The 144,179-nt window shown below is 37.2% G+C and overlaps 4 protein-coding genes and 2 long non-coding RNA genes across 12 annotated transcripts in view; 4 read left to right on the top strand and 2 right to left on the bottom strand.

Moving 5' to 3' along the window:
- LOC592216 (trichohyalin) overlaps positions 1–10,464 on the bottom strand; it is a 15,790-nt gene extending 5,326 nt beyond the window's left edge. Inside the window, exons 1-11 of the mRNA XM_011666996.2 lie at positions 10,216–10,464; positions 9,744–9,818; positions 8,513–8,596; positions 7,818–7,979; positions 6,814–7,011; positions 5,519–5,659; positions 4,584–4,757; positions 2,866–3,012; positions 2,234–2,275; positions 1,446–1,592; positions 423–545 (exon numbers count right to left, since the gene is read on the bottom strand). Coding sequence (XP_011665298.2) covers positions 423–545; positions 1,446–1,592; positions 2,234–2,275; positions 2,866–3,012; positions 4,584–4,757; positions 5,519–5,659; positions 6,814–7,011; positions 7,818–7,979; positions 8,513–8,596; positions 9,744–9,818; positions 10,216–10,464 — 1,542 coding nt within the window. The remainder of the gene's footprint in view (positions 1–422; positions 546–1,445; positions 1,593–2,233; positions 2,276–2,865; positions 3,013–4,583; positions 4,758–5,518; positions 5,660–6,813; positions 7,012–7,817; positions 7,980–8,512; positions 8,597–9,743; positions 9,819–10,215) is intronic.
- A 5,559-nt stretch (positions 10,465–16,023) lies between these two features.
- Positions 16,024–26,024, bottom strand: LOC763744 (hemicentin-1). The gene is made up of 6 exons (XM_001199810.4): positions 25,849–26,024; positions 23,655–23,804; positions 20,197–20,373; positions 19,335–19,511; positions 17,567–17,760; positions 16,024–16,686 (listed from the first exon to the last, which is right to left on the bottom strand). The coding sequence occupies exons 1-6, from the start codon at positions 25,925–25,927 to the stop codon at positions 16,270–16,272; spliced, it is 1,194 nt and encodes a 397-aa protein (XP_001199810.3). The 5' UTR covers positions 25,928–26,024; the 3' UTR covers positions 16,024–16,269.
- An 8,381-nt stretch (positions 26,025–34,405) lies between these two features.
- On the top strand, positions 34,406–83,534 carry LOC591902 (protein Hook homolog 3). Of its 5 annotated transcripts, XM_030996396.1 has the most exons (20): positions 34,406–34,570; positions 37,663–37,748; positions 39,373–39,496; positions 46,820–46,952; positions 52,337–52,539; positions 52,767–52,861; positions 53,584–53,632; positions 53,901–53,996; positions 65,339–65,551; positions 67,038–67,202; positions 68,063–68,211; positions 69,177–69,317; positions 69,922–70,018; positions 71,119–71,184; positions 72,235–72,237; positions 77,012–77,046; positions 77,689–77,771; positions 78,366–78,574; positions 80,449–80,520; positions 81,127–83,534. In XM_030996396.1, the coding sequence occupies exons 1-20, from the start codon at positions 34,523–34,525 to the stop codon at positions 81,265–81,267; spliced, it is 2,208 nt and encodes a 735-aa protein (XP_030852256.1). In that variant the 5' UTR covers positions 34,406–34,522; the 3' UTR covers positions 81,268–83,534. The 5 variants fall into 5 exon arrangements, with proteins under 5 accessions (XP_030852256.1, XP_030852254.1, XP_030852258.1 ...); XM_030996394.1 differs by lacking the exon at positions 53,584–53,632 and having other exon boundaries at positions 34,407–34,570; positions 53,852–53,996; XM_030996398.1 differs by lacking the exons at positions 53,584–53,632; positions 71,119–71,184 and having other exon boundaries at positions 34,407–34,570; positions 53,852–53,996.
- LOC115928677 lies at positions 55,454–63,338 on the top strand. Of its 3 annotated transcripts, XR_004066163.1 has the most exons (5): positions 55,454–55,507; positions 57,444–57,719; positions 60,331–60,392; positions 61,418–61,558; positions 62,015–63,338. It is a non-coding gene; the product is annotated as an uncharacterized LOC115928677 (long non-coding RNA). The 3 variants fall into 3 exon arrangements; XR_004066165.1 differs by lacking the exon at positions 60,331–60,392; XR_004066164.1 differs by lacking the exon at positions 61,418–61,558.
- A 9,672-nt stretch (positions 83,535–93,206) lies between the features above and the next one.
- Positions 93,207–94,814, top strand: LOC115928586. The gene is made up of 4 exons (XR_004066089.1): positions 93,207–93,308; positions 93,562–93,645; positions 94,226–94,300; positions 94,723–94,814. It is a non-coding gene; the product is annotated as an uncharacterized LOC115928586 (long non-coding RNA).
- A 784-nt stretch (positions 94,815–95,598) lies between these two features.
- Positions 95,599–105,908, top strand: LOC105438771 (leucine-rich repeat and coiled-coil domain-containing protein 1-like). Its single transcript, XM_030996780.1, has 15 exons — positions 95,599–95,853; positions 96,145–96,300; positions 96,895–97,061; positions 97,506–97,703; positions 98,079–98,267; positions 98,627–98,788; positions 99,141–99,296; positions 99,558–99,602; positions 100,307–100,453; positions 100,831–100,962; positions 101,302–101,351; positions 102,019–102,219; positions 103,463–103,772; positions 104,072–104,829; positions 105,360–105,908. Exons 3-14 carry the CDS (start codon positions 96,963–96,965, stop codon positions 104,792–104,794), a joined length of 2,412 nt encoding a protein of 803 aa, XP_030852640.1. The 5' UTR covers positions 95,599–95,853; positions 96,145–96,300; positions 96,895–96,962; the 3' UTR covers positions 104,795–104,829; positions 105,360–105,908.
- The last annotated feature ends 38,271 nt before the right edge of the window (positions 105,909–144,179 follow it).

The raw sequence follows: 144,179 nt of genomic DNA, 5'->3' as shown, positions 1-144,179 counted from the left end.
AGATGGTCTTTGTTTAAATTATAAAGATTTTAACAGCCATAAATGGAAATAAGCTACCCCCCTCTCTCTCTCTCTCTCTCTGTTACCCCTATACCCCTCTCTTTCTCTTTATTATTTTGCACACTTCCCTCTCCTTTTCCACTATTCACTCAATCACTGCCTCTTTAAAAGAATTATGAATTTTTATGTCTGTCTGTCTCTGTCTGTCTTTCCCTCTCTGTTTCTGCCTGTGTGTATGTCTCTCTCTCTCTCTCTCTCTCTCTCTCTCTCCCTCTCTCTGACTCTGTCTCTCGCTCTCTCTCTCTCTCTCTGTCTCTCGCTCTCTCTCTGTCTCTCTCTCTCTGTCTCTCGCTCTCTCTCTCTCTCTCTCTCTCTCTCTCTCTCTCTCTCTCTCTCTCTATCTCCCATTTATTGTACTTAACCTGTTTTGGTACCATCGTATTAATGATCGTCCTGAGAAGTCTTTTTTTCTTTTTCTTGATTTCTTTAGAAGTTGTGGTCTGTTCCAGTTCTTCCTTCATCTGATCTAAGGCGGACTCTAGCTCCTTTGGATAGGAAGAAGGCAAGAATTACAAGGAGGACCATAAACGATGGTAAAGAAAGAATCAAACTGATAAAAAAAGAAGGATAACGGGGAGATGAATGAATGAGCACTATGATAGTCTTAGGAAATGACGTGAAGTGAAGGGGAAGGAATGAAATGCAATAAGATAGACAATGACACAAGATCATTTGAAAATTGACTTTTCTGAAAGTGCCATTCAATGTGAGGAAATTAATATGAACAACGACAGCAACAACAAAACCAGCACCACCGCCACCACCACCACCACCAACAACAACCGTTTTTTCGATAATGGAAACACATCGCGCTCGATATCTATAAATACAATATAAATACATTTATATATATATATTTATGATTCACTGCATGATATACACAAAATATTTGTTTATATATTTGGTGTATATATATATATATATATCGTGCAGAGATCTTAAAGGATTTTGCGCCACCACCATCAAGTTACTACATAATCTTTGACAGATGTCTAAATTAAGAAGAAGAAGAAGATTATTAAGAAGAAGATTATTGAGAAGAAGAAGAAGAAGAAGAAGAAGAAGAAGAAGAAGAAGAAGAAGAAGAAGAAGAAGAAGAAGAAGAAGAAGAAGAAAAAGAAGAAGAAGAGGCAGGAAAAGAAAGAGAGGAAGAAGAAAAAAGAAGAAGAAGAAGAAGAAGGAGAAGAAGAGGAGAAGAAGAAGAAGGAGAAGAAGAAGAAGAAGGAGAAGAAGGAGGAAAAGAAGAAGAAAAAGAAGAAGATTAAGAAGAAAAAAAGAAGAATCAGAAGGAAAAGAAGAAGAAGAGGCAGAAAAAGAAGGAGAGGAAGAAGAAAAAAGAAGAAAGAGAAGAAGGAGACGAAGAATAATAATAAGGAGAAACCTACTTCAATTCTGCAATCACTTTCAAGAAGTTTCTTGTCTAATAACGTCAATAGCCCCTGATGTTTGTTCCATACGCTACTGAATAGAGCAAGGAACTCTGGGATTTTGGTCTTCTTCTTGAATTTGATGTCCATTTCCGTAGCTGAAGCCTGGTGTAATTAAAATACATGTAACAGTGACGTCATAATTATACATCAAGACTTACAGAAAAGTCATGCATGACCAAGTCATAATATTCAAACGGCGTTTTCATACCATTCAAAGGGTATTAAATAAACTACCTTTAGTCAATTTAAAGGCCGTCTGTACTAGTTTGGCCATGGGGATTAGACCACACAGCAAGGTCACTGACAGATGGCTATCTCATCAACTCAGCTCTCAATTAACATAAGAAAAAGAGGATCACGGGGGACCAACATGCACCTATTAGGGATCGTTTTCTATATAGAGGGAGCAAGTAGCTACACGTAGTACAGTGGGGCTTTAAAAGAAGCAAATCATTTCAGCATATTTTTAGTTAATCCAAGTAACCTAACATTTTTATGTACTTGGATTTTATCATTCCATGCAATACCAATAGTTCTAGGCACATCTTAGGTTTAACGGTATAGAATAATGCATATTACATGTTTTGCTTTTTTTCTTCTCCCATGACTTCAACAAAAGGATTCATTTCATTGATCAAGTATACATTGATCAAGTATACAATGTTAGATTAACAGACTTTAATCTTGTGTAATCATGATAATGGGTAGAGCACTGTTGTGCCAATCGACAACCATAAACTTACCCGGCAAATGTCCCGAATTTTCTGAAGCTTTTCTTTGGAAGACTGAAAAGGAGAAAGGTTAAGTAATTTAAACGTATCAACAACTAGAAACATAATGATATTTTTTTTTCTTTTAATCACCATATTCACGATCATCATTATCGTCCTCTTTATTATTATCGCTATTATCATCATCATCCTTACCATTGACATCATCGACACCACCACCACCATCATCATCATCACCATCACCATCACCACCATCACCATCACCATTATACTCATCATCATCATCATCATCATCACCATCACCACCATCACCATCACCATCACCATTATACTCATCATCATCATCATCATCATCATCAACATCATCATCATCATCACCATCATCATCATCATCATCATCAACATCATCATCACCATCATCATCATCATCATCATCAGCATCATCAGCATCAGCATCATCATCACCACCATCACCATCACCATCACCATTATACTCATCATCATCATCAGCATCAGCATCATCAGCATCATCATCATCATCATCATCAACAACCCCCTTCATCATCCGTCTCCACCTTCCCTCCCCAGTACCCACCGCTTTTACAACAATGAAACCTCATAATAAATCAAACCTGTATGCTTACCTGCTGTTTAGCTTCGAGTTTGGCATTGACGTTGTCGATCTTGAGTGCGTAGAAATGTTCGATGTCTTGTATCTTCTCGACGAGGTCGGTGATCTCCATCGTGCCTGGTTTGACCTCTAGAAGCTTTTCGATGGCCTCCCTCAAAAGCTGTATCGTTCACACGCGTAACAGATCGATAACATATTAGAGAAAATGCTGGAACTATTTCGGTTTAAATCAATAATATTTATTTCATATAGCGCTTAATACATCAACGATGTGTCTAAGGGCTTTAAAGATACATTATTACCCTGGTCATCGTATTTAGGCCTGCACATTCTCCACTCCATAGGGAGCATTCTAGCCAGGCGCCATTTTACAAGCGCACCACTTGCTAATCCAACCACGTTTAATTTCGCATCTGCAAATGTAGATTAACGTCTTGCCAAAGGACATTAGTGCCGCAGCGGGACTCGAACCCCGTACCTTGTGATCTGCAGTCGGGTGAATTATCCTCTAGACCCAACATCTCTGCCTCTATATACCCCAAAAGGAGAAAGTTTAGCATTTAGGCTAATTTTCATGGTAAAGAAATGTGAAAGTTCATTATAATGAAGTGCGACTATAACATTCATTCGTTCCATGTGTCTCTGGTTCATTGCCTGTTATAGCTTCTCTCTTTTTCGTCTCCTTTTCTCGTTCTGTATCTCTCGTATTGTGACCGCCATTGTTACCTATAATTACTCCTTTTTCGGTGCATCTGATGGGTTAAACATTAAAAAAAAAAAATGTTTGCTTGTTGAAAGCATTGGGAGAGTGTCGACGAAAGAACACTGTCGGGAAACTTCAACTGTGAGGGAGGTAGACTTAACCGAAAGAAGAAGGAAGAAGAAGAAGAATTAGAAGAAGAAGAGGAAGGAGAAGAAGAAGAAAAAGAAGAAGAAGAAGAAGAAGAAGAAGAAGAAGAAGAAGAAGAAGAAGAAGAAGAAGAAGAAGAAAAAGAAGAAGAAGAAGAAGAAGAAGAAGAAGAAGAGGAAGAAGAAGAAGAAGAAGAAGAAGAAGAAGAAGGAGAAGAAGGAGAAGAAAAAGAAGAAGAAGAAGGAGAAGATGAAGAAGAAGAAGAAGAAGAAGAAGAAGAAGAAGAAGAAGAAGAAGAAGAAGAAGAAGAAAAAGAAGAAGAAGAAGAAGAAGAAGAAGAAGAAGAAGAAGAAGAAGAAAACAAAACAAAAAAGAAAGAAAGAAAGAAGAAGAAAAAAAGAACTGTGCCGGACAGATCCAACTGAGGTGTGGTGGTACAGTGGTTCTCACTCCAAGGGTTGGGGGTTCGAATCCAAGCCTTGCACTTACGTCCTCTGGTAAGACATGAATTCATATTAGTCACTCTCTTCTCTGGCGTTAAATGATAACCTGGTATGAAGCCAAAGTCATTGTAGTTTGCTCAGCATTGTGAGCGTATGTAAAATGGCGCCTGGCTAGAATACTCCCAAGGGAGTGGAGAATGCGCATTCATTTCGTAGTAGGTCGATGGGGCAATCAATCGATGCCTGGGTAATAATCGTTGATCTATTACGCGCTATATAAACCCAGAATATTACTATCAAAATGTCTATCGACTCTCTTTTTATCACTGAATACAAATATTAAAAACGGAATCAAATGACACATCGACACCGACAGTATCCTATAGCCTAGCTGTTTTTAAACTTGAGTGATATTTAAAACGTGAAAGTATCTTTTACCTGAGTATTGGCATAGGCAGCCCTCTTTCTATCGTTGATTCCTTCGACTCTATCACGCAGTTTTTGGTAGCGGCTCTCATGCCTATGCCATGCCTCCCTGAGCTTCACAGCCGAGTCCATCCGCGACACATCCTCCGAAAGACCGGCGATGGATCGCACTTCAGAAAATAGTTCCTGTATAATTATTGGTAGAGGTCGATAGAAAGAAGATGATCTAGAAACACTCCTATCTTTTATTACAATCTATATCATAAAAATGAATCTGACTCAAGTACTAGTATGTCATCATTATTATTTAGGGTAAAAGTATGGAAGAGAAAACATTATTATTATCATTCCTTAATTTTTTATTTGAGGGGGGGGGGGAGAGAAGTACACTATTATTTTGATAAGGGGACACGTGCCCATAATTATTCTCTCTCTCTCTCACTCTCTCTCTCTCTCTCTCTCTCTCTCTCTGTTTCTCCTCACACTCACCCTCTCTGTTCTCTCTTTTCTCTCCATTCTCTTTCCCTCTCTTACTGTCTTCTCTCTATAATCTACCCTCCTCCTTCTCTTTTTCCCCCTCTCTCTCTTTCTTGTTTTGTTATTATCATAATTATTATTATTACTATTATTCTCATAAGTATGAGAGTTGATTTTGTCAAAGATAATATAGGTACGTATTATGTCTCGCGTACGTACCATCGTTTATCATTGTATCATAATCATTGGCCTAACATTATTTAAAGCCCATCAATAATAGTGAACAGGAGGGGTTAGACTACCCTGCAAGGTCACTGGACAGGTGGTTATCTCATCAACTCAGCTCTCAATTAACATAAGAAAAAGAGGATCATGGGGAACCAATGGTCACCGGTTATGCATTATTTGTTATGTAGAGGGAGCAAGTAGCTATAAGTAGTGGCAGTGTGGCTTTAAGAAATCATTCCTACCTCCAATTGTTTCTCCATCATCCTGACCTCATATTTACGATCTGCTATGGAACCTTGGGAGGAGGTACCAGGAGTGTTCTCCAGCTCTCTATTCAGATTCTCAACCTCTCTCATCGCTGTGTCTCGCTCTTCAATTAGCATCTTGGATGGAACACAATCATAAATTATATAAAGGTGTTGTGGACTAGTGGATAAGTCAACCGACTGCAGATCACAAGGTTCGGGGTTCAAGTCCCGCCGCGGCACTAATGTCCTTTGGCAAGACGTTAATCTACATTTGCCACACTCCACCCAGGTGTAATGGGTACCTGAATGCTTGAGCGCTAGTTACTTTGACAGTTCGGCTACGACCAGGGTAATATGTGTAAAGCGCCATGGGTGTCTGAACCTGACAGATACCGGCGCTATGATAACCATATTATTATTATTTATAAATCAAATCATATCAAAAATCACGGATTTCCTCGAGTCAAAACGATGAAATTGTTCTATTGCTCGCTATTAATGCATTTGAAATCTTCACCTCATCTCCGTTTCGAAGTAAAAAGAAATTTCAAATGCATTAGTCACTCCCGATATAGGCATGTGTACATCTTTTTCAATTTCGGATTAAAAACGCACCTAAAAAACGGGAGCACGATTTTTTATTTTATTTTTTGTCAGAGATTTTGTTCGAATTTGTTCTTTGAATCTCATGAGAATCACGTGACTCTCATGAGAATCACGTGACCACCACTGCCAGTTGCATTCAAAGGATACAACCCAAGAAGCGTGAACTTATGGCAAGCCCTGAGAAAATACCAGGTGTATATACTAACTATAGAGATGTATACAAAATAGTTTATTCATTTATTTATTCACCTACTTATTTAGCTATTTATTTACCTACTTACCTAATAACTACGTTTACTTTATTTATGCATTCATTTTTCAAAAACTTATTTACTTATTCACTTATTTACTTATATCGGTTACCTACTTAACTAACTTACTCCATCTATTTATGTATTCATTTATTTCATGCATTTATTTCGCATCTCTCTTCAAGGTGGACGGTTCAAGAAAACTGGTCTACCACACAGCACTGAAAAATATATCAAACAGAGTACACAGGAATAATGGCAATCGATACTAAAAGAAAATGACATCAAATCAGTGATACAAACTATCAAAAGGCTTATGCACGATACTTATACACTGTAGTTATACAAATCAAAGATAAGAAGAATCACAAAAAATACCAAAGGGGAAATATCACTGACGTAGGTATAACATTTACGATAATAAGACACTACCTTTATTTGCTTCTCAGCTGCGGTCATTGCATCTCCATCAAGACGGGATTGGCACCGTGGTTCCTCCTTAAAAAGCCTGGAGGAGGATATAACTTTCTTCTGTTTCTTCATCTTCTCCAACTCGTCTGTCAGGTCTTCCTTCTCCCCTTCCAGGATTATGATAGTTGTCTCTCCCTTCACGATTTCATTATTAGCAGTCTGAGTCAGGGGGAAGGTCAAGGAGACAGCATGAGAAATTATTAAAAACATTATCATGATTATGATCAACTGATTGACATCAGTCGAGTTAATAATAACATTGTATGATTGAAGAAAGATCATTGCTTGAGGTTTCCAGCATTGTAATTATTGTTCATACCGGAGTGTTGGCTCAGTCAGTAGAGCGTCCGCCTCACAACCGGGAGGTCGTGGGTTCGAACCCCGGCCGCGTCATACCAAAAGACGTTAAAAGATGGGAGTTGTTGCTACCTTGTTTGGCGTTCAACATTAAGGGATAGAGCAACGTCGATCTGGCGCTGCTCAGTGGCTGCCGGGCTCACGATCGATTGGGCAAAAAATGTCCGTTTCGGTTTAATAAAATTTGGAGTGGACTATTAAACTATTATTATTATTATTATTATTATTAGAGCGCAAAGTTCTTAGGGATACACCTACAATCATGACTAGATATTGGTTACTTAGAGCTTGGTTCAAATATTTGGTAATCATTCTGAATGACTTTAATACATAGTAGTAATTCATCAGCATGAAAAAAACATACCCTGATTAAAATGTAAAACAGTTACTCTCTAATTTAAAGGCAACTTGCAGATACAAAAAACATCGAAAAAGAAAAATAACCAACCTTCCTACACCATCACTTGACTGCCTTGCTCGCTCGCATTTTGACTTAAACGCACTCGTTACTTAAAAACACTCATCTCTCCATCTGTAAGAGTATTGACCTCGCTAGCTCATCCCAAGTTATACCACTTATTTACCCATAATCGCCAAATGACCCCTACCTCTAAACTTTTCTTAAGGTTTTTTATTTGTTGCTTGTAATCTGTGCAGCTTTCCTGGAAAGAGGTGGTTGAGGTCGAAATGTTTTCCAGCTCCAGCTCATCTTTCTCCATCTTCAACTTCTCAACCTCTCTCAACACATTGTCCCGCTCTTCAGCTAGAATCTGGATATAACCGACGGAAAAAGGGATGCTGCATCATATACGGTGCACGCTATATGCGTGGAATAGTCGTTGAATCCAACGACTGGATAATACTGGTAATTGTTTCAATCGTATAGCGCAAGTACAACCACTAAATTAAGCGCTATGCAAATTGTATTATTATTATCACCATCATTTTTTTTCGCTATTTCAAAAAATAAATATTTTTTATTATTATTATCATTATTATTATTAAATTATTATCATTTTTATGATGATTAACATAATCATCATTATAATTAATGTTATTATCATTATTTTCATTATAATTATTATAACGATTATTATTATTATTATTATAATCATCATTATTATTATTATTATTATTATTATGATCATCATCTTCGTTCATCATAAAATTATTACATATGTAAAATAACACAATTATCATAATTATTATTATCATTATCATTATACTATAACTAATACTTTAATTATAGTGATCATATCTTCTTCTACTTCTTCTTGATATTGTACCTATTCGTCATGCTTACTTGGTTTTGTTTATTTGTTACTCCAAGCTGTGCTTTCACCGTCATGAGTTCCTCCCTCAGAGTTTCACTTCTCATCAAAAGATTCTAAGAGAATGGGAGCAAATCCAACAGGAACCCGTTTTCCGAAGGCTCATAATTCCGAATACAAAATATACCGAAGAGTTCACAATTCCGAATATGGAATAGGGCCCATAATTTCGAGCATTTGTCTCGTTATTCTGGCGGTCCGTTTATCCAAAGGTTTGTAAGTTTGATAGTGAAATGGGATTCCTACTTCTGGAATTTTTCGGGATAATGAACTTTAATAACATTAGATAATGCTCACTGTTTTTACTCGTCTTTTTATATGTTATTGAAAATACGTATAGCTATAATAGAGACAGATATTTCGTATTAGTTGCGTGTTTTGTTTTATCAGATGCTCGACCTTTTCTTCCTCCTCCTTCCCCCTCAAAAATTTCATTCTTTATGTGGGTGAGGCGGAACCAGGAATTGTTGTCTGATTAGGGGGGGGGGGGAGGTGACGCAAGTATGAGTAAAAAATATCCGACAATCAATCAAGCAAGCAACAGCAATAACAACAGCAACATGGGGCGGGGAGGAGTTAGGATTAACTACACATCACATATTAAAAAGCATCGTTTAACAATGTTAAATCTCAGTGTCCGTGATATGATGTGATATTGAAGCCCTAAACAAATCGCGCTTCAAAATGATCAAGAAGTGCCTCAAAAAAGTAAAAATCTTTGAGTGACCGGTTTTATCATACTCGTTTTCCCCAATAGACTGTAGTGTTATGAAAACCGTTTGGCAAACGGTTTTCAAAATTTGTAATTCCAATCATAAATATCTTGATAATCAGACAGGCGATCGGCTTGTAAAAGTCATGGGATTCCTGACTGACCTAAAGGTTTATAATTGTCATTGCAGCATGAGATAAATCCAGGATTTTGTTTCAGAATCTGAGACAAAGTAACCGGATCCCTTTGATTCATTAAGCATGGGTATATTTTAGCGGGGGTGGGGGAGTTGTACCCTGTGCCCCTGAATCTGTCCCTGACACAATCCATATACCTAGTACCAGGCACGTAGCCAGAGTTTGATGTTTGGGGGGCACATACATGTAATCGATCGAGGTAAAAAAAAAGGGGGTAAAAAAAAGTTCAACCGATCTTGGAAATTTTGGGGGGCACCCCCCCCCCCCCCCTGTGGCTACGTGCCTGCCTAGTACCTTGTTTTCCTTTGTCTTTTCGTCAACCTGTGCCTCTGCTTTCTTCAGTTTTGCCTTCGATCTTTCGCTGTTTTTCTTAGAGAAGAATACAAAAAGACAATAGCTTTCCCGAGATATGGATACGATGAAAACTGAATCCATTTTTATGACATTGTATTTCTTTTTCCTACAAGATTAAAAAGAAAGAATATGATAAGGTTCTAAGATAACCAAACACAATACTTCCTTACCTAAAACGTGTACCGGTATGTGAACAGATTCGCAGTATTGTCGCCCCCCCCCCCTCTCTCTCTCCATCTTGTTAATATTATTTTGTTATCATGATTTTTATCTGCACAACACTGTCACAATTCAGCCATTTCGCTACCAAGATATTTGTTAATAAATCTTGGATCTTCTTCAGTTGGCAAATCTTCATGCAACCCGATTTTTAAACCAGTTTGATATTAATCAAATATGATATTCTTCCCACCTTTTGCGTCTGTGCCTTCGTCTGAGTGATGTCCTGGTCTATGAACACCGTGTTCTGCTGGTCATCGATACCCTGACCACTGGTCGAGCACGAGTCGGTAGGCTGGTCGACACCCTCGCCAGCCTGAGCTGCTTTTCGGCGCCTGGTAAGTCTATCAGACCGACGGGCTCGTCCAACATCAGGCGTCTCTGGTCGAACCGAGGGGCCCCGCGAGGGACCCCGCGAGGGACCCGATATCCGTGGTCCCATATCCATAACAAACAGTTACTGTGGTTGGTTGAAAGTTAAAGGCGCTTGGAAGATAAGTTTATATTGACCATGATGTGTTTATAAATAACTACATGTAGGTTTGTATATTTTCGTGTCGAATGTATTTTTTCTTCTTATTTTAATACTACCCATTTGTAACCGGTGAATGGAATAATTCGTTTTGAGGCACTTCACAAAGGCATACGTAGACGTTTAGTTTTGTAGCAACGACATCATTTTGTTCCTCTAACTTACGCTCTATCTACGCAGAAGAGTGGATGTGCACTTTGTAGGAGTCATATTTAGATCTAGAGATCACATCTTTTTGGAGTCGAACACTCCCCCAAACGAAAGTGGAAATGGAACCCATGCCAAAGTAGAGGATTGAGTTATTCTTGAGAGGGGATCCCACATAATATTTCTCATTAAAATGGGAATTTCGACTGGTGATCCAGAATACGACTCCCCGAAAATGTTTCCACTCTTGTAAAGAGAGTAGGTCTACAGACATAATTTACGCTACATTCTCAAACCAAAATGAATTTCTTTACATCGTCATTTCTTACAAAACAAATAAGTAGTGTAAAACAATTATTGTTAAAATGCTTTCTCAAGCTTACCGTCTAGACAACTCACTCAAAATCTTCTTTCGAGTATATTTTTTGTTTATAAGTTGAAAAATGGCTCATATTCATCTAAGTAAAGTCCAGAATTCGGAGCGGTACCCCTGCTTTGTCTCCGTTAGAATGTCATATTGTATACGCTGCATAGAGAAAACTGTACGTTTGTTTTGCATTTGCATTTTGTTTAACCAGGATGCGCGCGCATACACTGAGACTGACGTCTTTCCTACGCAACAAAAACTTCCAACCAATAGGACGCGCACAGACTGAGCAAACTAGGATTTACACGAAGTGTGCGTAGACTTAGCACACAGCCGTTTTGCGCTTAACGAAGACCTCTCTTACAGCCCCATTGCACTACTTGTAGCTACTTGCTCCCTCTATATAGAAAATATAGCATAATCGGCGGCCGTAGGTCCCCCATGACCCTCTTTTTATTGGGAGCTGAGTTGATGAGATAACCACCTGTCAGTGACCATGCAGGGAGGTCTAATCCCACCTAGCCAAACTAGTGCGGACGGGCTTTAAATAATTTTGAATAACGTAAGTCGGTAATACAGTTTCTTTATTTGTTGATGGATCACAATGAAAATCCAAACCTAAGCCGAGCTATAGTTCGTGGCAAATTTTGTGCAGCAGTTGAACAATCTAGCTATATAACAAATTCAAATTAATATTCGAGCAGCTTCGTCTACAAATATGATATTGTACAGATATCGAACAAATTACATTGTACTGAACGATATCTAACGGGAAACTGCAACGTTCAACAAGACCACTTTAATTGAAGAAGAAAAATAAAAGAGACACGCAAAAAGCAAATTTATGAATTCATAAATTAATTGTAATATTGAAAGATGGATAAATGTTATTGACGACTTCAAGTTGCTCTGTAATCAGACAACATTACATACCGCATAAAAAAAAATATATATAATAAAGTGTTATTTGTTCCTGGAATATTCTGATGTAATCTTTCATTAATGTGTTTTCTAGTTTTTTATCTTACTGTATTATTGTTTCATGTTGTTTTTACACTCACTTTGTTGTTAATAAGATATTTCCTTCTTCCAAATTCTTCCACAGGCTCCTTTTCTTGAATTCTTCTCATCCTGCCTTTTAATTTGTCCTCTATCTCTCAATCACTTTCCTTTTGTGTTTCCCTCACTTTTTACCTACAACCTCTCCCATTCGCCTTCCTTTCTATCACTTTCTGTCTTTTCCCAGCGCCTCCCTCTCTTCTTCTTTATCTTGTCACTTCCACTATCAATATGCCTTTGTCTTTATCATTCTCTTTAGATCGCTCTTTTGCTCCTTTTCCTTGCTAACAACCAGTGTATCAGTACCTCACAAATCTCTTCCACATTCCTAACCCTTCTCCCTATATACATTGATCAATCTCTTATATTATCTCTCCTCCCCCTCACCCTCTCTCTCTCTCTCTCTCTCTCTCTCTCTCCCTCTCTCCCCTCTCTCTCTCTCTCCCCCTCTCTCTCCCCTCTCTCTCTCCCCTCTCTCTCTCCCAATCTCTTCCCATTCCTCAGACTCACCATCTGCTCATCTTTTTCTTTCCCCCGTCTGACCTTTCTCCCTATCTCTCCCACCCCCTCTCTTTCTCTCCCCACCCTCTCTCTCTCTTTTCTTCTTCTCTCTCTCTCTCTCTCTCTCTCTCTCTCTCCCCTCTCTCTCTCCCAATCTCTTCCCATTCCTCAGACTCGCCGTCTACTCCTCTTTTTCTTTCTCTCTCCTTCAGCTCCTATATCCCATTCTCTTACATCTCTACTCTCCTCCCCTCCCCCTCTCTCTCTCCCCCTCTCTCTCTCTCTCTCTCCCCAATCTCTTCCCATTCCTCAGACTCACCATCTGCTCCTCTTTTTCTTTCCCCCGTCTGACCTTTCTCCCTATCTCTCCAACCCCCTCTCTTTCTCTCCCCACCCTCTCTCTCTCTTTTTTCTTCTCTCTCTCTCTCTCTCTCTCTCTCCCTCTCATCATTCGAAGAATTTACATCATAATTAGAACGTCAAATTGATGAACATACACAATTTAAGCACATCACCCAACCGCATTCTTAATCACTTTTGGTATTCTTAATTCATTTTAATCGTATCATCATCATCAAGAATGTTTTTTTGGAGTAGCTTACATATGGAAATATAATAGTATTTCAGAAATTTGTAGGAAATAGGGCCAGTGATTTCCTTTTCCTTTTTGAGGGGGGGGGGGGCAGGAAAGATCCGAAGAGCCCAACATTAAAGGAGCAACGCGATTAAAGAGGGAAGGATCGAACACTGTATTCTACTATTCACATAAACAAATTGCATTTTTGCGAGGGAGTGCATCGACCGAGCGAGAACATTTCCAACATCTTTTAATCAACTTCTTTTCTTCATTTTCATTTACATACTTAGATCGGATTATATAAATCATACAGTTTATATAATTATTTCAAAAAAATTGTTTCTCTTATGTTTAAGTATTATATGGTACATTAACAATAACATCTGCATGAAAAATATCACATGTCATTCAATTATACGTGTAGAAAGAAAGAAAAAACTCTGACCAGGTTTTACATAGTAAAGACAGAACATACACAGCGACAAAAGCTAACAGAACTAACAGCAACAACAACAAAAACATATAAACAAGGAACAATTAAAATACATAAAGAATAAAACAACAATAAAAAAAAAATAAAAAAAACAATTGCATTGTTCAACTAAACCTAAAGCTCTCCGAATATCAATTATTGTAACCATGGTAACCAAGGGTTAAAATGTCATTTTGGCTAGGTTTAGGTTATCGAATCTTCCCCACCAAAATTTCTGACTACAACCCCGTCGATGGGGGGGGGGGGGGTAGGGAGGGGTGCCTCTATATATCTATCCCTGTTCTATCGATGTCATGATATTATGGTTTGTGAATGAGTTACATTGATAAAAAGCAAACACTTCTCGACTTTAACCCCTATACAAACTCTCCCAGATCCCTCTACTATCTATACCATACTCCAATAATTACCATACTCTGTCTTTTTTGGCCCGTCCTCTGGAGCGATTTCTCACTTTATCATTCTTCTGTCCCACATAATAATTATGTACAATTAATTATTTTCACTGAAAACTCGGATGTCAATAGGTTTTTAGATACAATTAGATCCTGAACAGTTGAACGTTTTTGACGAGAAACCTTTGTTTGAACAAAAATGTACTCATGTCATTGATTTAAAATTGAACCTAAAATAATGGCCAGTTTTAATACAATGCCAATATCATATACGCTAGCTAGCTAGGAAAAAGGCATTTGTTTAAGCCTTCAGTTCCAATTTGATGGTAGTGATTTTAATCACTAAAATGATTTTTCATTTATAAATTATTTGATCGCAAAGACTTTCCAGAAATCAAGTCAAGGGCGATTTCAATTCCCTATTGTACATCCCCCTTAAAGGTAATACAAAGTTTGGGGAAATTTTGAAAATTTGGTGGATAGTGATTCTTTACAATTTTGATATTTTTGGATGCCCCTGTGAATGTATTAAAAGCACAAGAAATATCAGCGCCTAATAGAAAATTCTGCTTTCGAGAAAAATTGAATACAAAAATTTACCGGTGCTCCCGGTAAATTTTGATCAATTTCAAGTAGCGCCTACGGCCGTACATTGGTAGCTGCGACCATGAACATCTCAGATTATGTAGTTGTGATATATAATTTTCAAAAGAAAATAGCTAATCGGTCGATTTTAGTCAAGAAACGCTGTTTTATAGCTTAATTTATATCTTGACCTTGAGAGGGAGCTATACAACATGAAGAGTTTATTATTTACAATTTCTTAACTTTAGACTCGATTTCAACCGCGGCAACATTCACTGAATATTGTAGGATCGCATATGCTTCCAATATGTTCATTTGAACCAAATTCATGACCCCATACCAAAACTTTGTATTACCTTTAAATCATGTTCGAATATAGCGTAGTACATCATTGGAATGTTATAGCAGATTCAAATAGCCTAGTAGATGGACTAGGCTTTTAAAATTGATTCGAGTTGTTTTTTTCGAAAGTGTATTCGATCGATGTTTTCGATCTGCAATATTCCTGGTTACATGAAAAGAGAGATAAAATTTGGTGCATTTTTTTGAAGTTACAACTAAAACCGATCAACCCAAAAGCTTGCACAGATAATGGCGCGGCAAACCAATGCTTAAAGGTAATACAAATATATAGCTTAATTAATATCTTCACCTTTAGAGGGAGCTATACAACATAAACAGTTTATTATTTATAATTTCATAAATTTAAACTCGATTTCAACCGCGACAACGATCACTGAATATTGTAGGATCGAATATGCTTCTAATATGTTCACCGGGAGCACCGGTAAATTTTTATATTCAATTTTTCTCGAAAGCAGAAGTGTTTTAGGGGCTAATTTTTCTAGTGCTTATAATACATCCACAGGGGCATCCAAATATATCAAAATTGTAAAGAATCACTATCCACCCAATTTCCAAAATTTCCCAAAACTTTGTATTACCTTTAAAGCCGCCGCGGTTTTTTACGTGTACAATAAACGGCAAAGTCTGCGCTCAACAAAGGATTTGCGCGTATGCGATGAGCTCTGTTTAATGTGGAGCGTATTATACATTGTACACTTTACATTTCACGTCATCATTAAAAAGTTCAACAACAACAAAAAAAAAAAAACGCCGCGGTTTTGCTGCGTCATCTGAACAAGCTTTAAAGGGTGACTTTGTCTAAGATACTGAAACAAAATCCTGGATTTAGCTCAATGACATTCTGCAATGATATTTATAAACCTTTAGGTCAGTCAGGAACTCCATGACTTTTACAAGCCGATCGCCTCTCTGATTATCAAGATATTTATGATTGGAAATCGAAATTTAAAAATTCGTTTTCCTAACGGTTTTCATAACACTACAGTGAGTCTATTGGGAAAAATGAGTATGGTAAAGTCACTCAAAGATTTGTAATTTGTTGAGGCACTCCTTATCCTTTTGAAGCGCATTTTTTTTTTGGGCTTCAATATTACACTATTACACTGATGATACGTGGGGTCATGTATCTCAGATTTAACATTGTTAAACCATGGACCTACTAAGACTACTTCGATAGTAGGTCCATGGTTAAACGATGCCTGTAAACACGGGTTCGGCTATTGTCTTACGGACAGAAAGATGACGCGTCTGGATCAGACGCGGGATCGCATTCATCTCCTCCGTTGCCATGGTTACCTGGGGTTGTAGAACCATCTACCTGTGAATCATCAAAAGAGCTTGCGGATGGCTCATTCCCAGGGTTTGCAGGAGGATCTACCGATGGTTCTTCAAAAGAGCTTAATTGCTCATTCTCTGGGGTAGTCGCGGGGGTAGTCGTTTCTGCCCAATCATCACTTACCCAATCATCATCACTAACACTGGCCCAACTTCCACCATTTGGTTTCTCTTTTGGCAGTTCTGGGCCAGGATCAGGATCAGCTACTGAGCTAACGGATGACCATTCACTGTCTATGGCCACTTCCCCTGGGGTGGTTGAGGTGGTTGTGGTGAAACTTGACTCAAAAGAGGACGAGCCATCACTCTGGTTTGATTGAGCAACAGGAGGGAAAAGACAGTGAAACATTTGAATTAAAATAGTTATTGTCAGATTAAGGTATTTAAAGATGAAGTTGAGTTCTGGTCATGCGATTGCATTGTGAAAGAAACGGTGTGGAACCGACCAGAAAAGGTTGATCATCTAGCATATAAGAATTTGTGTGTATTGCAAGGTTCTGGAATCATCAAAATGATAAGAAATGTGGCCAAGTCTTGGTAAAGTTACAAACACTTGCACAGAAAGATGTATATGGGACTACACGAACACGTGGCGTAAAAAGCCGGCCCCCCGATTTTTACGATGTTACATGCATATTTAGAATATGAAGGCATTTGACGAGCCATGCTTTTCAGGGAACATGTCTTAACTGATGTTCTTCCACACTTGCATAATAAGAATGAATAATGCTCACAAATTATTTTTCACCTCTTCCCAGAACTCAACCTTCTCTTTAAGGGTAGGGGAATGCAAGTCCGCAGAGAATATATACCGATTTTTTTTTTTAATTTCAAGCCGATATTGGAAAGTGGTAATAAAGGAATCGCATTTTGAAGAAAAAAACTGACTCGGATTGAATTGGAATGGCAAATTATTAACAAATTAATGACAATATAGTCAAACAAATATCTGATAGTGCAAACCATGTTGGCATATTAAACAATAGAAAAGCATTTCATCGATCAAATTTGAGTTTCCAACCTTTTTGCCGATGAACTTACATTGTATAAGATTCGGGCAAGAAACGCCTGTTTCTTAGTAATATTGCCAGTATTTCTTCCATAGGGGATAATCAGTAATGTCAAAATGTGTAATTGCCCCCCCCCCCCCCCCCCCCACCACCTCCTGGGACAAAAGTCGATCTTACCCCATCAAAAGGACACGCGGTTGGAACCCGGCACTGGATCGTTTTCGATGATTCCCCAATGCAGTCTTTTCCACTCCTGGTAGTGGAATCGGCAGGGGCCGGATTGTCGCAGGTCCTGGTCTGTATTTGATTACCAATTCCACATGTAGTGGAGCAGGAGGTAGAATCTCTCCACGCACTCCAGCCGCCGTGAACTGATGACAAAAAGCGGAAACTAATATAAAGGATCACTGGATGTCAAACGTGCTCTGATCTGCCAGCCAAACTCTATTTACGCTACATCGAAACCAATTAGCCAGTTTAAAGATACAATCTGCGCATGGGCAGATAAAGGTCATTTGTACCAAAATTAAAGATAAAACCCACCAGAGATGAATACTGGATATGCGCTCATGAAAGTTATGTAACATTATTCATTTATGCACTAACGGTACATTCTAAGATACGCAGGTGGAAGTATTCTTTTCAAGAGGGCAAACAAAAGTTATTCATGAAGCACATCTAGCAGCCTTTTAACACACAGCTAAAATTCATCGTATCTAGAGATGATTAGAATCACTCAACAGTTTTAAACATATTTATAGACAAAATTTCCCAGTGTGAACATCGTTTATACGATGTTGGGATAGATACGAAGTCGCGATGCATACGCCCTTGGTGTGAAAAGGCTGTAAAACTGTTGAGTGATTCTAATCATCTCTTGATACAATGAATTTGCTGCCTAAAAGCAGGCTGCAGATACGAAGTTCGTATCTAGTGAGCTTGACATTTTGTGTGTGAAAGGTTATTCGTGTTTAAACGTATTTCAGACGTGTTTAAACTGGATGGAGCATGCGCTTTGATTGATGTGACATGACCTTCAATGCGCAATGGCACTACTGCGCATTTTACGAGCAGTAGTTAATCACGAAACGATTAACGATCGCACCGAAATTTCTGTGTGTGAAAGGCTCGTGATTAGTTTAAACACGTTCGATCGAAACACGTTTATACTAGTCATGTTTATAGAATGTTAGCTGTGTGTGAAAAGGCTGCTACAGGACTTTGGCAGTTATTATTCTAAGATGCTCAAAGTGTAACTTCTCCATGTGTAAAAGATCTGTGGATATTTGGGGTCATTTGTACCATGTGCTATCTGTAAACCCCCTTATTTGGTAGTTTTAGAGATAGAACTTATCTTAATTTCATCTTAAAATCAAAGAGACTGAAATTGTGTATTTTTGAAAGCATACTGGAAAAGCAAAACATTTGTTGTATAGGGGAAAAAATGCACATGCGTTGGCTCTTATTGCTTCTTTATTGTGCGTTTCGTTCATTGCTTGCATAGTGCAATATGGCAGTGGATGGGCACTATTAACACGCCACGTGAGCAGATTACCTGCGCTATGCAAGACAGTGCGGCATTGGTGCGGCATTGAGGTGGAGGTGTCTCCTCGACATTTTCAGAGGTGGGGAACTGTGTTCAGAAAATATAAAATCCCCCCCCCCCACCCCCACACACACACACACTAGTGTATTTTCTTAGTTTTTGTGTTTAATTATTGTTTGTTTTGTTATTTTGTTTATTTTTAGCATGCGATTTAAAGCTGGGGGATAAATTTTTCAAAAAGTATTTCAAAACTATAAAGATTAATTTAATTTAATTTTAAAGATAATGCAAAAAATATTTCAAAACTTTAAAGATTAATTAAATTTAACTTTAAAGTAAATGCGCCAAAGTAGCCTTTTAAAGGGTTTGAATTTGTTGCTGTTTTTTTTTTTAACGTACCTGGGCAGTCGGCCTTCTTGCATTTCTCACTCTCACTGCTAGCGCCCTCACAATGAGACCCACCGTACAGGGGCTCGGGATTGTTGCAGCGCCTGGTCCGGAAACGATTGCCTCTTTTTCTACAGACTTTGGCCTGACATGCACCCCATTCTGTCCAATCACTCCAACCTCCATCGACTACAAGCATAAGAGAGACGACGGTGGAAGTTAAACTCTTGGAATAGCTTTGTTTCTGCTGCTGCCCGACGGCCTAAAAGACCAACAGTGTCGTGGGCCTATACTGAAATGCTGTTCACCAGACCGACCTCGCCAGTCTCGTAGGCCGTTAGTCCACTCTGATGTCCTCAATTTTTCATAATACAGGAAGAGGAGGGGGTGAAAAGGAGGGGGCGACGACACACGGAAACAGAGGGAGTGACGTGAGGGGAATCTTTAAAAAGTAACATGATTTTTTTTTTTTACGTCGAGCCACTCCCGCCACCCATCCTCTCCAATTGGCGCTACAGTCCTCCTTAGAAATTATGCTAAGAAAGATAACCAACAGTCTTTTTTAAGACTACACCAACAGTCCTTTTCACGACTACACACCCTCAAGAAAGATTACCGAGAGTCCTTTTCAGGACTCCTCAATCCACCCTCTCTCTCACATCTTGCATCCGCAAGCCTACTGTATATGATTATTTTTATTATTATCATCATTATTATCATTATTATTATTGGTACGATTAATATTGTTATCGTCGTTACGATTATTATTTTTATTGTTATCATCATTATCATTATTACAATTGTTACAATTAAGCCTGTTATCATCATCATCATCATCTTTATTGTCTTGATTAATTTTCATTATTATATTTACCAGGGCATGCCCCAAGTGGAGAGCAAGGCATACGATCCATTCTGCTTCCTTCACACGGCAGACCGCCATGTTGAGGTCTGGGCTTAGTGCACGTCCGGTACCTTGCCCGAACTCCTCCTTCGCCACAGGTCTTACTGCAAGGTCGCAACCTGGACCAGTCGCTCCATCCTCCGTCTACTGCTCACACACGAGAACGGAATAAAAAGCAGGAATAAAACGGTGATTAGCTGTGGCGTAGATACATTATGGAGAAGGGGGATGGGGGGATGTATACACCAATCGAATGGAGTAAAAAGAAATGGAGAAAAAACTTGAGAGAGAGAGAGAGAGAGAGAATGAGAGAGAGAGAGAGAGAGATAGAGAGAGAGAGAGAGAATGAGAGAGAGAGAGAGAGGGAGAGAGAGAATAAGAGAGAGAGAGAGAGAGAGAGAGAGAAGGGGAGGGGGCAAACTGTAAAGATGACCTCTCCCACACCTCCTCCCTTAATTAAAAATATTATAATGTTGTTCTCTCACATTTTCTGAACCTCCCTTCATGTGACATTAGTCCCCTCTCGAATGCCAGGACCCACACTACGACTTTGACTAAAATGATTCCATATTCATGCCCCCCTCGACAAGGCATCTGAAATGTATACGTATTTACAAGGATTCTCAGAGAATTTTTAAAGATTTGAACCCCCCCCCCCCCTCCCCCTCCTCCCCGCCAGAGAATCTGGGGTCGTCTCTAAATTACTGAAACATGAGGGTCAAATCATCGTTCATATTTCTTATCGGCAATTAAACGTTATTTACTTTAAAGGCTTAAATGTTCCTAACTTGACGTTTAGATTGCTTTGGATGTAGATGATATTTTATATCAATACTGCTGGAAAAGACTACAGAATCAGGATTTTGTTTGTTTACACGATGTGGGCTTTTCCCGTTTGGTATCAAATTCGTCTAGTACAGGAAATGCAAGACTTCCGTGGTTCCCGTATACGGATGAAAACAGGAGGAAATAAAAACGCATTTAGCAGAACGTTGAATACGTCGGGGTAAAAGGTAGTTCCTGCTACAGAAGGAAACACTTCTTCATTACTGTGGAGAATCAGAAAACTACTTGATAATTGGACAAAAGAAACTCATATACTTTGATAGTATTGTAATCATGGGCGTCAATCCAAATTAGACCGTGGGGGGGGGGGGGGCACAATTTCAGACAGAGCGGCGCCAGGTTATTTTGTTAGGGGGCAAAAGGGGGGTGTGAGGGGGGATGTGCCCCCTCAGAAGTTGAAGTTTTTTTTTTTTTTTTAATTGATGCTTAAAGGGCTCGCTTTTGTGCATACTTTTTGCCAAATTAAAAAGAAAAAAGTCGATAGTTCAACTAACATAAACGAAAAACGCAGGGGGTGTCTGAGGGGGATGTGCCCCCCCCCCCCCCTCAGAAGTTGAAAATTTGTTTTGAAATTGATGCTTAAATGGCTCGCTTTGGTGCATACTTTTTGCCAAATTGAAAAGAAAACAGTAGAACGCAGGGGGTGTCTGAGGGGAGTGTGCCCCCTTCAGAAGTTTAAGATTTGTTTTAAATTGATGCATAAATGGCTCGATTCGGTTCATACTTTTTGCCAAATTAAAAAGAAAACAGTCTTAAGTTCAATTAACTGGAACAAGAACGCAAGGGGGGTGTCACCATATTTTTCAGAAGGGTTGTTATTTTGTCGTTTCCATTGAACAATCAGCCATAAGATTTGGGAGATACAAGGAATTAATTTGATTTTTTTTCAGTTGGTGAAAATATTTTCATAGTAAACTAATGTTTGAACTTCTGGTAATGTGAATGTAATAAAGACGCTTCTATGAATAAAATCTGATAGCCTGATTTGGCTTGATTTTTCTCTCTTTTTCTTTATTTTCTCTATCTTTATTTTCCCCCCTCTCCCCCCGCTCTCCCTTACGTCATAAATTACATTTTAAGTTCTCTTTCTCCTGGCCTCCCTCCTTCTCGTCCCCTTCCTTTTCTTTTCTTCTCCTTCTCTTCCTTTTCCTTCTCCTTTTCCTCTTTCTCCTTCCCTTCCTCTTCCTTTTTTTCAAAATGATAGGGGCGGCCGCACCCCCTGCCCCCCCTGAGTTCAGTGATGATTAGGGGGAGGGGGTCGGAGGACATAGCATGCGGTGTTTGCAGGATATGGTGTGGCATAAGGCTTAACACCCCCCTCCCAATATAAATTTAGTATCAGAAACAGTAAAATACATAGACTGAATAAAACAAAATAATGAACGAAAGTTTTAATGTTTGCATTTTTTCCTAAAAAGCGAAAATGTTCTATAATATATAACTTACTTTAACAAAAATTCCATATCTCAATAATTTAGAAACCGGTCCAAAATAACGTATAAACAGTGGGAACATTTTAGTTTAGCTGGCAACTTTTGGAAAGTAACTAAAATAATTTTTTTTTTTTTAAGTCAACACGGAGAGAAAGAGAGAAAGAAGAAGAAAAAAAAAAGAAGATTTTAACCTAAATCGTGGGAGGGATATTTTCACTACCTGAAAATTTGTGGGGGGACGTATCAGAAACGTATCGTATACGTATAGTATTTAAAAAAAAACAGAAAGCTATAATACATGGCCGTCCAAAGGATTTTTTTATGTTGGGGACCGGGGTAAAATGCAATAAATTATGGAAAATTTATTGCATTTTCTGAGGTTTTTTTTATTTATGGAAACTGCCCCCTACCCTAGCCCCCGCTGCGTACAGGCATGGTTTAGTGACACAGCAATGGCCTCGTAACTGAGAGGCCCCAGGACCAAAACCGTGTCGATGTGCTATATTAGTGCCCTTTTGTGGGGCATTAATCCTCATCATCTGTCATTTATAACTTAAGGGAGTAGGTCCCCTAGTTAATAAGCATAGTAGCGTACATGCTTTAGCAGTCACGGAAAACACAAATTGGCATATTATTATTCAATAAAACTTAGAATGTATACTATTATCTAGATCTATTATTTATAAATTATTTTTAAAATAATTCCGTAAATTGGGGTAAAACAAAAATATTCCAACTTTATGAGCGACAGTGTAGGTAAAAATGCCAGAGTTAAAAGTGCCAGAGTTGAAAATGTCAGAGGTGAAAATGTAAGAGGTAAAAATGTCAGACGTGAAAATGTCAGAGGTAAAAATGTCAGAGGTAAAAATGCCAAAGGTAAAAATGCTAGAGGTAAAAATGCCAGAGTTGAAAGTGCCAGAGTTGAAAATGTCAGAGGTGAAAATGTAAGAGGTAAAAATGTCAGACGTGAAAATGTCAGAGGTAAAAATGTCAGAGGTAAAAATGCCATAGGTAAAAATGCTAGAGCTAAAAATGTCAGAGGTGTAAATGTAAGAGGTACAAATGCCAGACGTGAACATGTTAGAGGTAAACACGTTAGAGGTAAAAATGTCAGTGGTATACATATAACATTTTGGATAATTTACGTACTTGGGCATTCACGGAGTTTGCATCTTTTCAGTTCTCCTAGTTCAGAGACAGTGCATTCTGCATGATCGCCGTGAGGACATGGACGATGGCGAAACTGAACTCCGTACCCACAGGTCTGCGTGCATTCGGTCCAGTTGCTCCAAGGAGTTTCTGCCAGTGCCAACAAGATATGATGATTTTATTTATTTTATTTTATTTATTGGTTTCTGCATCTTTTTCCTTTTTTTCATCATACGTTTTCATGAACATAATATGGTTTGAAACAATATTTTAAGTGTATATAATTTAATACAGCTAATTATAAACGAAATTAAACAAATATATTGAATGCATAATTAACATACATTAGATGCAGGACAATGATGATAATAAAACACGGTCGCATAGGCTTTCAAGTAATCAAGGGCATTTTGTAATAGGCCTACCACATTGTATATCATTCTTACATAATACGTTAGAGCTCGATCTGCGTATTATTGTGGAGGTGTCTTGATTTAATATACAGTGCGTCCCAGAAAAAACGAAACCGAGAATTATCGATGTTTTATCTTAACTTAATCACAATTATAATTGATAAATGACACATATTTGTAAAGCTTAGATCCTCCTCTTTCATTTAATGCAACTCGTATAATCCATATTTCACGCATGAGTGATTAAAATGAATTTGAAGAGAGGAAAACAAAAAGTCATTTGGCGGACGGTATTTGAATTTCAAAGAGAAAAATCGCATTTCAAGAAAGTTGAGTTTCTGCCCTTTCATATGACACCTCAGTCAGGAAAAATGAGGTAGGAATAAAAAAGTTCTGTTTTGTTTAAACTAGTGCTTGCATTTCCATAATTTTATTAAACGAATTCGTTTTCACTGGCTGTCTGCTGTAGCAACAAACGGAATTAACAATAGACTTAACTCCGTTTCGTTGACTATCAGCCGTGGACGAAAGACTTCATGTTATGATAAAACAGCGATAGTTCTCGTTTTCATTTTTTCTGGGACGCACTGTATAGTGGTTCATTCACTTGACTCTCAATCCAAGGGATGAGGGTTAAAATTTCAGCCCGGTACTAACGTCCTTTGTTGAGTTATTAATCCACATTTCCCACTCTCCGCGGAGGTGTAAATGGCTACCTGGAAATTATTGACTGGGGTAATAATAATGGTATCGTAGGGCTTGCAGGAAGAGCAGTATTAATAACTGATTAAAATAAATGTCTATTTATACAAATGTGAATTTCATGTTTGCACGTTCAACAGGTGTCTCTAACTATTTTATAGGAGTTGCATTTGGTTGATTTATAACAGTCTTCACAAACAAAAATGTACGTACAGACCATGGCAAAATGGCAATATATTAGATTAGATTGAAGTGATTTCATGAGGTACTGTCACCGATTCCCTAGCTGACAAAAATAGAATAGTATCACGCACAGTGTAACAACAGGTCCACACTGTGACATAATGACACACGGTGGTCAATGGTAACATAATATGAAATCATAGAGTTTGACCATGGGATCACAGTATCACAGTGTTTTATGGCTATGTGAACACACTATGTTAAAAACATCATGCGTATATACCGTGTGTCACATTGTGATAGATTGTGGATATAGAGACAAAATAGAGAGAGCAACGAAAATCTCAATACAAAGGCATTTATTTGAAATACTTTCACATTGTTCGGAATCACTCACTAGCAAAGAACTTTGTTGGAGGACTGTGGTATAGGCTCTTGGCTCTCATACCAGAGGTCCTGGGTTCGATCCTCATTCTTCGGTGCTTACAATCCTTGGATAGGCCTAAGGTGTTTTGCACACATAAAATTTTTTTCCCACTCTGCCCAAGTGTGTAGGGTACCTGGCAAGGCTCTGGCCCACATAAAAAGAAGTAATAAGACTAGTGGCTATACCATGAGTGAATGAGACCCAATTCCCTTATAACTAATTTTGACTTTCAATTATTATTATCACTATGATGATATTAAATATGACGAGCTCAAATATACACCTGAAGACTAACTTGTAGCGCAAAATCCTTTAAGATATTGCTTATTACGCTTTACATCAAGACATAGGCCTATACAAGGTGCAACACTTATTAAACAACTTCACCTAATGACAATATGAACAATAGTTGTTAGATTTTAAAAATAAATAGTTAAGGAAGGAGTGTGTCTTTAAATTTGTTTCTTACCAGAAGCGAGACTTGTTGCGCAGACAAGGAGAACACCTACAACACTCAAAGAGACTTTGATCCTTTCCATTATCACCATCGTGTCAGTCTAGCTTGTGAGGAACTGATAAAGCAGCAACTTTTTTAAGTATTAAAGCGTCTAACATCAACAAATGAATGAGCCTCTCCTCACTTCTGATTTCCTCTCTCTCTCTCTTTCTCTCTCTCTCTCTCTCTCTCTCTCTCTCTCTCTCGCTCTCACACACCACACTATCGGTTTCGTTCTTTCCAGAACATAATAAACTTCCGTTAAGTGTTGACGGAAATATACCTACGATGGATCAATGATTTTTTTTCTCCAGGAAAATACAAACAAAACGTGTCGTATGATCTAGCCAGTTCATTACCAGTGGCGGAACCATGCAGGAGATGGCATGAGGGGTGGGGGGGGGGGGGGTCCCTCGTCAAAATACATTACTTCGCAAAGGTCCGGAACCCGTAATGTTCCATATCTATGTCTGAAAACAGATTTGGAATTATCATATTGCATGATGATGATGATGATTTAATATTGAAGCTGCGCGACACCCGTAGGTCGAATGTATAAATTTGTGATTGTAATTGCGGATTGGGTTGGTTTTACTTGACTGCTATAAGGAAGCATTGTGTATGCTTGTTATTTAGCCGCCAGGGGACCGACAGCTTTAAGTCCTCACCGAGGTACTTGCTAATAAGGATTGATGCCTTACCAAAGGGCACTAGCGCATCGACTGGTTTTTGAACCCGGGATCTCCCGTTTACGAGACCCCTGCTCTACCACTGAGCCATCGCGCCTCCTGATTTGGTATGAAAAGTGGGTAAGACTCCAGGCCATAAAGTCATGATAGCTCGCGGTGCAAAAAGAAAGAAAGGAGAAGAAGATTAAGAAGGGGAAAAAAGGCGGGGGAAAGGGCGAAAGTTGGATTCTGCCCCCGGCCATTTTACAGGGATTTTTTTTTAGGGGGGAGGGGGAGTCGGCTGGGGTTTGGGTATTCTCGCCTTTAATCTTTTCTACGTGATTGTGCTTCACCTAATTAAACTGATAATGAAAGAAATTTTCAGGGAAGAGGGATTTGAAGGTTTTTTTTAATTTTAATTTTTCAAAAAATATATATACTTTTTTGTTGGGGTGGGGGTGGCTGGAGCCCCCGAAGCCCCTCTCTTGTACGACATCTGGTTTTAATCTCATTTTTGATGTGCCGTCGGATGTGTGTCCGCTTAAAATCTGAAACCATTTTCCTGGAAGTGTTTTTGAAAAGGGGACTGAACTGAGCAAACAAAACGAAAGCGAAATAGAAGAGGAATTCTCTAGTAATATTCATTGATCACCTTTAATGATAGTGTGAAAATCTAGAACTTCCACCAACTTCATAAACTGAAAATAAGAATAAAGTGGTTGAATAATAATACAAATTGAAAGTTCAAAAGAGTGCACAATGCAAAAACCAGAGTGTTAAAATTAACACCAAGTGTGTTCAATTTAACACTTTCTTGGTATCTATATCGGACAACTCCTCTGGTGTTACTTAACACCATTTTCTGGAATTAGATAATTTCAATTTCACTTTTGGTGTTAATATTTGACAACTCGATCCTACTGGTGTAGATTAACAACAATATCTGGAATCGTAACAAATTCAATTCCACTCTTGGTGGTAATATTTGACAACTCCTACTGGTGTAGATTAACAACAATGTCTGGAATCATAACAAATTCAATTCCACTTTTGGTGTTTATATTCTTGTTGATCCAATGGTCCCACATTCCATATTTCCTATTATCGACCAGGGTAGAGGAACAAGTGGTAAACTGATAATTCATAATCGATGTTGGCTACTGTCCACCAATAGGTATATTGTAATTGTAACAAGATCGGACAAATAATCTATTGGTCAATAATTGCCAAAGGAAAATACAAATCACAAAATTGATGTGCATTGTCATAATTTGCTTAACAAATCATGATAAATGTATTCTTCTGTGAACACGTGTAAAGTAATCATTAAGCGCGCGTAAAAAACTTATTCGACCAATCAACCACCTTAAACGAAATCACGTGATGATACTTTCAACAACGAGCATAAAACAACACTGTGTTACTTAACACCAAGTAATTATTAATGCATGCTTAAATCTGACCGGTGTTAAAAAAAAAAACACCAATGGTATAAAAAAAAATCAATACCATACTGGTGTTAGAAATTTAACACCCTGGTTTTTGCAGTGCATTCATAGCATGAGCTATAATTTATTTAGAAAACTGCTGTATTAGGTTTTATTATCTAAATCTTCGGATGTCTTATGGTACATTATATTAATTACTTTATGCATTATATAATAATTATGTCATGTCATTACAAAAAGAAAAAGGGGTGTTTCTGCTGGATAAGACAGTATAAGTACTATTACGTCATTTATTTTAGTAAAGTATGAGTTATAATTTATTTAGAAAATTGCTGTATAAGGTTTCATATATCTAAATCTTCGGATGTATAATAATACATTATAATTTTTACTTTATGCATTATATCTGTCATGTCATTACAAAAAGAAAAAAAAAAGAGTGTTTCTGCTGGATATAATTTTTCTTCTGTTTTGCTATAAGCACTGCTTTGTCGATTGGTTTATACGATTATGTTAACAAACATAATATTGATTTGTCACATTACATTATAAGTTGATTTATAATTATGATGTATAGACTATGTTTCCAAACAGAATATTGATTAGCTACATTGCATGGTAAATTGATTTATATGTTTAAACAAAGAATATTGATGTACATCAATGAAGTTTAATAAATACAATACAATACATACACTGTTGGTCATAATGGTGGAATATTTTTTTTTTACCCCGATTTATGGAAAGATTTTAACAATGATTTATTCCTACTTGATCTAGATAATAGTATAAATTCTCAGATTTGGTTGAATAATAGTTTGGGAGTGTTTGTTTTGCGTGATTGCTAAATCATGTGTATGCTTCTATGCTAATCTACTAGGGGACCTACGTCCTTAAGTCATAACTGACAGTAATGAGGAATAATGCCTCATAAAAGGGCACTAATGAAGCATATCTTAACGGTTTTGATCCTGGGGGCTCACAGTAACGGGGCCATTGCTTAGCCACTGAATCATAACGGTACGCAGCAGGGACTAGGGTACGTCGCCGCCCCCATAAATACAAAAAAACAAAGAAAATGCAATAGATTTTCAATAATTCATTGCATTTCCCCCCGGTCCCCAACATCACAAATTCCTCTGTAGGGCAATGCATTATGGGTCAAGGCATGCCCACATAGAGGATTTTTTTTATCCTAGGGGTCGGGGCAAAATGCAATGAATTATTGAAAATTTATTGCATTTTCTTTGTTTTTTTGTATTTATGGGGGCGGCGACGTACCCTTGCCCCCGCTGCGTACAGTCATGATTCAGTGGCTAAGCAATGGCCCCGTTACTGTGAGCCCCCAGGATCAAAACCGTTAACATATGCTTTATTAGTGCCCTTTTATGAGGCATTATTCCTCATTACTGTCAGTTATGACTTAAGGACGTAGGTCCCCTAGTAGATTAGCATAGAAGCATACACATGCTTTAGCAGTCACGCAAAACAAACACTCACCAAATTATTATTCAATCAAATCTGAGAATTTATACTTTTATCTAGATTTAGTAGGAATAAATCATTGTTAAAACCTTTCCATAAATCGGGGTAAAAAAAAAATATTCCACCATTATGACCAACAGTGTATTTGACTTACATAATATGCCCTAAATATAAATTATTATATAAATCATATTTGAAATCTCCGGTTAGAATTAATTAATGGACTGTTTATATAGGCTCTGAAGATGCTTTTGAGTCTTCGGCTTCTCAATTCAAACTTTAAGATATTCCTTATCTTTCGCTTTCCTCTCTCACATGATTTGTAGTGTAAATCTGTAATTTTTGAAGTTTCCGAAATAGCGATGGTTAATCTCTGGGGTAAGTGAAGCGGTGCCGGAGGGGCGGGGGACGAAAAAAGGAGTACTTCTTCAAATCAAACTCAATGAATTTATTGAAATAAAATCCTGGCATTGAAAATTTAAAAAAAGATCCGCCAAACCCCAAACAAACAAATCAGAGCAAAACAAAATAGCATGCTCAATAGAAAACAGGAAAAACAAAGGCAAATTTAATCAAAGCGAAACTGTATGTATCGGGAAGTGAGGAAGAGAGACATAATTTGTATGCCTAAAGAGAGAGAGAGAGAAAGAGAAAGAGAGAGGGAGAGGAGAGAAAGAGAAAGAGAGAGGGAGAGGAGAGAAAGAGAGAGAGAGGGGGGTCCGGCTAAGGCATGAAAAACACGATGATAGACGCTTTCCCGGCCATTAATGAAGTAGACCTATAATAATAATAGTAATAATAAAAACTATTATAATAATTTATTTTTTTATTTTTATTTATTTATTTATTTATGCATGTTCACAATTTCACAATTCATTGAAGTTAACATCACATGAAAATTAATATAAGATGACAAATCATTTTCAATTTTACAATACATTTGAATTAACTTCACGTGAAAAAGAATATAACATTGTTTTATCAAAGACAAGTTGCAACTTATATACAGTTTGAATAATGAACACACAAAGGTGATGAAACATAAGCAAATAGAGCTTGAATCGTTACAACACCTTTTAAATATATAATATATGACAAATAAAATTCCTAAAGTTTTGTAGTGAACTATTTACACTATTTACAAAGTTTTAAAAAAAGAAACCAAAATTTTTTTCGTTAGGCCTAGTAACAAAATTATGTTAGATTTAATTAGAACTGATAAATAGATTATAATAGTGTCGATGTACGTATTCGAGTGGATATGTCAACGGACTTTGGATCACATGGTCCGCAGTTAGCCGAGTCTCTCCGATGTACTAATGTCCTTTGGCATTACTCGACATTAATTTGCCACACTTGACCCAAGTGAGGTAAATGGGTATGGCAGGAATTAATTCCTTGAAATGCTATAGCGCCATAATGCCATGCTAAATCCGGGGTAATCATAATTGTGGAGCGCCAGGGGTGTCAAGTCTGATCCAGAGACATGAGCGCTATACAAGAGCCCACTAATAATTAATATTATTAATAATAAAATTGAATTTAAATTTTGTTTGGGAGGGGCCGTCTAAGGCATGACAAATGCGATAAGAGACCCATGTGTCGACGGTCTGCATGGAGAAAATGATAGGTTGGCTAACCATGCAGTATAGCGACCTGAATTTGACCCCACCCCACATCACACACATACTCAAAGCAAAAAATATATACCATACTATAACTAACAAAAAAAGAAACAAAAATAAACAAAAAAAGAAGTCGTAGGTAGGCTTATGATAAAAAGAAGAAAGAAAAATGTATAGACCCCTAACGTTTACAAAATATGCTCTGATTCTTTTTGGCTAAAGACGTTGAGGAAATGAACGTAGTCCGACATTATGCTGTTGCAGAAAAAAAGGAAAAATAAATAAATGAATGAATAAGTAAATAATTGGACGAATTTCAGCAATTATATTAATAGCAGCTAAATTTTGCGGCAGCAGCCGAAGTGAAAACGTCATCAACGTTGTGAAATATACAGTATTTCCATATAAATCTGGATGCGTTTTTATGCGGCACAGATTGGGGCTTTTGTTTAAAAGGGGTCTTGATTTACAGACTAATAGTGGTCGTGTGCGTACTAGTTGTAGAGGTCTGTTTTTAATAGTGTTACATGTAATCCACTACCGTATGGAAATCATTACATCAACAATTAAAATGCAATTGAAAATCTGAAGAGGAGGCAGCACGTCAACAAGGAGAACATCACAATAATTCGTCCTTGTTTTCACGAAGTGACGGTAGTGAGGAAAATCGTCACGCAAAGTGAATGCAATTTTTTTTCACTACCGTCACTTCGTGAAAACAGCGACGAATTAGTCAATAAAACTTAATTAACTTAAACGAAGAGGAATGTTATCTAAACACATAGTTCGCGATGGATATTCAAACTTCTTCGCAGCGCTAATGCGCTAGCGAACATGCCTAGTCTCACGTACGTGCAGACATTATTCAGAAGGGAAAGAACGTACTTCCCATAGGCTCAACACGTACCATGCCCCAATCTGTGCCGCATAAAAAAATAACGCAATCTGGATCATCGAATTGACGTTGCGGGTTCACTCGGTGGAAAAGGGAATAGGAAATCGGATGTTGCCAATTTAACACATGTTCAAAACGAGAAGATCTTTTTATGTGGTTTTATCATAGTCATGTGAGGAAAATACCCGGCCCCCCCCCACTCAGTGTTATTTAGGGTACGCATATGCTCGTACCCTCTTTTTGAAAGCACCCCCTATCTGAGGACTGCCAACATTTCCAAACCCCCCTTTCGCGGGCTTTTCACAGGCTTTTCCTGCCTTGGAGACCCCCCTAAATCAGGAAAAATGCTCAATGTACCCCCCTAAATTCAGAATATTTTCTCAGGGGTCCAAAGAGATGAGAGAAAAAAAGAAAAACACCCCCTTTTTAAAGAAATCTCAGGGTGGAAAGTCAAATACACCCCTTTTTTTACAATTCTCGGGCCGGACTTTGTCGCACGAAAAATACCCCTTTACCGGACATTTTGGCAACACGCATGCGGTCATTCCGACCTCTGAGTGGGGGGCCCGGGGGAAAAAGTACATAATTGCAACTTTCACTTTGTTTATTGTTGGGGGTGGGGGGACGACTATTTAAAACCTTCCACTGTGTAGCGGAACTCTCGAAGCAGCAGTTTTTTTTAGAAACAAATTATTTTAATGCTTATTAACAATATTTGCGTAGCTGGTTACACTTAATATGAATTATTCTGGGGATAATTTATTGTGATAAGTAAGGGCACAGTTTATACAGGGGGGGTTAGGGGCACCCCCCCCCCCTATGTTCGCGTCTGTGTAGTTGATTAATGCTGAAGTACGAAAGCCCATTATACTGCCACTGAAGAAAAAGATTATACGTTTCCTGGAGAATTAAAAAAAAAATTATAGTCCAGATAATGCAAGCCCCCCGCCCCTTCCCCCGTGGCTACGTCAATCACATTTCCCTATTCTTTTTCAAATGTGATACGTCCCTCTGAAATTATAGATCTAGCTGTTCTCTTTATTTAATAAAGATCCCGCCCCCCAAATAATGATAACACCCAATTCCGTACACATTGTGGAAGAAGAAATCCAAGAGGGCAGTGATGGACGTAGTGAATGACAACATCCTACAAGCAATAGAAAAGAAGTCGTCCCTGTCACTATGGAGGAACATGCCCATACCAGACCCAATGCTCCTGTATCCACAGACCAGCAGCTCACAGTTTCTGAGGCAAGCGATCATAATAAGATCACAGTTGGCATGCAACACATACCTAACCCAAACTAGGCTTGTCACCATTAAGAAAGCAACCTCAACCACTTGCCGTCTTTGTCACCAGGAAGATGAGGATAATATCCACTTTGTGGCCTCCTGTAGTATCCTAGCGTCACACCGAAGTGACTTCATCGGAGAAATGCAGAGCAGACACTTTTCTGAAACCACCCTCTCATACTTCAACTTCAATGATGGCTTTGCATTCACAAAAGCTATACTTCTTCCCAACCACCTCATGCTCCCATCAATTCTATATGATAGACTGAACACTCTAATTCTACTCTTCCTCCATAAAATTCACATTGCCCGTACCTCTATCCTTTCCTCTCCCACTTGAATGTTTGTAACTACAATGTCAACAGCTGGAGACGAAAGGCACCAACACTGACGTTTGCAGAATACAACTGCAGATCTCCGAGAACAACGGAGGAAGAAGAAGAAGAAGAATAACACCACTCTGTAATCCAGACCATTCCATCTTATTCAATACCTTTTCGATATACTCAAATTGGCCACAATTATCTCCCGTCTCAGTTATAAACAAAATTTTAACAATTATTTAAAAAAAGTAATAGGCTTATACTCACTGGAATTCTTTTTCCAGGTTTTTCATGTAAACTTTTATATTCATTTCAATTGTATTTTTTTTAATAATGATAATGAAAATGATGGTGATGATGACGACAACGATGATGATGATGATGATGATGATGGTGATAATGACAATAAGAACGATAATACTAATGATAATAATTATACTAATAACGATAATATTAAACTTGATAACTACAAAAACACGATTTTATAAAATGCATAATAGGCCTAGAGTTAGCTAGCTAGTATTAGTAATCTGACTATTTACATATGCACAATTCGGATGAGAGTGATGCTTGTTCCCCCTAGATGTGTCATTAAAATTTAAAATGAAATGCAGTTTGCGTAAGAACACGCTTACAATAACTCCAAAGAAATTAGATTTTGTTTAAATGTGAGTCTCTTGTACTATAGCTCGATTATTCAGCAGTAAATTGGCAATGCTGTATATGGTTAAAAGGGTGCTAAATTTCGCGTATATTATAGTGTGTACGTACGTACGGCGTATATACGGCCGCCGGTACGTAAATAAATGTTATAGGAAAATTAGTGTAACGCCTACCGGTTCGTTAAGTTGTTGTTCACCCCAACTTTAATTAACTCTGTTCCTGTTGTTGATATTCCCAACCTTTTCAGATGCCTAGAATGGCTGACGATGAGTTATGTGAGAGCTTGCTTATATGGGTAAGTGAATATCTTCACGAAATTGTATTCCAAATTAACGGCAGACATACGGTAAATACATGATGTCGATCTAAGAATTGTCGGGAGAGAATTGTGTACGTAGTCTACATGTATGTGGCCTGCGCCTGTGGACGGCTTGACTATGGCTCGCGATCGCGGTCGCGCTCCGCCTGGAAGTTGAAGATTGTGTGTGAGTTTGCAAATGATGTGTGTGTGACTGTGAGTCGACTACCAAACACAGCTCAGCTCAGCTCAGTAACTGTTTTCGAGCCAAGCCACTATGGGCGCTGGTCTGAGACCTATGAAACGTCTGCATAAACGAGGATTGTCTTTGAAACGCGGACAGACGTGTCCGCAAAAATAAGGACCGTCCTCATTTTCGCAGACGTTTCATAGATCTAGTCTAGGTTAGACCGAAAGCTTCAGTCTCTATACTGTCGGTTGTTCCACTGAGACTACGTCTGGCTCCACTAGACCTCCGGTTATAGAGACAGAACGATCGCCTATGCCAGCCTATGTTGAAGATATCACGGCTAGATTTTAGCCGTTAGGCCCCTCCCACAAACATGAACAAACTTGCCACGGCCGTATTGTTATGCCCCCAAAATTCCCCAAAATGTCATTTTACCTCGTGCATATCCAATTTTACATTAGGCCTAGGCTATAATACATCGGTTCCACTTACTAACTTGATTGAAATAATCCGTTTAATGGTCCCTTTTAAGGAAATTATGGGTCAAAATCGATATCCATGTTGAAAATCTTGCAAGCCGTGTTAAACTCTCGCTGCCGTCAATCTTATCCCTTCTAGTCTACGCCGAAGGCAAAATGATTATGAAGGAAAAACTGTGCGCCATCTACACCTTCGTAATGGCGTTATCACAGTTTTTCCTTCATAATCATTTTTGCCTTCGGCGTAGACTAGAAGGGGTGAGATTGACGGCAGCGAGAGTTTAACACGGCTTGCAAGATTTTCAACATGGATGTCGATTTTGACCCATAATTTCCTTAAAAGGGACCATTAAATGGATTATTTCAATCAAGTTAGTAAGTGGAACCGATGTATTATAGCCTAGGCCTAATGTAAAATTGGATATGCACGAGGTATAATGACATTTTGGGGGATTTTGGGGGCATAACAATACGGCCGTGGCAAGTTTGTTCATGTTTGTGGGAGGGGCCTAACGGCTAAAATCTAGCCGTGATATCTTCAACATAGGCTGGCATAGGCGATCGTTCAGTCTCTATAACCGGAGGTCTAGTGGAGCCAGACGTAGTCTCAGTGGAACAACCGACGGTATAGAGACTGAAGCTTTCGGTCTAAGTCTACATGTAGGTCTATTATATTAAAGGAGCCGGTTTTCGGCCACTTAAGACAAAATCCTATTTTTTGGACCCTTTACTTCCTATTTATTATCATTTCTTGTTCAAATCATGAAGCAAATATTATTATTTAAACAAAAAAAGAATCCCAGAAAAAAATCACGGATTGCCATGACAATATTCATTTCAATTTTCACTGTTTCGGAGTCAGTTATCGGCATAGCAAACCAGTTTTCGGCCGCATGTACAAAGTCAATAGGAAGTGCGTGCGCGCGCCGTGCGTTTCTGCGCTGATCTATAGCACTAGCGGGCAGAGCAGGTATCCCACGCCGGAGCTCCCCGGAGCTCGCCAGACCGAAAACTAGTACTGCCGTGATCGGAAATTGGAATCTGAATTAGACAGAGATATCGTGTGTGCGTTGCGGTGTGCGGCTGCATTGATTTAATACTTGCGATGAGATACTTTTGAGCTTGCGACTAGCACAAAATCGGGCTCTAAATCTGAAAAATACTTGAAATAAAGCTCATTTTATGGTACCCATATTTCTTACAGACACGCGTAAGATACTCTATTTTTCAGATTCGGGTAGCGGGACCGTCGATTACATCGCTAAAATGTGATATTTTAGGATATATTTTTCATTGCAAATGTGGTTCTTCAGTGTCTCAGTGACACTGGCATGGTATGGTATGTGTGGGATATGTGTTGTGCTATTATGCCATGTATTTTAATGTGATTTTACCATGCATCAAACCAATCGGCCGAAAACTGGAGCTCTAGTATAGGTCTAGACTACTCTCTAGATCTAGGTCTAGCCTAGATCCCTCTAGATCTAGACCTATTTCCAATCCGCGTGTTGGCGATGCGAATAAATGGATTCCACAGCCGCGATGATTTTCTTGATGCATTTTACATTGACTTTGTACAGAGACTTTGACGTTATGAGCGATAAATCCTACGAAAGACGGTCAACCCATACAAGTAGATCGATGAACTGGGGTTATTTTCTTACGCGGAATCCTTTTTTTTTGTTGCATCGTCGGTGCGAAGGTCGGGCCTTCGGGGACCCGAAACCCGCAGAGCACTGATGAAAAAAATGTGTAGACCTGCGAAAAATGCAGACAAATCTTAATTAAAGGACGCAATTTGTACTCGTTTACGAAAATATATCCTCGTTTATGCAGCCGAACCTCATTCTCGGACCAGCGTGGTGAAAACATAAAGAAATAACATTGAGAAAGGAGAGGAAGGGAAAAAAATGATAAGAGATAATTTCTAGAATCTAGACCTCTTCCTGCAACTCCCCCAATCAGTAGCATTCTAAATTTGCGTTTCAATTTCTGAGTAAAAGTGGTCCCCCAATCTTTCCAGATATAATTCTTCATAAATGCCTTAAAAATCTTGCAAAGAAGGATTTTAATTTTTGATGTTATTGCTCCTACTGCCTTAAAAAAAACACAACTTGATATCAAGGTGGAATTCCCTTTTAAGTTTGGGTTTCCTTCGAACAAGAGGCTTGTGTTGTGGAGTCATCAAAGTGGCCAACCCATACTTGCATGTACACTGTACATTGTGTAAATGTCATCTGTTTGGAAATTTGTCAAACTTTTCGTTTTTGGGCAGGCCCATCAGCATCACAGCCTTCGCATTCGCATTGTAGCCTTTTTCATTAAAATGCTTTCTATTTTCATGCTGGAAAGTATATCATAAATATACTGTACATATGCACTATTTGATTAAATTTAAATTGTTTTGATTTTTCTCTCAGGTTCAAACGTTTGACCTAGATGCACCCAGTGAGACGATACAGGATTTAACTGATGGAGTAGCATTAGGAGAAATTCTATGCCAGATGTAAGTACTGTACAGTTGTACGAAACATTTATATAATTGCCCTTTAGGGGGCGTACCTTCCTATGTAATCTCTCTTTGTATTTCTTTCTCTCTCTCTCTCTCTCTCTTCTCTTTCTTGCCCTTTCTCTCTCTCTCTCTCTCCCTCTCTCTCTCCCTCTCCCCCTCTCTCTCTGTCTCTGTCTCTGTCTCTCTCTTCTCTCTCTTCTCTCTCTGTCTTCCTCTCTTTCTTGCCCCTTTCTCTTTTTAATTTATTCTGACTTTGTCTCTGATATTTCTAACCCAATAAGGAGAATACACTTTAGGCCTGTCTTCACTATCTCGAGATTGCCAAATATCCAGCTATTTGAACTATCCCGATCGCAAACTATCCAGCTAATTTGCGTCTTCATCAGACCGAAGTAGCAATTAGAAGGATATTTGGTCAGGATTGTCATCCCAAGATATCTTGGGATAGTTTGCAAAATATCCCACTATTTGGCAAAATAACCAGCTATTTGTCCCGTGCGTCTTCACTAGACCAAAGATTCGCAATATGCGCTAACGCTGAGCAAAATGTCTCGAGCTAATTTCTCAAGGTCGAGTTTCAAGTTTCGAGGTCGAATCTCGAGATAGTGAAGACGTGATTTGTTACTTCGGGATTATTTCCCAAATCAGAAATAGCGGGCTATTTGGCAATCTCGAGATGATGAAGATGCGCCTTTTGTGGTATGTGATAACATCACAAGTGAAAGATTATTTTTAATGATACTCATCAGCATTGGGATATAGTGCTAATGCTTCTCTCGCAATCCTCCATGCACCACACCCTACTTGGGTGTAGTGTAGTTACGGTAGTGACCTACATAATAAAAATTGATCAAGAGTGTGCACTGACAGTACATGTATACACTGTATGCAGTTTTAAAAAAAAAATCATAAGAACTGAGAGTTAATGTTCTGGTAAAACCCAGGATGCTTTAGATTTTGTCTCTTTGATTTGCAATACAGTCATATTTATTGTGATCAATGCATTATGTTTATTGTATGAATGAGAAAGGCTTCATGTTATTAGAATAGTTTAATAAAGATAATGTGAGTAATTAATGTTACCAACTACAGCTTACAGTTAAATTTCTTAGGGGTGGGGGAGGGTGCGGGCATCGTCAGTTGTGCAAAGAAGATCATTATGATGTATGAAAAATTCCATATCATAACTGTTTACAGTTGTGTTATCCTCCTTCGAAGTGCTTGTCTATTAAACATACAGGTAGTCAGGTACTTATGAAATTAAATTGGAGAAGGTTTGAAGGCTCAATAACATTTTAACTGGGAGATTCTGGGTTCAAAACAAATTCCATGAGCTAGCTCATTATGTGTAAGGCATTAGTCATCAAATTCAAGTTTGACAAATAGGACTTAAAGGGCAAGTCCACTCCAAAATTAACTTACTTTCAATAGAAGCAGAAAAATCAGACAAACCAATCAAAACAAGTTTAAGCTCCAGGTCCTCAGTTTGCTTATCTACAGTACAAGCCATCTGTTTTTTTTTGCATCCAGGCAAAACTGATCGCATTATTATTACTTTTCATAACTATTTGATTTACATGTTCTTCGTTTTTTCTTAATTTTCTTTCTGATGTTGAAGTGGGTCATCTTTCTTCACACCGTCCTGGTTTGGTAGATTGAAGCAAGATGCTGGCGATAGCTGGAGGATACGAGTCAGTAACCTCAAGAAGGTCCAAGAGGGAATCCTCGACTTTTACAATGAGGTGAGTAGCATTCAACTCCTTCATAGATCTACATGATGTCAAAAGTAGAATAAATGTCAATTCAAGAAAAAAAAGTTTCAAAATAATTTAAATCTCTACATGTAGTCTTGAACGCTCAGTTGTGGAGCAGTGTTTTCAGCACTTTATAACCGCAAGGAAAAGGCGCTACCGTATTTGCCGGCATTAAGGCCGCAGTATTTTTGGAAGAGATAATATTCATGAATGTATTTGAAGGTTTATAGACATACATGTACCTGCATCTTTGCAGGGTATTTGCCCAAGTGTGCTGAACAGCACAAATATTAAGTGTGAGAATATTGTACAACTATGAAACTTCTACAGGTCTGTAATACAGCAGCCTGGCCAGCCTCTATAGTGTGTGACACTGTGGTCCGTCTACAGATTCCAAACAAAAGATGACTCAGTTCTTGTAAGATTCTAAATGAGAATCTGCTGGTAACATTTCAAAGGCTTCAGTGAATAATCCATTTAGTCAACCAAAAATTGGGCTCAACAGGCACAATGCACATGTACATGTAGATATTCAATGAACAAGGATAGGAGTTAAGTGAGAGAATTTCATTACATCATTGGCTAATCCTTTTTACAACGGGGAAATCCTTTCTTTATCACTTTAGAGGTCAAGGTGATGATGAGATGTTTTCTTCTCAGTCTCGGGTATTAAGGAGGTCTTAAAGGGCAATCCATCCATTGTAATAACTCCACTGGTATAGAAGCAGACAAAAAGAGAAACAGAATGGTGAAAGTTTGACACAAATCTGGCTAATAATAAGCGTGTTTCGGATGTTTGAAATATAAGATCACTAAAATGACTAAATCCATTCAAATCTCAATTGCCAATTTGGTATTGGATTGTGTAGGCTTGGTAATTTCCTGATATAAATCGGTTTCCCGATTTTATTATTTTTTTTCCTGATTTTAAGTCGGTTTCCTGATTTTACTATCTTTTTTCCTGATTTTGGGGGATTTTTTGTTGATTTTTTGTTCTCCAAAAATGGATAGTCCCCGAGATCGATATAAATCCTGTTTAAAATTAGGGAGGTGAGCTGTTTTTTCATGACTTGCTTGAACGCGGCGTGCAAGCGCTCGAATTTCTAAAAACTTTTTAAAAAACCCTCTCATTATCACCCCTGATTGTGACGTGGTCATGGGAAAACTCTCCCGTGTGTTGTACAAAAATATAATTTATATCTCTTTTTCGTCTTCTGATCTTCAACTGATCTGCTATTACGAATCTCTCGAGGGAGAGCATTCCACATCGAAAGCCCTGCATGAGCAAAGGTTCTTTCTTCCCACTTAGCATTGAGTGTAGGAATAACATGAAATCTGGAGTTTTGAGAGCGTAAAGATCTGGATGGAATGTAATGTACAGTGTAGGGTATGCACGTAATTTCCGTGTAATTGCACACGAGTGCCAACACTTTAATCACGCAAACATGTTTTTCGATTCGTGATGGAAGGAAAGATCTTATTGGTACGCATCCTGTATATTTATTAGAGTGGTCATCTCTACTCTAGTAGAGAAGTGTGTTCACAGTGGTGAATTGCAGACAGGGAATTTACACAAGAATGACCTACACTGTATAGGCCCACATATTATACATACACCCTGTACAGTCAAACATGTCTACAGCGACCGCCCAAGGGAAACACAAAAAGTGGTCTTTGTAGACAGGTGGTCTTTGTAGACAGGTTCCTTTATTAAATGTTTCAATGAGAAACCATTTTCAAGGGGGAAAGCAAACAATGGGGTCTTTGTAGACAGGTGGTCACTAAAGCAGGTTTGACTGTACATGTATGTAGCAGCGTTGTTGATTGATATCATTGGAGTAGGGTCAGGTGATGCCCTACATGTACAATGTAGCTAACATGGAAGCTCTTAAATCATCATTTTTGCATACATGTATGCCATGCTTAGACATTAGAAAGAATATCTCTTACACTTCTTGTGGTTAAAGGCTTTCTTCCAAATTTGTGACATTTCATAAAATTATAAAAGAAATTAAGATTATTTTAACTTCTTTTTAAAATACACCCTGTGTAATAAAGACAATTTTTGCACAGTGCACACACACAATTAGTATGCTTTTTATTTATCTTGAACTTTTAATTTGTTTAACACATACTGTACACTGTACATCCATATTACATGTACATATACATGTACATGTAGGAACTGCCTGGTTTCAATATACAATGTAATGTACCAACTTTGTAAAAATTGTGTGGAGATTTATAATTTTTCTCATGTGGAATTGGCCCCTATTTTGACCCGATCTCATATCGAAGATTGTCAAATGGTTTCTTGTGGCTGATAGATGTATTACAGTGGCAGATGTGTACATTTTAGGCAAGAAACTAGACAGTGTGGTCTATTTTTAAGACTCTGGCTTAAAATAGATCTGCTGGCTTGCCTGACTGCCTGACTGATTTGGTCCACTAATGCATCCGATTAACCAAGTTCCTGTGTATTGCACTTGGGAGAAAGTGGCAGGCTAGGGACCATTCACATTGTCATCATTTTCAAGTTTGAAGTACTTCTTTGAGTTAGAATAAGTTTACTGGATGCATCAGGACTGACGATCAATGATATATGTGAATTTCCGTTTCGGTTTAATAAAATTTGGAGTGGACTATTAGGCTATTATTATTATTATTTATTATTATTATGATGTACATGTAAAATACATGTACACTGTGTATTTATATGACATTGAGTGATTTCAAGTTGGGTGTTTAAGGCTGGTGTTAGTGTTTAATAAACACTAACACCAGCCTAAACACCGAAATGGAAATCAGCTGGTGTTAAGGCTTTGACCTCTGAATATCATCAACTTCCGGTAGCTAGTGTTATGGATTTTGCAAAATTGTCGTCTGCTGAACCGACCTTTGTGGCTGGTGTTAATATTTTACGTACAAATGTCCTATTCACTAACACTAGCCCCTAGGGATTAAGCAAATGTTGATTTCCATTTCGGTGTTAGTGTTGTACCCACACACAGTCAACGCACGAACGACGCCAATTTATTGTCTGACGATCAAATAAAAATATGTGAAACAGGTAATTCATATATTCTTTTATTAAAATGAGTTATTTTATAAGACCAGAGAAATAGGTGTAAATTTATTCTGTACTTTTCATAATATCTTTAGTTTTGATGTACTATTTTTAAATCATCGTCGTGAAATCAAGTATGTGGTGACGTCACAGCTGGTGTTAAGCTATCGATTTTGATATCGGTATCGGGCTTTTAATTTCATCAGCAAATTTTCGCTCGATTTAAGAGCTCTTGAATGCTCTAAACACTAACACTAACACCCAACTTGAAATCACTCAATGTACAAGTACAAAGCCAGGCATTTAGCATTTGCTCAAAAGTTTTTTACTTGCTAAAGTTGTACATGTACATTTAAAGTCTATACACGGTTGTACAGTTATGTAATAATGAGCTACATGTACATGTATGTAATGTACTTTATGTAAATGTAGCATTAATATTATTATTATTACTTTTACATGTACATGTACATTAATTTTGTATCGGTATGGGAGATTGCGACATCAGGGACTTACCGGGTAGTTTGTTGTTGGTTGTCTAATAGTAGGCCTACACTGTACATACACATGTATATAATGTTGGTAGAAGAAAAAAAAACAGTCACACAAAATGATCTTCTTTCCCTGTTTTTATGATTAAATGGAAGACAAGTAGATAACATGATGAAAATATTTCATATACATGTAGGACACATTTCATGAAATTGGCACTGGTGATATATGCAGAGTACATTGCTGTGATAGAAATACACTGTAGTATCATGTACAGTACTGTACTGTACTACATGTATGTATGTGCATTGTACATGTACACGAAGGGCAGCTGAGAGGGAAATCTTTGAGCAAGAAGTTGCAGGGAACATGATTTACTCTCAAAATAGATCTATAATCTTGTTAAGACACAGGTATTACACGTCATAATTAATAAGCAGACTTCCCATTCATGGGAGATGTAGTGCATGTAGTGCAGTGCCAGAGTCCTGTCTGTAGTTCTGAAGGATCTTTGTTTGTAAACAAATTCATGAGACATTTGTTGGCATTGTGATGTTGTCCACTAAATGTTCTGGGCATGAAGTTATATTGAGATATCCAGTAAACTTTCAACTTATATACATGTAACTTCAAACTTGTAAAATTAACCTACCAATAATGGAATACAAAGCAAATTTATAAGAAAGTATACGTAATGAATTACATGTTTATGTACAGTGTAAGTGTGAAAGCTTGAATGAATAAAAGTTAAAAACAAATGATAAGAAATAGAATTAACTGAATGTAGACTATAAAGAAAACTAAATAACAAAATAAATTTGTACATGGATGATGGATGTAATAGCTTTTTAAAGGGATCGTTTAACAATGTTAAATCTGAGATACACGGCTTTACGTGTTATCAGTGTCTGTGATATGGTGTAATATTGAAGCCCTAAAAAATTGCGCTTCAAAATGATCAAGAAGTGCCTCAAAAAAGTAAAAATCTTTGAGTGACCGGTTTTACCATACTCATTTTCCCCAATAGACTGTAGTGTAATGAAAACTGTCAGGCGAACGGTTTTCAAAATTTGTAATTCCAATCATAAATATCTTGATAATCAGACAGGCGTTCGGCTTGTAAAAGTCAGGGGTTCCTGACTGACCTTAAGGTTTATAATTATCATTGCATCATGAGCTAAATCAAGAATTTTGTTTCAGAATCTGAGACAAAGTTACCGGATCCCTTTAATCAATTCGAAAGGGGCTTTTAAAATTAGGATCAGATACATATGAACATGTACATGTACATCTGTGTTTTCAAAATTTTGAAAATCTGCTGTATATTTGTACATGTATGTATAATGTACATGTACATGTATGTACATGTTAAATACAGAATGCTGTTCAAAGGCACTGCAACTACTAGTGAAATAAACTGACTTCTAGTCAACATGAGTAGATAGCCAAACCCATGGACGAGTTTATGAGAAGGAAGGTAGTTATTCCCCCTTCACTGACTTTATTGACATGTACAGGTGTACAGTGTACACTGTAATATGGGTGACTGGCTCTGTGCATTGAATACAATTGTGAATGAAATAAATAATAATGAAGGGTGTATGTGTAGCACCTGCATTTGGAGTTGAATTGGCTGAGTTTACACCATCGACATTCCTCAACTTGGCTCAAGAGCAATTCTCAGCATCATTCGAGCAATTTTGCAAACACGATGGAAGGCAAAGACGACAGTAACGCAAGCGAAAAAAAAAATCAATTTGCAATCAAAGTTGACTGCCACAGAATGTAAAGACTAAAGTACTGTACATGTACTTGGACTATAAAGTGATGTACATTTGTAGACACAGTATACATGTACATGTACAAGCATGGATGTTTACAAAATGTACGTGTACTGTAGTAAAGCTCTTTAAATTTACCGGTAATCAAAAGTCACACACTCTGTAGGATGAAAATGTAGTCTACAACATGACATACAATGTACATGTACATGTAGTACTGTAGGCTTAATTGTTCAGGAATTCTAAATAGTGTTGTTGGTTTGCCAAGCTCTGTCTACCCATTTGCCAACATATGACAACTAACCCCCTGTCCACACACAACATTTTCCGTGATTAGCTATACTGTTTCGCGATAGTGATACCGTTTCGCGATAGTTTTACGATGAAATTGTGTGTGTGGACGCTCACTAACGATATGTCGTATAACTAAACTAGTCTAACGAAACGCAGGTTTGGGCATCGTTTCGAACTGAAACTCAATAAAGAATCACGCCAAATCACGGAAAATGTTGTGTGTGGACAGGGGGAGTGTAACTAGTGTAACTAACTGGGCGGGGCTTAACATGACCTCGAGCGAAAGGAGACCAGACTGTAGAGTTTCAGGATTACTTTCTGCTGTTTATGGACATCCTTGAATTTATACGATGATTATTTATATGACGTTTCTTGTGTGTGGAAACTTTGAAATTTATATTATGATTCTTTATACGACGTTTCGTTATAGAGTTTCGGGATAAATATTTTTGTGTGTGGACATGGAGGCAGGATTAGACGCTGTACAAGCTAATCATGATTGTTTATTAGACACTATGCCCTATTTTATCAGAGTCTGATGGATTGGAAAAAACCAATGATCATAAACACATGTGTTTGAGAGAGGAAATGACTTAATTTATAACCTTGCTTTATAGTTGTAAATTTTCACTGTGTTCTTTATTTGTATACAGTATTACAGTACGTCTACAAAATGAGTACATGCCTAACTACATATACATCTGTACATGTACACATTTACTGATTTTCCTGTTTGGGGAAAAAAGAAAACAAAAACTAATGCAATTTGCAACTGTCTTCTGGCCTAAATACATGTTCAGTGTACCACATGTAAAAGTATCTTTCATGAAGAAAACCGGGTGCCGGGCATGAATATCTGGATGATAATTTTCACTTTTAAATAAATTCTTCTCGGAAAGAGGTCATGACTTGTATAAACTTACATTCTCCTGACCCAAGAATCAATATAAACTTCTACAATAATGTCAAAACCAGAACATTTTGCCTAGTTGCCTACATTAAAAAAAAAAAAACATTCAAATTTCACGATTGGCCCAGACTCAAGTCTCAGAAACTTTAGGATAAAACTTAACTGAATCACAAGTTTCACAATATTTAATTTTTTGTTTACCTTTCCTAAAGTTTTTGGTGGGAAATATTGCCATTTTCAACCAGTTGCAAAAGTTTCTGTTTTTTGCAAAAGATAATAAATGTCTATAATTCTGAATGCTGCTGCTCGTACATGTATAGTGACCCTCTTCAACACAGTCACATCTCACCAGTTCTCAAAGCACTCAATTTCGTTGCTCATGAGTGAACGCATTGGTTTTCAAATTTCTTTTGCTTTTATGTTATTGTGTCCACAACTCTGCATTTCTTGTTCCTCCTAGCAAAGCTCGATGCTCAGTGGTGAAAGAATCTGTGCTTGTGCAATGCTCTCCCTCAAGAGATTTATAATAGCAGATCAGTTGAAGTGTTTAAAAACTTATCTGTTTGATTTGGCATTTATTGTTCTGTCATTTTTGTATGTTCTATCTTTAATAGTTTATAATGCAAATGCTTTTATGTGATCTCTTTTTGTGTTTGTTTGATGAGTGCTCCTCAAGCATTTGCTATAAAGTGGATTCCACGCCTTACAAATCTTGTATAGTATTATTATAAATTATAATTTTCTTGATTTAATTGTCTCTTTTTTAGGAGCTTGGTCAGGAGCTGACAGATTTCCAGCTGCCTGATTTGAGTCAGGTTGGGGAACATGCCAACCCCACAGAGCTTGGCAGGTTACTGCAGCTTGTGCTGGGATGTGCAGTCAACTGTGATCATAAAGAAGGTAACTTTTTAATACTACAGACACCATGAATAGCAGCATACTGTACAATAAATGTAAGACTTTATTCACATTTGTAGGGATATAGAGTACCGAAGCTGTGACATCATCAAAATATATTCTTAGAATTTCTCACTTTTTTCTTCATTCATTTTACAAAAGGGCAGAACAAATAGTGTCCAAATGTTGAAAACCAGTTAAAAATGTTAAGTATTGGCTGAGATATGACCATCTGAATAAAAATATTTCCTATAGAAGCTCAGTGTTATATTGCTCTGGCTCCTAATGTTGATATGAACCAGAGCATTATAACACTGTACACTGAGCTCCTATGGGAAATGTTTTTATTCAGTCAGATGGTCATACGTATATCTCAGCCAATACTTAACCTTTTTAACTGGTTTTCGACATTTCAACATTATTTGTTTATGCTCTTTCGGAAAATAAAGAAAAAATTGAGAAATTCTAAAAATATATTTTTGATGACATCACACTTCACCACACTCTATTAACCTGCTCCTAGCAGGGTTGCACAGAAGACCCCTGGGGTGTTTCACAAAGATCCTAAGTTGAACTTATCTCTAAGTTGGACTTAAAAATTATGGAAAGCCATTAGCATCCCTGAAAACATTTTGTAAAAGTTATTTTAAAAGGCATAAAATGTTGATTCAAATCATTCATTTTTTCCATTATCATGGGAGATTCTATGTTCTTGATGTGGAATTTATAAAAAGTCTAAAATACTTGAATTTCTGCTTTTGAATATATTTCATTTCATTTCATTTTAAGGCTCCAATGGCTGTCCATAATTTTTAAGTCCAACTTAGTGTTAAGTTCTACTTAGGATCTTTGTGAAACACCCCCCTGATGTGTAACGATGACGCCGTCTTAAAAAGTCAGATCAGGTAACATCAAGATCAACCTCAAGATCTCGCCAGGTTGTTATGTTTGTACTGGGAGGTACAGTCGACTGTGACCATTACAGAAAAAGGAAAGAAAAAGAAAACCACTGTGAATATACATGTATATTTTACATGCAGTCAGGGCCCATGCTCACTTGGGAAATTTGATCACCCTTGAGTGCTATCCACACACAAGTCAATAAAACACCTTCGAACCATCCCAGCAAAATCTGAAATGAGAAATGGATGGCAAGGGTAAAGTAAAATGATCATGGCTGTGCACATCAATAGACCCTACAGGTACATTGATGCACCTACAGTGTACTTGTATGTGTGATAAAATGTACAGAAAGATGAAGCGCACTGCATTTTCATTCTGCTGCAATGTTTTTTTGTAAAGTGGTCTCCCATCTCACATGTGAACTGAATGAACTTTTAGTTTTAGTTGGGTCGACCTCAGTTGGGCCTTGGGGGTCAAGTAAGGGAACATGTACCTACCCACATTGAACCCCCCTTGGAGGAGGGCAGGTGCACTTTTGATACTGGATGTGCAGTCACTTGTGATCCTCAAGCGTAGTTCACACATGATTTCATTAACCACCTCTATATACACCATGTAAGGTAAAAACAAGTTATGGTCATGCGATTGCATTGTGAAAGAAACGTTGTGGAATCGATCATCTAGCATCTAGCATCTGCAAGGTTCTGGAATCATCAAAATGATAAGAAATTTTGCCCATTCTTCGTAAAGTTACAAGCACTATACACAGAAAGATGTATATGGGACTACCCTATATCTCTCACAGACAATGAGAGAAACAAATTTACCAAATATATGAATTAGTAGGCGGTTTCCCCGGCAAATTTGTTATCATCATGTATTAGTCAAAACATATTCTTTCACATGATTGGTAATGAGAGCTTCCATTTCATTTTTTGAAATTGAGGCGTTTCCAATACTGGTCTTTACCTTTAAAGCCCCACTGTACTACTTGTAGCTACTTGCGCCCTCTATGTAGCAAACAGTGCTTAATCGGTGACCGCTGGTCCCCATGATCCCCTTTTTCTAATGTTAATTGAGAGCTGTTTTGATGAGATAACCACCAGTCAGTGACCATGCTGGGTGGTCTAATCCCTCCTGGCCAAACAAGTGCAGACAGGCTTTAATACCCAGTTTTGCAGCAAAGGTTTTATTTTAGGCAGTTTACTATCATGTGTGAATGATGCTTATTGAAAGGAAGGCAATAACAGAACACCTTGAACATGGCAGCAGTCTGTAAGGTCATATTGAGGCCAAGCAAGAAATTGAGATGATGCATTACCACCAACTGGGAAGAAAATAAGAGGACGTTTTGACATGATACGCCTGCATCATTGAGCCCAATCAAATGGCAGCCTTGTTTTGCAAACTTTCAAGCAAACATTCTGGTTCAACATAAAGAAAGAGAATCCTGTTACTTTTGTTTTAATTTAGCTGTAGTAGGACATGTAGGCCTTACACTTCTTCCCATAACCATTGTTATTTTAGCATGAATTCAAATTACTAACATACATGTACAATGTACATGTACAGTATGTAGACCCTACAGTACTTGAACATTTTGCTGAATAACCCAACTCAAAATGTTTTTTTTAAATAAATCTCCTAGGCTAGGAGATTTAAAAAAAAAAAAACATTTTGACTTGGGTCCTAGGGCCATTTTCAGATCTTTTTTTTTTTTTTTTAATGACCCTCAGTAAAAATCAAGGTGCTGCTTGACTATAGGGAGCAATTTCATTCTAGCCTGGGCCAAAATATGAAAAAAAATATAATGAAAATATTACAGAAAAATTGTGTACATGAACATGTAAATGTACATGTACGGTATTTTGTGTTTTGTAGTTGTAAGCCCCCTCGCCTTTGAGTGGAGTATTTCATTGTATCAGTTGGTAGTCGTGTACATTTGTACATTTGTAAGTGATAAGTAAATGAAATATTAGAAAATATTACCAAATTATTACATGTACATGTACATGTTTATATAGCCCTGGAAAGATCAATATAGAGCTAATGTATGTACATTTAATACAGGTCTAAGGGAGAAGAACAAAAATCAATTCCATGAAAATCAATCTTGCTTCAGCTCCACATCTATCTGAATGGACTGACCCCTCTGAGCAGAATACTATTTTATCGTGCAAATGGTGTAGGAGGACATATCAACTTCCATGCAAGCTATATTAGGCTGGTGGGAGATTAGAACCAGATCCTAGTTTACCTTCAGGGGGTGTTTCACAAAGATCTTATTAAAGTTGAACTTATCTCTAAGTTGGACTTAAAAATTATGGAAAGCCATTAGCATCTTTGAAAATATTTTGTAAAAGTTATTTTGAAAGGCATAAAATGTTGATTCAAATCATTCATATTTTCTATCCTCAAGGAGATTTCATGTTCTGGATGTGGAATTTATAAAAAGTCTAAAATACTTAAATATCTGCTTTTGAATACATTTAATTTCAAGACTCCAATGGCTGTCCATAATTTTTAAGTCCAACTTAGTGTTAAGTTCGACTTAGGATCTTTGTGAAACACCCCCCAGGAGTAATAACAATGGCCCATTTGTTAAGCTCTCCAGATACACTGTAAATAGGCATTGTGATTATATTGATTACTACCAGTGTATGGATCCATTGAAAAGCCTGTGCTCTATTAGTATTACACACCTACAGTAGATGAAAAGGGACATGTGTGAATTGTCTGTATTCAATCAAGTGTTATGCTCCGTTCACAAATGGAGAATCGTTAGGATCAGTTGACTGTGGAGTATGGTAAGGGGATACAATCAAGGAGCATCAAATGTAGATTGACACTTGAAACTGTATTGTTCATCGGGCATGTAATGAGTAGGCCTGTTTGATATACAGTGAAACCTGTCTATAAAGACCACCCAAGGGAGACAAGAAAAGTGGTCTTTATGTACATGTACATGTACAGGTTCATTTAGTACATGTTTCAATGAGAAACAAAAATGTGGTCTTTGTAGACAGGTGGTCACTAAAACAGGTTTTACTGTTTATGTACATGTATCACACCAGACTACCAGTACATACCGGTACACTGTAGAGCCCTTTAATCTTTATCGTAAAGATTTATCTCCCAACTTGATTGTACAGTACATCTACAGTCTGTTATACAACTGGTGCCAGTAACTATTAAACATTGACATGTTAATACACGTACATGAGTATGAAACTTGCATGTGTACAGTATTTGACATTCATTTTCTGAAAATATAGAAATGGAATGGCATTATATTTACATTCTACATGTACATGAATTGATAATTACATGTAGATTTAAAGAGGTCTGATAATGTACTTAAAATTACTTCCCATTTAAGTGCTTCCATTGATTGTCCTACAATATATGGTATTTACATTAAACTTCCTCATCCAACATATCCTGTACATATTTTTGTATCACTTTCACCAGTGCTTCAAGTTCAACCTTTGAACAGGGACTTGGGATATCCCAAGTCCCTGCTTTGAAGAAGAAAAAAAATCCTACGTGGCATGCTTACTTGTAGTTTATTTTAGGATACTGCAGATCTATTTTTACTGGTACATATTTCCTGGATTGTAATATGTATTAAACATTTGCAATTGATATTTATAAAAAATTATAAAATAAGCATCAGGTTTTATGTGAATCCACACCTCTTTCATAAACTGGACCAAGAAATGTTCAAGTAGTACTGTAATTCCGATGAGATATTTGATTATTAGAGATTTGATTTGATGACCTAATCAGACCTCTTTTCCTGTGGAAGATTCTACTTCCTGAATCAATGAAATCCCCTGAGTCCACATGCATCTCTCTCTTTCTCTTTCTTTTTCTCTCTCCCTCTCTTTCTTTTTCTCTCTCTCTTTCTCTCTCTCCCTCTTTCTCTCTCTCTCCCCTCACTTTCTCTCTTCCTATTTCTCTCTTTCTAGCTCTCTCTCTCTTTCTCTCTCAAACAAGTGCAATAAGTTAATAGATTATGACTTTTTAACCTGTATAGCGGTAACTCAAAATGATATTCCATATGATAACAGGTTTCATAAGCTTTGTACCATACATGTTCATGCTATTTTGTTTTGTTAACAAACAATTGAGAGTGCAATTGACCTTTGTGGTCTTTCACTTAACATGTACAATTGAACCTGTATAAGTATTTACATCTAATTCACAGATGAATGGCTGTTAGAGTATGGAAGAGAATTTCTTTTCTAAATTTCCTAATACAGTATGTTAGGGAAATCTCCTTAAATGAATTACTACTTAATTTTTTTTTTACAGGAATGTTTCAAATGGTGTTTGGATTCTGGGGGGGGGGGGGGGGACTATTTTGGCATATATATACATGCATATGCTCTTTAAAATTAAAACTTTTGCAGTGAGAAAATAAAAAGGTACATTCAACTGTCTTTCATATATATATATGACTCTATCTCTTTAATATACAGAATACATCAGCACTATCATGGGTTTAGAGGAGTCCGTCCAGCAAGTGGTCATGGAGGCTATACAAGAGCTCATGACGAAGGAGATTGCATCCACCTCGCCGCCGCCACCTCAAGAAGCCTTAGCACATGTCGAAGGTCAACTCAAGAGGACGACTGAGGAGAAGGATGAGGCCTTGCAGAGGTGTCATGAACTAGACCATCAGGTTAGTAGACGCGATAATTTTTGCATTTCATGTAAATCGTTGATTCTTGTTGTCTTGATAGGGAAATAAACCTTACAGAATCACTCAAAGTTTTTTACTAAATGTTTAACACTAGTTACATATAAATGATTGGCACCCAAACAAAAAAACACAAACTAAACAAACAAACAAAAACAAAGAAACAAACCAGCTTTAAAATGTACATCTATTTTTACTTGTGTTTGTAGGTTGCATCGTTATTGGAGGAGAAGAATGCTCTACAAGCTGAGAATGAACACCTCACACTCAAGCTGGACCATGGAGATACATTTGGAGACCCAAGGTAGGAATCATATACTTATTATCATTTTATATCAAGTATGCTTCTTTTCCTCTTCATTTTGCCATAATCTGATCCCCATATTCATCTGCATTTCATATGTTTCTTGCACTTTCTGTGATTTTCGTTTTCTCCTTATTCGTCTTCTCCTTCTTTACATACCATTTATTTCTCCTTCTTCTCATTCATTCTCCCTTCTTCTCTTCCCATTCTCTCTGTGTTTTGTTCTTCTCACTTCCAACCTTGTCCTCCTCCTTCCCCTCCTCTCCTTTTTCTCCTTCTCCTTCTTCTCCTTCTTCCCGTCCTTCTCCTTCTTATCCTTCTTATCCTTCCCCTCCTTCTCCTTCTTCTCCTTCTTCCCGTCCTTCTCCTCCTTCACCTTCTTCTCCTCCCCTCCTTCTCCTCCTTCTCCTCCTCCTCCTCCTTCTCCTCTTTCTCCTTCTCCTCCTTCTCCTTCTCCTTCTTCTCCTTCTTCTCCTCCTTCTCCTTCTCCTCCTTCTCCTTCTTCTCCTTCTTCTCCTTCTTCTCCTTCTTCTTCTCCTCCTCCTTTTCCTCCTCCTTCTTCTCCTTCTCCTCCTTCTCCTCCTTCTTCTCCTTCTCCTTCTTCTCCTTCTTCCCCTTCCATGCTACAGTAGATCAACTCCAGGAGGAGATGGATCATATGGAGAGCTCCAGGATCTAAGTCCTTCAAGCATTAATACTTGATTCTTTGTTTATCGATACAGCACTCCAGCAGGAAGGAGATATCAACAGCTCCAGGCTACATGTGATCACCTGCAGGAGGAGATGGATCATATGGAGAGCTTTAGGATCTATGTCCTCCAAGCATTAATACTTGATTCATTGTTTATCGATACAGCACTCCAGCAGGAAGGAGATATCAACAGCTCCTGGCTACATGTGATCACCTCCAGGAGGAGATGTATGGCATAAAGAGCTCTAGGATCTATGTCCTTCAAGCATTAATACTTGTTCCATTGTTTATCGATACAGCACTCCAGCGGGAAGGAGATATCAACAGCTTCAGGCCACATGTGATCATCTGCAGGAGGAGATGTATCGCATAGAGGGCACCAGAGATGACTACACTATCAAGGTGGACATGCTGCAGAGAGAGAACATGGAGCTGGTACACAAGGTAAAACAAGATTTCTAATCTCTTCTGGGTCATGATTGTTAAAGAGTTGCAATCAATATGGGTTCTAGGACAACAACCCCCTGGGCAATCACCTCCCGGCAAAGTACCCCCCCCCCCCCAATGTTTTTTTGTTTATAATAACCCCCCCCCCCCCCAAAAAAAAAAAAAAAAAAAAAAAAAAAAAAAAATCTGCTTGTATTAAAAACTTATTATCACGGTAGACTTCCCCTTTAATGAATGGTGGGATGGGGGAATTGTCCTAGGGGGTAATTTTTATTTTAGGGATTGGGGGTAATTGTCCTCAGGGTTGGTTGTCCTTGGTGGGGGGGGGGGGTAATTTTATGGGGGGTTATTTTCCGGGGGATGATTGACCAGGGGATAATTGTCCTGATATGATTAAAATGAAGTGATTGAAAGTTGGATTGCCCATTTTCAATTCATTTGTATAATGACTTGCAGTTGATTGGGGATGGGAATGAGAGTCAAATTTGATTCAGATTAATCAAAATGCTTTATAAGAGTCTGCTCCCCTTTTTCTAAGTGACAGTCTTTTACTTCAATTTCGGTGATTATTTACAAATTTTTTCTGTACTCATAAGGTAAATCTTCCATGCCTGTTATGGCATGAACATGTGCACGGTACAATGTTAATCTGGAAACTTCAAGAGTGGTCCAGATTCACAAAATTTGAATTGAATCTCAACCTTGAACTGTTGACCTTTGTGAGGAGTTATGACTAGACTTATATACTGGTTTAAGCAAACATCTTTTAATTAGCTATTTTTTTCAATTGGTATGTACCAAAATGCTTTAATGAGGACATTTGGGATAGATTTTTTGAAGTGATTTTGTTTTCTAATGAAAATTTGTGTTTTGCATTTCAATGAGGGATTGTGGGTGTATAAGTGTATAAGTGTATAAGTAAGGTTCATTTGTTTTGATAGAATGAATAGACATGTAGCTGAATTGCTTGCCTCATCTTCGTGGTCACTGTTTAGAAGCCTTGTCATTGTCATTGGACTGTAACGTCCTGCCATCTGCTCCTTTCACCTTGTTAGTCCTAATGGATTATTTTATTCATAAGATGCTGTAGGGATGCATGCTTCATGACCAAGTCATTAAAACCTGATGTCTTTTGGATGCGATATTGATGGGCATACTTGTGACAGTGATATGAACGAGACGACTTTTGTTTCATCTAATTGAGCATATCGTCGCACGGCTGGCAGAAGGGCGTTAGCTCGAATTTCAGGTCAAAAATCGATTTTTGATATTTCATGTCATTTAATAGAGTTTTCAAAGCTCTTTCAAATGATGTGATCGAGATGGCATAAAACGAAGTAAATGATTACGTAATCGACAATAGTAAAAGGGCGTTAGCACAAACTGTCAGATATCGCGCTAAGCAGAAGGGCGTAAGCCCTCTACGCCCTTTGTATATTAGGCGCGAGCGTAACTTTTGATCAAAGCAGAAGGGCGTTATCGCGAAGCTGACGTCTGCTAGGCCTGTGGTAAGCAAAATAACTGCTTCTTCTTTTAAATAACGTGTTGTAAATGTCAAATTATCTGGAAGATTTGATATAATTGGTCACACTGATTACATTATGATTAGGATCGTTAGAATATTTTGATTTTATCGGGTAAAAATGCGATGTATAATGATGATAATTAATACGTTGCCCCATGTATTGATTTATATGGTATCACGGGCAAGTAGAGTCATTACGCATTATCATTGACTCTCTGTGCTGGGGTGGATGTTGAGTGGCATTGACTCTATGCTTTGCTGGAGTGGGTTGCAATGGAAGCGCTCCCTTGAAGTTGAAGGCCTCCAAATATGAAGTAGATCTAGGTCTAGCAACTAGCATCAAGCCCCAAGTCAAGGTGATTTTTGAAAGTGCGTTCCACGCAGTTACTAATACTAGCTGTCCCGAGGGAAAACGTCAGTTCCGGTAGAGTTGGGTGCGGGATGTGATGTTGTTTGTGTGAGGTTGTTCAGTTAGATCAAGATACATGTACAGTATGTAGGAGTAGTCGTCAATCTATAGATCTATGTGCCGTGATAATCATTTCACTGTTTTTTCGCTCATGGAAAGACGAGACAAGACAACAATTTGTAAAGACAGTGGTACGGATTGAAATTTGAAAGCATGCTTAGCGTTAGACCGAAAGCTTCAGTCTCTATAATCGTCGGTTGTTCCACTGAGACTACGTCTGGCTCCACTAGACCTCCGGTTATAGAGACTGAACGATCGCCTATGCCAGCCTATGTTGAACTTATTCCGCTAGATTTTAGCCGCTAGGCCCCTCCCACAAACTTGCCACGGCCGTATTGTTATGCCCCCAAAATCCCCCAAAATGTCATTTTACCTCGTTCATTTCCAATTTTAAATTAGGCCTAGGCTATAATACATCGGTTCCACTTACTAACTTCATTGATATAATCCGTTTAATGGTCCCTTTTAAGGAAATTATCGGTAAAAATCGACATCCATGTTGAAAATCTTGCAAGCCGTGTTAAACTCTCGCTGCCGTCAATCTCATCCTTTCTAGTCTACGCCGAAGGCAAAATGATTATGAAGGAAAAACTGTGATAACGCCATTACGAACGTGTAGATGGCGCACAGTTTTTCCTTCATAATCATTTTGCCTTCGGCGTAGACTAGAAGGGATGAGATTGACGGCAGCGAGAGTTTAACACGGCTTGCAAGATTTTCAACATGGATGTCGATTTTGACCGATAATTTCCTTAAAAGGGACCATTAAACGGATTATATCAATCAAGTTAGTAAATGGAACCGATGTATTATAGCCTAGGCCTAATTTAAAATTGGAAATGAACGAGGTAAAATGACATTTTGGGGGATTTTGGGGGCATAACAATACGGCCGTGGCAAGTTTGTGGGAGGGGCCTAGCGGCTAAAATCTAGCGGAATAAGTTCAACACAGGCTGGCATAGGCAGTCGTTCAGTCTCTATAACCGGAGGTCTAGTGGAGCCAGACGTAGTCTCAGTGGAACAACCGACGATTATAGAGACTGAAGCTTTCGGTCTAGCTTAGCGTAGATCTACAAAATTAGTTAAATAAATGCCAGATTGTTAGTAGTATACCGTATTCAGGTATTATTATACCAATTGCAACAGTGCAAGCAGATTCTAGACTCTAGAGGTCTAATACTTTTTATTGTTCAAATTAAATTTGCAAAAATGATAGTAGTCTACAGATATGAAAGGAGAATGGTTTGAATTTTGATACCTTTGTCTTTTAGTGGCTTTGTTCAAATTTAATCAAGGGCAATCTCAAATGATAGTTGCATGTCTAGAACTCAAGTTTCTACTTTCCGCTACAAGTATTGGGGACGGTCAATTGTAAAGTAGCTTGTAAGTTGGATTAGATCTACTTTCAGTCAAAATTAATGTAACCCTTTTGTTTCCCTCACTTTGTCAGGATTTGCACAGGTAGGCTGCAGCATGGAGCCAACAAGAGAATTGCTTGTTCAGTGGAAAAAAGATGGCTCCAAAAAACGTGGTAGTGTATGGAGACATATTCAATGTCCCTGTATTCCAATAAAAGGGACAAAAGTCTTCATGCCTTGGAAAGGCAGGAGATGGGAGGGAGTTGTCCTGTCAGTGGATGATGAGTCTGAGGAAAGTGATGATGACAGCATACCAGATCAACCAAGGCTTGACGTTGGAGATGTCGGTGTCGGTGTCAGAATGACAGGTAATGTATGATACTATTGATGAAACAGTGTTGGCCTACATACTATTCTGTTTGGTTTGATAACAATATGACAGCAATCATTGAACTGAAATGCTATACAGTATCCAGGGGCGTCTCCAAAGGGGGGGGGGGGGACACGACACCCCCCCCCCCCCACCTGTCAGGATATTGTCGGTAAAATTGCGCTGCCCTCGTGAAAAAAGAGAAAAGTGGGAGGGGAAAAAAGTGAGGGAAAGAAAAGAAAAACAAGAAAAGGAAAAGAGAGGAAAGAAAGGGAAAAAAAGAGAAGAAAGAAAGAGAAAAAGAAAAAGAGGGAGGAGAGGAAAAAAGAGAAAAGAAGGAGAAGACAGAAACAAACAAAAAAGGGGGAAACAAAAGAAACGCGGGTGAAAGAGAGGAGAGAGAGGGGAGGTAAGAGCCTGAGAGAGGAGGAGTGGGAGTAAAAGAGAGAGGGGGTTGTTGGGTGGAGTCGTCTCGTCGAGGGAGCAAGAAAGACACGAGTAAATATGTTACTGTGTCGGGTCAGCTGTGTCGGTATTCTTGCTCGATCCTCATGTACTATATCAATGCAGAAGTTTGAAGTCGGTGAGGTTTATATTGTCGGTCGGCTACAAGTTTTTTTCCCTACGAAATGTGACTTTTTATCCGCTGCGATGACTTCGAGAGTGACTACGACTACAAAACTTGTATTTTCTAGAAGTTTCACTTTCCTATAATATCAGCTAAAGAAATCAGAGGTTTAAAATTTTCGGGGAAACTAAATTCAAACAAGGATAAAGAGTCAGCAATAGTACAACGAATCGTCTTCCTTTCTCTATATTTTGATGAAACGCCAAAAATTCTGCGCTTTGCGCGAGAGGGAAAACTTAATTTAGACGAGTCGAGAACGGTAGAACGAATCGTCCTCTTTATCTAATAATTTAAGGAAACGTCTAAGCTTCCGCGATTTGCGCGGGAGGGGGACAACCGAATTTAGAAAAGGATTAAGAGTCGAGAATAGTACAACGAATCGTCTGCTTTTCTCATAATTTAAGGAAACGTCAAAACTTCCGCGCGAAAGCGCAGGAGGAGGGAAACTGATTTCAGACAAATTAGGGTTAAGAGTCGTGAACGGTACAACAAATTGTCTGCTTTATCTAATAATGTTAAGCCCCACTGTCCTACCTGTAGCTACTTGCTCCCTCTTTATAGAAAACTTCCCCAATTGGTGCCCGTTGGTCCCCCATGATCCTCTTTTTCTTATGTTAGTTGAGAGTTAATGAAATAGCCACCTCTCAGTGACCTCGCTGTGTGGTCTAATCCCTTCTGGCCCAGTAGTATTGACGGTCTTTAAGGAAATGTCAAAGCTTCGCGCGAGAGTGGGAAACTGAATTCAGACAAATAGGGCTTATAAAGAGTAGAAAACGGTACAACAAATCATCTGCTTTCTCTAAAAATTAAAGGAAACTTCAAAGCTTCCGCGCTTTGCGCAAGAGGGGGAAACTGAATTCAGACAAATAGGGCTTATTAAGAGTCGAAAACGGTACAACTAATCGTCTGTTTTCTCGAATAATTTAAGGGAACGTCTAAGCTTCCGCGCTTCACGCGAGAGGGGAAAACTGAATTCAGATAAGGATTAAGAGTCGCAAACGCCGGGTACAACAAATCGTCTGCTTTCTCTATTAATTTAAGGAAATGTCAAAGCTTTCGCGCTTCGCGTTAAAGGAGGAAACTGAATTCAGACAATTAGGGCTTATTAAGAGTAAAAAACGCCCAACTATTCGTCTTCTTTCTCTAATAATTTAATGAAACTTCAAAACTACCAAGCTTCACGCGAGAGGGGGAAACTTCATTCAAACACGGATTAAGAGTCGAGCATATCAACGAATCGTCTACTTTCTCTAATAATTAAATGAAACATCAAAACTTTGGCGCTTCGTGCGGGAGGGGGAGAACTGAATTCAGATAAGGATTAAGAGTCGAGAACAGTACACCGAATCGTCTGCTTTTCTCATTATTTAATGAAACGTCAATGCTTCCGCGAAAGGTGGAGAAACTGAATTCAGACACGGATTAACAGTCGAGGATGGTACAATAAATTGTCATATTTTCTTAATAATTTAAGGAAACGTCTAAGCTTTCTAAGGCGTATCACCCACCCCCAATTAAAAATGATACGCTTGCCCACTACCGCCCCTCCCTAAAAAGTGCTACGGTGTGTCTGCGTGCTCCCAAATCCGTACGGAGGCGGTACTCACCACGTACCGATACCCAAATTTTGCACACGTTTTTGCACGTAGACAGCACGCACTTGCAAGTACGGCGGGATGTGACCACCAAATTAGTTGACAAAATAATTCGTATATTTATGTCGTCGAGGAAAATGACCATTTGCGCATACACAAGTACTATAGATAGTTCATATGAAAAACAATTTAGATTTTGACCCCAGGTTTATAGGGTTAAATTTGTAGATATTGGGACATTTAATTTTGTCGGTAATTGGTGGCTAGTTTTGTCAGTAATCGTTGGCCTCTACACCCCCCCCCCCCCCCCACTGAAGAAGGTCTAGCGATGCCCCTGACAGTATAATGATTTCTAAATGAATATTTCTGAATCATTTTCATTGTAGACCATGGACCTCTACCAGATCAACCAAGGCTTGACTTTGGAGATGTCGGGTCACAATGACAGGTAATGTATGATACTATTGATGAAACAGTGTTGGCCTACATACTATTCTGTTTGGTTTGATAACAATATGACAGCAATCATTGAACTGAAATGCTATACAGTATCATGATTTCTAAATGAATATTTCTGAACAATTTTCATTGTACATCATGGACCTATACGAGATCAACCGAGTGTCGGTAGGCTTTATGATGGAGATGTAAAGCAATGAAAAGTAATGTCACGAAGAAACATTGTTGGCTTACATACTTTCCAAAATTATTTGATGATCATTGTTAGCTTTTATTCATATGCAGTAAGTGTCATTTTTAAAAATAGTTTTCATCAAATTTTCAATGTAGTAAAGTTAAATATATCGTCAGTGGGGTGACAAAACCTTGTATGTCAATTTGTGTACCTAATGGCCTACGACACCACCTGATAAATCCATGGAACGCCTTCTCTGTTTTTTTACAAATTCCACACAAACACCCTTAAACTAAACCTCGTAACTTTAACCCCCTTTGAAGCTGCACTGACAAAACCTCGTAACATAAGATACGTAATCCCTTTTTCTCGTAACTCACACACGGCCTAACAGTACCGAAGTTAGTGTATTAAAATCCTCGTAACTTATTCAACCAAATACTCGTAACTCATTCAGAGTTGAAAGTAAGAACTCGTATCTCAATTTGAATAAAAACTAAAAACTTGTATCTCAATGTAGATAAACGCAAAAACCTTGTAACTCACTTTTAAATATAAAAACTATTATTTTACTGTATTTCAACAATGACATTACAAATTGTATAAATATTCCAGTTTTAAAAAGAAAAGACGGTGTCACAGCGGTAAATTTGTTGAGACAGGAAAGTTTTTTCGCTCTCCTGAAAATTCATGATTTTTGAGATACAAGGTTTTGTCACCCCACCGATGATATTAGTTATTTAGGCCTATTAATATACCAGAATGAGATAGTTGATGAAGTGATATTCAAGTTTTTCTTTGTTTTCTATATTTTTGTAACGTTCTCTTTTTATTCATAGACATGCCTCATTGAAGTTCAAATGTGTCAACATTTCATATGTTTACATGAAGTGTTTAGTACATGCTCCCAGTGTCTTGTTTCCCTGTGTGAACACCACTTCAAAGAGGAAGACCCATGTGCAAACCACAATAACTATGCTGTAAGTTAAACTAGCGTTATGTTGATTTCACTAAAAATGCCTTATAAATTATCGTAAAGCCCTTATACAGTATTGATATGGTCAAAAAGAAGTTATAAATCCATGATAATTGCTACATTATTCCTTAAGCTGTTTCTGCTAGTTTGCTTGCATTTTTTGAAGATGTTGCAATAGTTAAAAGTATCTGCCCCTCCCCCCCTGATAATTGTTTAAAATCACAAAAACAATAAAACCGTTAACTTTAAAGTCATTGCTGCCATGACAATTTCAGGATATGTTCAAAAAGTTCTCAAAAAAGAATGTAAGTGGCACTCCCCTGATTATGGGTACCGGTATATTTAAGTTTTGACTGCGGCAAAGCTGAAAGATGAAGGTATCATGCTAACTATATTACAAAATAGTACAGTGCTCTCTTTATAATATTATTCCTGGCTTTACATATTTTTACTACCATAGCATCTACTTCAAATTCCGGAGAGGTTTTCAGAAGATCATCCAGCGATCGACACAGTTCTGGAATTGATGACGGTTGTTCCCTTAGCAATCGAAGTGCAGGAGACAGTTGACATAGTTTCAAGTTATCCAAGCAGACAGTGAAGGTAGTACTGAAAAATATTAATGTCTCAAATGTCACCAATTTGAGTTTGTAGTTTACAGTGGGCATTGTCTTTAGGAATTATAAGTCAGTTTGTTGGAATTATGCTGTTGCAGACACCTCTACAATATTCATTAATCAAAACAACAACCTCTTAAGCTAACTTTTGAACCATTTATTTCTCCTACAATATTTACTTCAAAAATGGGTTTTACATTTCTATGTCATAAAGTTTATTCTTGTGTACTTTACAGAGAGTGGCTTCTACACAGAGATATTGGAGAACGTCCTGAACAATGTGAGGTAAAAGTCTGAAGCTTTAAAATGGTTGCCTGTTACAAATTCTGCCCAGGGAGTGGAGAATTTTCTTTGAAAAAGATAAATGTATTTTTGTTGTACCAGAAAATGGCTGGTGTACATCTCTTTAGACAGAGTAAATGGAATAATTGCTCTGCTTCCCTCTGATGGAGGGGTTCTGGGATAAATGACCATGCAGACGTACTGCAATTCTCTTCTTTCTCCTCCCATCTCTCTTTCTCTCTCTCTCTCTTTCACTCCCTTATTTCTTGATGATGGCTGGGTTTAAAGGTGGGGTAGGGGAGAGAGTGAATGTATTGGTTCATTAAATCAAGGCAAGAGAGGAGAAGCAAAAGGAGAGAAGCATGCCAGTCATATTGCAAGGTTACAGTCATTTACATTGACTTGCTGCAGTGTTGACTCCTTCATCCTTCACCAGTACTTTTACTTTTATAGAATTTTGCACTCTGTACAGTTCAAAGCATGAATATGTTAAACTAATATTTTGTCCACCACTTTTATATTTTTTATTCTAATACAGAATAAGAGAGCCAGGAAACGTATTGCAGATCCCAACAGCTGCTACAGTTTCACTTATTGTCATACTTTTTTGTATCCCCTTTGATAATGCTGAAATATTTTTGAAGTATTTTCTCTTTTGTTAACTTACTGCACAGTACGTTAACTGCAGAATACACAAAGTTCTTTTAAGAGCTACCATGTTGTAATTTCTGCCATGAACATGTGCTACAGTTTCACTTATTGTCATACAATTTTGTTTATTTGCCTTTGATAATGCTGATATATTGTTCAAGTATTTTCTCTTTTGTAAACTTACTGCACAGTTTTTAAAACTATGCTACAAAAGCTCACTAGAGCTAGAACAGATTCAACACAGAATACAAAACTTTCTTTTGAGAGCTACCATGTTGTTCTTTCTGCCATGAGCATGTGCTACAGATAAGTTCCAATTTTTATATTTAATCATGATTCATTATGATTGATCAATTTTGAATGATTGTACATGGAATTGTAAAATGAACTGTACAAAAAGGATTCCAGTTATATTGCAAAGAAATAAATTCAGTCATAACCATGACGGAAGTGTTCATCTTAACATTTGATTGCTTTGTGCTATTTTGCGTTTATTCTTATATAGTTACATTTGTTCATGGGAAAAATGTGTCCGAGAGAGTAATGTACTAGAATGGAAATGACTAATGCGACAAGAAGATAGACACGCAACTGCAAAAGAGGGGTAACAAACGATTATGAGATGTGTTTAATGGAGAAAGAAAAAGAGAGATAGACAGAGAGATCGATAGAAATAGAGAGAGAGAGAGAGTGAGGGGATGTTCTTGTTTGCATGAGAGAGAGAGAGAGACAGAAAGAGAAAGAATTGAGAAGAAATTGTACATAGTGCTTGGTGTGCCCCCCCCCCCAAAAAAGTATACAAATATACTTTTGATCATTGACAACAATATCCAATCAAACTTAAATCACATATGAAGCACAACGTACAGTATACAGTTGTAGACATAAAGGGCATTCTGTAACAAATTAATGCATTAATTTTTTCCTGCATCCTGTGAAGGATTAAAGATAAATATCAGGATGGGGCAGAGTGATGTGATCAGTGTAATTTTATTTTTTACTCTATTACTCTTTGAATATATTGACCTCTTTGTATAGAGATACGAATAAGAGGAAATATAATAGAGTTCGAAATCATGGGAATACATTCCGGAAATCAGCATAAAGTAATTATTACTATTTGAAATTCCAAATAGGTTTAAGGAAACATGAAAAATACCTTGGATATTATAAGCGATGTACTTGGTTAATACATTAAGAATTACCCTTGCATAATAGTCAATAAATTGTCGTGATACATTATGATTTAAAATAAATTGCTGATAAATTTAATGAGTTTTTTGTAAATATTGGAAGCGAAATCCGTAAAGCATAACCTAATACTATTAGTTAATGCTAAAACAAAAGCAAACGAAAAATCAAATTTGATATTTTATCATCACAAACAATTGCATGCGTCTGTTTTTTATTTCAGAAAGTCTGAATGACAACACGCTCCATCCGGGCTACACCATGCGCGTTACGCCCTTTTATAAGCTTTACGCGCCGAAGCGTATCTATTTTACTCAAAGCAGAAGGGCGTTACGCGGCTTGCGCCCTTTAGCATGAAAGAAGATGCGCAATAATGCGTTAAGCAGAAGGGCGTTAGCACTAAATCGCCTCAAACTTTTATAAAACTGACTTATTTCCGGGAAAAAATGTCTTGTCGTGTTCTGCTTTAACATTTCTATTAGTCTTTTAAGTTTTAAACCAAATTTCGGGACGGAAAGCAGTTTAAATATAAAACAAATCTTTAAATGCGAATAACTCGAAAAGTAGTTTTCGAGTCGATCGCGCGCTAACGCCCTTCTGCCAGCCGTGCGACGATATGTGCTCTTCCCAGGCAGGAATTCAATCCGTGCAGGCATAACCTTGAAGAAATGCTATTATAATGATACAAGTTTCATAATATTAGAAAATATGTAGTACTGTATTGATGTGAGCTACATGTAGATTATGGTATGGAGGAGTAATATGTATCCCCCCATTCCTGACGACGGAAAGTCAACCTGTTTGAAACATCGAGCCCTCCTACTACCCATCCTATATATTTCCCTTTAGGACTACCATCGTCCTATTTAAGACTATATAAGAAAGATTACCAACAGTCCTTTTCAGGACTCCCCGATCCTCCCCTCTCATTCACATGGTGCAACCGTAGGCCTACTGTATATTGTTCACTTTCACTGATTTCATATGAACCGGTACATACACGTAGAAGTTACACAAAAAGTTGTTTTCCCTCTGACCCACAGAACGAGCAGCTACAGAACCTAGCAGAAGAAGCTCGCTCTCTCAAAGATGAGATGGATATTCTCAGGCATACCTCGGACAAGGTCAGCAAATACGAAGGCACCATAGACACGCTCAAGAAGAAGCTGGAAGACCTTGGAGACCTGAAAAGACAAGTCAAGCTCTTGGAAGACAAGAACATCATGTACATGCAGAACACCATGGAACTTGAAGAGGTGAGTTGCTAAATCAGGGATTCTTAAAGGGAGTATCTCACTGAGCAGCGATTGCTTACGAACATTGCGAATTTGGGGAATTTTGGCAGTCGGCGACTATTAGTTACTGTAAGCAAATTTTAGCGACAGTTGTTGCGAGCAAGTACATGTAGTTACCAATCCTTTGCCACTACTTGTGAATGTTTGGGAACTTTTACGAACCCTGGCGAAACCCCAAATTTGCTACATTTGCAAGCATTCGCCGCTCAGTGAGATACCTCCTTTATTCGTAGACTCTTCATCTTTCTCTTTCATTTTTCTTTAAAAAAAGAAGAAGTAGAGATTTGTTGGTCTGTATGGCAATTTGCTCTGATGTTGAATAGTAGTTGCAATCTATTTTCAAGCTCTTTTTCATAAAGTGTGATGAATATTTTTATTTGAAAGATTCTCCTATAAAATAGTTCATTTATAAAGTACTACTGTAAAAGTAGAAATATTCACGGTATATTAATTTTCGTGTATCTCCAGCTAAAATCGGCAAACGCGAATTTTAGAACTTGCGAAAAATATAAGCATGACTTCGTATGCATTTTTTGAACGGACTGAATTGCGTGCAACACAAATTTAAGAACCAGCGTTTTTATTGGGTCATTCAGCGTGAAAAATTAATCATGCTAAAATAACAGCGTTTACAGTGATACATTTTAATTGAACCTTCATTTACTTTTGAAATCACGAAAGGTCTGATAAGTACTTGTTACACTGAAGTTACTGAACTAGTTCATTGAGTAACTTAAATCTATCTTTGAAATGTGTCTTTCTTTATCTGCTCTGCTTCATTCCTGTGTTAAACTACAATAGATACAATAGTTTAGATTGCAGTACTTTCTTCCGAGGTAGAATGATCAAGTCCTTTAACTATCATCGAACAAAGAAATTAAGAAAAGAAAGGAAACATATCTATGAAAGTATTGATAAACTTGACTATTACCAAACTTCAAGGTACGTATATAATGTAATACAGTGATTAACTTCTTCATCTTTATTATCTTCTTTAATACAAAGTTGATAATAATAAAATTCAGTTCTTGTATAGCACATATCACATTATATAACATCCCTATGCCTTCCAAAGAGCTTTGGAAATTATTACCCTAGCTTTAGCTCCGGCAGCCGTAATCGGCGCACAGTGCATTTCAAGGAATAATCCTACCAGGTACCCATTTACCTCACCTGGGTTAAATGTGGCAAATGTAGATTAATGTCTTTAATACCAAAGGACATTAGTGCCACATCTGATACATCTCAAGAGATGGTCCAGGGGGGCGTTTCACAAAACTTGTCATCAGTGACAAATGACAGTTTTTGTAAGCTACTGAAATCCTTGCTTCTGATTGGTTATCTACAGATTTGTCAATGATTTTTGTCATTTGTCATTGAAAAAAGGCTTTGTGAAACAGGTCTCAGCTCTATAAATTCTCTATGGCATTGATTTGTATGATTGTAGGAGCTGAAGAAGGCCAACGCACTCAAGAGCCAACTAGAAACCTACAAGCGACAGGTACATGAGCTCCATTCCAAGATGTCTGAAGAAACAAGACGAGCAGACAAGGCAGAGTTTGAAGCCACCAGAGCGCAAGAGAAAACAACTCAACTCCAAGCTGAAGCCGAGGTACACTTTCACTCTTTTTATGCTCTAAATCTGAAAAATACTTGAAATACAGCTCATTTTATGGTACCCATATTCCTTGAATGCACGCGCAAGATATTCAATTTTTTCAGATTCGGGTAGCGGGACCGCCGATTACATCGCTAAAATGTGATATTTAAGGATACATTTTCCATTTTTTACTGTAGCATAATTTAATATTTATCTAGAACTGGAGTAAGACTATCTTTCTTTGACTTTGTGCAATTTAATGGAAAGAGCAGTGTATGTGTATTTCTGTGCGTAAATGGTGTAAGTTCTCTTTCAAAGAGCAAAAATTTCCTATTACATTTTACAAGTAATGCAGGATTTTTGTATGAATACATAACAAATAAATAAGCAGTTATTCCTAAACCCTTTCAAAATATGAACTTCTATGGGCATATTCATAATACATGTCCGATATTTTATTTCCCAAGTTCCATAGTGTCACTCTGTGTTAAGGATGTGAATCTTTGTGTGAAGGAGGTTGGAATTGGCATCCCCAGCTAAAAAAGATCATGAAAATATTGTTGACCCATCAGGATTGAGACAGGAGTGACCATGGCAAATGAAAAGAAGTGTTACAAGCTTATTGATATTAATCTCTTTTCATGACAGTATCAGCAGAATATCTGGGCCTGTTGCATAAAACTTACCATTGATGGTAACTTTGCCATCAATGGCAACTACCATGGTAATAGGGCTCAACAGCCAATCAAAATCAAGGTTTCCATGGTAGTTACCATTGATGGCAAAGTTACCATCAATGGTAAGTTTTGTGCAACAGGGCCCAGGTGTAAAGAGAGCTCCAATTCATACATTCTTATCATTTTCTTGTACAGAGGTTCAGACTAGAAAGAGATTCATTGAAGGAGACCAATGAAGAACTGACACTGAACCAGCTTCAAGGGAATGCCTTTGGTGAAGGCGGAGTCAACAGTTCAGAGCTAGGATCGTCAGGTCTCACTGCCATGTTACCACCGGAAGTCAGGTAAGACCAAGGGTTCTTCAGACCTTGGTAGAACCAAAAGAATCATTGTCCGATTGGTTTGGTTCGTTTGTTTTACCTGACTGCTAAGAAAGCATGTGCATGCTTGTAAGTATGCAAACAGGGGAACGACGGCTTTAAGTCCTCTCCGAGGGACTTGGTAATGAGGATTTATGCCTTTCTGAAAGGCACTAGCGCATCAACTTGTTTCTAATCTGGGACCTCCCGGTTACAAGACCACTGCTCTACCACTGAGCCATTGTGCCTCCATTGATTATCAATGTTTAAAATGATCTGTAATAAAATTACTATGTAACCCATTGTATCGGAACTGGTTGATCTCTGTATTAAAGCTTAAAGAATCAGAGAATTTAGTATTCAAAGGATTAAGATAATCTGTAGTTTGAGTAGCTACGGGGAAGTAGACAGTCCTGAGATAGAATTGCCAGGGTCACTGCCATGTTAAAACCTGAGGTCAGGTACAATGTACTACCAAGGGTTTCACTTTCAGCCAATGGTAAACCAAAAGGACCGATTGTCTGTAGATTAGTTTTGTGTGGTTTCTGTAGTAAGCCCAGGGAATTGACGGAATTCAGTAGTTAACTGCTTGTAACAATTTCTGATTCTGGTAGCAGAATGGAAATTGAAATGAATCTTGTTGAATATGATCTCATATTGTTCCTTCGGTATCAAAACGTTCTGTCCTGCATTTGTATTCAATGAATGACTGCAAGTGCCATGTGTGTGTAATTTGGTTTTTACAGACGTGTATCAATCAGATATGATTATTTACGTCTGGGGACCGACCTTTAACGTCACCATCCGAAAGATGTGACTCAGTTTCAAACTGGGGTCGCCTGAGTCAGTTTGTAGGCGAAGAGACAGAGAGCTGACCAAGTGAACATGCCGCTAGACCAAGTCACATCTCCCTGTTTAATGACACCATCTTTAATATGATTTTATTGCAGAGAGAAGATGATTCGGTTACAGCATGAGAATAAGATGCTGAAGATGAAGCAAGGTGAGACAGCCGATGAGCAGACGCAGCTACTACAGAGCCTCTTAGAAGATTCAAACGCTAGGAAAAATGACCTGGAGTCTGAGAACAGGTGAGACAGCATCCTCTCATTCAGTGAACAATAGGCCTGTTTTCATCAGCTTCAGATTGCCAAATATCCCGCTATTTGAACTATCTCGATCGCAAATTATCCAGTAAATTTGTGTCTACACTAAATTTCATATTATACCTATTCCTTCGAAAAGTCAGTAGTTGTCACTGCAGTCTTTAAAGGGAGTGGGTAACTTTGTCTCAGATTCTGAAACAAAATCATGAATTTAGCTCATGCTGCAATGATAATTATAGACCTTTAGGTCAGTCAGGAACCCCATGACTTTTACAAGCCGATCGCTTATCTGATTATCAAGATATTTATGATTGGAAATCAAAATCAAATTTTTGCATTTTCCTAATGGTTTTCATAACACTACAGTCTATTGGGGAAAACGAGTATGGTAAAACCGGTCACTCAAAGATTTTTAATTTTTGAGGCACTTCATGATCATTTTGAAGCGAGATTTTTTTTTAGGGCATCACAGACACTGATATCAGGGAGGGCCATGCATCTCAGATTTAACATTGTTAAACGATGCCTTTAACAGACCGTCGAGAAGTTTGTTAACCATTTTGTTATTTTTTAATCTTGTCTTCCAAAGAATCGGTAATCAGCGTATACTGGCACTCGAAGCAGAGTGTGAGGAATTGAAACAACAGCAACAGAGAGAAGGCGTATCCTCAAACGTCGTAGGAGAAGTAAGTTTTTCTCTTCAGTCCCACATATATCTTTCTGTGGTGGCACAGCATCAGCTGAGCCGTGCACATTCTATTTCTAGTAGAGCCATTCACACAAAACACAACCCACACCACCTCTGTCAGAACCAAGATCAATATCGTCTTAAACTTTCATATTACAATTTCTGATGCTACTAGCATGCAACAAGCTACTCTACAAATACAGTTCTTGCTATTATATGTTTTTGTGTATGAAATATATGGTGCAGTGTTGTAACTTGTACTATGAATGATATATTATGTAGTTGTAGATTAGATCTGTTCTTTTATTCAGTCTGTCATATTTCTAACATTAAAGTATTTATTACCAGTTTACATAATATCGGGCCATTAGTACTCAAGATTAATTTCAGGCATATTCTAGCTGCCAAGGATAAACTAACGCATTGGTTTTGGAATACCACTAACATGTTTATTCATGCATATTTATCAGAATACTTTTCCTTTTATTCCGGGGAGAGTCATTATTTTGAAAACAAACATTGAAAACAAATCTGATTATCTATTCTTATGTCCAATAGATCAAAATCCAAATGAAAAACATGGTCTGTAGGAAGAAAATATTTGGGATACGTCTGGGGATGTATTTGAAATCTATGACCCAAAAGATAGAATATCAAATTCTAAATTTCTCCTTTAACCTGTACTCTCTACATGTGTGTCCATATATCGAGAGGTCAGTGACACAAATACGTAACTCCATTTTGGCTATTTTGAGAAAAACTGGTTTATGTCTCACTGAGCACTTGGGCCTTAAGGAGTTAAGTCTATCTTTCACTAGCCATTGACTTCAATGGGGTGTTGGATGGATTTAAGTCTTTGTGTGTCCTGGAAAGCCCACATTTTTCTGATCATTTTGATATCAAATACTCATTTTGGCAAAATATGGAGTTACGTCTTCGAGTCACTGAACCCTCGATATGTAAGTGTGATCATGTGGTATGGACTGTAATGCATGCCGAGTGGGTCAGAGTGGGCTTGCTTCTCAGTCTTAGGGTACATGTATACCACAAGGTACTAACTCCTCTGAGTTCTAATAATCTCTCTTCGCGGTGCTGCAGTCTTCCCCGGGAAAGTTACCACCACCACCATCATCATCTTCATCGATCGCAGACATGTCAAATGAGGTACACTACCCTGTGTTATGCTCCCCCCACCCCACTCTTACACCCCCCCCCCCCCCACCATGCTCACTGGAAAGTTGTGTTGCCTCTTGGCCTGCATATGACTGCTTTATACTAACCCCACATATCGTAGATGATGTTATGATTTAATCAACTTAAACCACCCATGCACATGTATAATGTTCAGTTAACAACTAAATTATTCATACCCTTACCAAATTTTGTAATTTTTTAAGTATATGATAAATTGATTTGTTCTGATTTATGTTTCTTGAGAATGTAACATATAAAAACTTAAAGGGAAGTTTGAGTAGTGGGAGCAAAATATTGCCCTCGCTATTAAAGTATTAAAAAAAGGTCGTAATTCAAACAGTCCACCTTTACTCCTTGAGTTACAGATACCGGTAACTAAAAAGAAACATCAAATTCAAGAGGGGTGTGAATGATTTAGTTGTTAACTGTATGTCCTATGCTGAGAGTCATAAGGTCATAAGGTCATATGTTAAGTGCTTTCAATTGATCTAATGCCCTTCTGGCTCTCAGCAGCTGATGATTGTAATGGTATATGCATAATAACCCGATATGATATGTACATGTACATGTGTGCATTAATATACTTTTATTGTGCTTGGCAGACGAGCGTGATGGTACATGTGAGATGTACTTTTTAGAAAAATGCAAATTTGTGTGCGACTTTTCATAGCCGATGTGTACACAACACTACACAACACATTCCATTTTATACGTACACACCTGTATCGTTGACTTAGTGGGCTGCCGGAGTATATTATTTTCCAACTTGATAGATGTTAAGATTAAGTTTTTTCTGTTATTGTTTTATCCTTTCATTACAAAAGGTAAAATTTAACAAAAAATTTATTTGAGCAAGTCTGCCAAGCACATGATTTATTCTAGAATATTTAATTGTTAACTGGTGTATTATAATTTGTGCTGCTTCTGAATATGTTTAACATTTAGTATATTTTTCAATCTTGATTTAATACTGTTCCATAACCTATAGTTTAATGATTTATATTCACATATTTTACTCAGTTTGTGCATATAAAGTGTAGTAATAAAGTGCAACAATACTGGTATTTACATGTACACCATACATAACATATAATCATATTTATTAAAGATGGGATTAGGGCTATTTCATTTCCAATATAATCATATTTATTAAAAATGGGATTAGGGGTATTTCATTACCAATAACCATTGGCCCACTACATAATGTTCATGGGTAATATTATTTACTTCTAGTTGTTCGCTTTTACAATAGCATACTACTCAAGACATAACTCTCACATGCACTCACATGTATAATACGTTTTGTTTTTAATCTCAATATTATAATTTATAACTTTCACTGGTCCATAGTATAATATATTTTCATGGATGATATTTGTATATATATCACCATTTTATTTATCCTTATTTTCAGTCGCCATAGGAATATACACATTATCATCTCCAAAAAGTAGATGCATAATGATTTTATTATTGAGTAAAGCTGTAAAGTTACATGAATTCACAAATCATTTAAACCCTTTAAACTCAGAAAACGACTCTTCAAATACAGATATGTTAATCTTGATTTACCTGATAAAGGTTTGAATTAGTCTTTCAAACAGAATATAAACATTTGTATGTAAACATGTGTTTTTGTCATGGGCCTCCTTATCTCAAGGTTGTGAAACTGTTAAAATATATTCATATAAAGCTTGATATATCTAATTCACTATTTTATTTAGACCTATATTTGTCTTTACCGAAACGATGATCTCCCAAAAGCGTGCATTTGGATCAGTAAAGGATATTTAAAAAAACAGTAGTCTGAATGCACTTGTACTCATACATGAAATGGTCTTATAAAAATAACTTAATATACGAATGATTGAAAAACTGCCATGTTTGCTGTTGGATTAATCAATTAACACTAATTACAGTGAATGCATACCATTGAAGACATGTACATTTAATAGACAACATACCCTTCTGAAGATTCATGAAAATCTGCAAGCAAGATTATTTGATTTGTTTTACTGTTTGAAACTAGCAAACCTATCTGGACTCACATCCTTTTGATTTACACAGTGAAAAATATATTTGTGAAGACAGTGCACATTGTGGAAAATTGCCTTTCTTTTATGCAAAGATAGTTACCTTTTAATTTCTGCTGCTGAACTTTAATATGTTCAATATGATTTTGCATATTTCTGCTATGAGTAAAAGCAGTGATTAGATTGTGTGTGATTGTTTAGAAATTGTTTGAAGCTAACCTGATACTCAATATTCCTATTTAATGTCTAGATATAATTTATAGGCTTAAACTATGTGAATATGTGTACAAAGTATTGTAAGCAGTTGCTAATCTGGGGGGGGGGGGAAGGGGCAGAGCTTTTGGGGCACATACTGGAAAAGAATATATTCTATGTACATGCGTATCTGGTAAGAAGCAGAGGGCATTAAGTCATGTCCCTTTCTGTCAAGTCAATGTATCAATGCCCTTCTGGCGCTCAGCTGATGATTTGTGTAGACCGATACATAAATAATTGTCTAGACATGTTTCCTATGGGTTGGCTTATTGTGTCTCATTTAATGATGTTCAGTGGAATCGAACTGTAAGACAATCTCTTCTATATCAAGTTATATGTTGAAAATGTTGAGCTTCTCACTTTTTAGTATACTTTTATCTTTAAATACCAGAGTGTATAATTGATTTGTAAATTGGTTTTATACATTTTGAATACCCATTAGCTAATTTTGCACTCTCCTGCATTTAAAACTAAAATATTTGATGGGAAAGACTTCCATTAACAAATTAACTAACTAGCCATGTTATTCATTTTGATATCATTTGAATGTTTTATTTATCAAATATATTTATACTAACATGTTTTCTTTACTTCATTTTGAATAATCCATGCATGATATCTGACTAATTGATATGTTTCATTGATTTGTATTATTTATTATGCATTTGTATTTACTTTCCCCATTTTCCACCTTGCATCTTCCAACCCCAACCCCACTTTTAATCCTCCTACCCCCCCTTTTAATCCTCCTTCCCCCCTCCCCTTCAATCCAATATGGCTGCCGCTCTCTATATTACCCCCTTTCTACCAATCATTCAGTTTGTGAGTATGACTTGACTATTTGAGATTTGATTCCTTTCATCCATGTTGCTTTTGCTATTAATGTGTGTCTAGAGTCATGTAGGAGCTATTGCAGTGCTGTTTGCCATGATCTTTTTTATAGCTTTATTTCTTTGAGGTTAAGGGGTCTCTTCCACTTAGAGAAGTCGTCTGTATGAAGAAACACCAAGGAAAATGACAATGCACTCGCGCATGGAATTGTCGATGCTTTGCATGTATGCATGCAGGCATTTTTCTGTTGCATTGTCACAGAATGTTGTATAGGGAGTGGAGATAGTGCACATACATGTATATGCAGGCTTTACGTGCGCATCCAATGATTATGGAAACGGAAGGTTTCGATAGATTGTGAATAGGTACAGGGTTACAAAAGTTATCATGGTATTTAATTGAAGACTGAAAAATAAAGTAAAGATAAAACATAATTTGGAGATTCCTTTCATATTGAAATATTCAACCCATGCTTTGAATAAAAAGGGATTGACATGCAAATTTATGAGTAAGGATAAATAATGTGTAACCAATTCAAAAGTTTTGTCATACTTCACACCCATTCTTATTTCGAAGGACGTAAAATAGAATAACTTGTATAGATAAGAATACTGGAATCGGGGTAAATTGCCCCATTAAGTCCGAATTAGATACATTATTTAGGTCTTATAATTCATAATTTGGTGTTAAAAAACAATTCCATTATTTGGTGTTAAAAAAACAATTCCATTGTCTATTTATAAAAGTTGGCAGTCTATTCCTGTTGTTGCTTGCTGTGTGACTGCTTTTACCAAGAAGAAAAGATATTTTCAAAACTTGCTTTACATTGATGTGAATTTCTGTATTATATTGTGGCAGTCTCATCATTCAGCTCTCTTGATATAAGTCAAATATATATTCTCTCTTTCTTTCTCCCTTTCGTATTTGTATTTACAGTTTGCTTTTACTTCCTTGCTTTAATTTTCTGTCCATCCTTTAAACAAAGTTATTTTTCCAGGAACTTCTCACATCTATGCAAAACTTGTTGCTCTTTATAATATTTTGGAGTAGAAAAAACATTCATTCTTCTTCTCATTTGTAGTTTTTGTTGTTGTGCTCTAACAGAGTTATACCCTACAAGTATAATCTGAAAGTATTCTGTTCCATGGCTTGGTTTAAATCAAACTAGAATCCACATACATGTATGGTACTCCTTGCCATTATGTATACTATATATAAAGGACGATATGTCTAGCCTTTTTCATTAGCAGCCGCAATCCATTAATGGTTTCAGTTGATGAGAAAATGAAACCAGTCATACACTTGTTTATTATAATCACAGATAGCTCCCATCTCTGTACTACTATATATCATTATTCTACATACATGTATATAACATGGCTTTTACATTTTTCTGCCTTTGAATACTTATGTTATCATAATCATGTTTATATTCAGTGGCATTAAATATATTTTCATTGATCCCAAAATGTTAGTGTAATGACCCTTGCTATTCGTCATAATCAAAATGATTTACCGAAAGCCTTTTGAAATCTGAATAATTAATTTCATTAATACTGAGTGCATTTCACAAGATCACTACAAAACCGATTTACATGCATTATCTGTTATTTTCATTTATTGGTTTAAGAAGGCTTTAAATTTTCTTGGTATTGTTAGTTTAGTAAAAAGATTTTTTTTTAAAAACTTAAATTTTATCAACTTGTGGCATCAAGAACATCTACCGCGATTGCAGTGCAGATTTCATATACCGATTCCGGTGGGGAGGGGGGGGGGGGGGTTAGCTGCTACAGTGCTGCAATCTATACAAGAACCTTAATTGCAGGGACATTAATACAACCATGATTTCATATTCATTTTCTTGATAGAAGATATTGCAGTTGCACTTTCTTTGACACAATGTACCAGCTTTTCCTTGCTCTGCAAACACTTTCATACTATCGTTATGCTATTAATGGTGATTGGTGCCGTTTTTTTACTTCTGGGCCCGTTGCATACAACTTACCATTGATGGTAACTTTGCCATCAATGGCAACTACCATGGTAACAGGGCTCAACAGCCAATCAAAATCAAGGTTTCCATGGTAGTTACCATTGATGTCAAAGTTACCATAAATGGTAAGTTTTGTGCAATGGGACCCTGGTTCACAAAGAAGCTTCACTGTTCACATCTATGCATTGCTCATACTAGCTTGTCTTGTCGCAATGTAGCTGCACATTGAATGAAGAGGACTGAAAAAAGGGGAAAAAAGAAGAAATTCATCATGACTTTAAATTGGCATCAAAGTGTAGTACGATGATAATCATAGCAAGAATAATATAATGTATAGCCTGCAATAAAATCACTGTCCCTTCAGAAATACATGTGCGAACGTACAGTAAATGTATGCAAAGTTCATTTGAAAGAATTTAAAAACTACTCCCGGAAAAGTAATAATTACAATTAGTGTGATAGAGGTAGATTCTCTATACTCTATACTATAGGCATGAAGATGAATTTGTTTTTAGCAAGATTTTTTGTAACATTACAACAAGAAAAATGATTACTGCTAGCCATTTATCTGCTTAATTTTTGTTTACTTCTGTTATACTACTTCATCTCCTTGATTGTATATTTTTATTTCAATTAATTGACTGATGAGGTAAAATGTTTTTTTTTTTTTTTTTCTTTTTAACAGAATCAAGAACTCAGGAAGAAACTTCAAGAACACAAGTAAGTAATTCTGGATCAATTTAAAAGCTCAAATTTCTTTATGTAAGCAAACAAAATTGTATGTTTATGAATAGCAAGATTCCTGGTTGTAAATGGTTGTGAAGTTTTGAAGCTCTTAACATATGAAGTGGAGTATTGGGCATAAGTTAAATCATAAACATTACTAAAACTTCAATATTTTTATATAATCAGTAAAACTTGAATTACCAGGTATGTATGAAAATAGCATTAAAATTATTTATTCCAAATGTTGTATTGTAAATTAAAAACAGTGTAGAACTATTAGTTTGTAAGAGTGGGACCTGAAAATTTCATGAAGATTACCTCCTTAGGAATTGCTTATAGAATTGGGCGATTCCATGGTAAAGTGTATTTGATCTGAAATGTTACCAAGTATCACAGAATGAAGAGTACAGGATCACAGCTCTAGTAGGGCTGGAGTGTTAAAGCAATCGCCAGGTATAGTAAATTCCTCGCTGTTATTGGTAATGTATGGGACAAAATACCTAAGCCTTGCCTTTAATATAAAATCATTGTCCAAGCTTTACAAGAATGGGTGTATATATGTACATATAGTCTATAAAACTTGCATAAAGTATGGTCAGTGGACTTCAATTACATGTTCTTTTTCTTCTAATGCAGAGAGAAACTAAGAGAGAGTGAGACGGAACTGTCGAGAAAGAAGGCACATATTGATGACCTAGAACCTAAATTTACAAATACAAGTGAGTGTACAAATTATTGGTTTATAATTGAAGGCTTTTGACTTAATCATGCATTATAATTCTACATTGCTGTATTGCCCACAAGGACTGGCATTTCTTTACTGAAATTAAATGCACAATAATCATCAATGGACCATTACAAATTTTGTATAAAATAAGTTTAAGAATGTAGCCAATGAGAAGCGTGGAAATGGATCACATGTGCGTGCATTAATTTTTACCATATATGTATGCACGGGGTGCATTTTGGCCGGGTGATAACAACCGTCAATTTTTCGACTCTACTCATATCGTAGACCCATCTTATAATACAAATAAACATGTTTTTAGCTTGTGCATTAGTGATATGCACTGCACTTGGTTAAGTCATAATGAGACTGATAATTAACTTGACAAGTCTTGTTCATTATCCTACTGTGACTTGACCTGCGGGTAGTGCATATTGACTAATGTACTCACAAACATGTATTATTTGTATTGGTTATTGATTGATTTGAATACCGGTATACATGTGTTACTATCGTGATGAGCTGAAATGATTCCATAGATTGACTGAATGTTTGATTGAGTTTTTAATTCTTTACACCCTTGTAGATGAGCAAGTACACAAGCTGAAAGACGTCTTACACAAAAAGGAGGATGAGATGCGATCGATGGAGGAGAGGTATCGCAAGTACCTCGAGAAGGCCAAGTCAGTGATAAGAACCCTAGACCCTAAGCACAGCACTGGAGCATCAACCTCGGAGATACAGCTTCTAAGAAGCCAACTCCAGGAGAAGCAGAAGCTCATCGAACATCTGGAGGTAAGGAAAGAATTTAAAGATAAAGACCAGTTGTGAAAGAAACGTTGTGAAATCGATTGCATTGTGAAAGAAATGTTGTGGAATCGATCAGAAAAGGTTGATCATCTGGCATATAAGTATTGGTGTGTACTCCAAGGTTCTGGAATCATCAAAATGATAAGAAATTTGGCCCAGTCTTGGTAAAGTTACAAACACTGTACACAAAAATATGTATATGGGACTACGCGACACGTGCACAATATCTATCAGGTCCAAATAGATATAATAATTTACCAAATATATCAATTAGTTGGCGGTTTCTCAGCAAAGTTTATATTCAGCACTTATTAGTCAAAACATATTCTTTCACATGATTGGTAATAAGAGCTTCCTTTTCTTTTTTTGAGAGGGGGGTGTTTCCAAAACTGGTCTTTACCTTTAAGAAGACACTTTCCTGTTCTATCCCCCCTGTCCATAGATTTTAAAAGCCAACAGCAGGTTTATTCTATACAGTTAACAACTAAATTATTCATACCCCTTGCCACAAATTTGATGTTTTATGTGTTTTGTATCACTCAAGAATGAAAGGTGGACTGTTTAAATGAAGGCCTTTGTTGAATAATTCAAAATGTCACATTTTCAATAAACATAAATTGTAACAAATCAATTTTCATCATACCTTAAAAATTACAAAAATTTGTTAAGGGTATGAATAATTTAGTTAACTGTATAAAGTTTTGGGGCAGGGTTTCAAGAGAGTTTTAGGTTATGTTTAGGATTAGGGTTATGGTTATGGTAAAGATTAGGATGAGGGTTAGGGGTAGGGGTATATAAGGGTAATTTAAATTCAATTTTCGATATCAATTTCGACAATACATTACAAATCAATTATAAACATTCACAATAAATGTAGAAATACATATTGAAAACAGAGGGGTCCATTAAAAAGCAATGCTTGTACGAGTGTGAACACTTCAAATGATACTTAGAAATATTGAGTAATTAAATTAACAAGTCCGTAGTAATGTGTTTGGTCAAAGGCTGACATGTGTACCCCAGTCAGATTAATGAAATTTAGTTGGCAACAGTCAGGACAGAAAAGTACACTATCCACAATGGTAGAAAATCGGTCTTTCTGGAGGTGCTTTGGCAGTGTGACTTAGGCGTAAGAATTCACATAGTTCAAGATGTCAACTGCAGACTAGGGGGTGTTTCACAAAGATTCTAAGTCAAACTTAACTCTAAGATGGACTTTAAATTATAGAGAGCCATTTGTAGCCTTAAAATAAAATATATTCAAAAGCTAAAATTAAAGTATTTTAGATTTGTTTGTAAATTCCATGTCAAGAACATGAAATCTCCCATGATAATAGAAAATATGAATGATTTGAATCAACATTGTATGCCTTTTAACAGAACTTTCACCAAATATTTTCAAAGATACTAACAGCTTTCCATAATTGTTAAGTTCAACTTAGGATCTTTGTGAAACATCCCCCAGTCGCATGAGAACATGTCATTCATCTGTGAATACCCCCAGAGTCATCTTACCATCAAAAGATATTGGGTAAAGGCTTGAGGAGATGTTGAAACAGTGGTAAATTTATGATATCAAATTATACGACAGAAATTGAAGAAAGGAAGGAAAATAACATCACAATTTCATTACTGATTAACAAATTTGGTGTCAAGAGGTAGACATCGTCAGATCTTCCAAATGTACATTTAGATAAAAATGTTACAAATCTCGTGTTTGTATCTGACTCCCTTTAATTTAAAAAAGATGTGAGAAATGCATTGAAGACATAATCCACAGATGTAGAAAACATGCTTGTTTCAGGTAAACAAAAATAAAAGAATATTGCTAATGGTGTTTTATTCTCTTCCTCTTTCAGCATGAGAGAGACAAGTCAAAGATCACGAGGGATACAGAAGAGAAATTAGTTGTATCAGCATGGTATAATCTGGTAAGTCCATGTACATTGTAGGATGTTTGATTTATGAGAATGTATGATGTTTATTCTTACATGTACATATGAGTGGGGGCCCTATGTCTGCGCACCTTGACAAGAATTGCTGTATTCCCCTACTGCTTGATCTCACTTTAATCCTTATATTCTAGAGAATAAATGTGCTAAAAACTTTAATCCTTAATCCTGAAACTTTAATCCTAATATTCTAGAAAGTAAATGTGCCAAAAACTTAAATCCTTATATTCTAGAGAGTAAATGTGCCGAAAATCTCACCAAAATTTGAGCATCAACAATGTCATTTTCACAAGAAAAGGAGGTGATGTCATTGCAAAAACAAAGGATCTCCGTATTCAAATACTTTTAGGCTCGACACTGACAGGACCAGGATCAAGTGACCAGGACCAAATGACTCTCTAGGTTTGAGGATAACCCCAACAACCTCATGGCTTTCTACATAGACATTGCATGAGCCTATTTTTAATTATCGCAGTACACAAAAAAGTGTCCTGGAGCCATGTAGTTAGCTAAGAGGTACTTTTCGAAAATGACATCAATGTAGAGTCAGATGTAATATATGATGTTTTGTCTGTGTTATTACAGGGGATGCAGCTCCATCGCAAGGCAGCTGAGGACAGATTGTCCCAAACCGGCGGGGGCCAGTCGTTCCTAGCCCGACAGAGGCAAGCTTCAAGCCGTAGATCACAAGCCATCCTGAACAACAGCGGCAACTCAGCCAGATAACCAGGGCCACCCGACCGAATCCTTCTGGAAATAATGAAGACAAACAGAGACTTCATCCAAAACCTCATCATTCATACAGTACATGTATTTCCTGTTTAGAAGACATCCTTCCAAGCCCCTGACATGATTGACACTCTGATACAATACTCTTGCAAGATATTGTAACATCAATATTGTCTGTAGAGTTCTTATGAACAGTATCTTTGTATTTGGTCCCTCGGAGAGGACCTAAAGCTGTCGGTCCCCTGGTTGCTTCTTAGCAGTCAGGTTAAATAAGCCACTGTTTAGAAGATATCTTTGCAAAGCCCTGACATGATTAACACTCTGGTACAATACACTTGCAAGATATTGTAACATCGATATTGCCTGTAGAGTTCTTATGAACAGTATCTTTTTATTTGGTCCCTCAAAGAGGACCTAAAGCTGTCGGTCTCCTGGTTGCTTCTTAGCAGTCAGGTAAAATAATCACCACTAAGCCACTGTTTAGAAGATATCATTGCAAAGCCCTGACATGATTAACACTCTAGTACAATACTCTTGCAAGATATTGTAACATCAATATTGCCTGTGGAGTCCTTATGAACAGTATCTTTGTATTTAGTCTCTCAGAGAGGACCTAAAGCTGTCGGTCCCTTGGTTGCTTACTAACAAGCATTTATGCTTTTTTAGCAATCAGGTAAAATATCCACCACTAAGCCACTGTTTAGAAGACATCGTTGAAAAGCCCTGACATGATTAACACTCTAGTACAATACTCTTGCGAGATATTGTAACATCGATATTGCCTGTGGAGTTCTTAAGTGAACTCACATTGTTTGCACACTGGTAGAAAATCTGTGCAAGGTATTCTAGCATTACAGTTCTGAACAGCATCTTTTAGTTGTACAATGCTCCTCTTGCTGTATTGTTTTTTAAAAAAAACCCCTCCCTTTTGAGAATAAAGGGACAGCTAATGATGCAATGCTTTTTATGCCTCCAAAAATGGACGGGCCTGCAGTTGGAAGAGGAACATGCTTATTCCTTTCATAATAGATAGGACTTGGCTTTGGTTATAATTGCTGTGTTTTATGGCAGTACCTTTGTTCACTATGGTGCTGTCTTAAGTGCTTGCTGCCCTCTCATTTCATTATTTTATTCAATAGTTCTTAACTTTGCCTTTTTTTGAAATACATTTTTTTTAGTTATATAGACTTTTGAGTCATAAACTGTGCTATTTGTCCTTCTGTATTTTGTAGGTTTTTTATTTTAAAGGAACTGATCATCGTAGGTCATTGCCAAATGTGCATATATATAATTGCTCTTATCCTGGCTGTATTCACTTTTTGTTATCCTCCTTCATTCAATCAATTTTTTGGTGAACAGTTGAACTTGAAAGATAGAACCAGTGCTACTCTGGTGCTCCTTGGCTTGGCTTTGATATGAAGATGGTAGACATGTATCAGTCTTTCCCTCAAAATCCAAGTTTCTCATACGTTAACAAGATGTATGAGCACTAAGCAAGTACAGGCAAAAAAAAAGAAGAAGAAGAAGAAGTGACAAATTCATTGTTCTGCATCCCAGATAAAATTGTCATTTGAATTCAGTCGGTTGTTTCTTTTCATCGAAAAGCAAGAACATTAAAAATGCTACCAGTGAATGCAAATTTTCCAAAATGGCTGGAGCCTAATCCTATTTCTTAACATGTTGCTTCTAATGCAAATGAGCCTCTTTGTATCTCGTTGTTAATTTGTACGGCTTGTAAAGATCACTTGTCCATATTGATGACTATGCACCCAATAGGTTTTTAATGTTGCATCCAAATTCTGCTTATATGTGCGATTAATATTAAGTGATGAACACACATGTTTTTGCTTCAATGACCATTTGGTGTTATAAACGCATTCAGGTTTAACTGAAATGGTTGTAGGAATTATCATATTGATGACTGTTCACATTTCGGTTTTGAGTGTAGCATCCCAATTCTGCTCATCTTTACGAATTAATATTCAGTGATGAACACACATGTATTTTGCTTCCATGTCCATTTGGTGTCATGATCGCCTTCAGGTTTAACTGAAATGGTTGTAAGAATTATCTAAGTGGAACAAAATTATGTTTTGAGAGTACCTAATGGTACAGTCCCTCACCATTTTTTATCACATGTAGATAACAATTGACCAGTTTATTCCCTTGCATAGACAGGAAACGCTATTAAGTTTTCCTTACTACCCTCAGAACAACATTGGCAGGGAAATTGGTAACGTCCAAGCTTTAACACATAATGAATCGTGTATACATGTACTTCATTTACATTATTTTTGTTCACTGTATAAATGAGACTTTTATTCATAAAATGCACTGTAAACGTCTTTAAGCTCGTATTCTCTTGTATGGTACCTCATTATGACCAAAGTGCCATCACTACATGTCTACAGCATTGTCAAAAAAATATATACTCTCAATTTTGAAAGTGAATTTTTCCCACCTATTACTATAAATTATATTAAAATGATGAAGTAGATCCTAATCAGATGATTAGTTAAGAGCGTACATGTGACCTGGCATTTATTTTGCCTAATACGTAATTTTACTAATGACCGGTCATTAGTAAGTACTTTAATATGACCGGTCATTAGTAAAATCACATTATAAAACATCATTTTATGAAACAAATATAACATTTTATAAAACAAATAAAACATCATCTTATGAAACAAATAATACATTATTTTGTTCGGGCATTAGTAAAATTACCCACGTTCGGTACCTGTGAAACAGTCCAAGTACCCTTGGCTATGGCCTTTGGCGTGTTAGACTGCTCCAAAGGTACCTTTTGTGGGTAACTCTTACTAATGCCCTCACTGATGTGTATTGTATGTATACCAATGTACATCATCTCAGTGCTCACATTCACTTTAAGGTTGGACTGATGATAATTTAAAAGGTTTGTAATGCCTCAAAAGTATTGTCTTGCTGTGCTGTTTGGTTATGTTTCCTTAAAAAAAGTGCCTATGTGCCAGAACTCTGAAATGGATAATTTGTGTATGTTAAAGTAAAGTTGCCCATAATTTGAACAAAAGAATATGATGGTTTGTACAAAACATTTTTATTGAAATTGCAGTGGATATTGAGAATACAGGTTTTTGTGCTTTTGATACCACCTTTGCAGAAACGTCACATATGAGATAATGTTTTAGTTATGAAGTTTTAGTTTCTGCAGTTGTTTGCTAGTATTACACATTCATATTCTTTTAATCACATACATAATTTGAATTACAAAATCATAATAACACTATGAATGAGAATCCTGAATATGCTGCAAAAACTTTTATTTCCAAATAAGCTCTACACAATATGTTAATGTATTTTACATGAGTTGTTACTTAATGTTTGGTTTACAGTCAAAAGTGCATTTTGTTTGTTTTAAACTCAGGCAGAGATGTACATGTAGTTGCAGTACAGTATCCTTTATGCTTAAATCGTCTGTTCAGTGTAAGCTAGAAGAGCATTCAATGTTTGTTAAACTGTGATCACATAATTTCCCTCTGATAGTAAGGAAACAAAACAGTATACTTATCATTAAGAGAGAAAAGAGTTTGGGCAGCAATACAATTGGCCTATACATTATTAACTTTGATTTGAAGAGCCACTTTACGCCCATGCAATTTTTGAAGAAAAAAAATAGAACTAAGGTGAGACTTGTAATCATTATTAGTCTGCTTTAAGACTTGATTATGTAGCTAACTGTCTGTGTACATTAAATTAAGATTTCTGTCTTTGCTCATGAATTAAAAAGGGAAGGATTTACTTCTATTTTCATAGATATTTTGATAAATACATGTGAAACATAATTTGTAATGCAATTCAATTGTTCAAATCTAATTGATCTTTTTTTTCTTTTTTAAATAATTTTTGAAAATGATAACTTGATAACTTAATATTTATGGAGTTTTTCTCGTTCTTCACATGTGTTATATGGAATTCTAACTATTCATATCCCTCCAAAGATTCAACTTGCACAATTGGATTAAATCCTATTCCAATTTCCTTTCCTTTGTTTTGGAATTAAAATCTTAAATAGTCTCCCTCCCATGTGTTTTTTTTTTTAAATCGCTTAAAATACCATTCCTTAATAGTGTAAACAAAGTACCTATTTTCTGTTTTTTAGTTTCTATATTTGTAAGCAAATTAGTATGAAGTATGGTATTTTACAAAAGTACAATGTTTTTCAGATAATTTAGCAGAATTTTTGTCAGTGTGATTCAGATACTGTTATTTGGTTTATGATTGCTTGTAGATTGTAAATACATGTAGGTAAGAAAAAAATAGAAATGTCTACTAATTTTTTTAATCTAATTTTTATAGATATTTATGCATAATTTATAGAATCTTTACGGAGTAGTATTCCTAAATCATAAGAGGAGACTTACCTGTACATGTAGATATAAAGAAAAGTCATAATGGTGCTCGTTGAAATGTATTGTAAATAAGTGTACCAAAGCGTCACAAACTTTCTTGCTAACCTACTTGTATAGAGATGTGATAGTGTGTTTTAGCGTTTATACATTGATTTCTTTTAATGTTAGTCAAAAGAAGTTTTATAATGTGAAACTTAGCGAAGCTGCTGTTTTAATGCTTTTTCAGAAATCATCCAAGAATTGCATGTGGCCGGTATAATGGCTGTTTAGCAAGGGATGTACCTTTTAATGGGATGTATACCGGTATGATTATTTATTGAAAACCAGGAAGGAAAGCTAAAAATTATCAAATGAGAATTTACACGGCAGATGGAATGTATGGACTAATTTTCTCCAGTCCTTATTTTTACACTTTTTATTTTTCCTCATCTTTAATCTGGTTTATCTGGATTCATAATGTATCTGATTCAAAAAATATTCTCATTTATACTTTCTGTAAACACAACTTTTAAGACAAAGCACTGGAATGACTAACTTGATTTGTAAGTGTTTCTTCGGAAGGTTATTATGTAAGCTTTGTTTTGTCAATACGTACACCCTTACATGCTTATCATTTTCGCTGTTCTGCAAATAAGTGTATTACATGTAGATTACATCATTGTAGCAAGTCTATTGTGCCCACAAATGTTTAGTAATATGTAATTCTGACCTACAACAGTATTAAAAACTGTACAGATGTAAATAATCACTCCAGATGTCTGTATGCCAGAGATTTAGATAGTTAGATTATTTTTGAGTTTTTAAATGGGCATGCAGGAGACAGGAGTGTTTTGTTTTATTTCAAATGAGGTAGGCAGCTCATTGCAATTGATTCACTTCTTAATTCTAATATTTTCTGATTTTAGCCTTTTTAAGCAATGCAACCTCAGTTTTCTTAATCCATGTTTTGATGATATATTTTAACAAACAGTGTAAAGAGAGTTTTTAAGCAGTAAGTGGTTACCTCAGATGCCTTTAACACAAGTCCTCCTCGTTTAAATCTATATTCAGTGACCTGTGCACCAGTGTCATCTTTATCATTGGGAATTACTAAAAAGGGACCCAAATTTATACAGTTATGCAGGCGGTTCAGGTCTTTTAAAAAAATGGTTGCCTCAGAGAGATATTCTGTTTTCTCTGCAATGGCATTGGTTAAAGGATCATTGCTGCCCTGAGCTTATTTGCAACTGTATCGCGGACTAACTTCACATATTATTGTCTGTTTGCAGTCAGAAGGGAGTAACTCTGTGTTAAAGAACATGAGTTAACACCCTTCTGGCTATAGACAGACGATATCTTAACTTAAAGGAGACATTCGTCTGAGAAACTAACAAAGTGAGGGAAACTACTAGAATGGCGTACATTGTAATGATAACATTTACATGGCGGGAGATGAGTCTTACAATTATAATTAAAGTCAATTAAACTGTTCTAACTATAAAGATAATTCAATTTTTATCAATACAATTAATCAAACTGTACATTAGCATTATATCTGTACATATATACATTACACTGTAACAATAATATGGACATGTACCGATACCGTGTACAATACAAATATTTTATACAATAAAGCAATGTCTGTGTCTTCATTTCGCGTAAATTTACTCAATGTATGATTGTGGCTTTGTACGACACATGCTCCAGCGATAATTGCTCTGGAGTCGTTTTCTTACACTGTCCACAACCCTGACTTTAGCCCTAGACCCAACGTTATGCCTTAATTTAATCTAAACCAAAACTTAAACATAATCTAAAACTCATCAACACCAAATCCCTGTTCATATATCTTTAGAGGCGTTTCCATTTTTACAAATCTGAGATGCATGGCCCTATGTGTTATCAGTGTCTGTGATATGGTGAATATTGAAAGCGGAATATTATTATATAATCGGCTTGTAAAAGTCATGGGATTTCTGACTGACCTATAGGTTTATAATTATGATTGCAGCATGAGCTAAATCCAGGATTTTTAGAATCTGAGGCAAAGATACCCAATCCCTTTAAAGAAATAAAAATCCTGGAAAAATGTGGCCGAACAAATGTTGAATCGGCATGAAGAGACAAAATGTTTGCCATTGTAATCAAAATGTTTATCTCAAGCTTCTAACACGATTTTGGCTCAATTTCTCTCTCTCTATCTCTCTCTCTCTCTCTCTCTCTCTTTTGCTTCCTTTTCTTTTTCCTTTCTTCCTTTTTAGTTTCTATTTCTTTCTTTTTTGTTTATCTATTTATTTATTTTGTTTTAATCACTTAATGTATTTGCTGAAAATGGCCCTAGTAAATAAACAAAGGTAACTGAAAGATAACACGGAGCTCTCTTCGAGAAGTCCGAGGAATGCAGAAAGTTTCAGAACAGACTGGTTCCTTGTAAATACGTCTGATTTTTGCATGTTTCATCATTAATAGTAAAAAAAAAAAAAAAAAAAAAAAAAAAAAATGTAGCTAGGTGTTTAAAATAAAAGTGGTGTTTTCCTTGATATCTGAAAAACATCGGATTTTACTTTCTCTATCAATGCAATTCATTCTCTGAACAAAGTTTCCTCCAAAATATTGTGTAGCCCGAGCAGCAATCGCTTGGATGTCGGTGTTTGATTTGTTTTTGTTTAGTCCTGTTTGTTAATTTTTTTTTAAATGTATAGTCTTTATATCCATTTGTTGATTTGTTTGTTTTGTTTGTTTATTTCTTTTCTGGGGGTCGATAAAAACTGCATTGAGCTACATATAGGATTGTTTTTGTTAACTATTCTGTACAAAACGGTTTTAGCCCGTTTTGTACCCTGTTTTGTTGCACTACGTTGCCGTTTTCTTGAAAAATTTCTATATTTGTATGTACTTGCAACCAGGCGCGTACGCAGGATTTTTTCAAGGGGGGGGTTTTAACATTTATAAATCGGTCCGAAAATTTCGCAACGACTCAGCCAGCCGCTGAATAAGCGGGGGGGGGGGGGGGGGGGGGGGGGGGGGGGTAAGAGGACACTTTTTTTTTTTTTTTTTTGGTCTCGAAATTTGGAAATTTGACATTTTGCTCCGTTGGGGGGGGGTAAGGTCACCTTTTTTAGGTCGGCCATGGGAATAATTTTTTTTTTTTTTTTTTTTTTTAATAATTAAAAAAAAAAAAAAAAAAAAAAAAAAAAAATCCAAAAGGGGGGGGGTTTTAGGTTTTTTTTAGGGGGGTTTACACACAAAAAATTTCCAAAGGGGGGGGGTTTAACCCCCCAAACCCCCCCCCCCCCCCCTGCGTACGCGCCTGCTTGCAACATAATACAGTGATTCCTTGTGAAGTAATGTTATCGGGTTCATCGCACTTTGTAGAAGTGACCTACATGTTAGATGTGTTTTTAGTCGTTTGTTCATAAAAGATGATTGATGATTTGTTTTTGTGCATGGTTATTGTAAGTTTAATTATCTTACTGAAACTTAACTATATACTAAACTCAGCTACACATGTAGAACAAACATCTTTGTGTTTTACGTGGGTTGTAAGCTAGAATTCTATCAGAACGTTATTCATTTATTACGGAGTGACTGAATAAAGTCTACACCATGACTACGTCAGGGAATTCCCCCGGTAAGTTACGGCGCGTCGTACTGGTTAAAAGTTTTGTTACGTAGGTCTTAGTGTATGCGCGCGCATCCTATGTAAACAAAACTTCTCGTGCATATACTTAGGCTTGTGTACAGTACACACTGCATGGGGCTCTAAACATATAAAGAGGCAATTGCTCAATATTTTCGGATTTTATCTTGCAATTGAAGAAATAACAACAATACAAAGTAAACCTTGACAAGCAACAATCCGGAAAATTGTGGTGAGTTGACTGAAGAGTTTTTCAAATTTCTAGCGCATTTATTGACATAGTTGTGAGTGAATTAGAATGATGAATTTTCTTTACTTTTTATGTCATGGTGTGTGCGTAGGCGCGTGTTTATATATTATTTTGATGTGCTACTGTTATAAGATCTCTAATCAGATTGCATAAAAAGATGCGAGAAAGCAAATCTGAGAATATACAAATAATAGTAATTTTGACGAAAGCGATACAGCAAGTGATTTTGATTGTATAGATTTGGCTTTAATCGGATGAGTATAAAATAATGATTCCGTAGTACAGCATACGAAGAGAGGGAAAGGATGAAAACAAATGGGAAAGAAGGAGTGAGTGTGAAAAGCATAATGGATTCAAGCTCAAGCTGCCTATTTTTCTGAATCGAATGAATACAAAATGAAGGGAACATTTGTCAAAATTTCATTCCCTCGTTTTTGTTTATAATTTAATTTTAAGAAGCTCAGTCGTATTCTTATTCTAATTTTATTAGGCACATAATTATGGTCGTATATTTATTTCTCATAGGCGTAACAAAGTATATAATCAATGGGGAAGAAAGCAAATACTTTCATAATTTGAATAAACAAAACGAATAATAGTCATTTTATCTTTCTATTGTTAATTCAAACAGCCGACCGCAATTATGGTTTTGGGACCACGAGTACCGGGTCCCCGATGCCCAGTAGAGACGCCAGAACAAACCCGCAAGCGTCGTGCTGCCAGAGTTGCCAGGAACCGTAAAGCAGCACAGAGTGGTGAGGGCACACACAGGCCTTCTCCCTCGACCCCGGGCGCCACCACCAGCGGGCAAGGACCTAGTCAGTTGAGGCCTAGACCCCCACAGACAAAGGTAGGCCGAGCGTTCTGTTTGTTTATGTGTTTTTTGTTCATTTATTCATGTATTTATATATTTAGTCATATCGATGAATTCAATATACTTGTATGTATTTATTCAATTCTGCATCAATTTTTTTATTTATTCATTCATTTATTGATATATTTGTCAATATATTTCTTATAAGAAGTCATTCATTTATTTTTGTTTATATATTTATATATGTGTTTGCTTTTATTCATATATTCTTTCTTACACTTTCAATTAGTTAGTTATTCATTCACGTAATATAGAAAGGTGTATGTGCGTGATTGTGTCTCGGTAACAGGCGCGTACGCAGGGGGGTGTTTGGGGGGTTGACCCCCCCCCCCTTTGGTATTTTTATGTGTGTAAACCCCCCTTAAATATCCCTATTAACCCCCCCCCCCCCCTTGGATTTTTTTTAATTTTTTTAATTTTTTAAAAATTATTTAAAAAAATAAAAAAATAAAAAAAAATTACCCCCATGGCTGACCTAAGAAAGGTGACCTTACCCCCCCCCCCCCCAACGGAGCAAAATGTCAAATTTTCAAATTTCGAGACCAAAAAAAAAAAAAAGTGTCCCCCCCCCCCCCCCCCCCCCCCCCCCCCCCCCCCCCCCCCCCCCCCCCCCCCCCGCTGAGCGACTTTTTGGCCGCGCGATTTTCAAATTTTCCTGAGTCGTTGCGAAATTATGGACCCGATTTTAAACCCCCCCCCCCCCTTGAAAAAAATCCTGCGTACGCCACTCTGTGTGTGTGTGTGTGTGTAGTTCCTGGAACATCTGATGTACGTGTATTTTCCTAAAATATAACACGTCTGGGAATGTAGGCCCTTGTTTAATAAACGTATTGAGCATGCATGGAATCTGAGAACCTTTTATTATCTTTTTCCAAACTAATGAAGAAAAAAGTCTTGCTTAGCAAAAATGTGTATTTTATAAAAAGCATTTAATAGACCTAGGGGCCAATTAAGTTGTTGAGAGTATAATTATATGTACCGTATATACATGTAGATATTGTATCTGAGCAAAGTGCTTAAAATTAAGCTTGTCGTATTCTAATACAATCGAGGTATCTATAAAATATACCCTATAATTTAAGCATAGGGCCTACCAGGGGCGGACCTAGGGGGGGGGGGGCGGAGGGGGTGGGGCCGGCCCCTCCCCAGAGGAAAAAAATAGGTAAAAACACGTTAATTTTACCCTTTTTTGAGATGGCCGGGCCCCCTCCCTTGGCGCTCAAGGGGGGGGGGGTGCGATTTTTCAAATTTTCGAGGGCCAAGAAGAAAAAAATGCTCACTACCGAAGATGTTTCGCGCGCCAGCTGCGCAGCGCGCAGATCTGGGCACCGTGCACGCGTGCTGCTAGCTAGCTGCATGTCCGTCCTGCATATATGCGGCCTAACTATACTAGCGCCTAGCTAGCCTAGCCTGGCCTAGCCTAGCCTGTGCCTGCACGCGCACTTGTAAATTATGATTTACTTTAGCTGTCGTGTCGCAAATAATCTTTCTCTTATAGATAGGGTCTATAGATCTAGTCCTTGGAATTAAAATATGGTGACATGGAATGATGTTCGTGTCATTGGCATAATGTTAGGTGAGTCTGAAAGAGGTTTAATTTAGCTATTTGATACATTTTAGGCAAGCAGTACGTAGTAGACGCGATGTAACATCAACAGTGCTTGTAATCGTATTTGTACGCAAGGGTAGCTCTATTGCTAGCGCTGTCCGGCCGCCTAGCGACGGCTAACTTCATGGACCCTATAGGCGCTACATAAGATAGTCCTGTGGCTGTGGCCTGTGGGGCTCTTCGAAGATGTTTGACAGATAAGTATATAAAAAACAATTGGTGGATGTTAGATCTATAGATCAGGGGGTATTGACTAGGCTGCCTTACTTGTAATATTTTAGTAGTGCCACTGCCAGTTGCTCAAAGTCAAACACTCTCTCATATGATATAGGGTAGAGTACCCAGTATTCGGTCACTTAAGGGGAAATCACTAATATTTTGAATTCTTACCTCTTTCATTGGGCAATCTACCCATCAAAAGAAAAGAAATTTATTCCTCTAACAGGATTTTATAGTCACTGAAAATATAGAATAACGATAAGCAAAAGACTTCCGAAAGAAGACGGAGCATTTTTCTGCCCAGAATTCGGTCGCGCCGACTAGAATTCGGTCACGCGATTTGTGCGTGGTATCTCCGTTGCAAAGGAGCGTAGCGTATTTGCGCACTATTTTCACACAATTGCGCGATAAAGCACTGAATGTCAATGCGTTGACCGAATACTGGCTGAGCGATACCGCATGGCAAGGGTATCGTATAAATACCTCTTGCACATCGTCAAGTGCGTCATTTGCAAATTCGCTGCGATGGAGCGAACACGGAAGTGATTCTCTTCACACACATACTAAATTCATTGTGACAGCACACGGGGTATTGACTAGGCTGCCTTACTTGTAATATTTTAGTAGTGCCACTGCCAGTTGCTCAAAGTCAAACACTCTCTCATATGATATAGGATCTAGAGTCTATGGAATATGCGTTTGTGTATAATTTTCATGCGGTACGATTTGTTTTTTAACAAGCAAAGAAATGGCAGCTAGCGGAGTCGAACCCATAGCCTACCCTGTGGTTCACAGTCCGGTGACGTGACTTATCTAGTGAAGTAGACCACAAGTACATCTCTACAATAGGAATATGATGTCAAGGATTTTGCAGTCCATATAATAACTGAGGAAATAGAAATGACAAATAGATCTAGATCTAGCCCTATTTGTTTTACTTTAATAGTTATAATCCCTTTTAATTATATGACTTTCTCATTTAGCCAAAGAATTCAGTGAGCACAGGCAAACTTCAGGAACAACTCAAGAAAGCAGAAGCCTCTCTTCAAAAGAGAAACAAAGAGCACAATGTAAGTTTATTGATCATATCAATTAGATCAAACATGAAAGAGGGGGGATTATTGGATAATGTTATCTAGATCTAATTTTTTTTTTAAATCCTATTCAGCTTTCCTACAAGAAACGACAAACATAGAAATTCTGCTACTTCTGAATAGATCTAAGACTATAGATTAATTCTTGTTTGACCAAGCAGATTTTTCTAAAAAGACAAATCATATGCTAATAACACGATTCTTATCTACATGTATCTGTTTATGTCAGAGCGTTTTGGAAACCTTTGAAACTCTCAACAAAGAACTTGACTCAGTGAAAGTACAGCTTGCAGATACGACCAAACAGTATCAGGTAAGCTCCCGATCCGAGGAAATAGTCGCTACTTTTTATTTTACTTTTGTTTTATTAGATTTGTCTTTATATTTTGTCTTTAAAAAAATTTATTAATCAATTGATTATTCAATCTTTTTTTATTTACTTTTTTTTATTTATTCAAATATTTATTGATTTATCTGTTTTAAGATTTATTCATACATGTACATCTATTCCTTCATTTATTTATTTGTGTATTTAATTAATTAATACATTTATTTATTTATTTTTACATCTAGATCTGTTTAGTCCTATAATTTGTTTTAATCATTCAACAAATAACTTTGATTATTTTTGAAAGTTTAAAGTCATATGATCATAGTTTGTGAAAAGAGAATTGTCTCCACTGAAAAAAAAGATTGTTATTATTTGATTTTGGAAAATGTCAACTGTCTCCCGTACATTATACATGTATGTAATATTTCATAAGAAAATTGCATCAATTGTCATATTATCAATATTTCTACTTCTATTTAATTAAATACATAGGCCTACCACTGTAGATGCATTTAATTGATTTTAAGACATTAGTATTTCTCTTTCTCAATGGAATTCTTAGGACATCAGTAAGACTTTGGATGAAAGCATCAAGACATCAGAGACCCAGCTTGAAGAGAAGAGAAAGGAAAATGAGGTTTGTCATCTATAGGTCCATTCTCATCATCTCTGTAAATGAATAGAGGGGGGGGGGGGCATGGAGTTAGTCAATTGAAGTGCAGTTATATGCAAAGAAAAAGGATTAGAAACAAATGGGGATGGGGAGGAAGATAATGAAATGGAAAGGAGAGAAAGACAAAGAGAGAGAGAAGAGGAATAGAGAGAGAGAAAGAGGAATAGAGAGAGAAAGAGAGAGAGAAGAGGAATAGAGAGAGAGAAAGAGGAATAGAGAGAGAGAAAGAGAGAGAGAGAGAAGAGGAATAGAGAGAGAAAGAGAGAGAAAGAGAGAAGGGGAGGGGAAGAAAGGGAGTGGTCGTGTGTTTGTTATAGTTATCTGCATTACTGATTACGTCAAATTGCATGATCAATTTTAAATGGGATCTTTATCTGTTCTCCTAGGAACTCTTGATGTCCAATGAAAGTCTTAGCGATGAGCTCAAAACAGCAAAGAAACAGCTCGAAGATGTCATACGAGAGAAAAAGGTAAGTGGTTTGTGTCCCCAAACCAGTGGAAGCTAGGGCAATGCTTACCTCACGCCAAGTCGTATGTCAGTTTGTATATATTCAAAATTATTCTTTATTTGCTCACATTTCACAGTTTGTACTTTTGTCTGGGTTTCCTTTAAATGATATTAGTTGTCAAACAAATGTTATGACATGTAACTTTGTAGCCTGATTACCTTGTCAATTACTATAATAATTTTTTAAAAATTATGATACAATATATCTTTTATGTATATTTTGTTATCTGTATTATATCTGCATGTGAAATGTGAAAATAATAAACTCAACTCAAACTCAACTCAAACTCAACTCAACTCAACTTTACCAAGTATGAGAAATCATCCTCATGCAAGAACTTAATTTTTATTATTGATGATAAAGATATGAATGATGACAACAATCATAGTGGTGACAGTAACTATCATAAATAATAATAATAACAACTTATACCAGTGAAAATTAGGATTGATTCTCTAATCATAAAAAACATAATGTTAAATGCTCAAACAAACTAAGTTAATGATCACAATTATGACGACTCTCTGGCTATATATAATTCTTAAACAAACTTAATGGTTCAGGTTAACAAGCAAAGTCCACTGTTAGCATTACAAATTAATTGTAATCAAACACTGATAAATACATGACAGTGATGATCCCCCATAGTTCTATATTGGAGTAAATGCTTTAAATCTGCTATAACGTCGATCACTTGAGAAAATAGAGAAATAGAAATAGAGAGTTATTAAAGTCAACCTCTCCTATAAACAGGTCTTGGCAGATAGCATGACAAAGATCGTGCAGCCATTCAGCAACCCATCGGTTGACGAACTAGCTGAGCTCGTTACATCCATCTGGACCGAACGTGACATCATTTTCCAAGAAGTCAAATCGGATCTGTCCAAGACCCGACTGGCCAAGGAGAAGGCTGAAGACCAATCTCGACGTGATGCTGAGGCTCTGAGGGCAGCCCAAGACCCGACGAAGACCAAGGCCCACCTGATTAAGACACAGGAACAGAGCAAGGTAGACCAAGACCAATGTCATTGTAGATCAACATGACAACTAGATAGTCCAACTTTCAATATCGAACCCTTGTCAAGAAGAGAGAGATCCACAGTTTCACTTCATTGTTTTTATTTATTTATTTATTTATTTATTAAGTTATTCATATATTCATTCCGCATTCATTCATTCATACATTTATTTATTTCAATTATTATTCATTTTTTAAAATCTGTTTATTCATCTTTTTAACTAATCATTATTCATGTGCTGATCAGTTTGCTTAGATATCATGTTATTCTTATGCCCCAGGTATTTGCTGAAGAGCGAAATGCAGCCGTGACAAAGATCGAGGAGCTTAAGAATGAGAAAAATGACCTGGTTATGGATAACATATCTTTAACCACTGTCAGTGCTGACTTACCAATTCTCAAGCAGAAGATCAAGAAACTGGAGAGAAGTCTTGAGGTGGGAACTCATATGTCATTCAGAAGAAAGAAAAATAAAATAATAAATATAAGTTTTGGAAACAATGATAATTTTGTTTTATTTGGATAAGATAAGGGTTGGGTTATGTGGAAATCTTTGTAAAGGAAATTAAGTTGTGTGCTTCGTGTGCTAACATAAGGTTGTTGAATTTACCAAAGTGTTACAAACTCAAATTTTGTAATATTTTTGTTTTATAATTTTCTAGTCAAATGAATTGTTATACCGTAAAACAATTCATTCTATAAAAAAATCCAATTCACCATGTAGCGGCTACATGATGAATTTTTTTTTATAGGGATAAGTGGGCTTTCTCTGTTAATACATTTGACAAAATAGTTTGGGACTCTGAATCAAAAGTTATTACGCCTTACAACAACATCTATGGGTAATACTGGTTATACTGAAAGGGTTATAAGGTATATTGGAAGATTGATACGAAATGTATTGAGTTGTTTGTAGCGTTGCACGTAGAGTGGTGGCTGTGTTGGTAAATTAAGGCATTATTGTATTTTTGCAAAAACTAAATCAATTCGGTTTTCTCTTTCCAATCCCGCCTACGTCCACCCCACCTAGGATGCAAGTGATCAGATCGTTATAGGAGAATCTAGCATTTGGTTCTCGAAGGAGAGAAGGAAGATCTGATGGAACAGCTACACCAGATGAAGAAGGAGAATCAGACCATCTCTTCGGATCTCAACACCGCCTCCAGGGAGAAAGGTAGTGCTTTCGAAGAGCTCGAGGTGAGGGGAATTCAATTCTTATTTTATTTTATCTTGAGTAATAATGTCTATAAATCTATTTTTTTATTAATTAATTAATCTATTTATTCTATCATTTGTATATCTAAGTATATGTATATTCACTTATTAATTTTATCCAAATAAGTAATCGCTTTTAAACCTGTATTTCTATTGCTGTTTTTTTTATATGGCAAAGATGCAAGCAAAGGGAGAGGCAGAGGGTTAGAGAGAAAGAGAGAGAGAGAGAGAGAGAAAGAGAGAAAGAGAAAGAGAGAGAGAAAGAGATAGAGAGAAAGAGAGAGAGAGAGAGAGAGACAAAGAGAGGGAGTGAGGGATGTTGAAGATGTGAAGGTTTGAAATTATAATCAGAAACACGCGGGCATAGTATTATAATTCTATTTAAAATGTAAATCTATGTTCTCTACTTTTGCCTTTAAAAAACAGGCATTCCTTTCTGAAGTTCGCTCCATCACCGGTCTGTCGCAGAGCATTTCGCCGGCTGACTCTGCTGAGAAACTCCGAGAGGAATGGAACAAGCGTGAGAACCCTTCCCAGAAACAGGGAGATGAAGAGATCAAGAAAGAGGATAAGAGCCTTCAGGTGGAGATAGGGGATAACGGCGATGCTTCTGACCAACTTCAGGTAAGGAATATTCCCCAGGACCGATGGTAAGAGAGAGGAAGAGAGAGAGAGAAATGGAGGAAGAGAGAGAGAGAGAGGGAGAGAGAAAGAGGGGGATACAAACACAGAACACACATACATGTACATAGATAAAGAGAGAGGACACGATCTGTAGTGTAGAAGGATGAAGGGAGATAAGAGAAAGAGTGCGAGAGACCTTTTTTTTTTGGAGGTGGGGGGGGGGGGGGGGTGTGAGAGTGAAAAACAAAAATATGTGATTTTTTTGTAGTTGGAAAAGGGATGGAAAAAAGTCATGGAAACACTAACGCACAAGCCCGTAAAAGAATGGTACACTTTCTTATTTTTGTCTATGTTCCATTCATTTAAAAAATGTAGAAACTTCTGATTGAAGTGCGATCCATTGCCGGTCTCTCAAAGAACGTGTCGCCAGAAGATTCGGCCGAGAAACTCCGCAAGGCATGGGAGGATCAAGAAAAGGTCTTCAAAAAACTGCAAGAGAGAGAGAAGAAAAAGGAGAAGAATACCCTTGAAGAGGTCGCAGGGAAGAATAACGAGCGATTCCAGGTAAGGGATTTTCTCGGGCTGGTCAATAGCAGGATACATTTTATGTGAAAGGGGTGAGGGGGAAGGGGGAAAGCGCATGAAGGGGGAAGCCTGAACCAGATAGAATGAACTGAGGATATGATAGTAATAATTTATAATTTGATATTTTGGATTTATACATCCATCCATTATCCATACACATTCTTCACTCTCTTGGGGGCAGAAAAAGGAAGATGAAAGGAGATAGAAACAGCCGCGGAAACACACATGTGCATGATGTATAATAAAGGTATAATGTTGCCCAGACTATGGGTTCTTGTAGTAAAAAGAAGTTAACCTGGCTATGTTTTTCTTTGTTTTGACATTTCCATGATATACAGAAACTCCTTTCTGAAGTGCAATCCATTGTCGGTCTTCCGGAGGATGTATCGCCAGAAGATTCGGCTGAGAAGCTCCAGGAGGCATGGAAGAAGCATGAGAAACGCTACCTCAAGGCACAGACATGTAACGAGAAAAAGAAGGATCTTGTTGCAAAAATCAAGGTAAGAATTCAACCTGACTTCTGAGACCTTTAAGATCCGATGCAAATGAAATCATTGTCATTTCATATCTACTGTAGATTTAGATCAGGAACGAGGGAGAAATGAAATGGACAGAAGGACATGGAGTTAAAAATCGAGGTAGAAAGAAAGAGAGAGAGAGAGAGAGAGGATGATATAGAGTTGGAGAGACACAGAGAGAAAGAGAGAGTCTGGATGAATCTTTCAGCCACTTTTTCTAATCAATCATAACGTTTGCATTTATCTAATTCATATAAGACACAGTATCAAAATATGAAGATAACCAACTTGTGCTTTTCTCTTTTTTTTAATGTTTGCATATTACAAAATACAGCTTTTGACAGAGTCCATTGAAGACCTTGTTCAGGCTGAACCAGGTAAATTGACGATCGAGGACCTGATCGAGAAGCTTCGAGAAAAGGACATGAAATACGCTCTCAAGTTTGACAACCTTGTCACTGAGCTCGAAGAACATCAAAAGGATCAAAAGGTAAGTTATATTTATTTGATAATCTATTCACTGAAAACACAAGTAAACTCACAAGGAAAAAAAAAATAAGAAAAAAAATATAGATATGAAGGGATGAATCTTATTTACTATCACCTTCAACAACTTGAAAGAAAAAAATACTAGATAACTCCTATTTTTTCTTTATTTCCCTCTGTCTTTGTTTATTTTTTCATTTATTTGTTATTCATCTTGAATATCTTCCATTCTTTATCTAATTTTTCTTTTAACTTTTTCTCACAGACGTCTAAAAAGGACAAGATTGAGAAAATCCGGGATATTTGCAGGGTAAGATAGTAATATTTGCATCACAATGTGGCACTGCAGTAACCGTGGAGATTGGTAATGTCTTGTAGTCGAGTGGTTTGAGGCCAAGCATCTGGCTATACTCTTTAAACGGATAGTTATATGATATTGGACGGCTTTGAGTGCGATTCGAGAATACATTGTCATAGCGAGAGCAAAATATTCTTATATCACACAAAAACAAATCCATACAATATTATTATTATTATCTTTATCAGGCTGACTAGTGAAATAACAAAATTTGACTCACCTGGGTATCGACAGTTGAAGTTCCCGGATGACAGAGCAATACGAAAAAAACAATATTGATCTGTTATCCAGGTCCTGCGCTAAAGATATTGAATACACTGACTTATTGTACCACTTGGAAGCCTTATATAGATAATAAACTTTATTTACCTCTTTGTACTCATAATGAATGATTTAGCAATAATGATACTCACCTAATCCAAATCATCTGCCAAATAATTTTGTGATTGTAAAGAAATCGGATCAATTATTATAGCAATTTATAACTGATGTGCTCAGAACTTATTAAATAATCGCTTTTTAATACTGCATCTTGGTACATAAGTATTAATTTATTCCGATTTGTATTTTCATGGTATGATCAGTTTCCTTTCATTAATTTACATACAGCCATTATTGGATCCCGATTTCATAAAATCAAAATTTGTTTTCTTTAGAAAATTGCCAAGGAAATGGACATCAAGTTCAAGACGAAGACCAAGATCCCAGAATTTCTTGCACTCTTCCGCAGCAAACTGGACAAACAAGAGGCTTGCTTGACGTCATTGGAAAAGAAAATCACCAAGAAGGACAAACAAATTGAAGTAGGATTCTTTTTAATTTCATAAAATCAAATTTAGTATACTATCATAATGAGCCTTAGCCCTGTTGCATAAAACTTAGCATTGATGTTAACTTTGACTTTAATGGTAATTTCCGTGAAAACCATGGCTGTTGGGTGATGTTGCCATGGTAGTTACTAGTTAATATTGATGACAAAGTTACCATTAATGATAAGCTTTTAAGGGGGGGGGGCACTTGAAAACACATTTGCCTGCATCAAGGTCTAACTTGGACAATGGTTTAACAGTATAATTTGGCTATGAAAACACATGCCCTCTGTACCCCTAACCCCACCCAGGCTCAGCCTCTCTTTCTATCAATATCTCATCTATCATTTTATTCTTCTGTCTATCCAAAGGAGCTTGCGTCTTCTCTGGAGCAGATGATGGAAGAGCTGGAGCAGCCCACCATATCTTCGAAAGATAAGAAGAAAAAGAAGAAGAAGAAGAAGCTTTTCAGGATGATCATCAACAAGTTTGTCCATAAACAGGTGAAATAAGAAGCTGGGATTTTACAGTTGTCGGAGAGGGAAATAAATGGATAGATAAATAGATATGTAGGTAGGAAGAGAGAGAGAGAGAGAGAGAGAGAGAAAGAGAGAGAGAGCGAGAAAACAGAGAACGGACACCTACTTTATACATAATTAAACTTATACAATTTTAACTTTTCAATTTGGATATATTTCAGTTTTTTTAAAAGACCATCATTTCTTTAGCAAATTGGCAACACTATGAATTCTTTCATTGTCGTGATCAAAATGATTTACATGTATGATCTATATGTTCTCTCTTTTTTACAGACTAATTGTATGTTCTCCTCTATTTTACAGACATCAGACGAAAAGCTTAAAGAAATTGAAGACCAGGCTGATACCATCCGGTAAGGAACATGATTACATATAAATCTAATCCGTCACATTCTTTTACTTTAAGAATGTCAATGAAAGACTGGGTTTGCCTCTTAAAGCCCCATGCACAGCTACTTGCGCCCTCTATATAGCAAACAATGCCTAATCAGTGCTTGTTGGTCCCCCATGATCCCCTTTTTCTCATGTTAATTGAGAGCTGATTTGATGTGATAACCACCTGTCAATGAACTTGCAGGGAGGTCTAATCCCCCTGGCCAAACTATTGCAGACGGGCTTTAAGTACCGGTGACCAAAACTGGACGTGATGAAACATTTGAGGGAATCACAGGATCAAATGGAGGTAGCAGGAGGAAGGAATCATACCATCAAAAACAAAGAGGCTTTTATTGCCGACAATCGGAGAGTTTTCTTTTCTTTATTTTTTGTCATAGACAACAATAATAATATAGTATAAAAGAATTAATGCTATTTGGAAAAGAAGACTAATAAATCAAGCAACAACAAAATTTAATTAGGCATTTTTCACAGTAAGAAATTGAATTCAGAATATCATATATAGAATTCATAAAAATACATCAAACAGAATGAATAGGTTTTAATTATGCGAAACCTATTGCTATATATGGTAAATGGTAATCGGTGAAACTGACATTAAAATATCCTCTTGTTCAAATGCAGTGGCTTGCGGGTTATTCAGGAGGAGAAATACAAACAAGAACACGAGATCCGTGCTCTCAACAGAGAGATCAAAGAGTTCGAAGTCGCAGTCACTAACCTCAAGAGAGAGCTTGAGGAACGAGATGATACCATTCTCGAGGTTAAATTCAGCCTCGAACAAGAGACGGACATCACCCACCAACTACACGATGTCATCCGTTCGTGAGTGATTATTTTTTGTTTGTTTATTTATTTATTTTATTCATTATTTATTCAGCAATTAATTCACAAAAAACATAACAATGTAAAACTGTAAATATGAGTAAACAAACATTAAGAAAATGTCAATTATAAATGCACAATCTTCCTCAGTGAAAAAAAAAACATGGGGGCTTGGGGCGAATTAGCCCCCGAAATGCCCAAAAGAGCCCCCGAAAGTCATAAAACAGCCCCCCAAATTGCATAGAGTTCAATGCAAAACAGATTAAAGAGTGTTATTTTCATGCAAGCAAGCTTGAAAAGTAGCACCCCAAATTTGTTGAGTATTTTTCCCCTGATCTTCCTGGAGGTCCTCTGAGTGCATCAGTTGGCTGCCAGGGAAGAGGAAAGCAAACTAAATCACTGTAACCGTAATGGTCCCTTTTGATTGATTGATCGATTGTTTGAATATAAAGGCCAGTATACCCTCCCGTGCCAAAAGTATTGCAACATAGACACACACATTACACAGGAGACAAATAATTGAAAATGAGTGCTGTTTTAATGAATATGTAGTGCATCATTTTTTATCATACTATCAGGCACATTTTATTGATATATCAATAGTCATTTTTCATGTAAGATTCACGAGTCTCTAGTATTTTGTTGGATATCCTCGCCTTCTAATGATGGCGCGCATCCTTCTTGGCATCGTCGCGTAGAGTCCTTGCAATCTTTCTTGGGTGATGCTGCCCCAGGCCCTGAAGATAGAGCGGACCAAACCTTCCCTCGTGGTTGGTCGGTCTTTGGTGTTGGCTCTCTTGATGTCATCCCACAGATTCTCTATCGGGTTAGCATCTGGTGATTGCGCCGGCCACTGCACCCTGTTGACGCCAGTTTCGTCATACCATTGGTCCATCCTGGCTGCCCTGTGTGCCGGTGCGTTGTCATCCTGGAAGACGAACGGGTGTTGCGCGTTGCCAAAGATGTTAGCAATGGATGGAAACAAGTGGGCGTCCAGAATATCTCGATATTTGGCATTATCAATGTTCCCATCTACACAAATTTAACCACAAATTTAACGAATTTCATCATGTTGCAATACTTATGGCATGGGAGGGTACATAGGAAACTACAGACTTTTGTACATGTTGAGGTGTGCAGAGTTAGTACACTCATTTGTGAAGCATCACCGTACCCGAACAAACTAACGAACAAGTAAATGTCATTAAATTCAAAAGCTTATTGTTCATGTTTTGTTAATCAGTTTCGAAGAGCGCAAGCCTTTGAGCCCTCGAGATGTACCTCGACACTATGACAGAACCCTGATGGATCTCCTTGTCGTCGACGAGTTAAAAGACCGCTGTTGCTTCGAGACCCTCGATATCCAGCACGACCTCAAACCGTACGATGAGGAGAAGACCGACCCGGACCGCTATCCCTTGTCGTTCCTCTCGAAAGGTACCTTTGGTGAGATCAGCCTGGCAAGATTAGTCTCCAATAATAAGTGTGTCGTGGTGAAGAAGCCCCTCCTACCTTGGCGCCTCACATCATCATGCAAAGAAATGGAAACAAAGGTGAGATTTGATAGGAGGTTTAGAAACTTCATAACTTTGAAATAAACCCCTCCACCCCTCCACCCCTCCATCTTTACTTTCTCGTCTTGTGTAAATGCTTGTCTGCCATGTGTCTTTTCATGGAAGTGCTAATAGATTCGATCATGAGTTGATTTATTTCTTATTATGGTTTCTCTTCTTTTCTTCAAATATTATGTTTCTACCTGTATCTGTACGCAATTTGTCATAGTTTAGAAATTGTCACGTGTCTTCTTTGTAAAGTGTTATTTTTTATTTATTTCTTTTTCATTTTTTGTCAGGCAAACACCCTTCGTTCTCGCAAGGAAGCTATGATCCATGATCTCCTTGAAAGGAATAGTCTGTTTCCTAGACTTGTTGGTGTCTTGAACCTGTCAAACCAAACCTGTATTGTCCTCGAGTTCATCGGGGACGCAAAGGAGGGAGTAGACCGGACCCTCTTCAGCGTCGTCAAACAACGAGACAAGGACTTTCCCATGATAAAAAAGCAGGACGTGCTTCGAATCGCTGATGATATTGTCACAGCAACATATGCCTTGCACGAAGAGAAACTCCTTCATAACGACATCAAGTCTAACAACATCCTGTTGGAGAGACGTGATGGACTTTGGCGTGGTATCCTGATCGACTTTGGCCAGGCCAGCACCATGTATTTCCCGATAAGGAAAGATTGCAACGAGTTCACCAAGGGCATGTACCAAAAGGGAGAAATGTATAACAACATTGCACCAGAGGTCATCATGAGAGGGCGTCCTACCTCGATTCTCAGTGACATCTATTCCATTGGCATGGTGTTCCGTATGATGGGAAAAGACTGCAATATCCGGCCCCTCAAAGACCTTGGTGATGAATGCTGCAGGAACAATCCAGCTCGTCGAATCCAGACTACCAAAGATATTTTCTCAAAGCTGAGAGACATCGAATATGATTACCTTGGTGTGATGCGTCCCAAACACAAGGTGCCTTATATCGGGCAGGAGGATGTGCCCTATCTACCTTATTAAACTCATCCAACTACTAGCCAAACATGCACAATCAGGTAAATTAAATATATGTGTCTGTCTTTCAATTTCTATATATTTCCCCTGGAGACGTTCCCCCTCCTTTATCTCTTATTTTGTTCAATACTATGTATTCTCTTGTTTTACCCCCTTTCACCTTTTCTTTTTAATTCCATCGTTCCACCAATGTTCTCATACAATTGTATTCTATCCCATCTCTTTTCCTTCCCCATCCACCCATCTGTATTTTGTTATATTTATTCGTTTCGTGTGTGTTTTGTTTATTAGCCTGCTTGTTTGTATGTTGTCCTCTCACCACTCTATCACCATCCAATGAAACTTGAAGGACGATTCTATTTTTGTAAAAACCTAACAATCTACTCAATTATTTTTTTCCTAGACTCTCTTCCGTTTTTATATCTACAAAAGTGGATTTACACAAGATGTTTCTGATAGATTTATTGGTAACGTTCAATGTTCTCGATGTTTTTTATTTTCATTCCCTTTCCGGATCTCTTTTGAATCTTTCACATTGTACGGACATTAACTTATTCTTTCAACATTGCAGGCATCCAGGAAACACAACGCTTTCAATCAACAATATCGGGAATCATCAAACTGCTTTCAACTGCTGCATCCTCACTCAACCACATTGCATTATAATAATTTAGTTATCCTGGTTCAATAACCAAGCAACGCTTAGTGCCTGTCAACAGTTTAGGAGCAAAGTCATTTCAATCTCATGAAGATGTAATGCCTGGAATCAATTATCGCAATACGTAGGTTTTAAGTAATTCAGAAGATATTTCAGTAGTTAATTCATACAACATATTTATATTTTGAGAGATATTATAGCAGATGCAAAGGTACATTGTTCAATCATGACAAAAACAATTCTTCTTGCAATATTAATTCAAATTTCATGAAGCAGATTTGAATGATGAAATCATGAAAAGCTTAAAAAATATATTAAGGAGCGCCTAGTATAACTCAACCTAACCTCAATTAACCTTTCGGATTCAAGAGACAGTTAACTTGCTTCTGTTTCTGCACCTTTATGGAGTCGGCGGCCATGTTGTTATCTAACTCTGTGACCTCCCCCGAAATAGAGTTCCGATCATTTTACTAGCCTATTCTGACAAGCAATTCAGGGATTAACAGAACAATAGTTTCAAATGGCATCACGAAACTTCGTTACTGTCATTCTTTAAAAAAAAACAAAAAACGTCTAAGATCAATGTCAAACATAACACATTTGATTGACGATCATTTCATACAGCATTGATACTGGCTACCGATAGTTGAGCTCCTGTGCCAAGCAATAGCCAACTAACCAACAGTTGAGTATTAAAGCTGTAGCCAACTCACCATCAGTTGAGTTTTAAAGCAGAAGCCAACCCACCAACAGTTGAGTTTTAAAGTAGTAGCCAACTCACCATCAGTTAAGTTTAAAAGCAGTAGCCAACTCACCATCAGTTGAGTTTAAAAGCAGTAGCCAACTCACAATCAGTTGAGTTTTAAAGCAGTAGCCAACTCACCATCAGTTGAGTTTTAATGCAGTAGCCAACTCACCATCAGTTGAGTTTTAAAGTAGTATACTCACAATTAGTTGAGTTTTAAAGCAGTAGCCAATTAACCATCAGTTGAGTTTTAAAGCAGTAGCCAACTCACCAACAGTTGAGTTTTAAAGCAGTAGCCAACTCACCATCAGTTGAGTTTTAATGCAGTAGCCAACTTACCATCAGTTGAGTTTTAAAGTAGTATACTCACAATTAGTTGAGTTTTAAAGCAGCAGCCAATTAACCATCAGTTGAGTTTTAAAGCAGTAGCCAACTCACCAACAGTTGAGTTTTAAAGCAGTATCCAACTCACCATCAGTTAGGTTTTAAGCAGTAGCCAATTCACTATCAGTTGAGTGTAAAAGCAGTAGCCAACTCACCATCAGTTGAGTTTAAAAGCAGTAGCCAATTCACCATCAGTTGAGTTTTAAAGCAGTAGCCAACTCACAATCAGTTGAGTTTAAAAGCAGTAGCCAACTCACCACCAGTTAAGTTTGAAAGCAGTAGCCAACTCACCATCAGTTTAGTTTTAAAGCAGAAGCCAACTCACCAACAGTTGAGTTTTAAAGTAGTAGCCAACTCACCATCAGTTGAGTTTAAAAGCAGTAGCCAATTCACCATCAGTTGAGTTTTAAAGCAGTAGCCAACCTCACAATCAGTTGAGTTTAAAAGCAGTAGCCAACTCACCGTCAGTTGAGTTTAAAAGCAGTAGCCAACTCACCATCAGTTGAGTTTTAAAGCAGTAGCCAACTCACCATCAGTTGAGTTTAAAAGCAGTAGCCAACTCACCATCAGTTGAGTTTAAAAGCAGTAGCCAACTCACCATCAGTTTAGTTTAAAAGCTCTAGCCAACTCACCATCAGTTGAGCTTTAAAGCAGTAGCCAACTCACCAACAGTTAAGTTTTAAAGCAATAGCCAACTCTTCTTCTTCTTCTTTCTTCCTCTTATTCTTTTCTTCTTCTTCTTGCTTCCTCTTCTTTTCTTTTTTCTCTTTTTCTTCTTCTCTCTTCTACTTACTATTATTTGAAAACGAACCAAGTGTAACCAAGAGAATTTAAGCAACCATAACAATCAAGAACATTTTTTTAACGAAAAACACAATTTGTATTCAGTAAGTCCATTTGTATCTTGAGGCTCTGTTATTATTTATGATCTGCTATGAAACAAATATTGTGTCTTTTATGAACAGTCTTCCAAATGTTAATAGAAGAACATTGATATTTGTTTCAAAGTAGTTCATATTGAGCAGGACTTTCAGTTTGCTAATCAGTTGAACTCACCATCAGTTGAGTTTTAAAGCAGTAGCCAACTCTTCTTCTTCTTTTTCCCTCTTCTTCTTTTCTTCTTTCCTTCTTTCTTCCTCTTCTTCTTTTCTTCTTTCTCTTTTTCTTCTTCTCTCTTCTACTTACTATTATTTGAAAACGAACCAAGTGTAACCAAGTGAATTTAAGCAACCATAACAATCAAGAACATTTTTTTAACGAAAAACACAATTTGTATTCAGTAAGTCCATTTGTATCTTGAGGCTCTGTTATTATTTATGATCTGCTATGAAACAAATATTGTGTCTTTTATGAACAGTCTTCCAAATGTTTATAGAAGAACATTGATATTTGTTTCAAAGTAGTTCATATTGAGCAGGACTTACAGTTTGCTAATCAGTTCAATATATATATATAAATATATATGTATCAGTTGAGTTTTTAAGCAGTAGCCAACTCACCATCTGTTGAGCTTTAAAGCAGTAGCCAACTCTTCTTCTTCTCTCTTCGTCTTCTTCTTTCTTCCTCTTTTTCTTTCTCTTTTTTTCTTGTTCTCTCTTCTACTTTATATATATATATCTCAGTTTAAAGCAGTAGCCAACTCACCGTCAGTTGAGTTTTAAAGCAGTAGCCTACTCACCATCAGTTGAGTTTAAAAGCAGTAGCCAACATACCAACAGTTGAGTTTTAAAGCAGTAGCCAACTCACAATCAGTTGAGTTTTAAAGAGGTAGCCAACTCACCATCAGTTGAGTTTTACAGCGATAGCCAACGCACCAACAGTTGAGTTTTAAAGCAGTAGCCAACTCACCATCAGCTGAGTTTTAAAGTAGTAGCCAACTCACCATCTCTTGAGTTTTAAAGTAGTAGCCAACTCGCCATCAGTTTAGTTTTAAAGCAGTAGCCAACTCACCAACAGTTGAGTATTAAAGAGGTAGCCAACTCACCATCAGTTGAGTTTTACAGCGATAGCCAACGCACCAACAGTTGAGTTTTAAAGCAGTAGCCAACTCACCATCAGCTGAGTTTTAAAGTAGTAGCCAACTCACCATCTCTTGAGTTTTAAAGTAGTAGCCAACTCGCCATTAGTTTAGTTTTAAAGCACTAGCCAACTCACCAACAGTTGAGTTTAAAAGTAGTAGCAAACTCACCAACAGTTGAGTTTCAAAGCAGTAGCCAACTCACCAACAGCTAACTCACCATCAGTTGAGTTTTAAAGTAGTAGGAAACTCACCAACAGTTGAGTTTTAAAGTAGTAGCCAAATCACCATCAGTTGAGTTTCAAAGTAGTAGCCAACTCACCATCTCTTGAGTTTTAAAGTAGTAGCCAACTCGCCATTAGTTTAGTTTTAAAGCAGTAGCCAACTCACCAACAGTTGAGTTTAAAAGTAGTAGCAAACTCACCAACAGTTGAGTTTCAAAGCAGTAGCCAACTCACCAACAGCTAACTCACCATCAGTTGAGTTTTAAAGTAGTAGGAAACTCACCAACAGTTGAGTTTTAAAGTAGTAGCCAAATCACCATCAGTTGAGTTTCAAAGTAGTAGCCAACCCACCATCAGTTGAGTTCTAAAGCAATTGCACACTCAACATCAGTTGAGGTCCAGTGCCAAACAAAAACCGACTCAACATCAGTTGAGCTACAGCGGAAAGCAATAGCCTGAATCAACGCTTTTATCATTACTCAACAATATTTCACCCAGTTTAAAAGATATCTTCATATCTTGACTGGGATTACCCATTTTGCGTGATGAGAGAATTTACCTTGAACTAATATGATCCCATTCATGATATACCAAGACTCTCTTTATTCGAGCGCTTGATGGGTATCCTAATTACGTAACCGAATATGAGATATCTTGATAGTTTTAAATGGGCTCAAACTGGTACACTTTGTTATCTGTGTACTTTTTAAAGGTTTGCTCTCCTTTTTCGTACCTGAAAACTCGATTTTGGATGTAGTCACGGAGTTAGAAAACAACGATGGTAGCTCACTGTCTCTCTTGAAGTCTGAAAGGTTAAAATATTCAACTCATTTGCAAACAGCAATAGCGCATTCGCTAATTTAAACAAATCTGCGAACAATGTAGCAATGTAATGTGCTTTATTATCTGTGCATCTGAAATTAGTATATGTTTTGAATGACGTATTTATTTATGTAATGGCATCATGTATCACTGAATGAACTTTATGAAATGAATGATATCTATACAATCAAACAAAAGAATCAGGCAAATATCTTACAATGGCGCTCCACAAACTTGATAAAAATTATAAAATCAAATAAAAAGTAGAAACGAAAATCCAAAATTACATCTCTCTGTGTCGTTGATATGGCTGCCATTAGGAGATTAATGGTAGTTAGGCTAATTGAGGTGAAAGTTGAGGTATGGAGGGGAAAGGGGGATGGCAGGCATGGAGATTGAAGACATGAAAAGCTGACAAGATAGGGAAAAGGTAGGCCTATATGAGAAAAACTGGAGGATATAGGTGAAAAGACGAGTGTTTGTGAGGAAGAAAGTGAGAGAGAGAGAGAAAATATGAGAGACAGAGTGACAGAGAGAGAAAGAAATCAATCGAGGTAGAAAGAGAGAGAACAAAGAGAGAAAAGAAATAGATAAATAGAAGGAGAAAGAAAGAGAATGGTAAGAACTGAGAGTAGAGAGGAAGGGAGACTATGCAACAATTTCGTGATGGCGACAAGAAAGAAAGAAAGCTAAAGAAAGACAAGTCATAATTATTAGCTATATGAGATAAAGAAACGAAGTAGAATACATAAATGTCTGAGCTATGTAAAAAGGAAAAACTATACCGTGTTAGTCAAAAAAAGTTTACACCTAGAAAATTGCCATTTATTAACAGTAAATTGTTATACATGCATCAGTATCAGTATGTATAATGTTGGGATAAGCGGAGTGAGAGAATGAATTGAATGTATCAAATGAAATGCATTGCATATGCTTTTTGCACAAGCAAAGTCACACACGCACACACACACGCGCACAAATGTTCGTTGATATTTGATATTGGATATTTGAATATGTGTGGCATGATTGATTTTCTTAGGGATGTTATTTGGACCTGCAACAACCGATTTAAAGGTACTATGTCCCATTTGCAGGCCAAAAAAATGAAAACGTTGTATTGTATTGTATTGTATTATTTATTTGGCACTTTCAAGAAATATAACAATTTAACAATATAAACATGGTAAATACAAAAACGTTAAACGTTAAACGTTAAATTCCAACTGCATTTGAAAGATAATACTTATTTAGAACTTCCCTAAAAAAGGTGGAGCTTGAAAATGTCTTCAAGTGGGAAAATAATGACTATTAGTTGTCAAATCGACTTTAGGGCTATAGAGCCCAAAAGTAATAGTCTTGATTTTCAGACAATCGTACCGAATGGTCATACGTTTTATGCTGCGCAAAGATTCAATCAGTTTAATCTTGGCCATCACAAGAAGTGGGTTATTGATGTAGACAAATGCTCATGTACCCTTTACAACTCTTTTCATGTATGTTATTACCAAAGAAGAAAAAAAGCCAGTCAGTCACTCAATAGTGTCTGACAGAGAAGTCTAGAAGTCTAGCAAGTAAACGGGTTTCCTTGCATAATTTGAATATGAGGACACTGCTAACGTTTAAATTTCACATATAGGACATACATGACATGTTCATAATTCCTGCAAAGTTCTACAGAATTTGAGGTTGGCTGCAAAAGGGACATAGTGCCTTTAATGCCCAAATCCCAATTGTTTTATTTAAACATCACATAAGCAACTTTGGTTCAAGTCGATTTTTTGCACTCTCTCAAAAAATGCCTCCTGTTCATCCAAGCGTGAACACATACCACACAAAAATGATAGCAAAGGATTTGGGATAAACACTCTTTCATAAGATGTATAATAAATTACTGAACATAGATTATTAAAAAAATAATTAGCAATTTTCTTGGTGTAAACTTTTTTTGGACTCGCATTGTAGTAGACCGTTCCCCCTTCAAATGAAGTTATGGAATGCTCTTTAGCTGTTTTCTGTATTCTTTAGAAAAGGTATACTAAGACGATATTAGACCTTATGCTTTGCCCACATCAATTGACCATTTAAGACCTATTGCATCGAGAAAGAGCCGAGATCATGCTAAAGATAAACATTAAAATTCATTAAAAGACACCCTGGCAAGACGGTTTACAGCCAGTAGCAGAAATCACGCCAACGTTTATTGTCTTTGAGATCAAAATATTCGAGTGATCCGCATCATCACACTTGCAGAGGAGAATAAATAGAAGAGAGAGAAAAGGATTGTGGTAATAGTCCCACACATTACCCTGTGCGTCCTGTTACACTTGGTTTATCCCGGGGATGTCACGCCGTGCAATATTTTGCTTTCATTTCATATCTGTCTCCTTCTATCATCTTCAATCATCCTCAATCAGCTGCCAATCTCCTCCAACCCCTGACCATCTGGACAGGTACATGACAAGGGGGGGTGTTTCACAAAGATCCTAAGTTGAACTCATCTCTAAGTTGGACTTCACAATTATGGAAAGCCGTTAGCATCTTTGAAAATATTTTGTAAAAATTATTTTATAAAAAATGTTGATTCAAAGCATTCATATTTTCTATTATCAAGGAGATTTCATGTTCTTGACGTGGAATTTATTAAACGTCTGAAATACTTCAATTTTTGCTTTTGAATATATTTAATTTTAAGGCTACAAATGGCTCTCCATTATGTTTAAGTCCAACTTAGAGTTAAGTTTGACTTCGGATCTTTGTGAAATACCCCCCTGATCATAAAACCATCCAGAATATTTACAGTGGCGTGTCCAGGATTTGTCCTAAAGGGGGTTCAAGTCATGAAATCTCAGTGACAATTAATCCTATAAGGAAGTCCCAGAATTTTCAGAGGCATGATCGTGTCTCAAAATCAATTGGCAGGTAAAAATTATGTTTCGAAATTATTTTACTTGCAAGAAAAAGCAAGGGGGACTTTTAAGTTCAATATGACGGCACAGACCTCTTTGCTCACGTGTGTATCTAAATTGATTAGTTTGGCTGGGCATCTCATTTTCTTATTGCTCCATTCAAGAGTGAATGTTGTGTCAACAGATTCTCTACGACAGGCGCTCGATTTAGGGATGGGAGGGGGTGATAGGGGCGATAGGGGGCGGCTATGACAGGGAGTATATAGAAGGTGTCTATTAATTGACATTGCTTGTCTATCTTGATTCAAACTCCAAGACGGTGATTGCTCCATTATTACTAGAAGTGATTTTCATGTAGGCCTACTGTTAACGAGTGGATATAGGTAAAGTGTCAAAATGAGTTTTAAATTTCAAAAGAGCTCAACGAAAGACATAGTGTAATTAAGTTAGTAGTAGCATTCAGTATATAGTTCAATGTCGTATCATATTTGTTAAGAAAACATCCTAAATATGATCTTTATTAATCTTAAACCTAACAAAGTTTTGAAGAGAGAAGAGTTTGTACAAAATTTAAAGCCAACTTTAGAATGTTTAGAAGTTAGAATGTCAATGTCCGAATGAGTGACCGCTACGCACTCTACAATACATACATGCCATGGTTTCGCTGCCCCATCGGGACTAATGAACTGACCAATGATTCCCGGCGGGAACACGTGGACAGACCAGTGGTCACTGCGGGACTCGGGAGTAGGGTGTCTGGTATGGATGGAGTACGAAGTGGGCACGGCTCGCTACACTTCATGACAACCGTCAAATTACTGTAAACATGCTCGAATAATCTCCCCGTCCACCCCCACAAAATGGCGCCCCTCCGTGTTGTGGGATGCCCTGTTAACATTTGAATATTAAGACATAAGTTAGCCTCGGTCACAAATGCCAATTCGATCTGCTACGAACGCCGGACGAACGATTTTCAGACAATGGAAATTCGGGAAGACAATGGAAAAACAGGGAGATTCGTACGAAATTATCGTTCGTACGAACCTTTGTGACCGTAGCATTTGACAGACAAGTTTAGAATGTTAGAGAATGTTCCAATCGATGGAGCTTTCTTGTAATAATAACATTGCAAGTGTACGGATGGAATGAAATGGATGAACATGAAATACAAAAATGAACATGATATACATTACATACATTAGGTGTTGCTGTAACAGGCAAGCCTAGGGTTCGTCAAGAAACTAGTTTTAATAACGTATAATTATGCATGGCATTTCAGTTGATTGTTTTATAAAATAGTCTTTTATGGTAATACGAAATTAGGACTAATCACTGATCAATGAATTATCCCATTATTTGTTTGAATTTCGAAAACGTGCAGAAAGAATATGATTTTTGTTTCCCTCCGAAACTGCTAAACGAAATGAAAAATATTCAGAAGTCCGTAGTCAGAAAAAGGACTAAGTTCGGAATAAAGAAATGTCATTTTCCTGTACTGCCGAATACTATTTATTAATGTGAACGGGTTAGATAATCTCGCTGCGAATCTGTGATCCATAACTCTTCTGCACCCACCGAGAGGAAAATAGCAGCTTTTAGTTCAATCATCACATGCCAGCATTACTGCAGAAAACCTGTCACATTTAATCATGAAGACACAGCTCACAAACCGGACAATTGAAAATGACAAGGGCGTCCCAGCACCATTAAAATATATTTGAAAAGGACATATCTTCCACTTTTTATACAAGCTTCACGTCTTTTGTAATAATTTAATATTTATTCAATATAGTTGTACGCCGTTCTCTGTTCCGATATCCATACATGTATGTCATCTCAATTTCCTCGTCATTATTTCCTGATATGCTTTGGTCCCACGCCACCTCTCCAGAATCAAATTGATCGTAAAATCGAATGTGAGGAAGTAACTTTTTTTTCTCCACGAGCCAGATTTAAAAAAGACAGATTTTTGTTGTTGAACACGATGACGTCTACACCTGATCAAATATTTCAAATTGTAATGATTACCTAAGATTATCACGATTTTTTTATCATCAATCGTAATTGATTATATGGCCTCATCTATGCCTGGGAGGGGGGAACCAAACTGAATGACATGAACCACATTCACCCTCGGGTCTCTCCTCCCTGTATCACTGATTGTGACATGCATGACTTGTGCACCACTAAACCAAGGTTTCCCCCTTCTCCTAAGAATCGGATATCCACAAACCAAGTCCTCAAATTTATACTAGGATTAGCTTAATCGTACTGACTTGACGCTGAGATAATGAACATTTGAATAATCTTTTTCATTTTTACCCCGGAACGATACCACAGACGAGTCAATATCACTTAAGAAAATATTGATTCAAATCATTCATATTTTCTATTATCAAGGAGATTTCATGTTCTTGATGTGGAATTTATAAAAAGTTTATAACACTTCAATTTTCGCTTTTGAATATATTTTATTATAAGGCTACAAATGGCTCTTCATAACTTTTAAGTCCAACTTCGAGTTAAGTTCGACTTAGGATCTTTGTGAAACGCCCCCCTGGGGTATTAAAACGCTCCTCAAGGGTGCTTGCGGTTCTCTTCTGCCCACGCCCTACAAGGCCAATGGTTACACCCTTCATAGTTCTCCTCCCTTCACTTCATCCCCCATCGATGAATCTTTTGGATATTTTATTACATAGCTCGTTAACTCTTCGATACATCCGACCATGACAAGATTATACGAATCATTCGTATTTCGCAGATACTCAAAATTGTATTATTAATATTTGCTAATTTTGTCGCAAGCGAAGTATGCTATCAAATTGTGTATTTTGTTTTGCTTATATTTTGTTTGTTTTTGTTTGTATGTTTGTTCTTGCTCGTTTTAGTTTTACTTTGGTTCGTGTTATTCTCGTTTTAACATCTTGCAAGTTTGGTGGTTTATCTCTTTATCATTAACTTCACACTCTCAAATAGAAAACCTGCCCAATGCGCTTTTGAGGTCTATATAATGTAGTCTATGTTGGAAGCTAGCTTCCTCTTTACAACGGAAAGGCTTATTGAATTATGGTACAAAGCCGATAAATCCATGCTGTCATTTTCATATTTTATGATTTTCTCTGTCAATTGGGAATCTCACCAGGCTGTTTGGATAACCTCGCCACCCTACCGTGACCAACTCCTAAACTAGCTGACAAAATTGAAGAGACCACTTCATCTCCAATTTCATCCTCCAATATTTCATTTTCGGGCAATTATTATCTCCTCCTTGCCACACCCTCCCCCTCTCACTCCCTCTCTCTCTCTCTCTCTCTCTCTCTCTCTCTCTCTCTCTTCTCTCTCTCTTTCTCTCTCTCTCTCTCTCTCTCCCTCTCTGTCTATCTCCCTCTCTCTCTCTCCTTCTCTCTATCTCTCTCTCTCTCTCTCTCTCTTCCTCACCCCTCTCTCTTTCTCTCTCTCTCCTTCACTCTCCCCCTCCCTCTCTCTCTCTCTCTCTCTCTCTCTCTCTCTCTGTATATGACTATGTATCGTGGTATATTATGACAATCGATATAATCAACTATGGCTCATGATAATATGAAGCGGGAGGGGTGGGGCAGTGTCCGGACACTTGACAACAAAAAAGTATCCTTTTCTTTTTGATTTAACGTAGAATATTCATCAATCGCACTAAGCGTTATAATATTGTCCTACATAGATTATTAAGTATTAAAAGATTTATGGAATATTGCTTGTAAACTTCTTCAAATTACTATTTGAAATCGCTTGCCAGGATAACCAACATGTCCGGACACACTACGTGTGGGTAAATGAAATGATATTCTTTTTCATTTTATTTCGTATTCATTTCACAAATCATGATTAAAAAAACAAACATTGTATAAATATAAAACATAGCTACATCTGGTGGTATTACAAAGTTCGAAATGTCATTAAACAATTTCTCTTTGTTACGTTAATCTTAAATTTGCCATCTTTCTATTACTTTCCCTCCTAACTTTTTTTAAATTAAACACCTAACCGTCTGTCATTTTTTTAAAATTTTTTTTTACTTCCTTCAATTTTCATTTTTATTACTCGTGTCACTTCTCTAGGTAATTTAGAAACGCATCGTCTTACAATAAAAAATAAAAACGAAAATCAATACAATTTGAGGAAACGTCTTATTTGTTGGTATTGGAAGTTTAAAATGAACCATCCTTCTTTAGCGTCTCCCGGGTCTCATTCCCCCAATTTTCCCTTCAAATGTTCCTCCAGTCACTCGGGCTGCTTGAGTAGTTCAAGTTCGTGCCATTGCATAACACTACAGCCTCGCCTTTCAGACCCTTAAGTGGCAGCAATTCAAACAAATTATTGAAAGAGGAAAAGGGAAAACACCACGATATTACAGGGGCGGATCTAGCTTTTTACCAGGGGGGTGGGGGGTTGACCCAGTGGCGTATCCAGGATTTTCCAAAAAATTGCGCCGTTTTATTTTTATTTTTTCTTCTTCTCACTTGGCCACCCAAGGGCCGGGGGGGGGGGGGGGTTAGACCGCCAAAACACCTCCTAGATCCGCCCCTGTATTTTATGAATATTCTGTGAAGATGAGGTCTTGCATTCGAGGTAAGAACAGAGACCTCACACAGAAAATCCTCATCAATCTGATTAATCATGTTAATGGAAACCTTGCTGATAACGCACAAGCCATTTATTAACACTAACTTTTCATCAGTATCACAGGTACAGGTTATCATTTTTCTTGAGATCACGTCTTGGATCGAGAGTGTAAGTATAGCTTTGCTTGTTTGTTTTTGTTTGTTTTTGTTTTACAACTATTGCCTTATAGTTTGATACCATGTCGCTAATTTTGTGTGTGCAAAAACTTATGTCTCGTTTGCGGAGTACACTCAGATTTAACGTATATAATTATTATCTATAACTTATAAGCTTTATCAGTGTCGGAACTAACTTTATCAATATGTTTCTTTCATGATCTGTTTAACTTCGCCATTACTTTTCATCCGATGTCTTTAGGCCAACACGAGAAATGGAGTAACGTTGAGAAAGGCTAAGCCCTAATTACAACCGGGGGGGGGGGGGTGTTTCACAAAGATCCTAAGTCGAACTTAACTCTAATTCGGACTTAACCGTTATGGAAAGCCATTGGCATCTTTGAAAATATTTTTTTAAGGCATAAAATGTTGATTCAAATCATTTATATCTTCTAAAATTATCAAGGAGTTTCCATGTTCTTGATGTGGATTTATGAAAAATCGAAAATACTTGGATTTTTGCTTTTAATAATATTTAATTTTAAGGCTACAAATGGCTCTCCATAATTTTTAAGTCCAACTTAGAGTTAAGTTCAACTTAAAATCTTTGTGAAACATCCCCCCGGTCTTTTTGTAGAGACTAGGCTGATGTATCCGTCTATGTTACTTCACTCCTAGCCTTGATCATACTAGACAGAAGCCATTTTGGTTGCTAGATGCGCACAGCTTCCCCAACAAATTACCACAAATGATAAATAAACATCAACTTGGCCGGGTCCAACGGGGGTTCCCGAAACCTTCCCGTCGTGAAGAAACCATATCTGTAGCAGTTTCTTTTTTTTTTTGGTACCCCTTCTGCCTTCCCTCAATAAATTGATCTCTCCCGAGAGCTCCTCCTCCCGTCAACTTAGCAAAAGTACAAGCTCAACGGAGGGTAAGTTTGACGGATGCCATTGACATTAACAAGTCTAGATATAGCTAGAATGATGGCTGACTGCGACCCTATAATAAGTCTGTATGAGGGTGCGCCATTACTGCAAAGAAATCTCGCTTTCTACGTGTTCCAGTTTATTCGTGGAGATGGTAGTCCATGGTTTTCTCAATGACGTAACGGTAGCCTAAACATGAACTTGAACAATTTGCCTTGGACTATAATGTCAAGGATGGTTTCTATGAAATGAAACTCTTGGAAAAGGGTTAAATGATATTAAAATGGGTCAAAAGAGCTAGGGAAGGAGCAAACAATTCGATAGGAGCACTTGTATGATACTGTATGCCCTTGAGACTGAATATAAGAATAATGCATTTCACACAACAGGGGCACGACGAGTTACAGAAGTAAAGAGCAATTTTATTGATGAAACTCTAAATGAAGGGAAACAGTCTATACAAGAATGAACAAATGAAGAGAGGAAAAATAACAAACAGCGAACGTAAAAAGATGAAACTCTTCAACGCGGCGACGTTGGCAGCAGCCAACCATGCCTAAGGCAGTTTAATTTTCTCATTATAAGGTAGCAATCAATGTCTACATTAATGTTGATTTAATTTATCATAGCTTATTAATTTCTAATCGCTAATGCTATGCTATAGCTGTCTAGGAATGAACATGAATACTTCTGACAGTTAAATTGTGCTCTAGGTGTTGTTGACGAAGCGGGCGCCACTCATTTCATTTTCAAGTTTATACTCACTTGCGGAACTGTTTGAGATGGAATTTCTTCTTATATTTCAATGATGAAGGTCTCTCAAGAAAGCGCATTTGATTGTTTGGGCCCCCTTGACCCTCCCCCGCCCCCAAAACAACTACAACAAAACAATAACAATCAACCAACCTCACTAGATTGTTCAGAAGATATCCGACCAAATGTAATATGGAACAAACAGTATATACAATAAACAACGTATACACTGAGACTTTATCGGCGATAACTTTTTTCATCAACAACATGCAGTGACTCGATAGTTCATCGTCTTTTTGATATAAAACAAAGAGGGGCATAGAGGCAAATTTATTTTGAAAATCAGAAGACCATGACAGCTGAAAATGGGGAAACCTTCTATTAATTCAACCACGAAATTAAAACAAATTTCAATACAAATTTAAATTTAAAGGTCGCATGACGCGCCAGAAACAAAAAGACAAAATAGAAGAGAAAAAGGGGAGAACGAAATCTGAATACCCCGGAAGTACATAGACAAGTTCACATCAACATTCGATGTTTGGTTTAACAGCACGTGTAAAATTCTTTCGCAGCTTCGCACCTGTTCTAGGCGATGTGGAGCGCTCTGTCGAGAAATTATTATAGTCATCATTTTTATTGCCCGCAGTCGATCAAAATTACTTCCAGAGATGCATGTATCATGTATCCCCCCAAAACGCGGTAAGAAAATAAATAATTTTCCATCCATGGGACCCGGATCGGATTCATAATGGTCTTGTTATAGTCGAGACATTGGGAGAAAAAATAATAAAAAGTGTGGAATGACATGTCAATCATAGTATATTTCCGAAATGGACAATCTCATTGTCATCCTGAAATTTACCTGATATTTACGAGGTAATTTGTGTTTCGTTATCCCGAGGAAACTTGTCTTTTTTTTTTCTTTAATTGGTTTTCTTTCCATTTTTAGCACTCGTGGCTATCTATAATCACAAATCCGAAATTCATAGTATATTTCTGAAATGGACAATCTCATTGTCATCCTGAAATTTACCTGAATTTACGAGGTAATTTGTGTTTCGTTATCCCGAGGAAACTTGTCTTGTGTTCTTTAATTGGTTTTCTTTCCATTTTTAGCACTCGTGGCTATTTATAATCACAGGTCCGAAATTGATGTCAATATTTGTGATATGATTATCTATTCCATATTTAAAACAAACATAGTTTTGGTCTTTGTTTTTTATCTGGTTTATCGTTTCTATTCAATAATATAACCTCCCTGTACTTTTCATAATCTAGTTCAATCGAATCTCGTTCAGAAACCAATAATTATTAAAAGATAAAAGTGTGATTAATATATTCTTGTTTATTGTCCCTACTCTTTCCTCTAGGTTAATATTTCGAATTTCCCCCTTCTTCTTCAACTAATTTGTTTTTTTCTCCTCTTTCTTTCTTCGTCTCCGTCTTCTATTTCTTTTCCAATTAGGGGGGGGGGGATAGGGATGTTCTATGTGTCTTGTTGCTTGAAATCATTTCGGATGCTCATGCTATCCTTTAACTAATGTTTTGCTGCAAATCTTTTGTCCCCTCGGCGAAGTCTCATAGCTAATAACCCTTCTCACTATCAACCCTTTTCTATCAAAATAAACACTGATATTCCAGGTGAATTATTTAGACACTGAAAATGATTGTTTCCTCTCCTCCAAACCTAAGCAAAACCCAAAGAAACTTTCGGTTTTCCTCCTTCCTCTTCCAGCGAACACCATTTCCTCTTCTTCTTCTTCATCATCATCTTCTTCTCGTCACGCTATTCTCAAAACAGTTTTTGTCAGATCGTTTTTGAATGGGTCCTAGGGCGAAGTCTTTAACCGCGCCATGCCGGATTGCATTCCAGCGTTGTACTTTACCGAGTTGATTTCCTGTCAATCAAAAAAAGTGGAAAATGTTTTTCATCTTTCAGACGGTCGGACTGCGAAATGTCGAGCGTACCTGCGTGACGTAGAAAAATCCCCGGATGCGGCGGTGAATGTCGAGCTGCTCTGTATGCTCGAATGGTGGTCTGATGTGTGTTTCGGCACCCAAGAGCCCAGGTAAGTTGAAGATCATGGTTTACCTAGTTGATTTTTACTATTGACATTATAATGCCATTATATATTTTGTTTGACTTTTGTTGTGTGATAGATACTTCAAGACAGACTTCATGACAGACTTCACTAGACAGAATTAAAGCACTGCGTTTAGTGTTAATAGAATTAAAGACAAAACCATTCATATTTGTTTTAATTTTTGGTTACATATTTTTAATAAAGTTTTAATACAAAATCGTTCTACTGATTAATGTTGAAATCACTAGAATTTTTTCTTTTTATAGTACACCTAAAATGTTACCATGTCTTTAATGATTCACTCAAACATTTGTAAGAGACATATGATGTTTTTAAAAAGCTCATTATAACATAAACATGTATAGCCAGTTTGTGGATTGCAGTAGCAAGTGTCATAAAGACAAGCAAGGTGAATTTTCGGTCTCCTTTTCTATATAAACTGCCATAAGAATGTTGCAGGCGAATAAAGAGAAAGAGAGAGAGCGTCCAAAGTTTCGAGTGGAATACTCCCCTCTACGTCGGTGAATTTGAGTAAGTTCCCTACATCGTAAAGAAATAGAAATCTAGTAGCGGATCCAGAAATTAAAAAGAAAATGGGGAGCGGCATGCTCCTTAGACCGGGGCAGAATGTATTTTGGGCCGCCAAGGGGTGTCACTGATGACAAGTTTTGTGAAACGCCCCCCTGAACTACATGATTTAATTATGAATTCTTATGAGGTTGCATTTCAAATTGTATTAAATGATATCAATTGTTATTATGCGTGAACCAATTCAGGTATGAAATCAATGACATAAAAAGAAACGTGACTATCAAGGAGTATACGAAGCTTCAGCATTTCTAGACTCGAAAGATTTTCTTTTTCAAAAACTATTAATGTTACTCAGGTCGTAAACTTTATGTAGTATTATTTCAAGAGTGTTCTGCCACCAGCATTTAAAGAATATTTTATAACTAACAAATACACCAAAAGATATCAATCCAGAAATTCCAGTAACATGTATGTTTCTTTCCATTACCATAATATCTCAAGGACCGCTATGAAATACTTTGGGCCTAAGTTTTGGAATTCCCTTTTTGTTAAACTTAAATCTTTTAAAAGAAAAAAAATATATATATATTAACAGCTCCTACTGTCATGGCTATTGATCAAATTATCCCTTTTTATAATGTATGTTGCATTTAGGGCGTTCGTTTATATTCTGTTTGAATTTACTTTGTTGGTTTGTTAAGTTACATTATTTGCTTGTAGTACATAATGTCCAATTTATATATTTTGTAGGGTTCTGTAACTCAGCCTCGAAAGGCCAATGGCCTATGCGGTTCCCTTCCACATTTTCGTTTTACTGTAATGTAATGTTTATATATAATTATGTTATTGTTCATAATTATTATCTATGTTCTTATGGTATGTTTTGTAATGGAATGTGGAAATAAAACTTGAACGATGTAGATTATGTTCAGACGTTTTTCTTTTTGGAATTTCAATAACTGCCCGTTCCTGAACACCAATTGCAAACATGTAAAATGCCTGGCCTACTCCATGTGTTCTGTAGGCCACGGACTTGAGGTGTACATCGTAAACCTATTTCGTGATAAATGGGACATCATAATCTCAATCTAAGACTACCTGATGTCACTATAAGGGGAAATGGTTTTATTTATTGGACATTTCCATCACCTGGTACTAAGAGAGTAACTTTCTGTTCCCATTTTGATTTATTTTGGTCTTTGCCTCTCCTCATGATTTTATGACATCGTAAAGGTAGCTTAATTATCCAAGTGTCGAAATTATGTTCGTTTTATGTGATCGTTAAAAGATTGGCGCCCACACCGCTCGACCCATGTGAGGTCTAAACATCCACCATTCTCAACACTGGAGTTCTTTGTTGAGAATTGGCATGGATTTTTGAGAATGGCAGTGGAAACGAGATTGATTTATTCGAATTTAATGTAGATATTTCAGGGCCAGAAACGATCAAAAGAGAGGATAGAGGCGCAAAATTCATATTTTTAAACATTTGATAGGTTTAGGTCTACCTTTATGAGACATGAGCCCAATTGCGTCAAAGGAAGGGTGTGGCGGACGTCCCTTGTCAAAATTAGAAATGTCCAAAATTGGCAAGGATTGAGAGAGAGACAGAGCGAGAGAGAGAGAGAGAGAGAGAGAGAGAGAGAGAGAGGGAGAGAGAAAGGGAGAGAAAGAAAGATCGTGGCTCATATACTGTGTCCTTTTTCATGCTAAAATTCAGTGGTATTCAGACTTTAGGATATCTGATGAGGAAAAGGAATTTTCAGTGTCTAGTCTGGTAAAAGTGAAATAAGAAACAGAGAATGCTGGACTAAAAGCCAATTGCCAATTGAGAAATTGGAGGAACGAAAGAGATTGTGATAGATATAAATAAACTGGGGCACGAATAGGGGGATTTAAAAATGATGTAAAGAGGTTTTTTTTGGGGGGATAGAGCTCTATAGAGATAGATACATACATACGAAGGGAGAGAGAGAGAGGTGTGAGAGAGAGAGAGAGAGAGGTGGGAGAGAGAAAGAGAGGGAGAGAGACAGACAGACAGAGAGTGACAGCGAGTGAGAGGTAAGTTGGCTGAGGGCAGGTGTTACCTTCAAGCCATACGACGCGAAATTCATCAAGGTAAAGAGATCATGATTTTAACGACATAATTGGTGTTTTGACAAGTGAGGACTCGTCTATACGACCTTTCATATGATTGATCTCTTGGAGTCTAATGTATCGTTCTTAGATTAGGTCCATCCATCCATTACGTTCATGTACCACCATGATGTGGATGATGATAAATATCTTGATCATCGTGACTCCAGGGGGGTGTTTCACAAAGATCCTAAGTCGAACTTAACTCTAAGTCGGACTTATAAATTATGGAGAGCCATTTGTAGCCTTAAAGTTAAATATTTCCAAAAGCAAAAATTGAATTATTTTAGACTTTTCATAAACTTTTGTCTCCCTCCAGAAAGAAATGTGTGTTCTAAAACCTGTCTCAGTAAACCACCTGTCTATACAGTGCCACCCTTTTCTCGGATTATATATACATTTCAATGTATTGTTAAATAATAAATAGTAATATCTTCATGATTATTGCTCGCAGTATATCATGTTATAAGCAGTAGTTTCTGCAAGAGCAGGAGACCTTTATGCCACAGATTGAATTGTTATAGTTTTCGTTTGTGTTGACTTTTGATGAATACAACATCCAATAAGTAAATTTAATATCGCTTGTATTTCATGATTTGCAATAGCAATATCATGTAGCCCTACTTTTTGATAATCCTACGTTAAGTATAATCAGTCCCTGTATAGGCCATCTTGGAAGGAAAGAAGCAACAAGTACAAATTAAATCTTCTTCCCATCTACTGACCGCAGTCATTATGTTCTCAAGTGACCGTCCTTGCATTCATAATGATCTTGATGATTACAGCGCTATGGTTCAGAGTCGAACACATCAATCTTTCGATTTATGATATTTTGACTACCAACTTTACGAGCGAGAGGGGGGTGTCTCTGGAAGGTCATTTGTCTAAATCGATCAGGCAATGTTCATCGTTATAATAAATACCTGGGAGATTGATGTGTTGAACCATGGCAGTATAATATCCATATTGGAGTAAACCTTTCTCGCATGGAGATTTGAAACTAATGACATCATGATTGACCACGTTAAGAGTGAAGACGACAATATTTTAATACTTCAGTGCCCTGTCTGTCATATATGAAGAGTTGAAATTGATCGCAACTTATTTGCGATTGATATCAATCGTAACTATGTACGTAAGAGATAGGGGACTGCAAACTTGCGATTGATTAGAGGACTTGCGATTGATTCTAAGCAATCGCAACTCTTTGTAAGACGGGACCCAGGTGTACACCAATACTTATATGTCCCTTTCTCCATACATTTCAAGTACACTGTTGGTCACCGTCATAATGGTGGAAAATTATTTTTACCCCAATTTAAGGAATGATTTTCACAATGATTTATTTCTTATAGATCTAGATAATAGTATACATTCTCAGATTTTATTGAATAACAATTTGCGAGTGTTTGTTTTTCGTGACTGCTAAAGTATGTGTTTGCTACTCTGCTAATCAACTAGGGTACCTACGTCCTTAAGTCATAACTGTCAGTAATGAGGATTTTTGTAAATGGTTTTGATGAAGGCCTAATCATAATCATTTGTACAATGTGAATTGGCCCACTCAGAGATATTTGAAATCAATCGGATAAAAGAACAAAAAGGCCTATGGAGTTATAAATTTGGACCCTATCTTATTGGTTTAAAGTTAAACATATGACCCAATGAAAGTAACTTGTGAAATGTGCTGCAGTTTATTAGCTTTCAAAATTAAGACGCAGCCATATCCTAATCAATGCGGTACACAATTATTAAGAAAGTATAGTTCCCTCAGTCTGCCGTGGGTCTTGGGCTTTATAATAACCCGAATATTCTAAGATCATTTTTCGTATGACGTATACATTAAATTATAATCATCTAGCGATAAATGTAAGTGAAATTTAACGAACCAATGATTTGAAATATAATCGATTACCCTTCCGCCCCCGCCCCGTTCCGATAAAAATAAAAAATATATGTTTCTCTTTATCATCACGTAATTATCAGTACCATCTTGCATTTCATTCAGATATATATTACAGTCTTTAAGTATATTTCTATGAAAAACATGACCACAATCCCTATTTTCAAGATTGGTCATAAACACCCTAAAAACGTTAATTATCTCGTCTTAATGGCAGCCTCAAACGACGCGGAAAATAATTATTACTATTTCTTTATCAACCATGACCAAACCGGGATATATCAAAGCTACGTATCTCATCCGAACAGCAAATTATGATGAATTTGTGTGGATTAAGATACACAAAACATCCGAATTTTATTGCGGGAGCACAATAAGTTTTTAGGATATAAATGAAATGAAATGATGGCTTGGTGCACTTTTTGAAATTAGAAATGAATACGGTCGCGGATGTTTTGCACGTGCGCGTTTATCAGTACTTCAATCAGCATTTGTTGTGATGATCTGAACAATTTCTACGCAGTATTTACGAAGATTGAGGTAAGATTGGGGAAAAGATTCCACTTTTTATTATCCCGAGGTGAAGTTGTGAATAAAAAAGGGGGGGCGCTGGTCTTTGTTGTGAGGTTCCGAGGCTCTTTTTTTAATTCGGTTAATTAATGGGTAGAGTTTCTACAATTGTATCAATGGAATTCATCAAATTCTTTGTAACCGCGTTTTTGTTAGAGGGTGTTCCGCGTGTATAGAACATCGGTATAGATCAGCTAAACACAAGAATAACCCATTTTGGTTTTTATTTTGTGAATAGGCCTGTAGAGGAGATTGCGTTCTCTCGTATTCTAAAAGTACATGCGGTTTGGGGTGGTTGACAGACGCGGAGAAAAGTACAAGTTCACCCAAAGAAGTCGTGGACAATGATTTCCGGATTGTGGTGGTGGCCTTTTATCAAATGATTAAATAACAACCCCTCCTGAATCTACCGGTAAATTCGATGAAAAGATGCAATCGACAAACAAATTCTGCGTGAATAATAATGATGAAAAGGTAGGCTGACTATAACACAAATCTTTTGAAGTACCGCACCTAAGAACAACATCAAGAAAAAGGGCGAACTTTCCAAGAGTATTTCGGGTCGGTCGGAATCTGGTGGTTTGTCCTGAACCCAACAAGAGAAGGAGAGAAAAGAATGTTTACAAAGGAAAAACCAAATTGTAACAATTTGCAGGTTGAATAGGAACGGTTGATTGTATTTTGATGATGGTGGTTGCATAGTAGGACTAACTGGGGTATAGGATTGATTGATAAGGGTAATGGTCCGTTCTGACAATGATACACCATACGTTTGGTTTTCCCTCCCATGTTAAACTTCATTAATGCATGTAATTGGAATAAAGAGGTCCAATTTGAGGTTAGCTGCCCCTATTGTAAGTTCTGTAACTATTTCCGATGACGGTTCCCATGAAGTGCAATAAACAGGAAGACTAATTATTCAACTTTACAAACAATTTCTGAGAAATATACACAAGGCATCGTTTCTCCTCCAACAATAATAATATCGTGTTGGCCGGAGTGTGGTGGTAATTGTTTATTCACTTATACGATTAGGAATCGAATCAGAGGAGTCAATAATTCAGGATTCGAATCAAAGCCCGGAACCACCGTCCAATGTGAAAGTTTTAACGATGATATCCAGTCTTTGCCCTCCTCTGAAATTGCCGAATAATAATTTTACCCGATTCATATTTCGAATGAAAAATTTTTAGAACAAAAAAATATCCATCACCTGCAAGATACTTTCAAATTCTCAAATCATGGGTTATAAATCTTCTAAGCAGAACGTATTTACCGATATATCTACTTTGCCTTTTAATCATACATTGTTTACTCCAGAGACACGCTCTGAACGCTGATCATGAAATGTTATTCTTTCAAAGTAGTTAAAAGTAATTTAGAGATCCTATCATTGAAGTGATTATTTCCACCCTTCCACCCCTGATTTTCATTGTATTTTTTTGTAAAATGAAGAGGGAGATCAAATACGTATTTTGGTATTATTTTGTTGACGAGGTTTTCACTGAGATCTCTAACGTTCGATTATTTCTTTTCATATTTCTACTAAGATTGTATTATCCATGACTCCAATGTCTCAGTCTTTATTTATCAATTTTTTACTGTGCTATATTCAGCCAGCTATATTAGACAGATGTTGTTTTTACTTGCCTAATTCCATCTTTCTCTGTTCCAAATCCGCGGTCGACCCCTTTCCTCATAGCTGGATAACTGTTATATCAATGTGGCGATCTTTAACTGAGAATTTTTTTCTTCTTCAATTCAACTGGAACCTGGCGAGATTTCAACATGAAAACATGCATACCCCAGATAACCAACCAATTTAGCGGCAGAGCATCACCCCCGTCGTCTGGCCGTCATGTTCGCCGGGCCTAGCCCATTGTCTGTTCGGTGCTAATCACCCCTCACGCCTCGACGCGCCTTTTAGTTGCTAATCGGGCAATGCTCGCCCGAATTTGTACAGTTTGCACAGGTTGCCCCATTGAGGGTGTGAGAGGGAGAGAGGGAGGGGGAAGAGAGAGAGAGAGAGAGAGGGGGGGGGGAGGGTTGAGGGGAGATAGACAGAGATACAGCATAATACAAAACAGATCAGCGAAAGATGGTATAACTGGCAGGAAAAGAAAGGCAGACACAAAAGGGAGAGCAAGACAGAGAGAGAGAGAGAGAGAGAGAGAGAGAGGGAGACATAGGCTAAAAGACAGAGAGAGATTTTAAGAGAAAGGGACAGAGACGCAGAGAGAGAGAGAGAGAGAGAGAGAGAGACAGAGAGAGAGAAGGGGGGCATGGGGGAGGGATAACATTAGTGAAAGAGTGACAAAGGCTTATATACAGAAAGAAAAAACAGCATTTCCCACTTCTTTGTCTCATTATGCTTATCTCAGTGATCATGAAAGTGATCCTGCTGATCGCTCATATGAGAATGCTGGGAGGTAAACCAGGGAAGAGAGTTACTTGTTCAAAACCTGTCTCCTTCCCCTGGATCGAGAGGGGCGACTATAGCAACAATGCCTCTTCTGCAATAAAAATCACACAATCTTTCAACTTTTAATACATTAATGTGTCAGCAATGACGAAAAATTAATGATAAGCATTATTAAGTGGAGATGCCATGTTAGATTGATTTTTGGTGTGACGTTTTTCTTTCACCATCACTGATAATGTCATGTTCAGTTTTCTATTTGGTTTATGAAATATATCATATAATATTGCTGCATCCCTTCAACGTTTGGAACATATATACGTCAAATGCATCATAATCGTGATATTAAATGACAAAGTATATTCAAATGAACAAGAATTACGATGAAATTCACATTAAACAGGTTATTAATCATGGAATCAAATGAATCTGATCTGGTCATCATCGATATATTTGACAAGGAAATATGACCATCACCATTAGCCCCCCCCCCCCCCCCCCCCCCCCCACCTCCCCAACAAAAATCATGAATGGAAACGTGAAATTGGAAGTAAAGTAAAAACAGAAGATAACATAATTAATTTTGTTTGCGTGGTGGCTGTATTTAATAACCAGCAAATTCAATCAAATTCCAAACCTAATTGAATGTTCTCCGACAATTAAAGATTTATTTATATCAAACACCATCAACGAGAGAGAGAGAGAGAGAGAGAGAGAGAGAGAGAGAGAGAGATCGTGGCTCAACTGCTGTGTACTTTTTTCAAATTCTAGAGTGTACAGGCCACAGGATCTGATGGACAAAATTGAATCTTCAGTGATATGAAGTATATAGAAATAAAAAAATGAGAGAAGTTGCAAGATTCCTTTTTATGGAAGATTTTTATGAGAGGTATACGGCTTGAGAGGAAAAGAGAGGTTGGAAGAGAACGATGACAGAAATGCCGAGAGCCATTTTTGGGTGCAATGTTTGAAACTTGTAAGGCTACCGCCACGGGTTTGAATTTCTGCTTGATAAGTTCAGTTTTCCGCCTGACTGATCGTGATGTGCTCTGCTCTCGCATCTCCCAGTTTGCCTTTTGGGCTGAAGCTAGCCGACATGTTGCGCTCAGACAACAGGCTCACCCTCTTCGGGCCAAGATGCTGCTAAAAAAGAGAGCATCACCGGGGAAAAAAAATTGTATGGTACACAAAAAGGAAGAAACCAGGGCGAATAGAATCGGGTAAAACCTGAGGAGAGAAGAACAGTATGAAAATCAATTGATGGTCCCATAAATGAGAGAAAATTATGAAATATATCAATGTAATTATTATTTTCGCTGGTGGTTTTTGGAATGGGGTACGTGAAAGTCTTTTATAGGGCGATGGCTATTGGCAGTGAGCTGTTTTGTGACGTGGGCTGTGAAAACGGTACCGCCTCTCTTCTTTCTCCCTCGACCGTCTTCCTTTCTTTCATCGAAATGAAGGGATACTAGATTAACTCTGCCTTTATGATGAAGCGAGGCAAATTGATAGCAGAAAAGGGGAGATGAAATCAAATTTGCGCCGTTCCCGTGCCTAATCGTACGAGCGAGAATGGGGCATTTACCATTTGTGCTTTGATTTTGCCCGCCGATGCTGCGAGCTAGCTTGCCAGCACCGTTCGTCCGCCCCATCTCCCCATGTCTGCTCGCATCGGGAGCTTGTGTTCATTGGCAAACTGCTCTATGGGATACAACAAAAATGTGGCCGCCTAAGCTACGGGGTATGGGAACGTTTGGAGGGGCTGTATCAGACCAGCACTGGCGTGTCCAGAGTAGAATAGGGGCCCACTGATGCCCCATCTTTTAGATTTAGGGAAATTGGTATGAAATACATTGTGATTACGCAACGCGGGTCTTTCTTTGTTTATCCCTGCCCCCTCTGTAAAGTGTTTAACTACATAGACTATACGATGTTACATAATTTTGTATAAAACAGCTAACATTGAAATCACAAGACGCAGGCATTGTGATGAAAGATAGAAAAAAAAAAAAGGTATGGTTTATTTCCAAGGCAGTGACAAAAAGTAATTCATCATCTGTTGACAGAAAAATAGAGAATCTCAAGCGGAAAACTTAGTGCTTCCTTATCTCTCTCTCTCTCTCTCTCTCTAAAAAAAAAGAAGGTTTTTGGGGTAATTATGGCATAATTTCATATTCGGCTGATCTCGTTAATAATAATAATAATAATAATAATAATAATAATAGCTCACATTCATAATGCGCCTAATAATTTGTTTCTAGAAACAGCACATAAATTATTATTACACCGGTCATCGGATTCAGTTTTACCCGCAACATAATGTACATCTGTATGCACATTTCCACTCCCTGGGGAGCATTCCAGCCAGCCGCCATTTTAAAAGCGCCACTTGCTAATCCAACCACATTAACTTTCGCATCCTACCGGGTACCCATTTAACACCTGGGTGGAGAGTGGCAAATGTAGATCAATGTCTTGCCGAAGGGCATTAGTACTGCGGCGGGACTTAAACCGTGAAAAAAAAAGCCATTTCGGAGAAGATTTATCCTTAACCTACTTTTTTGTCTCTTTGTATTACCCAGGGTGTTTTGTTTTTATACTAACCTGAAAAGTGAAAAGGCAAGCCCGAATAGAAATCAATTTAGAAGAAAGAAAAAAAAATAGAAAAATTAAAAATAAAAATAAAAATATCTTGATTAATTAATCAATTAATATTATTATATTTGGAGCTTATACCTTCATAGAATATTGTTGTGAGATTAAGAAAAAACAAAATAGTATTTCAACAAAAAAAAAAGCTTTCTTTAACTGTGCCTTTTGAGGCAGAAATTGATAAAATGAGAAACTGAGAGAGACATATAGCTGAGGAGACAGATTAAAATGCAATAGAAATAGATAGAGAGAGAGGGGGGGGGGGAGGGAAGAGAAAGTAAAGGGATTGAGGCTATACATGTTGTGATGGCGAGAATTAGGTTAAATGGGATGGCCCTTGAAAGGGAGAATGAAAACTTACATTTATTATTAATGGTTGAGAAACACTAACAGCATAATCAGCGAAATGAAAAATTAGCGATGCCCGCCGGTATAGCGGGGTGTGAATTAGTTGATATATCATTGGCCGTGTTGGCTGGTGGGACGAAATTGAGCAGGGGGAAAGCGAGCGAGAGGAAATTGGTCGAAAATGTCTTCGAAATTGAATAGATGTATTAATTGGAGAAGGGCGGGTGGGAATAAAGGAATCTTATATTCATACCACAGTGTCATGAAAATTTAGTCTCTTAAATTGAGACGTGGAACTCAAGCAAATAACACAATCTCTGATGAATGAAACGTTATCCAGCTCCTTCATAGTGATTGATTGAACGATTTGACGAAAATATTAAATTTAGGAAAGTATGCACGAATATAAATGTAAATGTTCATGCACTCTTGGAGATAGGTTATGAAGAAAACAACATGGTGGTAATTATGTATCCTATAAATAATAATGGCCTGGTCATTTTAACGCCCAATTTGGCGACAGTTCTACAATTTATCATTAAAAAAAACATGCAGAAAAAAGACTTTTGGACAAAAAAGTAAGAGTCACAGAAGAGTGTGAGAGAAAGAGAGAGAGAGAGAGAGATAGAGAGAGAGAGAAAGAGAGAGAGAGAGAGAGAAAGAGAGAGAGAGAGAGAGAGAGAGAGAGAGACAAAGTACAAGAAAAGAACATAGGATGTATAGAAGAGAAAGAGAGGATGCTTAAACGAAGGGAGAGACGGGCGAAGAGAGAAACAGTCGATGTCAAATGTTGAGTAGTCGGCTAATCATTCGTTGTTTATTTAGCTCTGTGAAGAAAATACATTGTAATACGTATGCTACGTTCATGGGAAAGGGAATAACACTTGTAAGTGCAATAAATTTGAATTCGATATTTCACGGTTATAATGCTTTGTGAATTCACTGAATTGTGTGATAAGTACCGTTCATAAACTATACAGTTGAACAACAAAATACATGTACTAACTACTACTTCTTGTTGTGGAAGGTAGCGAGCTAGCAGTCAGATACTTGACAGGTCGATGACAGTTGCCAATTTCAAGAGCTTTACGACAGTGAAACAACGAATAAAACCAAATCAGTGCATAGTGGAGAGACGGTACATGCTATAGAGTTGATCACTTTCTCAACAATAAACACTCCACAATGTCAATACTACCTGTTTCGTTCTTTCTGTCTTTTTCTTATTCTTTGTCTTCGTGTTTTATCACCGTGTTATAATGACATGATGCTATTGCTACTCGTGAACCGTTTCTTACATGCATGGTATTTGACGTAATTAATGAAGCTAAGAGTGTCTTGAGTTGAGTTAGAGGGGAATTTGACCTTATACAGTTTAGCTAATGATGCATGCTAGTAACTGACACTTTCAATTTTGTATTTATCGAGGGAAGTATTTTAAAGGGGAATGTATATCTAAAGAGTTCCTTTGTCAAACACAACCAGCATTTTTAAATTCACGTGCAATTTTGATGCATTATCGAAATTTACCTCTATGTCATATGTTTCCGAGGTTTTATTGTTCATTACTTCGATTGTAGTCATGCTGAGTCGATGTTAAGTGCACAACACTTGACTATTAACACCTCATTCGCATGAAATAATTAAATACAAATGCTTATATTCGTATAAGGGAATACTTAAAACCCCCGAGTCAGCGAGCTTATTAGTGGTTGTTGCAGGAAAGTGAATACCTTTCTCAGTGGCGTTGAAGTCGATGGTTTGAATCTCTGAATACAAAGGAAACGGTTCGAGCCCCGATTAGATGCGGCACTAGCTATGGTGAGCCATCTATACGCATATGCTTCTCTCGACCCAAGAGTATAGTGGTTACATGCATGCCTTGATGCATGGTGCGTTCATAAATATTACCTTCACTACCGAAACACAAAACCATGTAGGGTGATAATTTCAAGTAAGAATAGGCGTATTCGGCACTACAAAATACAATACGGAATATCATTTATTTATTTATGCATTTCACAACTCATTGGAGTAAACATCACATTAAAAAAAAGAATATAATATAACAAATCTTTTTCAATTTTCAATCTATTTGAATTGACTTCACATGAGAAAAGAATAAAACAATGTTTTATCAAAGACAAGTTGCAACTATTATACAGTTTAAAAAATGAACACACAAATGTGATAAAACATAAGCAAATAGAGCTTGAATCGTTACAACACTTTTCAAATATATACATGTAATAAAAGACAAATACAATTCCTAAAGGGTTGTGAACTATTTACACTATTTACAAATATCAATATCAATTGCGTTCAATCTCTGTTTGTTTTTGACAAATACGAATTGAGTCTATTAGAGACGATTAGCCGAAGCCTGGATGGAAAAACCTCCTGTACAAACTAAAACCACTTAAAAATAAATCTTGTATCGTTAAATAGAAATAGAACTAACAGCTGAACTTACAATAGATAATTCTGCCAAAAATGTATTTCAAGCCTTTCTAAGGATCATAGCCATGTTTGTCGGTGAATTTGAGGAGACAGAAGGAAACATTTCGAACAAATGCAAACAAACAAGCTTTCATATTTTGTTCCTTTTGAAAGCATAAACAAGAAATCGACTCTTTATCTGAAAAGAAAACTAGTATGTCGCAAGTATTTTTGTTGAAGTTTGTGCATGCGTGCGTCTTCCCCCCTGCGACGAACGAGCGCGGCGCGCAGAGCTTAATTGCTGTGTCCATTTGTATGTGCATCCAAGTAGGCTTAAATAATTCTAGTTTAGCCTGGAGTCGGCAGCCTTTGCGTACATGAAACATCATCTGGTTCTTCCTGATTTGGATTTACTCCATTCTTTCAAACCATGAATTTATCTTGCAGAGTGCAGCTTTCTTTTCTTCGAAAGTGGGCCAATATTAGTCTAGAATACAAGCCGGACAAACTCTCTTTCATAACACAGTTAAACCTGCTTTAGCGACCACCTGTAAAGGAAGACCACCTGTCTACAAAGACCAAATTTTTGTCTCCCTTGTGTTATCTTTAAAGACAGGTTTCACTGTATCTTTCTTATTCTAATGAAATGTTACACCCACATCTTACCGTTACCATTCGCCCTAGATTGTCTATATTCTGCAATGCCAATCGCTTATTTCTCGCTTTTTAACGCATCATTAGATTTCTACAATTTCGTTCCTCTTCTTATGGTATATATCTCTATTTTTTCCATTTTGGGGGTATTTTAGTCATCAAAGAATTTCTAGATTTCTCAAAATTTGTAACACATTCAATTACTTAAAAGGTTAACAAATATTGTTGCAATGGAAATTGTATTTCAACTTATGACAATAATTAACATTATTCATTTCAGCAAGTATTTTTTTTCTTCAATTCATAAGAAACTTATGGAAAGCTTGAGGATAGAATAATGACACCATCAGAGGATAAAGATTTAGAATAAATTAATGTTTCTAACGATGGTCGCCATTCTAAAACTAATTATTTTCATCCAAGGACAGTGTACAGAGAAACAAGATCAAAGTTATTACATAGATGCTGTTTTGATATTTAGGCAATCATCTTCTGAAGCGAGCTAGCTTGAAATCTTTAACCTTAGAAGTAAAATATTTGATTATATTAATATAGTAAAATCAATTTGTTCGGTTTTTAGGGTCTGCACATGAAGACTGTACGAATGTCGGTCGCTCGAGGAAGACGAGCCCGGGTTGATTTTGAAATCTCACCCCTTGCAATTTGGCGGGAAGATGAAAATGTGTCTGTCGTCTGCTCCTCGTGACTCTGTTGTCTTTTCCAGTTCACTAGCGCGCGCATCAAGGTCGGCGCATCTCCTTATTTTTCTACGTAACTGATTTCCCGTCTCCTCCAACAAGTGCGGGAAAAGACGTCATTTTAAGGCAGGCAATATAAAGCGCAATTCTTCATCCAAGAAATTGAAAGATGGAGTTATGACAGAAGATGCCGACGTTCCATGTTGCCATAGCAAGACACAAAGTCATCACTTTCCCATTACATTCTGCCACCTGCATTATAATGAACTTTATATATTCTAAGCCTATCATGTTTATTGAAGCACATCAAAACTAAATGGAGTACACATAGGAGGCACAAATAATTTTGAAAACAAATTGATTTACAAACTAGTTTAAAGAAATGCTTTCAGCTTGTGGATGTTGACGGGAAGGAAATCGATCGGGAAGATAATAAGTATTCATGTGTTTATTTAAAACAAGCAATTTTCTTTGCAGTCTATATTTTTTTCTGGATTAAGGCGTCCTTGGCATCATATTTGGCTTTTAGTAAATTGTCTACTAAGACTATTGAAATTAATTAACAAATACACACGCACTAACGCGCGCGCCCACACACGCTTATGCGGAGAATTACATGGGTCTTTGTTATACCACTTTTTAATATTTTCAACTGGAAATCAATTTACAGCAAGGGAAGTAATACTTCATTTTCATGCATGAGTTTAAAATCTACTTAAGATGACAAATGTTCGGATGACCATATATACCGCTGTTTGTTTGTTTTGACATATTTTCTCTTCGTAATTATTTGTGTTCTTAGCGATTGTGTGATTTCTTCTAACATACTTAGCCTGCAAGTTACTTAAATAATGAAATTTAAAAAAAAAACACTTATATCCAGCCATCTCCAGGCAAGAATTAGCATGGATCTATACACGTCTCGTATTAACTGATTAAAAACTTTCATTTTAGCGGACAAACATCCAGCAGAGTTAACATGTGACTTTATTATCTGTCATCACCCTGGGATAGGGCGGTCTCCTTACATCTGTTGCAGCATCTCTCGGTGATTAATCTATAGGAGCAGAGGTTATAATAGCGAGTTTGGGACTCGATAATCGGCCATTTCTTCAGGGGTGCTGGCTCGCAATGCACACCAATACAACAGATGACTTCTACGGTTTAGTTTCCGTCCTAAAAGTACATCGAACCAAGGGGATTAGTCAAATAATAATAACGCTGCGATAAATGAGAAGAAGCAATCGAGGGCTTGTTTTTCATGCATGCATGGTACGAAATGCTACAGTGTGAATTTAAGTCAAAGTGAATTGTAGTCTGTCACCTAAAGAGAGGAGAAAGAAAAGGGGAGTTAGAAAAGGAGGAAAGGAAAAAAAAGAGAAAGAAAAATAAACTTCTGGTCCAATACACGCGAACTAGAATTCCCTGCCCTTTCTCTCTTTCTCTCTCTCTTCTTCCCAGCTCTTTGTACCAACACCTATTCATATAAGATTATAATCTCCCGATTCACTTGATTTTGAAAGCTCGACAGAAGTAACGCTAGCGGTCGAATTACATCTAATTTGCATCTTTTATCGATTTTCATTTAGCGTGAAATTACCTCCCTCAGTTTGTTAAGTATAACATTTTCTTGATTTGGTGCTTATTCCGAGATAAATCTTTTTCTCTCTCTCTCTCTAAAAGGTGAATGGTGCACTCTTGTTTGTGAGATCTTTCTCAAGATCAAAACCTTCAGGGAATTTCTTCAGAAAATTTGAAACACATGTTCTTGACATGAAGATCAGAGAAATGATAATGCGGAAGTTTTGTCCAAAACTTTCCTTCCTCCGTCATCATCTTGATCTTGCCCTTCCTCATTTTCCCTCTATATATCTATCTCTTTTAAACTCTCCCTTTCTCATTCGTTCGTCAAATCTTGATCATTGTTTGTCTCCGGCTGCCCACCCTTTTTGAGATATTTGATCCTATCACTAATTCATTATGACCCATTCTCGTCCAAAAAGCGATTAATTGATTCATTGATAAAGTCCTCGTCGCGTTTCATTTGTGCGGGGTGCGTGTGCGTGTGCGTGTGTGTGAAAGTTTTGTGTGTAAATGTGATGGAGATTGTTTGGATGTGGGTTTCGTATACTGTACATGTATTATTGATCATATTTCTACCGGGCTTATCGATTAATTGACTAATCGGTTGATTGATATAAAGATCATATTTCATCTGTGCGTGAATATGCGTGTATAGACATTATGATGTTTGTGTGCGTGGGCGTGCGTTGAGAGAGTGTGCGTTTGTGTGTGCGTGTGTGTGTTTGTGTGCGCGCGTGCGTGTGTGTGTGTGTATGTGTGTGAAGGTGTGAATATAAAAATATGGTTTATGTGGGTGTGGGTTCCTCAGTGTGCGTGTGTGTGTGTGTGTGTGTTTGTGTCTGTGGTTTTATTCTAATATCTGATTAGCTCCGGTATATTGGAGGTGAAAGGCGGTATCCTTTATGAGGAATAAAGGCGTGATAATGAAACACACTCCGAACCGGGTTCCCTCAGCCGTACTCCTGATTGATAAGTCGGCGGAATGGAAAGACCAGGGCTGGCGACAAAAATCCTGAAATGCAGGTGTTTCCATTTGAATGAGGTAAGAGAGAGAAAGAGAGAGAGAGAGAGAGAGAGAACACGAGTCAAAACACCGTCTGCCATGCTACACACTCACAAACCAATAACAAAACAATAATTTAAATCCCGCGAGAAGAAAAGAAACGAGAGGAGATGACGAAGAAAGGGAACAATGCAGGGTTTGTGAAAATTAGCGAAAACTGGGTTGAGAAAGGTGTTAAAAGGATACTTCAATGCCATGGCCTTATTGTGTAATTAATAGAGAGAAAGAGAGAGAGAGAGGGTTACAGAGGGAGGTAGATAGTGACAATGAGAGGTCACGTGATCTCAAGGGCTCAGTCGTTGAACCCAAAGGAATGCTGCATGGAGTTCACAGCTGACGATAAAAGTGCAAGCTGAAAAGAAAAGAGAGTTCAAGCAGGAAAGGTGTACCCTGCTTGTAACATCACACCAATTGCGATGGTAATTAAAAACGGATTAATTATGATGTAAATGTATAGACATATAGGCAAGGTGGCCGATTTTCCCACCGTACCTGAAATAACTCTGAATGGTTATTGTTGTGTGGAACGTCAATACAATTTTGTTAATTAACTAACTGTTAATTAATTAACGATAATTATGACTTGGATTGACCCAGTTTTCATGCCACCCCGTATCTGTAATGAAGAGAAATGACTTTGTACATATTAATTTTAATTTGTTTAAAGTACAGTTTATTTCTTGGATGGAAGTGTCGAAATAAATCAAGATCGAACTGCATTGCTCTCATTAAACTGATAAATTTAGTTGCAACATATGATGACAACCAAAGCCATAATCGTGACTCGATTAAAGTTACTTTTACTCATCTCTGTATGTGTGTGTGTTTTTGTGTGAAATAATGCATGTGTGTGGGTGCGCGTGTGTATCAAATGGCTAATGTGTGTAGTGGAGTCTATTTTGCGTGTTGTATAATAATTTTTATACAAAATATTTTGAAAATGTATCGAATTACAAAGATCTAACATGCATACCTGCCAACAATGATTGTAATGATTGAGGTAAGTTCGCTATAAATCATACCCTTTTTGATTTATTCAAGTATTATTAAAATCAATCCAACACGATTCGTTTTCAACAAGTTCAACAAAATGTAGAAAGTAAATAGAACACACACCAAGTTCGAAAATAAGAAGAAGCTGATGCTTTTACGATACGAGTAGAAATAATTAGTAATAGGTAATAATACCGGTATTTCGATTGGGTGATGTCTTTTTTTCCAATTTCTGGTGAACACTTCCATTTCATTAACGAACGTTTTTATTTAATTTCATAAATGATATTCCATAACATTTTTAATTTGTCGATTAGCCAACAAGTTGAGAAGGCAAAATGTACATTTAAAGAAAGACCTTATATATTAATACTGAACCATTGACAAACTTCCCACACATTTATTATCATATTGATCAAAATGTAATTACATCAAAACCCAATACTAGTCCAATATCACTCTGTCATAATTTGTTTCGTTTTTAAATGAAACGTAACAAAAAGAGGCCGCAATTTCAACACCTCTACAAGTCTTTGTTGCATCAGTTGACATTTTTTTTTTCTTTTATCATCCGCTGTTATCCCTATTTTTTTATAATTTTCCAGCTGATGCTCCCATTCAAAGTCGGTTACAGTGATGGGATTGGGATACAGTGGTTCCTTCCAGCTCAGTACACCTTGCTATCTCTCCCGTAAACCATTAATATTAAATGTGTCAGTCAAATTGTCATGTCGGCACAACAAACAACAATGGATTAACTACGATACATCGCGAAGGAATTATCAGGAGAACCGGGGGAATTTTCTATTCTTCCATCACGCTCACCTTTGTACATATGATATTCCTCTACATGTATTAATTTTGATCACATGGATCGTTGAATAAAAGAAATAAGCAATAGGTATGGAAGTTATGAAATAAAAATACGAACAGACAATCAGAAACAAAATTACGAATATCTAAGCTTCTCCTACGTGTCACGGAAAGTCGGAAACAGCGTTTTATTTTGTTAAAACCGATGCGTATATGATTACTGAACTTCAAGGCACCTTGCCTGCACTGGTCTACTGTTATAATTACATTATTACGCCAAGAAAATATTGTCCAAGCCTCATTCAGCATGTTTAAGAGGTACAGAGTAACACCGCTTCATTATGATCCATAGGTGCTCCGCCTGGTTTTTCAATTGCAATATTTTTGTGTAAATAGTGCCTTGATGCCCTATACAAAAGCCAGACACTGCCCATATGCACACCCGTGTTACTTTATTCCTGTATATAATGTATTGTACTATGACCAGGAAGATCGATGAATATCATGCCGAATTAAGAGATGAAAATAATGACTCGATACACACTGTCGGCAAAGTCGCTCCATCTTTCGGCAAATACCTTAACAGGGTAATTATGCCAACCACAGTAATTCGATCAGCAGTATACGCCATGGTACTCCACGTAACTGCAAACAGAAATTATTAAATAGTGCATATTAAACATTAATTCAGTTATTTCTCTTAAATAATAATAATAATAATAATAATACATATGATTTATAAGGCGCCAAATCCACTTGATAGTCAAATGCTCAAGGCGCAGCTTGTGCAAAAGATGAAATACATACATGATACATTTATACAAAGTGCGATAGGAAAGGTACAGACATCCGAATAATCTATATCGTGTACTAATTCTGCATTTCTCTTCAATGTATTCATCAGGTAAGACCAAAAATAACCCTTTATAATGAAACCTTACATGTTTCGAGTTCCTGTCAAATATCCAACACATAAGAGACCATTCTCTCACACCCTTTCCCGCGTTCCATCATAATGTAACAAAAATCATGTTTCACCTTGTGTGTTTTGAGTAACTTTCTCTCACATCATGAATTACCAAAAGAAACGACCATATTGAGACGTGTCAATAAATAATGCTCCGTTCTGCGATGTATCTTGAAAGCTCTCACCTAATTAGGAGGCATTAACCCCAACCTTTCATGTCAAACTCCTGGAGTAGGAACCCCCACCTCGCTATGTCCTCTAAGGGTGTTATTATTTGGGTCTATGCGATGTCTGGTATGTCATTAAACTCGTTTTTATCACATCAAAACACCTGTAACATTCTATATCATTACACCGGATACCTGTCCGCACCGTGACTTTGAGTTGTTTGTGAGGGGCGATGTACTCCGCTAGAGGAGTGGGGTGGAAAGCTATTGCTGGAATCTATCGGAGAATTCACCAAAAACAATTTATGCCACTCAGCTCCATGTTTATATATTCTGACAGTTTTTTTTAACACCTTTTTAATCAGGAGGTAAAATAGCTTTATAATGTCGAATATTACTGAATTCAACTCCATGATTCAATAACATGTATGTGAAGAAAAATTTAAAACGTTACATTTAGGCAGAATAAACTAGTGATTACTAGTAATAACCAGCGATAGATAAATGAAAACATGATGTCGAAACGCATCAATAATGTCAGGATGATGATGAAAATCTTGTTTTCATTTATCTATCGCTGGTTATTACTAGTAATCACTGGTTTATTCTGCCTAAATGTAACGTTTTAAATTTTTCTTCACATATATGTTATTGAATCATGGAGTTGATTACTGACAGTAATATTCGACATTATAAAGCTATTTTACCTCCTGATTAAAAAGGTGTTAAAAAAAACTGTCAGAATATATAAACATGGAGCTGAGTGGCATAAATTGTTTCTGGTGAATTCTCCAATAGATTCCAGCAATAGCTTTCCACGGTGTACTGTATATCAGCTCTTTACTCGGTGGTTTCACTGTAGTTAAAGAGAGGAATACAGAATCACTCTATGGAGTGGCTCATTAATGTTATAGAAGACTTCAATCCTCTCTCAAAGACCGTCAATACTACTGGGCCAGAAGGGATTACACCACACAGCGAGGTCACTGACAGGTGGCTATCTCATTAACTCAGCTCTCAACTAACATAAGAAAAAGAGGATCATGGGGGACCAACAGGCACCGATTGGGGAAGTTTTCTATATAGAGGGAGCAAGTAGCTACAAGTAGGACAGTGGGGCTTTAAAGCACTGAGGTGAGCTTCCCCTTTCAATCCTGATCTAATTTGTCTATTCATCATTTGAATTATGAGAATATAAATACAATAATGATAATGTTCCACAATCCGCAGCAGCTTCATAACACCCGGCTTATCCTAATCCCTTTTCAATTTCACAAATTATTGACAATTTTGGGGGGTGTTTCACAAAGATCCTAAGTTGAACTTATCTCTAAGTTGGAATTAATAATTATGGAAAGCCGTTAGCATCTATGAACATTTTTTATACAAAGTTTTGGTATAGGGTCATGAATTTGGTTCGAATGAACATATTAGAAGCATATGCGATCCTACAATATTCAGTGATCGTTGTCGTGGTTGAAATCGAGTCTAAAGTTATGAAATTGTAAATAATAAACGCTTTATGTTGTATAGCTCCCTCTCAAGGTCAAGATATTACTTAAGCTATCAAACAATGTTTCTTGTCTTAAATCGACCGATTAGCTATTCCCGTGCGGAAATTATATATCACAACTACATATTCTGAGATTGTCATGGTCGCACCTACGATTGTACGGCCGTAGGCGCTATTTGAAATTTACCAACATTTACCGGGAGCACCGGTAAATTTTTATATTCAATTTTTAAGTTCGACTTAATCTTTGTGAAACAGCCCCCTCCCCCCCCCCCCCCCCCCCCCCCCCCCCCCCCCCCCCCCACCCTGATAAAGAGATGATGAATTACAATCCGATGGAAGCCATATTCATTTGTTACATTCGGATTGATTTCTTCGCCCTTGAAAGAGAGAAAAACAGGCATGGACATGGGAGAGAGAAAATTGGACGAAGAAGAACTCAACGAATGGTTCAATTTTCTGTAGCTATTTTGGTAAAGCCGGGGGTGTCAAGGCGCTTTAAATCCTTAATGAGGTTTAAGGTGTGATACATTATGTCTTTCAAACAAGGATAATGTTCCTAAAAGTGGTCGAGAAGGGTGTCATCATGTAGAAATGAGGCCACCGAACATGCTACACAGTTAAAATTTTAGTGAACATGTTGTTTAAAAGTTTAAACAACTTTGGATTAACGGGTGACCTGATCTAAGAGTTGTTTAAAATGTTAATCAACTCGAGTTGTTTAAAGTTTAAACACTTAGTTGATCAACATTTTGAACAACTTGTTTAAAATCACAATTTTAACAACCGGTGTTGTTTAAAGACGGTTGTTTAAAAAGGAGCTGTTGTTCAGTGGGGGTTGTTTACACCAACTGGGTTGTTTAAAGAAAGTTGTTTAAAAAGGAGCTGTTGTTCAGTTGGGGTTGTTTACAACAACTGGGTTGTTTAAAGAAAGTTGTTTAAAAAGGAGATGTTGTTAAATAATATTGGATTCTTATATAGCGCACGTATCGACCTTGCAAGGTCCTCAAGGTGCTCCAACATTACCCGGCTATGCTAGGCTGCCAAAGGAAATTAGTGCCGCGGCGGGACTCGAACCGTGGACCTTGTGATCGACAGTCATGCGACGTTTCCACTCATCCACGACACCTCTACAGCTTGGTCGGCCATGATGTGAAACAAAGTTTTTAGCCAACGCGCACTTTACTGGCACGTGACACATGACGTCATATGTAAACAACACTGTCTAAAAGCTCTCGTATAGTAAATATAGCAGTCATTAAATTTTAAACAGCGAATGTTTAACAAAATTACTTTCGTTTCGAGCAACATTGTTTACAATTTATTCAACTGTTGTTTAAGATAGTGTACAACTGTAAGTGAACATCACTTTTTTAAGCAGCGTTTTTACTGTGTATGAAACATCTTCCCTTGTAAGAAGGCAGAAAGTAAGATATCTGTGATAGAGAGATAGAAGAGAGAGTGAAAAAAGAGAGAGAGAGAGAGAGAGAGAGAGAGAGTGTGTGTGTGTGTGTATACCATTAGAACAAGGGACATGATTAGTAAACAACAATCCTGGAGGAGGGTTAAAAGAAAGGTAACTAAATGAGAATCTATCGAGAAATATAAGAGAGCCAGGTAACGAAATAGAGAAGGAGAGAGAAAGGGGGGGGGGGAGAGGAG

The sequence above is a fragment of the Strongylocentrotus purpuratus genome, unplaced genomic scaffold, assembly GCF_000002235.5.
Source record: "Strongylocentrotus purpuratus isolate Spur 01 unplaced genomic scaffold, Spur_5.0 spur5_scaffold_3, whole genome shotgun sequence".
Lineage (NCBI taxonomy): Eukaryota > Metazoa > Echinodermata > Echinoidea > Camarodonta > Strongylocentrotidae > Strongylocentrotus > Strongylocentrotus purpuratus.
The sequence above is the reverse complement of the archived record's forward strand: the minus strand, read 5'-3'. Positions and strand labels throughout refer to the sequence as shown.

Excerpts from the sequence above, each read along its gene's own strand:
- LOC591902 (XM_030996396.1), top strand. The coding sequence starts at position 34,523 with ATGCCTAGAATGGCTGACGATGAGTTATGTGAGAGCTTGCTTATATGG. Across the intron at positions 34,571-37,662 it reads GTGAGAGCTTGCTTATATGG|GTTCAAACGTTTGACCTAGA; the intron begins GTAAGTGAATAT and ends TTTTTCTCTCAG. Across the intron at positions 65,552-67,037 it reads ACACCATGGAACTTGAAGAG|GAGCTGAAGAAGGCCAACGC; the intron begins GTGAGTTGCTAA and ends GTATGATTGTAG.
- LOC763744 (XM_001199810.4), bottom strand. The coding sequence starts at position 25,927 with ATGGTGATAATGGAAAGGATCAAAGTCTCTTTGAGTGTTGTAGGTGTT. Across the intron at positions 23,805-25,848 it reads CGCAACAAGTCTCGCTTCTG|AAACTCCTTGGAGCAACTGG; the intron begins GTAAGAAACAAA and ends TGGCACTGGCAG. Across the intron at positions 20,374-23,654 it reads CAAACTCCGTGAATGCCCAA|TAGACGGAGGATGGAGCGAC; the intron begins GTACGTAAATTA and ends GTGTGTGAGCAG.
- LOC105438771 (XM_030996780.1), top strand. The coding sequence starts at position 96,963 with ATGGAACAGCTACACCAGATGAAGAAGGAGAATCAGACCATCTCTTCG. Across the intron at positions 98,789-99,140 it reads ATCTTGTTGCAAAAATCAAG|CTTTTGACAGAGTCCATTGA; the intron begins GTAAGAATTCAA and ends TACAAAATACAG. Across the intron at positions 99,603-100,306 it reads AAATCCGGGATATTTGCAGG|AAAATTGCCAAGGAAATGGA; the intron begins GTAAGATAGTAA and ends TGTTTTCTTTAG.